At 32.6% G+C, this 102,612-nt stretch overlaps 6 protein-coding genes across 8 annotated transcripts; 1 reads left to right on the forward strand and 5 right to left on the reverse strand.

The window, feature by feature from the left end:
* The first annotated feature begins 7,142 nt into the window (after window positions 1-7,142).
* On the forward strand, window positions 7,143-41,275 carry LOC132745282 (calpain-5-like). The gene is made up of 18 exons (XM_060734157.1): window positions 7,143-7,311; window positions 12,283-12,817; window positions 13,606-13,737; window positions 14,506-14,564; window positions 17,046-17,177; window positions 19,043-19,250; window positions 21,387-21,538; window positions 22,069-22,232; window positions 25,512-25,613; window positions 27,610-27,710; window positions 28,083-28,186; window positions 28,907-29,011; window positions 33,326-33,396; window positions 33,777-33,896; window positions 38,247-38,320; window positions 39,138-39,249; window positions 39,866-39,992; window positions 40,433-41,275. Exons 2-18 carry the CDS (start codon window positions 12,284-12,286, stop codon window positions 40,449-40,451), a joined length of 2,316 nt encoding a protein of 771 aa, XP_060590140.1. The 5' UTR covers window positions 7,143-7,311; window position 12,283; the 3' UTR covers window positions 40,452-41,275.
* A 1,814-nt stretch (window positions 41,276-43,089) lies between these two features.
* Window positions 43,090-49,154, reverse strand: LOC132745283 (uncharacterized). 3 transcript variants are annotated; one of them, XM_060734159.1, is made up of 4 exons: window positions 49,063-49,154; window positions 45,889-46,064; window positions 44,818-44,913; window positions 43,090-43,600 (listed from the first exon to the last, which is right to left on the reverse strand). In XM_060734159.1, coding segments are annotated over exons 1-4 (723 nt in total). In that variant the 5' UTR covers window positions 49,065-49,154; the 3' UTR covers window positions 43,090-43,151. The 3 variants fall into 3 exon arrangements, with proteins under 3 accessions (XP_060590142.1, XP_060590144.1, XP_060590143.1); XM_060734161.1 differs by having other exon boundaries at window positions 49,012-49,154; XM_060734160.1 differs by lacking the exon at window positions 49,063-49,154 and adding an exon at window positions 48,914-49,056.
* Window positions 49,155-56,821: 7,667 nt separating this feature from the next.
* Window positions 56,822-64,403, reverse strand: LOC132745278 (uncharacterized). Its single transcript, XM_060734153.1, has 3 exons — window positions 64,062-64,403; window positions 62,655-63,320; window positions 56,822-57,282 (listed from the first exon to the last, which is right to left on the reverse strand). Exons 1-2 carry the CDS (start codon window positions 64,285-64,287, stop codon window positions 62,692-62,694), a joined length of 855 nt encoding a protein of 284 aa, XP_060590136.1. The 5' UTR covers window positions 64,288-64,403; the 3' UTR covers window positions 56,822-57,282; window positions 62,655-62,691.
* Window positions 64,404-70,507: 6,104 nt separating this feature from the next.
* LOC132745279 (uncharacterized) lies at window positions 70,508-73,045 on the reverse strand. The gene is made up of 2 exons (XM_060734154.1): window positions 72,777-73,045; window positions 70,508-72,123 (listed from the first exon to the last, which is right to left on the reverse strand). Exons 1-2 carry the CDS (start codon window positions 72,982-72,984, stop codon window positions 71,492-71,494), a joined length of 840 nt encoding a protein of 279 aa, XP_060590137.1. The 5' UTR covers window positions 72,985-73,045; the 3' UTR covers window positions 70,508-71,491.
* A 9,320-nt stretch (window positions 73,046-82,365) lies between these two features.
* Window positions 82,366-85,440, reverse strand: LOC132745280 (uncharacterized). The gene is made up of 2 exons (XM_060734155.1): window positions 85,186-85,440; window positions 82,366-84,570 (listed from the first exon to the last, which is right to left on the reverse strand). The coding sequence occupies exons 1-2, from the start codon at window positions 85,391-85,393 to the stop codon at window positions 83,936-83,938; spliced, it is 843 nt and encodes a 280-aa protein (XP_060590138.1). The 5' UTR covers window positions 85,394-85,440; the 3' UTR covers window positions 82,366-83,935.
* Window positions 85,441-90,100: 4,660 nt separating this feature from the next.
* On the reverse strand, window positions 90,101-92,155 carry LOC132745281 (uncharacterized). Its single transcript, XM_060734156.1, has 2 exons — window positions 91,896-92,155; window positions 90,101-91,276 (listed from the first exon to the last, which is right to left on the reverse strand). The coding sequence occupies exons 1-2, from the start codon at window positions 92,101-92,103 to the stop codon at window positions 90,645-90,647; spliced, it is 840 nt and encodes a 279-aa protein (XP_060590139.1). The 5' UTR covers window positions 92,104-92,155; the 3' UTR covers window positions 90,101-90,644.
* Window positions 92,156-102,612: the final 10,457 nt, after the last annotated feature.

Here is a 102,612-nt window from a genome sequence, read left to right on the forward strand (position 1 = left end):
ATATGTCCCACACGTGTGATATACGCTCCGTGACATATACGGTCCGGCTTAGCATCCTTATCAATCTGCCAGTTGTTTAATTAGTAATTGCCCTTTAATTAAGAAATTCCGCACGGACTCTCATCTTGTACATGTTTGTTTATTAATGCAAATTGTATAAATTCAATGTATACCTCAAAAGTTAAAGTAATGTTGAAAAGCTTCCTCAAAATATTTCAAAGTTTATATTCTTTGAATACACTATACGCCACGCGCAATTGCCATTATAAAATGGACATCGTGCAAGGTATATATCCAATTTTCCATTTTTTTTCTGTTATTTTCATTTTGTATTTCAAGCCTATAAATTATCATACTCACATACTTTTATGAGTATACAGTAATAATAAATCCAGGGTGATATAAAGTTCATAAACATTGAAAACATATTATCGTGAGAAAGGTTTATGTTAAAGGCACAGAAGGGCCCAGAATTGCATAGATATAACGGCCAACATTAATGATATAAGTTGGATTTAAATTTCTGGGGCATAAGGTGCTTCTTTGACCATTATTAAGTAATTGCTTAAAGGCAGAGTATGTCGCAAAATTCCGTGTATATTTGTAATTCGTTATAAATGGCAAACAAGTGTTTAATAAAGTTTTAACAATAAATTTAGAACATGATACATGTTTAACAGGCGAAGAAAATAGCAATGAAATTGAGTTATGTGCCGTGCTAACTGTACACAGAGTTTTATTTTAACTTCCATACAAAATAATAATTCTCTGTATTTAAAGCAATTGCCAACAAAGCTAAAGAACCAAATTTAGTAATAATATAACAAAATAAAAAGTTTTTGAGAAATACAAATGATAGCATTTCTGAGGCATAATGAGGCAAAATGAATCTTTAAGATTTTGTACAGGCTTATTATACGAAGCAAAAATGCTGCATGTGGAGTTTGAATTTGCCATGACAGTAGCATATGTAAACAAAGTAGTATTCTGACTCAAATAATGAATCACTGTTACTGTGCAAATTGCCATTAGGAAACATAAGTAAAAGATAATTCAGGTAATTGGTCAAAAAGTTAACATTCTGGAAACTATAACAGGACTAAATAACGATTCTCAGAAATAAGAATAACAGCATTTCTGATATAAAGGGCCTTTAATAAGTAATGTGTAATTTAATATCATTTTCCTGAGATTCAACGCTCTCAACCGTTGTAGGCATCTGGCAGCAACTAGATATTGTTGTGAAAACAACATACATGTTATGTTTTCCACTCATATCTACTGCGTAAAGATAGGTTTCAGTATAGAGTAGGCAAGATACCGGGTTCTTTCTATGAGGGCATCATAGTATCTAAGATCATATAAGACAAGTCAATGCATTACGGACCGGCTGTAATTTGAAAAGAGAAAGGTTATAGTCAATACTGAGTCCATTAATCAAAAGTCACGTGAATAATGATAGAAATTCGTTACACAAATTTATTTACTTTATTATAACACCACAGGAGAGGAACTGTTACACGGGGGATTAACTTGTCAGAAGTTTTTCTGATAACTGTCATGGAAAACGTTACGGATTTCGTCGGGAAACTTTTGTTTATACCGAAGAAACATTCGTCTAAAACGGTAATTTTCACATTAAAAAAAGGGTTTGGTGTACTAAATTAAACTTAGATATACGAAAACCTAGCTTATGGTAACTGTGAACGGTCGCGACCATACTCTGCATGAGGTATACATTTTTTTTTTGCTCGACGTTTTCTTTCTAGCACTGGTGAAAATGTAGAGTAAAAACATCTGTCTAATATGCATGAATTGTTTCCTCTTTATTATGTTTAATGTTAGATCTACTTAAATTGTTTAACCTGAAATATGTTAACATGCGCAATTAATTCAAATGAAGACGTAAAGAAGATACATAATGTATACGACTTACTTTGATACATGGTTAATCGAAGATTAATGTCCTTACTCTCAATTAATCATGAACTTGATCATTGCCATAATTTTATAAAGAGAATAGTCCACAATACCGACAACTTATTAACTATTTCGTTTTTCAAAGTACAACCTCTCAGTGAGACTGGTTTGTGTTTGGGCTCGTCCTGTGAATATTGTTTATATTTGTTATAGACATATTTTGGTTACATTTTATCAGTTCGCTGAAACACCATCGTCGTATAGTCATCATCTCTTCATTTTACATTGTTTTTTATATATTAAATGCAAATTTAAATAATTATGTTGACTAAGTCATATATTATGTTATCAGCATAATGCACACGTTTCTATAGACCTAATTTACAATATTGTACAAGATTAAAAATGTTTATTACCACTAGCTAGGGTTTCCTTAATTTTTTAAAAATATGTATTATCTGTTTTTAGATTAGAAAATATTTATTTGGTAATTGGTAGAAAAGTTCGTCTGTTGTACAAAATGTGACGTCATCAATCACCCACCGCAACACCCGTCTCCCCTACCTGACCTTTAAGTGTCAAGAAAATAATCACGTTTTAAAACTGCTACCTTGACACTCTTCACCGTGGGTAAGCAACTTTGGTCATGTGACCACAAAAGTCAACGTACACGGCCAAAATAGCTCGGCTGAGGAAAGTTTTTTAGTGATTATTTTTTTGTCCAGCCGATTTAAATTATGCTACATAGCCTACCGACCGCGGCAGTTCCGATGCTTTCCAAAATGTTTTTAGTTTTGTCTAACGTTTTGTATTTTATGAGAACATTCAAACAATATTTGCAAATTGTCGATGACAACGTACACACTAATGTGTAAAAGTGTTGATGAAAACTAAATGAACGATACGCATGTCAGTTCTAAGTAAAATTTCAGGTCTTAAAATATATTAGAGAATGTTTTAATGTAAAAAGAACTGGTTCATTTTTTTGTATTTATTTAAAAATTGACCAACTTACAGAAATGTCAACGTACACATACTGTCTAGAAAATGTCAACGTACACACTCCCAATTAAGTTTGATAGTGGTCTGAACATATGAGGCTGCAACTTCGAAGTAGGTGGCTCTTTCCAACAAAAAATTTGGCTTTCTATTTAGATTGCCCTCTCAAAACACTGACTGTTATTATGGTGATTGAACAGTAATTGATAAATATGTAGCATTAAATATAAAAAATGCATAAAAAATAAAACACTGCTCCACTCTTTTTTATAAATTGAACATTACCGATAAATACTAAAGGATATTAATAATACATGTAGATATTAAGGGTCGAGGGGTTGCTGATTATTCAAGCAACGTTAACCGTGAAACTGAGGTCGAATATGGCAATTTGAATTTATCTGTGTTCAATAGTTTTAACAATTTATAAAGTGAATCTGTTCTAGTTAAGACCGTGTGAAAATTACGCAAAACCACTCGTGTGATTATAATGTGGCGGCGTAATAAAGACACGGTTATAGTTAGTGCCGTGATAATCACTCGCACGACTTTATATCAGTTTTATCCGAATGATAAATCTTTTTCTTTTAAAAAAATAGCTTTACATTTAATGGTATTTTTGTTTTAGAATACTACTATTTGTACAATTTGCTTTATTACCACGCCGCGTTATAATAACACGGTTGGAAGTAGAGCCGTGATAATCACACGTACAGTCCTGTTCATGCATACACTCCAAATAACACGAATTATACCGAAAAGAATTCCACATCTATTGGTATAACTTTTGTGTGCCCCAAAACGCGGGAATGTATTAAAAAACACATTTTACTGGAATTTTCTTACGCGGCTTCATTTTCATGTGAATACAACATATATTTGTGTTTTTATTAATTGATAGATATTTTATAGATAGAAAACCCGCCGGACGTTAAAAGATATTTGATTTAGTGCAGTTTGATAAAGTGCTCTAGATTATATTCTAAATCAAAGTACTGCAAGCACTGAGGTATACATTGCTTGATAATACGGTCTCTTTTTGTGTCATCAAGTCCATGTTGATTTTAATCTACTGACCTCAAAATCAATAGAAGACATCTTCTGGCTAAGGTCAATGTCCTTTACACGTTACAAAAACTTAGGCTTATTTCATTTCTGGTTATTAATAGGACAATGAAAAGGTTTCGTTCCTACAGACTATGGCTGTATTTTGCCAGGAAGTTAAGATGCTAGACAATATGGTTTGCAAAACTAAAGAGCAATATAGAAATCAGTTTGCGAAACACCTGTCAATTATCTACAGTATACAATACTGAAATAGTAAAATGGAGTCTTCACTGTAATTTTCTATTACTATATATACAAGTCTATAAAAATGCGGAATTGAATAAGACTTTAGAAAAGTTACATGCCAAACACACACACTGGAAAAAATGCGAGCCATTGTTTTTACTACATACATATAAGGAAAACATAAGACCATCTGGCGGAGCCAATTTTGACTACCACACAAGTGAAGTTTTCATGCCAAATATTTAATGTCTAGCCTTTGTATATTCAGAGGAGAGATTTTTTAAGGTTTTACTATATATACATATAAGGAAAACCTGACACCCTGGGGCCAATTCACTAGTGATAATATTTGAACAACTTTGATAGAGGACCTGCTAATGATATTATATACCAAGTATATACATGTTTTCCCCGATCTTTTGTTTATCAACACGTTAAATCCATGTTAAAAATTAATGCGACTGTAAAGTATCGATACCCAAAGCTGAATGACTTTCAATTACAAATTATAATGCACAATAACTCGTGCATACGTAATTAAACAAAACAACTTCTGATTGGTACATTCTAAAGATCTATCCAATCCAAAGGAAATTATTTACCGCCTAATTCGCTTCACTTAACCGGCTGAAAATATATATGTAATAATCATGTAACTTTCATATTATTTTCATGTCACTTTTATAGATTTTATATATGTAATGCAGTTATCATTTTAAAGTCATATTACAATGCTATTCTTGCCAAACACATTACTTACATGACAGTTTCTTAATACTCTTAATTTGATATTTTCATATATCATTTCATACTGGTGTAACGATCATATCACATTCATTTATCTATCATGCCACATTCAATTAACTATCATGTCACATTAATGTAACTATCATGTCACATTCATGAAACTATCATTCCACATTCATTTAACTATCATGTCACATTCAATTAACTACCATGTCACATTCAATTAACCATCATGTCACATTTAATTAACTATTATGTCACATTCATGTTGTCATTTTCATATTCGGTCAGTTTTAAAATTTTTATGATATATGCATATTTTTTGTGTGACATTTCAAATTCGCTGATGATATTTTTAAACAACTTTATTACATGCTTTTCGATGGATTATAGAAATATATCAGTGATTTATAAACTGGTAATTTCACTGTTTGAAATAGTGAAATTATCAATTTGATAATTTCACTGTTTTGAATTTAAGCCCGTTACGTTGTCTCAGAGAAATACCAGCGTGCACAGTACTGGAAACCAACTTAATGACGTGACGTCGTAAATGACGTCACGTTGTATTAGAATTTGGCGCGCTTTTCATTTATTACTAGGATAAAATGTCTTTTTAAACGTTTCTTAGCATGTAATAAAAAGAAAATTTGTTTAGTTTAGTGTAAGATCGAAATATATTTCACCTCGTGAGCACCAAAAGTTCATATTTCACTCATGGCTGCGCCACTCGTGAAATATACCTTTTGGTGCTCACTCGGTGAAATATATTCCGATCTTACACTGAACTAAACAAATATCCTCTATATCATTTCACTTTCATCATGCCAGTCTCTTATTATTGTCATACAACTTTCATATTAACATTCATGTTACGTTGATATTACCATCATGTCATTTTTATGCAACTATCATATGATTTCAGGCAACTATCATGTCATGTCATTCAAGCAACTATATGACTTTCATATAACTATCATTCCACTTTCATATAACTATCATTCCACTTTCATATAACTATCATTCCACTTTCATATAACTATAATGCAAATCTCTCTCATATTATTGTCATGTTTTTGTTCATATTTCTGTCATAATACTTTCATATAACTATTATGTCATTTTCATATCACTTTTGTGCAAATTTCATACAACTATCATGTTACTGCCATATCACTGCCGTGCCACTTTCATATAACTATGATACTTTCATGTAACTTTCATACAACTATCGTGTTACTTTCATATAATTTTGACGCCACTTTCATATAACTGCCATGCCACTTTCATATAACTGCCATGTCACTTTCATATAACTTTAATTCTACTTTCATATAACTGCCATGTCACTTTCATATAACTTTGGTTCTACTTTCATATAACTGTCATGTCACGTTCATATAACTATCATATCTGTTCCGTTTTACCAATCAGATATTCATACCATTTCCATGACATTATCACGTAATAATAATATTATTATATTATCTTTATAGCTTTATAGTTCAAGTATAGAAAGATATTAAATCTTACAAATAATTGAACTGGTTAGCAGTTTTAAGAGGCAGTATTTAAGAACCGTTAAGTTCAATGTATTTAAAGGAGAACAAAGATTACAAACTAATTGAATTCATGAAAAAGAAGTTTAAAAAATGGCTCAAATAAGACTGTGATAATAAATCTCCAGTCTATGCGTACCTCATTAAACCTCTTTATAATATTTAAATATCAAGGTATGTAAATATACTATCTTGTATATCTAAGCTTTTTAGTTTGTAGAAATAGAAATCGTTTTTATTACAATATAGAAAAGTGCTTGGTGTTGACAAGATTTCGAGTAGTGAGTGTACTAAGGGATATGAGAGTCTTATACCCTGAATGAATTGGTAAAAGAGCGCGATCTTCATTTGAAAAATGGAATCCAACTATATATCTATTAAAATGCAATGTGTAATTGTAGGTATATATATATATATATGTTAACCGTGTAACAAAGTAACAGGTAATTCTGCCCTATAAGCTAGTAAAAGTGACATAAACATTATCTCCCTTGAGCCGGGTGAAAATCCGATATTTGTCGGCTACTTGAAAGTTTAGACTATTTGTCATGTTGCTTAGAGCTTTTACTGACATTTGAATAATAACCTTGTTATTTATTGGGAAATGGATTAACTATATAAACGTTTAAATATGTCGTCATATTTAAAAAAAATGTAAATGCGGGTCGTGAAAATCACGATTTGTTTATGTTTTGTTGAAAAGATATATACGTGCAATATAAAACAGGATACGAACAACTGCTGATTCTTAATTAACTGTAAGGATTTAAACATATACAGAACAAGCCGGAAGGTAATGTTGTTATATTAAAACAGTACATATGTTTTCATGTTTTCATTAATATATAAGTTTTAAATTAAAGATTAAATATGTTGAGTTACTCTTTTTTTGTATCTTGTACACTTTTAGTGAATGATATATATATATATTCTCTCCCGTGTTCTACATTGATACAGGTTAAAATAATAATTACGGTTGAACATAATCTGCACACATGTATATCAGCAGTATGCATTTCCATACTTTAAGATATAATTTATATTGCCTCCTGTGTTCAAGGGTCTCCCTCGGAGTAACAAAGCTCGAAACGGCTACCTTGAGTTCGATTTTAATTGCTGAACGGCATGAGTAGCCCCAATATGGCTCGAATTGATAAGCCATTCCTAAATAGTGAGTGAGTCAACAATACTTTACTTAACACAGGATTCGAATTGTATTGTTTAACCATTACTAGATATAGGAGATGTATAAATTTTTAAAATGACTCTATTAATTTATAAAATATACACGAAATTTACATTTGAAACGCGTGGCGTGTTTGGTCGGTGAATATTATGTTTATCTCTGACAATAAAAGCAAGTTGAAAAATGTGTTTTCTTTTTAAAAATTAATGGTTGAATATCATATATTGTAATTCACTCTTTAAGCTGAACAGTAACGTTAATGAAATCTTTAATAAGTCGTTGATCCGTTACACATTGAATGTATATCGTGCCCATTAGTAAAATACATAAATAAGTTTCTAAACTATGAATAAGTTCCTTTGTTCTTATTTGTAAAGTTATATTGGCAATATGATTCGCAAGCGATAAAAGAAATAAAATAAATCGAGCTTTTAATTTTTAATCATTCAATACTGAAGCAACATGTAGAAATGAATCATAAAATATTGTACATAAAATCCATTTGTATGATATGTTTAAAGTACAATATGTGTTGACATTACTTCGGGATTGATTATATGAACTATATTTGAATCGGTTATAGTTGCCAGGCATAATTTCAATTTAATTTCACCAAAATATTCTTTATTTTTCTTTAAATGTCAACACTATACAATATCAATGATTACACACTTAATATTTGTTTACTTAAAAACACGTGGTTAAGTCCGAGATCATTTTTGCATAATAGTCGAGGTGGTCCAATTACGAAGTATCATTATCTGGAAATTATATTTGATACGAGTGGATTTTACTTAGATAGTATTGTAGTGCCCCGGTATTTAGTGATAACTGATGCTTAACTGTTGATTTGCATCTATTCAGTGTTCTTTTGTTATTTTTTCTTTTTGTATCAATAAATAGTTTTGCAGCTTTCACTGGCTTCCCGTATAAATCAAGACAGTTGGACTGTTTAAATATTCAGCTCAACTTGCCTTATATATGCGTTTTGCCAGGATTTCTTAGTTTTTGCATCGCACTGTCCGTTCAAAATGTAAACAAACAGTTTGTATTTTCACTTTTGCTGCTCCGTTTATCCTAGTCCGTGAAGTTTTTGTGATAAATACAGTTTAAATCGTTAATAACACATGTTTTCTTTTATTGTGTGAAGTAACTTGTTTAAAATCCATGTTAAACCTTCCAAATTTATTCCCTGCTGTCTGAAGACCGCAGGGTATTGGTACGGGTTTAACTTTTGAGGCATGGAGGAGCACGTGACCTGTTTTCGGTACATGGAGGAGCATGTGATCTGTAAACCTTACATGATTGGTTAATTGACCTTTTCGAAAACCTAGCTAAATACCGTTTGCCGGTACGTTACGGATTTACCTCTAGGGAATTACATGTAGTCCGAATTACACCTAATTAAGAACAAAAAACTATTACGTGATATTTCTAATTTTCTATAATTATTTTTCCGTTTGAGGTGGAAAAAACTTGAATGATGTGTTGGAAAATTATCAATGTTTCTTTAAAATCAATCTCAAATTTTACAATCAATAAATTGTTTATACTGAACATCTACAAAGTTAAAATATTCGAAGTGGCATCTGCCATAATAAATAGAGATATTTTCTGCGTAAACTTGTGTGTTAACTTTATTCTTTGTTTGCTCGGAATTATTCATAAAATGGTAGGCCTATTCAATCATTTTCTTAAAAAGAAATAATTGTTAATGTTCGACCTTCTCTGGTCTTTAACGGTCACCAGTTTCCAAAGACCTTCTTCTATACTGATCGACTATTGTCAACTATATTCCTGAAACAAACTTTTATTTATCCCCCCCCCCCACACACACACACAAACAATGTTAAAAAAGTTCAATGAAATATCTTAATATCAATAAACATGTCCCCCGCAGGAAACCATTTTACTTGTTGATTTAATTTGTAAGCACTTGCACATTGTTATTGTACAGGAGGCGGCCATTTTGTTATGACAACTTCCGGTTGTATTGCTACGGACGCCGGTGCGCTAAGGATATTTTTCCTTATTGTTTACGCTGTCTTGATTTGAGTATATGTATAGCTATGGCAAGTTTGTTAAACTGTAGAAAACGTCATTATCACGTAATTAGTTTTGTCTTACATTTCTGTATTTAGTTATAGTGTCTACTCGGTATGATTATTCATAATTTTAAGTTCGCATCACTGCTGTAGTAGATGCGCGCTTTTGCTACGTCATTAATGCTGCATTGATGTGTTCTTGTTTTATGCTACAAGAGTGATGCATTTGTGCTTCATTTTGTTTCTACATCGGTAGCACTCACTTTTGTATAAATACCAGACATCTTGCTGCGTTCTGGGTCTTCAGATATTTTTTCGGCCTGGGCACCCGTTACTCTAGTAGCTATATTTTTAGAACAATTTAAAGCATTTATTTTTCTAAAAGGTTAGTGTGACTTAACAGAATAGCGAATAGACACTAGACAAAAATCATTAATAGTACATTTTTCTTGGTTTAATAAACGATTTTATATCTTCAAAGAAATTTTTTTTAAGAGAAATCTTATAATATTTTGTAGATTTCTCATTGATAAGTAAAAATAGTTTTTCTAAATATCTTTAAATAAACTTGTGCGTTTTAAATCATTTATTACATTGCCATTGTAAGTCCTATATACGGTGAAGAGTAAATTATAAGATATACATATGCTTGCACAAGGGTTTAGCATTCAGTAAACATAGGTTGGTAGATAATTACATGAGTGGTAATTAAGTTGTTAAAACATGAAACTTTGTTATTAATTTATGAGCATGTTCTGATTGCTTTAGATTTAACAGAAAATTAAATTGATTATACTTTATCACTTGTCTTTTGTCATTGTGTACAAAAATAGATTTTAATTCTTATTTACCCATGCTGGTTGAGACCCCCCTTTATTGAATACTAAAGTCCATAGCCCATTTGTTTGCCCTTCACCCTGAAGCCTAAGTCCTGTATCCTGACAATATTGCGAGGGATTCAGAGCGTTGGGATAACCAGCCTGGTGAACTGAGCAGTATAAGTGGAGCTGGTATCAAGGTCGAGCACTCACACACTCAGTCATCCGGACACTACATTGTCTATAGCATATTGTATTTTACAATACCAAGGCCATCCGGACGCCAGGATCGCTAGCGCGTAACATATTCATAATAAGTGGAGCTGGTATCAAGGTCGAGCACTCACACACTCAGTCATTCGGACACTACATTGTCTATAGCATATTGTATTATACAATACCAAGGTCATCCGGACGCCAGGACCGCTAGCGTGTAACAGTATCTCAGGAAGCGAGGTACTGCCAACAATCCGATCTTCTCGACTATTATGCTTCGATGAAGAAGTTTACGGAAAGAGCCGAAGTATACGGACAGAGCCGATGTTATACGATTTGTAGAACCGAGTGTGATCCTTTAGAGGCGGATACAAGTCTGAACCGTGTAAGATTAAAAATACACATTTAACCATTACGTAATTGAAATAACGACACCTATACGTCATTCCAAATCTCACTCGAGTGTGATAAAAGAATTCTCTGGTGTCCTGTTTCTGCATGTGTTATATCATTTAAATTAACATTAAAACATGGACATGTAAACATGTTTTTAATTGTTCTGCAATCATTACTGTGGACTTAAAAACTACGAGTATTGTTCAATGAAACAAAATCAAAACAGGTGATTAGTAAATGTGATAGTACGTACCTATCCAATATATGTCTTAACAGACGGCTGAATTATACATGTACTTTAAAATAAATTCTTCATTCAAACCTATACCGAGTATGAATCAAAATTAGAACAAAAATAAAAGAACTTTTTGGCTTTCTTTTTAAAATAAAATGACAGTGATGTCAGCCAAGTGTAATCACAACCTTATCTTAACTTCAAACTAATGTATGTAATGGATCTTCAAATGTGTTTTCTTGAAGACGTAAGAAGACATATTTCTAGAATAGATAACATATTGTACGAGGCGAAGTCGAGTCCTACAGACACTTGAAGTGTGGAACTCAGCTTCAAACGCCTTAAAACTTTAATAATATAGTGCTCGCTAATTTTTTTAAGCCAATCACCGACGAGGATTTTTCAAATTTTCAGGTTACAAATCTTAATAGAACAGATTTTATATAAACTGGACGTTTTATATTATAAAACTCAAGTGGGCGGAGCACTAGAGCCGGTTAGAGTGCATATTGGATGTTCTTCGTAAATAAGAAAGCTACAGTCGCTTCGCAAGCTCCGCTCCTTTTTAGCTTTCTTGTTTACGAAGAACACCCAATATGCACTCTAACCTATACTTATTATGTGAAAATATGTCAAATATGATCAATGATTATAAAAAGCATCAATGAAGCTTACGACAGCATTAGCTGGTATTGGTTCATTTTATCTGGGGTTAGCGTTTGAAACAAAAGTGAAAAGGCATAAGCAATAGAAGTATATGAAACGATAACTTACAGTTTGAAAATCCAATGCATGAGATAAGTAAATAAAAAATAAATAAAAAAAGAATAAAATAAGAATAGACTAAAAAGACTTCTTTAATTTTCAGAATGGGTTGTGGAAGTAGTACGGACACTGCCCCGCCTAGACACGAAGAGCAGAAGAGAAGTCCTACACCCCGTCAGCCGACTCCAACTCCTCGGGAGCCGACCCCACCTCCTCGGGAACCAACCCCACCTCCTCGAGAACCAACTCCGCCTCCACGTGAACCGACTCCACCTCCTCGAGAACCAACTCCGCCTCCTCGGGAACCAACTCCGCCTCCACGGGAACCGACTCCCCCTCCTCGAGAGCCAACTCCGCCGCCTCGGGAACCGACTCCACCTCCTCGAGAGCCAACACCGCCTCCTCGAGAACCTACACCACCACCTCCGCCATCCCAAGAAAAACACAAAGAGGGTAAGAGCGGTTATAGACAAAATGACAGCGGTATTTTTGAATGTGATCCTATTGATTTTCGACCGAACCCGGAAGAGATGGACAAAGACTTTTCAGACCCCCCGACTGAAACACCATTTGTTGATAGAGATTTTGGTCCAGAAGTTGCGATTGAAGGGGAAACAGTTGAATGGAAGAGACCACACGTATGCGTATTTTCACACTAAACATTCCAATCATTTAAAATTTGTATTTCGCCGCTTTGCGTGCTTTGAGAAAAGGGTAGTCAGTGTAACAGTCCAGAAAATATAAGATTCTGATCTGTCCTAAATTTTTAATGCAACACTGTCTTTTCAAGTACGTAGCTTATCACTTTGTCAATCGGCGAAAATTCACCAATTTCTAATACTGAAATACTATATACGACGAAGACAGGCTGCAGCGGACCAGTGGCATTACTGCCTGATTTTTTTAAAGATTCACTTCCAATGTTACTTTTAAACACTAGAGATTATGTATTTTTTAATTAGAAATAGTTCGGTACAAAAGCTATACTAATCATTTGAAAACTCAAATAAGAATAAAATAATGGAATACGTTTCTTGTTGTTGTTGTAGAATGAGAGCCATGTGGACCACCCTTCGCTCAATAGTTAATAAACATACAATGTACATTTCTGTTCTTTTGTGACCAGTTAAGAGACCCCGTGTAATTGATTAAAACAAAATTAGTCTCTTTTAGTTTTAACAATGATGCTGTGGAATATTAAACGTTTATATATTTTTTTACTAGATAAAATCGTTGTAGATTAGCATGAACTTTGAAAAATGTTGTATTTGAACAAATATATTATATTGATTTTTCCGAGTATACTGGTAAACTCTTGTTTATTTATGGTACATTTTTTGTCAGGAAAAATTCATATACATTCAATTATATAGTTGTACAAAATATAATGTATCAGCGACAGTGAAATTTTATAACTTTTTTACAGGAGTTCCGAGACGCACCTGTCCTATTTTCGGAGGGAACCACACGCTATGATATAGGCCAAGGAAGTGCTGGTACTTGTTGGTTCCTATCTATAGTCGCCATGTTAGCTGATAGACCCAAATTATTTCACAGGGTAAGCCAGAAAATTGTATTTTAGTTTGATATATAATGTCATATTGACATTACTTAGACCATCTTGGCAGGCACTATTATGTTTTTGTCGGACCGCTAAAATTTAGCTGCATATAACCGATTTCCTTCCACGGTTTATTCTGGAAAAGTGCGATATAATATAAAAATAGCGCACAATATTTTGTACCCCTTTTCATTATAGTGACTTCTCAGTAAGCCCGCAAAAGTTGAACGGACCTTAGCCTTCAGCTTCGGTCTGTAAAGTGTTTCCGGGCTAACTAATGTATGAGGTCCTCACAGCTGTGCGCTATTTCAGAAATATTATTAAATTTTCTTAGTGTTCTAAGCGAACTTATATCAATCGACAACAACTAAAAAGTTGTCATAAAATGCATTAAAAACAGACAGTTGTTTAAAAATAATATATTAAACACTTGTAATGGTAAGGACTTAGATACTGTTACAAGTTGCCTCAAAGTATCAAATTTGTTCTCATATAATCATCAAGGGCAGGTTCATTTTTCTGTTTAATTTCTTTTTTTTTATTTAAGCTACTACAACAAGAATTGTCAAATTTATATATAAACTAGTTGTGACTCTTAAAGTCCGATAATTCCAATATAAAATAGAAAACGGTATTACCAGAGATTGGAAATGGTGAATTAAAACGAAATGTTATAGTGCGGAAAATTTTAAGAGTTTACAGTAAATATTTGTAATAAGATTGAGCGTGGTAATCTGATAATCATGGAAGTTGAAATAATTGCAGGTTGTGCCTATGGATGCATGGAACCCCAAAGGCGGCTATTTTTATTGTAATTTCTGGAGGTGAGCTTAAATTTTCAAAACTCATTTTAAACTTTTGTGTTATTAATGTTAACAAGACTAGAGGGCAAACACTATCCATCTATTAATAAGTCAGAAATCAGCAAATGTGTAATGAAAAGTCATCTTCATCAGATAGGTACATATTCTGAAAATCTCAATATACTACAATGGTCATTATTATTAGATCCTACATATGTAGCCAAACCACTGTCTGACTAGGAGTAACGCGTGATTGTATGATACAAATGTACACTGTAAAGTACCTTGAAATACACCCGTCTTCTCAGATATTGTCCATGACCTTTAATTGTTAGGTAACTCAGAACCATTCCTAAATGTTATCAAATTTATGCTTTAATGTTTTAAGCTAAAATGAAGACAATGTTTTGTATATTCTATAAAAACTACTAGTATTACTAGTATTAACAATTTAAATAATCATATTTGTTGTTTATTTCTTTTATTTTTTTTTAAATTTTTACCTAACTTTAAACATTATTGTTCAAGTTTAGTACTAGTGAATCTAACGAAAACAGACCAGACTTGCGAAAGTCGGTTAAAGTATATAACGGGACTATTAACGGCGTCAGTCAGTGTAAGCATGTCGTTTTAAAGAGTGTATTTCACCGGAGTGGAACAATATTGTTAAAGAATTAACTATTAAAAATCTTAATTTAAAAGAAAAGAAAAAAAAACGATTTTAAATAATTATATGTTCGATGAAACAAAAGCATGAGGAGAAATTTAAAGAGTATAAATTTAATAGTTTTCAAGTAGTAAATGTCAGAATAGCAACGCAATTTTGGAAAAGACAGGACGAAAAAAACATAAAGCTAAAGAAAGTAGTGAAAGGCTTATGACAGGCATTTAGAACTGAAAAAATACATTTCAATACAGTTAATTTTATGTAGAAAGTACCATCTAATTTTTTATGTCAATGAATTTATTTTGCAATACACAATTATGTTTCCCTTATTTAATCATCTTATGACGTTTTAAAGCCCCATTATGCCTCAGAAATTCTATCAATTTTATTTCTCAAAATTTCAACTTTTGCAAAGGGTATAATCATTTAGCATTATCACTTTATATTGAAGTCAAAATACTGCATTGTTTACATTTTTCTACCATCATAACACATTACTGCACGTTCAGTGTAACTTTAAATAGTTTTTAATTATTTTTTTTAAAGAATTAAAATAGAAAGAGGCATGAAGTGCTTTTAACAAGACTGTTGTTGGTATTTGCAAATATATAATCCTAATCTTTTTAATTTCTTGAATCAAATTCAATGATTTTGTATATAATTTCCCCAAAAAACAACAAAAACAAACAAACAAAACAACCCTGTTTGATTGTGATGCTGGAATACCTAACGGCTAAAGCGGTAAATCATTATTCAGCTGTTATTACAGTTACAGTTACAAACTGGATCTTAGTAATGAAACACCATACTCGTTTAGTAAAGTGTATTTTACATAAATCATGCTAAACAAATGTTCAAGACATTGTTTTGCTTCGTGGATTTTGATTGTTGTTTTTTAATTAAAATGCTCAGACGTTAACGCTAACTTTATGCCATGGTTATTCATGACGCCATGACGATATTTTCCTGTCATTTTCCTTTGAAATATCTTCAAAAATATATAGATTGGGAATTCTATGTCAATCCCAAAATTCAAACAGGGTGATATAACTTGTATCTAACTGTTATACATATGCCTATATTTAGAAGCATACGACAAATCATCCGAGGACTTGAGTCCAGAATCATCGATGGTCACATTGACAAACACTGGAACAGTAATTTTCATGGATAAAAGGAAATATTTGAAATCATATAAATTAATTTCTTTTTGGCATAAGTACTGGTATCCCGCGAGCTGAATACCCTCTTAATAGTTCATACTAGTTGTATCACACTGGGTACATCCCTTTGAAAATAAATTAATTTTTGATAAAATTCAACTTCTGACATAAATTTAATGGGGTTATCTCTATTCCTTAGTATCTGTTTTTCAATATTTATTTTCTAAAATACTGTAAGTTCGCGTATTTGATGCTCTTAAATGTATATGGGACGAAATTTATTCAAAATCAACACTCTAATCTAAGTGGTATTCAGTATTATTTTATTGAGGACACCTTAAGGTAGCCCCCTCCTAATCTCACAGATTCTCAACTTTCCTGAGTTTACTCGACACTTACTTTATAATCTGAATACCACTTTACTGAAAGGTGAGGATTGTCTTAACCGTTAGGCAATTTTATGGGATTAACTCATTGAGTGTGAGTGTTAGTATCGATTCTGAATACGAGCCTTAGAAGATACAAAAGATTTTTAAGTCTTCCTAGGATATTGTAAATCAATCCTGACGGAAAGTTTACACTAAACTTGATGTGATGTAAAACGTTTGGTGGATGAGGGTTTTATCTGTGTTTCTAGACTTTGATGATTGGTAATTTATTTTTATCAAACAGATTTGGTGAATGGGAAACCGTATTCATTGATGATTTCCTGCCAGTAGTTCACGGTGATATGTTATGGGGCGCCAAGTCTGCAGAGGATAAACAGGAAATGTGGCCTGCCTTGCTGGAAAAGGCTTTCGCAAGGTGACTGGTTCTTATGTCACTATATTCCTTATTTTACATGCAATTTTTGATCGGCCACAGGATTTGTATGTAATGTTATTCAGAACGTCGGTAGATTAATTTCAAATGCATTTGATAGGATTGGACGAAAATAGAATAAACAAGAACCGGTTGAACCGGGTGATGCTCCCCGAGAAGGTTTTGGACACAGGAAAGTATAAAGAAATGAACAAAGGGCAAAAACTCCAAAATTAGGCAAGGCGGAGTTATGTTTTTTTTAACTGCACTTCTATTCAATGAGATCTATCTATCTATCTATAAAGCTTCCTGATGATATCTCTTATAGTTTCAGAGTTATGTCCCGGGTAAAATTCAAAGTGTTAAAATGAACAAAGGGCAATAACTCCGAAATTAGACAAGGCTTTGTTTAGGTTCTTTAAGCATTGCAGTTCTATCCAATGATATCTAGCTACCTACAAAGTTTCATGTTGATATCTCTAATAGTTTTAAAGTTATGTCCCGGACAAAAGTCAAAAAGTAAAATTAACAAAGGGCAATAACTTCAAAATAAGGCAAGGCAGAGTAATGATTCCTTAGCACTGCACTTTTGCCCAATGAGACCTATCTATCTACAAAGTTTCACGTTGATATCTCTTATAATGTTAGAGTAATGTCCTGGACAAAGTTAAAAGTGTCAAAATGAACAATGGGCAATAACTTCAAAATTAGGCAAGACAGAGTTACAGTTCTTGTGCACTACAAACCTACTAAATGGATATATCTACCTACAAAGTTTCATGTTGATACCTCTTATATTTTTAGAGATATGTCCTGGACAAAGTTGAAAGTGTCAAAGTGAACAAAGGGCAATAATTAAAAAATAGGCAAGACTGAGTTACGGTTCTTGTGCACTGCAAACCTACTCAATGAAATCTATCTACCTACAAAGTTTCATGTTCAAACCTCTTATAGTTTGAGAGTTATGTCCCGGACAAAGTTCACAGTGTAAAATAAACAAAGGGGGTAATTCAAAATTAGGCAAGGCAGAGTTACGGTTCTTGTACTCTGCACACCTACTCAATGAGATCTATCTACCTACAAATTTTCATGTTGATACCTCTTATACTTTTAGAGTTATGTCCCGGACAAAGTTCAAAGTGTAAAAATAAACAAAGGGGAATAATTCAAAAATTAGGCAAGGCAGAGTTACGGTTCTTGTGCACTGCACACCTACTCAATGAGATCTATCTACCTACAAAGTTTCATGTTGATACCTCTTGTTGTTTCAAAGTTATGTCCCGGACAAGAAAAGCTGACGGACGGACGGACAAGGCGGCGACTATATGCTCCCCCGAAATTTTTCGGGGAGCATGAAAACAATGGAAGCCTTATTGAACGCCAAAAAACGACAAAGTTGAGAGTGTTTCAGGCTCAGTAAATTTGAGCCTGTTCACGGGCTTCCATTCACGTACCCTAACGCTAGCTTAAGGAGGTTTCAAGTTTTAACTTTTTTGATAAAAAATTTAGAAAAAACCGGTGAAATTATTTGCAATTATTAATAAATACAAGAAGACTTGAGTAGTATTTAATCACGTGTCAACACTTAAACTTTAAATGTTAGTAAAAATATACTAAACAACATACTTAAAAGGCTAATAGATAAACGCTTCAAAATGGTGCATTGAATCCCCTTTAGAAATTGTTACGAGAATTTTCATGTAACTCTTTGTAATATCCCGCTTTAATGGCTAAGATAGTTAATATTATCCCGTATGAATTATTTCATACGAGAACGCGATAAAATAGCAGTGCTTTTACCAACGATTTATTTCGTACTTTACACTAGGTCTGTCTTAATGACCCCTTAAAGTCATGTTTATTTATAGATTTCATGGTTATTATAACGCGGTATATGGAGGTCATTCAAATGACGCGTTCCTTGCTCTTACTGGAGGTTGTTCGGAGTACATTGACTTTAATGATGAACTTGAAGCAGATGCTGAGGGATCCACGAGAAAGAAATCTCTAGCACTTCACAATCGCTTGAAAAATGCAATCAGACAGGGTGAAAGCATGATTACAACTGAAGTACCGGTATGTTTAATAATTTTCCATTAAAAAAAAGGAAAAAAGATTTAAACCGTCTAATTATTGTGATAGACAGATAAAGAAGGTCGTTACAGTGTGGATTTCGAATTTGACTGATTTTATTTTGACGAAAATACTGGTTATTTAATCGGTTGGCCTGCGTGCGGGTGAAAACATTTCTTTTGTACGCTACTACTGGGGCGTCCGGGGCCGAGTGGTTTTGGATTCTTTCATGTGAGGAAGCTATCCAGCTAGCTTACGGAACGTCGGGTGTTCTACTCAGATGCCCGTTCGTGCCTGAAATTATGTACGGAAGGACACCTGAGGTCTTCCTCCATCACTAAAGCTGGAACGTCGCCAAATGACCTGTATTGTGTCGTTGTGACGTAAAACCCAAACAAACAAACGCTACTACTAAATTTCTTTAAGAATTAACATTTATGTTTCTCCTTTTAATTGTGTAGGAAGCTTAAAGCTCGAATCTTTCCTGAACAAACTATTTCTGAGCAATGAGTGTAAAGTTTCTTGCTCAAGAAAACAACGGCTCTGTCTGGGTTTTGAATCCACGAGGATAAGCGATCCATAGATTACTTGTCAAATGTGTAAACCACTAGGCAAGGCCGACACTTTAAAGGATTTCAGCCCAAACTTATACAGAAGTTTTTACCAAATTAGGTATGTAATATGTATACAAAATTTTGATATTATTCTGTTTACAACTCTCCACAAATTATTCAAGGAACTTTATTCCAACATTTACAAAACAATTGTCACAAAGTGTCTTGTTACATATCGTTCGATGTTTGTGATTTAATCATTTGTGACTTTAACAGATTTTTCGTGTCGTGAGGAGACATAATGTACATAAGATATATAGCCCTTGGGTTTCCATCCGTGCGTCTGTCTGTAGGTAAAAACATGCTACAATTAATCATTAAAATTCTTATTTTAGTATATGTAAAAGGGAGAACACTCTGTCATTATTGTAGAATATATGTAATACACAGTTAGATGACAAAATTAACATAAGTTGTTCGTGTCTTTATTTCTTTATGGTTTTTTTTTTGTCTTAAAATTCTTTATAATCATATCTGTGTAACTTTGTGTAATCTTCCTACATGTTCTTTAGGAATTCAACACAATTTTATACATTTCTTTTTTACCAAGTTTTGTTATTTAACTACATTTGTATTTTTTTTAATTTATTGATTTATTTTTTGGGGTGGTGGTGGTTGGGGGATAGGGGAGGTGGAGTTTAGTCCTTTATTAGTTTTTATATGTAAACTATGAATACTCTTCTGTGCAAAAGCTTTTATACATTTCTAACGTAGATTAACATATTGTTGATGGTGGAAAACCTATTTTTCCTGGCAATGATTGTCGCTTGTCATCATGAGTTTATTGAAGACATACAGCCTCTGCATCATTGATTGATATAAGTTATTTATGTTCAGAATCGTTGATTGATATAAGTTATTTTTGTGCAGAATCGATGATTGATTTTAAAACAAGATGTTCAAGTTTTTTTGTTGTTTTTTTTGGTCAAATTTCCAAAAACTTAATAACATTCAGGACAAATTTCATGCTTTCCAGTGTTTTATTGTAATATATCAGATGATTATATTCTGATAAACCACTAGTGAAATTTATAAAATATAACTTCACTGGAGCCGGACTTTATTTGAATGCGGATGGAAAGAAAATAATAAATAAATGGAATAACAGGCAGAAATAAATGCTGTCATGCGTAAATTTTGCTTCTTTAGGAAAAGAAAGTCGATGTCATCATACATCATGTTAAAAATGTAACAAAATTAGAGAATTTAACAGACCTATGTTTCAAAATTGATGATGTGACGTCATGATGTGAAGGCGTCAAAAAGGAGAATGCGCGACGTTACGCGGTGAAAATCAGTAAAAAATACTTGAAATCACTTAAAAAAGCATGAAATAAAAAGAAAATTTATTTGTTTTACATATAAGATTGAAATATATTTCATTCGTGATAACCAGCTTTTTATATTTTCACTCGTGGCTTCGCCACTCGTGAAAATATTGCATCTGGTGTTCATTCGGTGAAATTATATTTCAATCTTACATGCAAAACAAACAAATATCCTCTATATCTTTGTTTAATAACAGGAAAAATACAACGACAAATTCGGTCTTGTCGGTGATCATGCATACTCACTTACTGATGCCGTCACTGTAAATTCAAACGGACAGACTGTACATCTTGTTAGAGTTCGGAATCCTTGGGGAAATACGGAATGGACAGGACCTTGGTCAGATAAGTATGTGGGGTTTTAATTGGTTCCTAATTGAGGTACAAGACGAATTAGAAATAGCTTTTGAATCTCAAAATATTCAATAAGATTGCGGACTCCGTCAAAGAATTGTCGGTAAAAAGGTGTTAAAGAGGTTAAGAATATATGAATTTTGCTGGCATGAGCGAACTCCCGGAGGATTTTCAATGAATTATTGTAAAGTAACGACTGGATAGATTCAGAGAGCAATGTTTCAGTTGTTCAACAGTAGTGCGAACCACAGAGCCTAACCGCTGCAAGTTCGAGTCCAGCAAGTAACAAGATTATTTCATTTTTATAAACTATATGGTATTAAAAAAAAGAAATGGACATATTCTCTAGGGAAATAAAACGTTTTTGTACATGATAAGAACAATATCTTATTCAGAAAATCGAGTTATGTACAGAACAGAAAATATTTAAGATTGGCCTTAGACAAAAAAGAAAACGTATCACGAAAAGGAGGTTGACATAAACACTTGTTTTTTTAATTATTTGCGACGTTGCTGTCATTCCAGGAGCTCTGAGTGGAACACAGTTGATCCGGATACTATACCATATGCAAAAAAAGACGATGGTGAATTCTGGATTGCCTTAAAAGATTTTATCAAGTATTTTTCCGGTGTTACATTGTGTTCTTTGGTTCCTGATTTCGACAAGGATGGGTGTACAGACTCGCTAAGTAAGTGAAACAACTCGCGTTATCCTATGATATAATATTTTATTATGTAATTGTAATAGTCATATAAATGCCCAGTAATTACCTAAATAAACATGCGATTTTGATTTAATAAGAGAACCATGTTCTTCACCTTATATTTGTTTGTGATTATACTGTTAAAAAGTTTAAATATGGGTAAATAACGCAACAGCTATTATTGTAAATAGATAAATGATGAAAGATATTTTTATGATACATATCAAAATTGTTATAAGTTTTAATTCAGTGATATATAATTTTGAAAATCCACTAGGTTTAGGTAAGTGTATAATATAAAATAGATTTTCTATGTTGTAGTTGTATTTTTTAACAGCTATTATACGCATTGCATGTAAGTAATGCACCAATCATCTGTAACTCCAGCTGCCTTCGTCCCCCTCCCACAACCTTCCCAGAGAATGGTTTGGAACTTTTGCACGACAACTTAAATCCCATTAAAGGCTTCAATAACGCAGATGAAGTTATTTTACCTGAAAGCTTAAGGCGTATAAAGCACAGCAATCATCGGGAAGTGCGGGATGAAACTGAGAGTTAACAAAAGAAATATATTCACTGCTATTCCCAATACTGCCTTGTCATTTATGCAGGTATCCCTGTACTGCCATGGGTATATATCCCGGTATCCCCGTACTGCCTTTGGTATATATCCCGGTATACCTGTACTGCCTTGGGCATGTATCCAGGTATCCCAGTACTACCTTGGATATTTATCCCGACATTCCCGTACTGCCTTGGGCATATATTCCGCTATATCCGTATTACCTCGAGCATCCCGGTATTCCCGTACTGCCTTGAGTAAATATCTCGGTATCCCCGTACTTCTTGGGTGCATACATGTATTCAGCATCCCCGTACTGTCTTGGGTATATTTCCCGGTATCCCTGTACTACCTTGCGTATATATCACGGTATCCTAGTGCTACCTTGGGCATATATCCCTGTATCCTCATACTAACTTGGGTATATATCCAGGTATCCCCGAACTATCTTGGGCATATATCCCTGTACTACGTTGGGTCTATATCCAGGTATCCCCGTACTGCCTCGTGGAGTGGTCAGTTGGAATCATAGAATTACTGATGCATTCTTTCAACCAACAAATTACGTCATTTTTATATAATCACTTAGATTGTTGATAGCTCGTTGTTATTCCTCTTCTAAATGTTCAAATCGATAGTTTAGGAATAAAATAATATAATTATCTTTTCTAACATATTTCTTTTTTCGATCTCATTAATATAATCTAATACATAAAATCGCACATGAACTGAAAAAAAAAATCTCTATTTATAATTTTTGCCTGCTGGTTGAAAATTGATTATTGCCACGTCACCATGTGAAACAAATATAATAAGTCTACAGTCATTCACATATAGATTGTGACATTAATATCTACCTAATCAAGTGATAAACGTCTTTTTTGTCATATCCGTAAAGTATATACCGGATATTTCAAGTCCTGTTTACACACGGAAATACTGATTTTGTATTTAAATTTTTTTGTTTGCTTTTGTTTGTTTGTTTTTGTCGTTCGTGTTCATTTTAAATGGTGAAAAGCATACTAGGTAAACAATGCTCTTAAAATAATGTACATTTCCGATTTGTCATGATCCTTATCAATCGTAACACCTCGGCTCTTCCCGTAAACCCTCGCATATATAAACATGTTATAACAGAGTATCAAATGACATTGTTTCACAGTGTTTAGATTATTTTTTTTGCGATACCTTCTCCTAATATTATTTTGCAATTGATCATTTTAAAATGGACAACAGTTTGTATTTACTTAATTTTGAAACTTTTACAACTGACACGAACAAAATATGACTTAAGTTGTTCCAATATGTCGCAAGGTCTATTGCGAAGCATAATAGCCGAGGTGATCTGATTGAATCCTTATCCGATATTTGACGTAAAGTTCCAAAAAATTGTGATTGATATTTTGCAATATTGAACAGAGGCGTATTTGTCATTTACAACTGTAATAATTCTAATAACTTTAAAGATGCATGCCTCCAGATAAGCCAAAACATTTCAAGAAAATCAATCTTGAGGTATGGTGGCTGATTTGTGCCATTCGTGTTTTTGCACCGCGGCCCCGCCATGCGAAAAGTTAAAGAAAATAATAAAAATTGCGGGTGCGCGGAGCGAAAAAGTGCTTATAAGCTAGGGCGCAGAGCGAGATTTAATAAATAAAACGGCGCTTATTAGCAGGGTGCGCAGCGAAGTTTTCTCTTTTAATTTTCGCCCCGCGCCCCCGCTTATTATTGTGCTTTTGTCCCCCGCCTAGCCAAGCGAAAAGACGAGAATTTACAAGTTAAAATGTCAGGAGCGCGGAGCGAAATACCGCTAATTAGCGAGGACGCGGGGCGAAGTTTGATACATAAAACTTCGCCCCGCGGGGACGCGGAGCGAGATTTCAGAAATAAAACGGCAGGGTCGCTTGACGAAAACACGCTAATTAGCATGTAAATGTTGGCTTGACCACCGTTTTGAGCGAGATTTTGGCTTTTTGTCGGCTCTTATAAGTACAACAATGCATATTATACCGTATAATTTCAGGCATAAAATATACAGACACTTCTTCTCTGGATTGTTTTCTATTATTTTCATATTCAATTTATTTGCAAAGGAAGTTTGTTGTTCGTATTTTCTAAAAAGATCAGACGTGTGAAACATGTTTGCAAATAATAATTTATGGATAAAGAGTAATTTCTTCGCAGCCGTATGCGGCTATTCCTTTTTTTTTCAGTTCGGTTATTGTATAGAAGAAGTTTGTATTATCTCCGCAGATAAAATTGGGCGGGGCTATTGAAACGACTAAGCCCGTCCGAGTGGTATTATGAGATGAATATCCGTGTTGATTCCGTGCAGACTTGTACTTGTGGGGAAAAAGGTTGCTAATGGAGTTAAAATACGTTGCTTGGGAGTTTTTGAGATACAAAGTTTGAGATACAAAGGGCTGTTTGGATTGTTATGAAACGCAGCGCGAACATATGTTATAAGAATAAAATGATGTTTATTTCTGATACTTCATTTTACAGTAATGGTTCATTGTAAATTCCAAATAGGGTTTTTAAAGACAAAAATGTCCTGGTTGAATTGTAATGTTACCCAGCATGAATGCTTATTGTAATAAAGAAATGATGATTATCATATGAACACTTTCAACACTGGAAATGACAAAATAAACCGGAAGTTTATGACTTTATAATACATTTATAATTCTTTAACCCCACAGATCATTGCACCACAATATATGGAGAATGGTTCGGAGAAACAGCCGCTGGGTTCGAGAACAAGATAAACAATCCACGATACATGTTTGAACTCCCTGATGAAGGTGAGTACAATATGATATCCTTATAAAATCATTGGTGTTTACATATACTTGTATATAATCTTATTTGCTAAAGTTAGTTTTCATATTTTGAATATTGCCATTATATATAAATCAAACAGGGACAAATCAAATTCTATAAGAGATAAGTTCTGTTCAGTTGAATTTTTATTAGATGCAAGAAACAATAGAAATGTGAAATTTTATAAATAAGTATGAAACTTCAATGTCAATATTTTGCAACTGTGGTTATGATTCATTTTACATGTACATATTGACTCCAAACTTTCAGTTATTTCAGTGATGGGTCAAAGACTGATTCTCCTAACCTGCTCACTTTGTGAAATATGTTTTACTAGCAGACTATTCAATGTCAGTGTCTATGGCCTTCGTGGTCAATTCCTACGCATGAAAACTCCAAACAGGTGTTAAATACCGCTAAGACCGAAATAATTTCGTAATTAAAATGCATTGTGCTTGAACATGAGTTAATGCGAAAGAACGAATATAATTGTTTCGGCCTTAATTTATAATAAAGGTAAAAAAATCAAAGCCAAGGGTTTTCATACTATGGCTTTTTCCAACTTATTGAATCGCCAAAATACGCCACATGACTTTTCATTTATTATCTCAAAACTAGCCAACCTGTACAAAAACATAAAAAGAACAGTGAGCGCGGGGTTCGTTTTTTATTTGTTTGGGTCGTCAGACCCAACAAATAATGGTAGGGAAATTTCAGAGCCTGATGTTCTTATTTGTGTTACCTTCTATATTGGTCGAAGGGTTTTATAAAGTTCTCTCTTGTGATTGAGACTGTAAAAACACACAGAGGCAGCAAAATAAATAAATAATCAACACAAAGACAGAAGTTAGGTTTTCACTCTACAACTGTAATTCAAATCTTCAGTGCATTTCATAAATATACAAAACCGTCAAAATCATGAAACAAACGATGAATGAGAAAATGAAGAATGAATATATATCAATACACATATATAAGTAAATTACCTGTAAAAACACACAGAGGCAGCAAAATAAATAAATAATCAACACAAAGACAGAAGTTAGGTTTTCACTCTACAACTGTAATTCAAATCTGCCGTGCGCATGCGTGGCGGTAAATCATGAGCGAAAAAATGAGGCCCGTCACCAGTTACTATAGTTAGTGTACGATATATGATGAATGATATAATGAGGCTATGGGAGTAAATATGAGATGAAGAGTGGATGGACAAGGAAGAATATATTTATAAGAAATGCACTATATATCATATAGGATATAATAATGTTAAAGTATATACATGTATATATAATGACAAATGACCCTGTGACATTTGCAAATGCTGAAAATAGTCCAAACTCCTTGAAGCGGTTACTTCCCTTCATATGTACATTAAAGCCGAAAAATTAAGGGGAGATCACTGCGTAAAGATTGTTAAATGACAGGCGCATTAATTTTCGTAAAGAAAAAAATAGTTCCCGATTGGTCAAAGATTTCTAATATTGTGTTATTCTTATAGATATACATGCTTATATTCAGCTCCATGATTATTTACTTCAGTGTTAAACAACAGGTTTACCGTGAACACAATATATCGAAATCAATAAGGGTTACAAACTCTAATTTAGAATAATATGGTATTTTCTTCAGGCTGTTATCTTATAGCTCCCCGTGGTCGATGCGTTTACACGCTCGCTTTGTAAGCGAGAGGACTTGAGTTCAAATCCCAGTTCCCAAATAAACATTGAATTGAATATCAGTGCAGTGTTGCAATTAGTCTTACTATAGTAATTACACTGGAAACAGCATTGGTGACACTATACAAATTGGTTTATAATCTCACAACCTTCACCTTTCTGACATTCTGAGACCCAAACAAATTCAGCGCCTTCTGTGCTTTGATCTTACTTCCGATTTGTTTCTTTGCAATTTCGATACTTGCAGTTTGGTCTTAATGACATTTTTATATTTCATTGCATTTATTTTTTAATATTTCAGGAATGGACGACGACGGTCTGGTTCCAGTAGTTCTTCAGATATGTCAAAAATTGAAACACAGAAATAGTAATAAGTTTTCAATACGAGTGGACCTATACAAGGTATATATATTTATATACCATTTTATTCTTATCGTTATATATTGTTAAACTCTTGAGACCTAGCAATGAAACTTTTAGCCGTCAGTTTTGAGACAACCCGTTCTCTATACTGCGGCGACTGAATGTTAGAAATTAAATCATATCAAAATCTATTAAAAAAACATGTTACACTTATTTAGTGGAGTGAAAGTATTACATATATGGTGCAACGATAAGTTATCATGGTCAAATATTTTGATTAAAACTTAATGAAATATACAAAAAAACTATTGACCATATGTCGAAATGAGTGTTTATGGATTTTCAGTTTAAATGACTGAAGACTGTTTGTTCAAGTTAAAATGATGTAAGAAGATGTTATGTTTTGTTCAGGTATTAGGAGAGAGGTCTGGTTCGGAACCGCAAGCAGTAATGGTATTATTAGGAGAGGTCACTAACGTTTATAAGAGTGAACGTCAAATGAGCACGAGATTTAAGTAAGCTTCTTGTATTATCATCTTTAACCATTTTGAATGGTTTAAAGCTCGTGTGAAAGCACCTTTTTGTACGTACTTCAATAAAGAAATTTTACTCTAATTTAAACCATTCGTTTTATGTTAGTTGCTAAAGGAAGAAATTTAACGGTTTTATTAAACATCAAACTAGCATCCTGTACTTTCATTGGACAAGATTAGTCATGTGGTGATTTTCTACTTGTCGTTAGTGATTCAGTCGCTAACACGCTATTGTCACGCAAAACAAAATAGCCGCCTTTCAACAAAAATATGTTTTTAATGATTATTTTCCTGCATAAGATTATACTTTTTAAAGGAATATTCACCTTTATCTTAAGGAGAAGCATTTCCGCTTTTAACTAACTTTTAATGACAACAGAGTTATTTTTTGTACACCTTATTGCTCATTCAATTGCATACACATTTGAATGACGTTAGTAAGGCAACATGCCTCCATGGTTATAAGATGTGTAAAAGTGCATTTCTTCTTATGTCAATATACAAGCTTTATTTGATGTTTACAAGATATTCATACAAAAAAGTCCTGAACATCGGTGAGAAGAAAATCAAACACCCCTACCGACCAATATATTTTTGAAGTGTGTCATGGACAAACCAAATTACTTATAATATTCGTATCAAGATATACTTCTGTTCGTGTTACGTGTTTATAAACTTAATTTCTACGTTATTTAATTTCAGAGTTGAGCCTGGACAATATGCCATTGTCCCGTCCTGTTTTGACGCCGGGAAGGAAAAGGAGTTCCTGGTCAAGGTCTATACGCCGGCTCCTATATATAACGTCAGGTACAAATACTTTCTTATAAAATGGAAAGTATGTACGTCTATATGAGTAACAAATAAAAATAACATTTTGTTATAAACAATTGTGTCACAGTCATCAAGTGTTGGATATTTGATAACCATAACCTCAACAAACATATGTTTTGGTACGATATGGCATGTTTATGTCTAATTGAAACACATTTGCAATACATATACATGTTAATTTCTAAACTGTTAGTGTGTATATCAAATGCTACATTGCAATATGTGTTATTTGATAGACTTGAGTCATATACATGCATCATAAATTTTGCTTATAAGTGTTTTAACACTTAAGTGCTTATCTTATATCTGTGTTATCTTATAAATGAATTATCTTATAAGTGATCTTGTAAGCGTATTACCTTTTAAGTGTATAAGCTCATAAAAGTAATATATTATAAACGTATTATAACTGTATTATCTTATAAGTGTATAATCCTTAAAGTGGTTTATCTAATTAGTGTACTATTTTATAAGCGTATTATCGTATAAGTGTACTATCTTATAAGTGAATTATCTTATTAGTGTACTTATTATAAGTGTATTATCTTTAAAGTGTACTATCTTTGAAGTGTATGTATTTTGTCTATTAATTGTATTATCTAATACATATTTTATTTTACAAGTGAATTATCTTTTAAGTGTATTACCGCACTAACATAGCAATGACATTACGTATAGTAATTATGTAAATGTACTCTATATATGTAACAGTTTCGAAACAAAACTCCTCTCTGATTGACGTTTTCCTTGTTTCCTCTTCGTGTAGTGTCCATGCTTCGGGTGTAGGTGATCCCTTTCTTGAACAACAACTAAGATATCATTGTCCAGTATATTTCTTACTTAACTGCCAAAAGTCACATGCTTAATCATTTAAACGTCTTATCTGGAAATATGATCAATGCGACTTTACCATACGCCGCTTTTCAAGGAATGGCACGGAAGTGTCACATTGAAGGTTCCATGATAACCGCCGTATGAACACATCTGCGGATGTTTCTAAATTCAAAATTTTCCTATTTCATGTTTAAATGTTGAATTCTGCTTAAGCCGGTGCCAGGGGGCGTGGACGGTAACTTGCACTTTCCAGTACCGTCCATGAACAGGCTCAATCAAACCGAGCCTGCAACATTTTCAATTTTGCCGTGTTGGGCTTTCTTTAGGGATTCTGTATTTATCTATTTAATAATATGCGACGTGAAGCCGCTTCATATAACTGGGAATCCCTTGAAAGTGACGATAACGATACATATGCTAGAAATATTACTGAAACCTTGATTACATTATCAAAAAAACACATTCCAAACAAAATAGTTACTATAAGACAAACAGACCCTCCTTGGATGCATAATGAAATAAGAAAATATATACGGAAAAGAAAAAGGGCATATGACAGAGCTAAAAAATCAAATAATATAGAACACTGGAACAAATACAAAACATTAAGAGACAAAACAACTCACCTACTTAGAAATGCAAAAACAGATTATACTCAACAATTATCAGAAAAAATAAAAGTAGAAAATTTAAATACAACGTATTACTGGAAAATTCTCAAACAATTCATTAAACCAACAGTAAATAGTAAAATTAAGATTTTGAATGATAATGGCACCATATTGACTTCTGACACTGAAAAGGCAAATATACTTAACCAATTTTTCCAATCACAATCCTCACTTAATGATAAAAATAAGTTTTTACCAAACTTTCATGTACATCAAAATATTAATAAACTTGACACAATAAATATAACTTATGATGAGGTACGTGATACTCTTAAAACTCTCTATGTTGGTAAAGCATCAGGACCTGATAAATTCAACAACAGGATACTGAAGGAATTGTCAGAAGAACTCTCTGTACCTCTCTGTCATCTTTTCAGAAAATCATTAACAACTTGTAAAGTCCCTTCACAATAGAAGCTTGCCAATGTATGTGCAATTTACAAGAAAGGTGACCCCTCAATTGTTTTCTAATTACAGACCTATATCACTTCTTAGCACGATCAGCAAATCTTTAGAAAAAATTATACATAAGCATATATTCAATTTCTTTGTTGCTAATAACACAATGACTTCATTACAATATGGGTTTGTTCCCAATGACTCAACAACAAATCAACTTGTTTCTATATATAATACATTTTGCAAAGCCCTTGATGATGGAAAAGAAGTGAGAGCTGTCTTTTGCGATATTTCAAAAGCCTTTGATCGTGTCTGGCATAAAGGTCTCATTTTCAAGCTTCAGTGTGCTGGAATAAATGGTGGGTTTTTAAATTGGTTTAGTGACTATCTCAGTGATAGAAAACAAAAGGTGGTTCTGTCAGGCGGTTCCTCTCAAACCGTTTTTATTTCAGCCGGAGTTCCTCAAGGGTCCATTCTAGGCCCTTTTCTCTTTTTAATCTATATAAATGACATTGTTCTTGAGATTAACTCATATATCAGACTCTTTGCAGACGATACAAGTTTATATATTATTGTTGATAATCCACTTCATGCTGCGGAGACTCTTAATTCTGATCTGAAAAAAAATTACAGAATGGGCAAATGGTTGGCTTGTAGACTTCAATCCAAGTAAAACGGAATCAGTAATAATCTCTCGTAAAGTAAACAAACCAATTCACCCCCCATTGACAATGAACGGAGTGCAAATAAATGAAGTGACCTCACACAAACATCTTGGAGTAACATTTTCTAATGATGGAAATTGGCATTCCCACATACAAAATATTACCAAAACAGCCTGGCAAAGAATTTATATTATGAGATCTTAGAAATTCATTCATAATCGTAAGTCACTTGAAACTATATATCTCTTTCATTCAGCCCCTTCTGGAATGCTCGGATGTTATTTGGGACAACATAACTCAACAAGATGAATTTGAACTTGAAAAAACACAACTTGAAACCTGCAGAATAATAACCGGTACAACATAACTAGTTTCTATCTCTAATCTTTATGAAGATACTTGCATCCAACCCCTTAAAGTAAGACGCTACAAACACAAACAAATTCTTTTTTATAAAATGTTCAATAATCTTTCTCCTCATTACCTCTCTTCATTAGTTCCCGATACAGTAGGAGAATCTTCAGATTATAATTTACGAAATGCAGACAACACTAGAAATATATTTTGTCACACACAACTTTATTCTCATTCATTTTTGCCATCATCAATTAAAGACTGGAACAATCTTCCTGTTAATTACAGAAATTCACCATCCATTTCAATTTTCAAAAGAAGACTTAATGAAGATGTCCAAAGTGTGCCTTCTCATTATTATGTAGGTAAGAGAAAATACCAGATTATACACACAAGATTTAAGAACATTTGTTTTCAAAAAACATAATAGAAAGTCCCCTATGTGAATGTGGCGACATAGAAAACACATCTCATTATTTCTTCTCATGTCCAAGGTACCAAGATGAACGAAATTTCCTCCTTGACAATTTAAGTGAAATAACAACTGTCACACTTAACGTTTTACTCTATTGTGATAATTCAGTTGCTGACGATTTAAATGAAGCAATATTCCTTCATATACACTCATATTTACATAGAACAAAACGTTTTGAAATGTAATAGAAAGTTATTATTTCGACTAATATGAAATAGAGATTTAGATGCATAATATCTTCTCAAAAGTATATTATAAAGTCGTTCCATCTACTCCATAGTATTAGAGTGACCATTTCCTGTTGTCTTTCTTTTTCTTTCTCTCAAATATGTCTCTTATTTCCTACCTTCTATTACCCAACAATTTCAACAATTAACTTACGTTTCCATATCTTTATTTTCTTTATTATTTTTTTTAAACATGTTTAAAAGTTCTATTATTTTTCTTAATAAGTTTAAACGTGCTAATTTGTGCATTTACCACTTACGTGTATTTATGATATAGAGCTATAGGGTTTTCCTTTACTTTTTATGTCTATACAGTCATGTACTTTATTGTTAAGGTCGTTTCGGTTACGAAAACCAGAGTGCAAATTGCTAACTTTCTTGTACATGTAAAGAAGCAAGTTTATAGTGAAAATGTGATGTATATTTAACACAAAAATGCATATAATTGTTACCATTTTACATACTCTTTGAGATAGTGATTACGGAAAGAGTTTCTAAAAAAAGCTTTTCAAGCTTCCTACTCAACCCGTACGATTTATTATTTGTCAATTATCATGTAAATGTAATACTTATAAATAAAAATATTGTTTAAACTAAAACAAAACTTATCTAATAAACATGACATACTACAATGTGTAATTATGCCTGCATAATTCTTCTTTCAGAGAAATTGGTCGTGAATACGCTATAATGGAAAGTGAAGAATTCAAATGCCCAGATGAAGCAGTAGTTGTCAGTAAGTATAAAAGTTGACAAATAGTGTTATATTATTCTATATTTACTAAATAGCTTTAAATTGTACGAAAGGATCAAGCTATTTTTCTATTTGTTTAAGTGCCTGACTTTCCAATTATTTGTAAATTAAATGGAAAAGTCCATCATGTAACCGAAAACAATGTTTCTAGCAAGATTCATACCTATATTATTATTATTATTATTATTATTATTATTTTTCTAAAATATGTAAGAGTAATAAATTCAAATTTATTGCAGCAAAATATATACCACATCGGTGTACGTAAGAAAGTCTTAACAATAATTTTCATGTGCGTATATTATATGTGCACGGCTATTTATTTTTTACAAACTTTCAACGATTTGAATCATATGTTTTAGGACATACGGAAACTGTATTTGGGAGATGGACTTGCGGCCATAATGCAGGTGGCCAAATTTCATTTCAGACGTATTATCAAAATCCTCAAATAGAATTTGAAATACCTGACAGGAACAATGGTATGTTTGTTGTCTGTATATCAAAGACACATTATGCCTTAGAAATGATTACATTTTTGTATTTACTGATCAATGCTGACATTCAATCTCTTGCACAGAATTTCACGACAAACCTAACAACAAGTAGTTCTTAAAACAGCTTAAAACTAGCGATGTAAAAGAAAGAAATATTTTAACTTTGTTGCAAGTATCCAACAAATTACAACGCATTCAAAGTTTAAAAGTAGCGTTGGCAATAAATGCACAATTTAATAAATGAAAATGCTATTTTAGCGATGTCGATTTCCGAATACTTCAGAGCGTAGTTCACAAATAAATCTGACTGTCGAGTAATGGAATATATACATGTCGGACTGTTTTGGCGTGATTATTTACATCAGTGTTAAACAACAGGTTTATCGTGAACAAAATACCTAAATTAATAAGGATTACAAACCCGAAATGGAACTTCTAAATTTATAATTATTTGATTTTATTCGGCAGTCCTTTTTATAACTCTCCCGTGGTGCAAGGGTAACGCACTCGTTTAGGGTGTGAGAGGTCTGGGGTTCAAATCCCAGTCGAGGCAACTATTTTTTTAAGTGTCTTTTTTAAGGAAGTAGCCACGATATGCAAGAATAAAGTGTGGCTGTCAAAAAAATGAACATAAATGATTTTTGATGCAACTCTAGTCATGCTAAATTCCGTATGTATCAAAAGTAAAAAATCTAAACGCAGTCGCTGCATCTCGGTGCATTGTAAGATGAATTAAAGTATATAAAAATAAACTTATACAGGAAAATACATACAGATATACAGTACGATTTAGATTGCAAAGATCAGAAAATACCACAGAGCTTGCAGCTCTTTGATTTAATATGTACCATATGGACTGAGTGGTAAAATCTTATGGATGAATTACCCCGATCAATCTACCGAACCTCCCGAATTTAGTCGTTTATAACTGTCTAGTGAATTTTACAAGACAAATATTTCACAAGTAATGTAAACTAATCATGCAGTGTAACACCGCAAAACGTCCGTACCGCAAATCGTACGTATATGGACGTTTTGCGGCGCATATCGTCCACATTTTTCTGACGTACACTTTGCGGCTAAAAAGCATGGTCCTGCCGCATAACGTCCATTTTTTAAAGTTTATATAATTTTCGTTAATTTTGACCAGTTATTATCAGGTGTTATTGTGTGTTAATTTTAGCTCACCTGAGTATGCGCTTGTCTGTCTGTCTGTCCAAATTTAGCTTGTTACCACTCTAGCAACCACATACTAGAGCTATATGTCCAGAGTTATCTGCCCTTGAATTACACTATCTGTTATATTTCACATTGTTACCACTCCAACGCTTTCATTTCTTCTTCAATCTTGAGAACTTTTAACAGAATATCTATGACCATAAAATCTCAACAAAGTTAGATAATAGGCTAAATCTAACAAAATAAAAACAACTAGACCTGTCACTGAAGGTGATTAATACCCCCACCAGCAACTTTGACTTTGAAAATTAAGTGGTCTGAAGAAAAATTTGAACTCAACCTACAGTAAATAAAGTATCATCAGCACTGTGTACAAAGAATTATTTCAATTTACTGAAATCACAACCAGGATCTTAATTTAAGCTTGCTATACACCAAGTTTGATTACATTATCTCATTCCTAACCCTAGTAATTGTCCGGAAACCATTTTTCTATTTTTAGTAACTGTGACCTTAAACCCAGGGGGTCCAAATGCAATACCAAGCGCGGTTTTCATGTAAGCTTGCTAAACACCAAGTTTGATTACATTATCTCATTCCTAACTCTAGTAATTGTCCGGAAACCATTTTTCTATTTTTAGTAACAGTGACCTTGACCCGAGAGGGTCCAAATGCAATACAAACCGGGGTCTCCACATAAGCTTGCTATACACCAAGTTTGATTACAATATCTCATTCCTAACTCTAGTAATTGAAACCATTTTTCTATTTTTAGTAACAGTGACCTTGACCTTGACCTCAGGGGATCCAAATGCAATACCAACCGCTATCTTCATGTAAGCTTGCTATACAACAAGTTTGATTACAATATCTCATTCCTAGCTTTAGTTATTGTCTGGAAACCATTTTTCTATTTTTAGTAACGGTGACCTAGACATTGGCCCCAGGGGGTGCAGATGCAATACCAACCGCTATCTTCATGTAAGCTTGCTATACACCAAGTTTGATTACAATATCTCATTCTTAACTTTAGTTATTGTCCGGAAACAATTTTTCTATTTTTAGTAACGGTGACCTTGACCCCAGGGAGTCCAGATGCAATACCAACCGGGGTTTCCACATAAGGTTGCTATATACCAAGTTTGATTACAATATCACACTCCAAACTCTAGTTATCGTCCTGAAACCATGATGTGGACCGACCGACGGACCGGCCGACCAACCGACCGACAAGCTGACTCCTAATAACCCCCCAATTTCGTTTGTGGGGGGTATAACAACAAAAACGCACTATATTTCACCTTGTTAGTGCTTTCGCTTCTTCTCCATTCTTAAAATATTTTATACAGAATATGTATAACAATAAGGTCTACATAAAGTTCATTCAGGGCCTAAAACGACTGAATATGTCAAGAGTTATTTGCCTTAGAATAATAAAAATAAAGACATATTTTAAAGTCAAATTATTGAATTGTGATAAAACTGCCATTTCTTTGTTTTCATAATCTATGATCAGATGTCATACAGGACGGACATCTTAAATAGTTCAACTATAATATTGACCTTGAAATGACCTTGACCTAAAGGTCACTATTGAATTTTGCTTAAATTACCATATCTTTGTCATTTACAGATATTTTGATATTGATGACCATTTCAGACGTAGAAATGAGGACTGGTATCAGTTACCCAGATTCTGACCAAGTACATGAAATGTACTTGCTTTTTATTTGCAATATTCAATGCTATCTACCCTTGTCATGTGGAGCCTTCATAAGCAGATGGGCGATATAAGGCCACAATGACCTTCTTGCTTTGTTCAATGATAAAATTAAATTGTTCAATTATAAAATTACATTATGACATTCAAACAAAACGCTTACATTACGATATTTTAAAATATGCTTTAGTTTTTTATCAATAGAACACATTAAACTTCTTTTCCATCATTTCCTATGCGGAAGAATGTTTGTTATAATATACACTATTACACATTATCTATGTAACTTATAGGCGAAATGTTTTGTTCTTTATGCGATAAAATAATACGGTTTTAGTAAAGGGACGGACAGACTTTTCCCCCCTTAAAATGAACGGTAGAACCAAACCTCCATAGTCAACAAGAACACAAAAATCATTCCCACTTCTTGATGCATTATATGAAAAGCTATTGTCAAAAGCAAAGCTTAATTTTTAATATTTTTTGACATTCACTCAGTTCAATCCCCGGTTCGTCCGTCCGTATAGCCGTCCTTTTCTTTATGTCTACAAGATTACATTTATTTCAATATCATCGTTTTTTTATCTCTGTTGCTGCTGCTGCTGCTTGGTTCAATACCATAAAAAATTATTTGAAAAACATCCTCGGCTTAAGCATATTTCTTTTTTTAAATAAAATAAGTCAGAATTATATAGGATCACAAAAATATTGCACTTAAATGTTTATTTCGTCATATCTTTACCTGAAACAATATGAAAGTGACAGAACCAATAAAAGTAACGTTTATAATGAATATATTTTAATACAGAAAATACAGAAAATGTGGACGATATGCGACGCAAAGGCACACTCTCGCCGCAAAACGTACCAAGTACGATATGCACCGCAAAACGTCCACATGTGTACGATATGCGACGCAAAACGTCCACACGCGTACGTTTTGCGGTATGGACGTTTTGCGATGTTACAATGCAGACTGTGTATAGTGTGATACTCTTAGGTCTTGATTTGATGCTTTTTCAACTTACTACATGTATTAATAGATCTGCTTGAACCAGTAGAGAATGATCTAAAATCATTAAAATCAATTAGAGTTGTAAAACTGATGAACGTGCTAGCAACGGTGCTTTAATAAAACAATTATAACTGTGTCATGTCCGGTTGTATAATTCATACCCTTGTTTTATTACACACAAAGACACTAGACAAAAATGGTATAAAATGATGTACAACATGCAATATTTCTTTGAGAACATTTCAAGTATTCGATGTGATTCCGTTCATTAGCTTCTGAGTAAGTCAGTTTAATACTTATACTGTTACCAGAAATACCTCAGATTTCCACTCCAGGGGTTGGCAGGCAAAACATTATTATGCCAACAAGATGGTGGATAAAAGATATGATAAGAATTTATTGTTATGTTAATATTTTACAGATGAATTTGTTGACATTACAATAATGCAAGAGAAGGGTCAAGAAACGTACCCAGTTGGTCTTTGTATTTATCCGGTAAGTTACGTAATTGTTCATGTATTTAAGCAACTGTTAGGTAGCTTGATTTTATACCTTTATTTAAGCTAAAGCATTTTTCTGTAAGATATGTTTTCTGTGAACTTAAAAAAAACATGCGTAAGGGATTTCAGTTACCTGAACCTCTCGAGCAATCTTGAGACCCTGAAGGTTGCAGTAGATAATTACGTTGGAATAGGGAAACTTTTTTAACAAAACCAAATCTTAGTAGATAAAAATGACCAGAATAAATGGACAGTTTAATATTCAAATACTGTAGTATTCAACCTTTACTAATTTTATAAAAAAAAATTTCTTAGAAATAAAATACTTATTTTTATGATGTTTTCAGTGCAGTCACCGTTCTTTCTACACACTACTGCGGCATATGTTGGCTTAAAACACATTTATGAGCTTCGCCATGACAAAACAAACATAATGCGTTTGCGACCAGCATGGATCCAGACCAGCCTGCGCATCCGCGAAGTCTGATCAGGATCCATGCTGTTCGCTATCAGTTTCGCTACTTGTTATAGGGTTTTTAAGCGAACAGCATGGATCCTGATCAGACTGCGCGGATGCGCAGGCTGGTCAGGACCCATGCTGGTCGCAAACGCATTATGTTGGTTTTGTCGTGACTTGGCTCAAATTTTGACTTCACATCAGTATTCATATTGAATTTTACTGCGCATTTTATTAGTAGACTTTTAAAGGCTAATGCAAAGTATGTTGACAAGTAAACAGTTTAGAATTTGTATTTGTAAATTAGAAAATATATAGAGATAAAGTAAATTTTTAAATGGTATATTACACACAGATGGACCCAGGTTATGACATAGAATGTGGCGATCAGCATCAACAGTATCTGTATTCACAACATGACAATTGTCCCAGGACGTTGGAAGGGGATGTGGGTGCTTTTGTAATGGGTAAGTTAATCTCTAAATGATATCTAGCAAAAGATGATTTTACCTCTTTTCTTGCAAAAATCAGTATATGTTACTTTGTTTTTGGAATTGTACGTTATTTTTCATGGAATTTAAATAAAAAGACAAGTTTTGTTCCGAGACAAGGTAAGTATATGGCCGGGTGGATCCTCGGTTGTCTAGGTTTTCAGTAAGCGGGTTCCTTTTCCATGAAATTGTGTCAAGTCTCTTGTCTTATTATGATACTTACAGGAATGTTATCAATGTACAAATATAGGTTACCATTTTACATGTACCATAGACCGTCAAGGGAATATGTATGTATATAGAAACTACAAATAGACAAAATACTTCTTCCAAAGGAGGTTAACTACATTATCTTAGCGACATGATTTTAGTATATGTTTTGCGATAACTAGTTCAATGATATTTCCAAACTCGTTATTTATTATTGACTTCCGCAAACTGTAAGCATACTGTTTAGGAATTTGTCCCCACCCCATTTGGGAACATTGGCTATGCTTCTTATCTATTGCGGTTAGGGATTAAGTTTGAACAAAATTGAGAATTTTAAAACAGTTTTTATTTGTATTTTACTTTTATGTTTTGATTTTATTAGGCTCGTCGGTAGAAATACAGCACAAACTTCCGCCTGGACAATATTTTGCTCTGTTTCATTTGGACGGTGATCAGCAAGAGAAAAGATTTGCTGTTATAATCAGATCATCATGTCACTTACAAACAAAGTGAGTTCATTTTGAATACACGTATATATTGTCTTACACTTAAGACGTTAGTATCTCGAAATTGCCATGTTATATATTGGAGAATAACAAAACTGAGTCTTTAAACTACTATATTGAATTCGAGTTTAAGCATGTAGATGAGCTGTTACCGCTTAATTAAAGCGAGTGATCCTTAGCTTTGTTTGATTGAAAATTCTATATAACACTTGTCTTGAGTGAAATCGTGAAATTGGAGAACTTTTAAAAATAATACATTCATGACCGTTTTAAAATAAAACCCATACATTTTTACCGCTTTAAGTGTAAAAATGAAATGTATGTGCCCACTAAATCTACATAACGGAATCAATTTGTATAAAGTTTCGCTCGATTTGATAATAACTGCATCTTAGAAATTCGGTTGTCTTTAACGAAGTAAGATTTTTTCTTGTTTGTTTCAGGAAACACCATGTAGAATAGACGCAGGAACGTTCGGGAGTGGAGTACCAAGTTTACACTGCTGCCTGTCCTACCAAAGTTGCGCATGCGCAAACTATTAGCCTTAGCCAACTTATTATCGTAATCTGTTCGTAGCGTTCTATAAAAAATTATTTATTGAAAACTATACAAAAGTTATTTATTGAAAAGCAGTTTCACTAGTATAGAATTCTTCATACAATGTATATTGAAATACAGACTGTTTGCAATATTGAAATAGATAAACATACTCATTTATTGAAATAAATTTATTAGGCTTCATTTACGCGTTCTGTATTTCATGTCTAAAATACATTAACATTGCTGTTAAAAGCTATTTATAGTGATAGAATTTTATCATTTATGTGAAATTAGTTGAAAAGTAAAAGCATTCTGTGATGTAAAATTTGTGATACTAGTAATAATTATTTTTTATTGATAAGTTATGATTTTGCATTTTTTTTTTTATTTTATCAAACATACAACATGGACGACGCAAGGTACGTGAAAAGGAACTACCAAACTTGTCAGTAACTTTGAAACATTGATTTCCTTTGTTTGTTGATTTATACCTGTTACAGCATTAAAATTTTCGTCTTCTAACAAAAGGCAAAATCAATTTTTTAATCTCGGTGTTCAGATAAATACAAACGTATTTGTCAACCATTATTTCTAAAAGGGTACAATAAACAAAATCAATTATAGTTATCATTGTGGCTTCTTCATTCACTTCTCGTTATTAAATCAACTGACTTGTGTAACATATCGGTTAATATCAGTATTTACTAATGGGATAGTAACATATATTTATTGATCAGTCTTCTAGGCAATGTTTCATGCCAAATATATAAGCTCTGGACATATTATAGTTTTCTAGTAAAAGTGTTTAGATGTTTTTTATACATTATTCTCCTTAAAGCATATGGCCCCATGGTAGGGCCAATTTCAAGCTAATGATCAAAGTTGAAGACGCATTATGCTGTAGAAATGCTTTTTTCAAAAGCCTTTTTATTTTATATTTTGTGTACATTTATAGTTTCCAAAAAGCTACCCTTTGCCCGATTATCTGAAAGTATGGAAGTCAAAATACTATTTTGTTCACACTTTACTACTTTAATGAAAAATAATTTTAAAATACTTCCTTCATGTAACAAGCATCTAACATGCTCTGAAATCATTATTAAAAAGTTATAATACACGTTTGCCCTTCCTGAAGATGTAATGATTCGTTTCAGAGGCATAATTTACCTTTAATATAACTTTCGCAAAATACTAAAAATTGATGCTACATGCGGATTGTCAAATATCTAAGCTCTGAGTTTTGTATTTTAAGAGTAAAGTATTTCAAAATATAGTAATTATTGAAGTCAACCCGCGGGTTGAGGCCAATATTGACCTCAAGGTTACTGTTTATATCAGTTTTATGGAGGTCTGAAGTGCATTACTTTAAATCTATGTTAATCAAGTTACTTTATGGACAGGGTCAATATTGGCGCAATATGCAATATACTTATTTTAATTTTATGGAGTTCCACATTGCAGTGGTACATACAAAATAACTGAGCTCTTATAATTTTAGATTAATACAATAAGACTTAAAATTTAATGTGATTTCCTATATAAGTTTATATTTACAAAGTGGCCTATTGGACGAGCCCCATTATGACACAAGGGACATAATGAATATCAATTTCTAGAAGGGTACAGTGCTATACTATCAAACCTGCGGTCTGCATATTGTTATTAGTTACATTTCTGTCAACTACTTTCAATTTTCTTTCTTTCGTTCAAAAGAAACAGAGCGGGCAAGACATTGCTAACAGGCTGACGGACGACCAGATGCATAAGACATTTTTCGGGCGTGTAATAAACATTTTTATTTGTTTCCATTTCTTATTTTGTGGTCAAGCATTTCGAACTCTTAACCCGTTGAATTGGAAAGTGACTAGCCTCTGCCACCAGTATAGAGCTAGACCAGCCCGCACATCCGGTCAGTCTTGCTAGGCTGACAAACTTTACATTTCCATCATCATATTCCCAAACTTGACAATTGGCAGGTCGAGAATTAAGATATGTCGTCAATTGAAGGAGCATTGAGAGGGTTATCGTTTAAACAGAGACCACGTTATCTAATAACAACCCGTCTCTGAGGACCACTTTAAATCCTTATTTCATTTTATAAATTTAGTATTATTAAATAGGTCTAGCTTTAAAAGTGTGGTTGTGTCAACAGTAGAGAATTTACAATTAACACACATTGCAACATAAGCCAACGAACAGTAAAAATAACGAAAAAGAACGATTTATTTAGGATTATTAGAATTCTCGTTAAAATGAAGTACAATTTTGGTATAATAACTGTGTCTTTATACGAAATTAAACTTTTCCCCCAAAAGAAATATAGAAAAACATGTTTGATACTATCCTAAGATAAATTACGTTACTTTCAGGCCTTTCTGTAAATACAACTTATCCCGAACACGTTGTCATACAAAAAGCAAAAGCTAACACAATAATTTGCGAGAATTAGTGCAAAATAAATAGCAAAATAAATTAAATGGCATATTTCAACACTTTTCAAGTCTGTAATGACGTCATATTCGTTCATAGTGAAATAATAAGTTGCACGATTCTTCTTAAATTTACATCAAGTCTTTATCGTGTTTATGATTTACATGTGTTTCTTTAATGCAACCGATTCGTTTAGGAATGTCTTAGTAAATATCCAGAAAACGTAGAGAGACCATTTCCGGAAATGGTACTTGAATCTCCAAATGGCCACAACTTTTTTACAGATACTTTTTCACCTTTCTTTAAAGATACAATGGCTGTACCACCATTTTGTGTGCGCCCGCAGTATAAACTTCTTCCGCCGCTTAACGTTCGCTTCCGGTGATCACATACAGAGTTGAGAATGTCTCTTTCGGGCCCCTTTTCGTTGCGTATTTCAACGTTAGTTACCAGGTAACTATCTCTCTCACAGGCTATATTTAATGACAGAAGGTATGTTCCAGATGTGGGGCAGGTGAACTCCGAGTTTACTTTATTATAAGCTCCACCCATATTTTCTACAATCCTGTCGAATTTTATCTTATTGCCATAACCTACTGTGACGTCATTATCCAATGTAACATGAAATCCCTTCTCATCCCCTGCAAGATTGATTATTAAATAATTAAGGTAACAACAAACAAGGCGGCCTACAGGCAATGAAAAGTATACATAAGATATGACTCATTTTCATTTCCTACTATGACCAACAAAGTATGCTTGCGATATTTTATTTATCTTATTTATTTGCCAAAGGATACATGTAGGCGGACACTGGCGAGGTCAAGCTGTTTTAATGAGATATGTTTTACATTTGATGTGCAGACGCATTTATCACGGATGGTACAATATCCAAGGTAATTTATCGCTAAAGTATAAAAATGTCTTAAATATAAATCTTCCCGTTTCAATTTATCAGTAATAGCGACGATGAAAAATCAGTATTCATTTTAAAATTGATTTCAAGTTTGCCTTCAAGATATCCGTATATACTCTATATATTTGAAGCTTCCTAATCAGTTAAATTTTATAACCGCCAATGTATCACACTTGCTCAATAAACCAAACATTGTTTATAATAAATATATCGTTAATATATTGTAAGTTATACCAGCAGAAAAGACTACATTTTATTGCAAACGTTTGATTCGTAGCAGGGTCTGATTTAGTGTACTTGTACCTCTTATATTGTTTTGTTTTTACTTATGTTTTAATATTGTTGTTTTTTTTATAATGGTGATTCACTTTATTGTTGTTGTTATTTTATAATATAAATAACGTTTAATAAACCTTTGTATATTAAAAACAAAAACGTTGCTTATGTTACTTCACTGACGACTAGGACGGGAAAGTTTGTTTTAAATTTTTTATGTTGTTAATCTGCACATGTATATTTCATTGTACTGTTAAATATGTAATATGTAATACATCTATTTCAGCGAAGATAACAATTTCATCGTCGGTTAACATGTTACATAATATGTATAAATCAATGATAATATTAATGGTTCGGCTGTGGGTATCCGACGATGAGGAATTTAAACTTAATAAAACACCTTCATCTATTGAACATGTTTATAGTACATCTCACATAAGCTGCAGTCTTTGTTAATATAAATAATCGGACGAGTTTCATACATTTTATATTCATATTACCAGACGTAAAACATAATGACATAATTATAACGATAGTGATGATGATAATGATGACGACAACGACAACGACGATGATGATAACGACACCGACGACAATTATTATGTTTTTTGCTGTCTAAGTAGTTGTTATCGCATTTGTTAATATTATTATACATTTACTTACCAGAGTTTCCGAGTGTGAAACCTTCCAACATATTTAATGGCAAAGGAACATCCGGCAAGGCAGTTGTCGGGGTTATTGTATTCGTATAAGAATTACCTGCAAATAAAAACAATAAAGATGAAAAGATTGAAGAGATACGACAGAGATTGACTTAGATACCTCTATACTATAATTATAAAAAATAATGACAGGTTATAAGGCCCTATATAAACGGTTCTTTGCATATATAACCCGAGCAGCTAGAATAAATATCTACAGCGTTTTCAATGGATGACAAATAAAGCTAGACACTAAGTTTATATAATGATTTTTATAGAATTGCATAGTTTTTTCACGCTCCTCTCGGCTCAGTCTAGTCGTTCGGTTTGTTGACGTCATATAAATGTGTATGACGTCATATGACGTTAAGCATTTGTATTTTTGATGTGCATGTATCGTGTAATAATGCACTTGATTGCCATATCTGTGTGATAGGGTTTAACGTCACACCGACACAGTATACTAAGGTCATATGGCGACGTTCAAACTTTACTGCTGGAGGGAGACCTCATATGCCCTTCCGTGCATTATTTCAGGCATAAACGGGCACCACAGTAGAACCACTGACGTTCCACAAGCTAGCTAGATAGCTTCTGATACGAAAAATCCAAGGTCCTTGCCAAGATTCGAACCCACAGCGGTGAAGGGAAAGTGGTGTTAAAATTGTGAATTTACGGAGATGAAATCAGGAATTCATAAAGTTGAAATGTCTCCACCGGACTGTCGCAATAGGCCTATTTCTACATCATCAACGGTGCACATTTTCTTATTTAAATAACATAATAATTTCAGACTAAGTTTGATTGAGTCTGTACACAAGATATAATGAATAAATGTAACATTCCTAACGACCCAATCACCGGAACCAATAATCTCGGAGGACCAAAAAATATTTTAATATTGAAGTGAAGTACGGGGAGTAACTTTTTACAGCTGTCAGTCACACGGCACTTGACATCAGCTGTTGAGAAAAATCTGAAAGAAGGGTTATCCCTTGGAAAGCTTGTAACATAGGTATAAATATTTACATACCAGCTTGTGAATTCTGAATTTCAACTAGTTGTTTAACGGCTATCTCCAGGTCTCGGACACGGGTAAGAAGGTTATGTATAGTAAGCTCGGTCATCTGTTGCACTTGACATCCTGCCATATATACAGACCCTAGTAGCAAAGCAAGCTTGAAATAGCCTTCCATTGTTATCAGTAGCCTGAAAATAAAATCATTTCAAACACTTTAATTTCGCTTACAATTTTTAAGTATATGTTAGTGTTCATCCGTGCTGTTCTACAGAAATTAGAAACTTCGACGGAAGCAATAGCGACCGGAGAATGTTTCTAATTTTTGTAGAACATCTACGGATGAATACTAACATATTTAGTGTCAAACTTTATTTGACCTAATTAATATTCACTTTATTATGCCACCAACAGTCTGCTTTATTAAACAAATTACCTAAGTATATGTTATTGTTCATCCGTGCTGTTCTACAGAAATTAGAAACTTCGACGGGAGCAATAGCGACCGGAGAATGTTTCAAATTTCTGTAGAACAGCTACGGATGAATACTAACATATTTAGTGTCAAACTTAATTTGGCCTCATTATCATTCACTTTATTACGTCACTACGCGGTTTTATGAAGTACTATAAAAATAGAAGTCGGCTATGAACGGAATTGGATATAGTATCGACTTTTGTACTTCTATGAAAATTAAAGTACAGAATTTTTAAGAAATACAGCGTTTTCATTGGATGACAAATAAAGTTGGACACTAAATGGTGGGTTTGACCTTGACCTTATAAATATGCATGATTTACGTCACTTTGCGCGATTGTGATATGGTGGATGCTCGATATTGAAACATTTATTTTCGGAAAATATTTTTGATGAGTTGGACAATTGATACTCAGTAGATATGATTGATACATGTATACACAAAATGGCATGTGTTAACACGAGGTCACGTAATGTTTTTTTGTTGTTTTTTAAAAAAAAAAACAACAAAAAACAAAAAAAACAATGTCTACTTTCACTTTCTGTCTACCGAAAAAAAAGTGAATAGACGCACTCCTCTAAGTAACGAATTAATTAAAACATTTTCCTACATTCGTAATGAAAAATACTAATTGACATTCTGTTTAAGTTTTTAATTTTTACACGTGCAGTATCTTTTTCGCCAAGACATGGATTTAAACCTGAACTACATGTACATGTATATTCTTTATCCATAAATACAAAATTCATGTAGGTTGACATTTTGACGGCATTTTACTTAATGAATATTCAAAAGCGGCCCATGAAAGCGCATTTGCAGATTTATGGAAATGACTATTTTTACAAACGCCGTTCTATGAAGCACTATGAAAAATAGAAGGCGACTATGAACTGAATTTGATATAGTATTGATTTGATAGTATTGATATAGATATAGTATAATTGAGCCGCGTCACGACAAAACCAACATAATGGGTTTGCGACCAGCATGGATCCAGACCAGCCTGCGCATCCGCGCAGTCTGATCAGGATCCATGCTGTTCTCTTACAAACCCTATTACAAGTAGAGAAACTGATAGCGAACAGCATGGATCCTGATCAGACTGCGCGGAGGCGCAGGCTGGTCTGGATTCATGCTGGTCGCAAGCCCACTATGTTGGTTTTGTCGTGATGCGGCTCATTGATACTAACTGTTATCCGATAATCCGTTTCCAAAATTGACCAATATTGTTACACAAACAGCAACATATAATGGAGGAAATAAGATACTGTTATTCTACCCAGAATCCTACTCATATATATAACATGATGTTTAAATAATATAAATATTGATAGTACCTCTTCAGCAAAGGAGATTGACATTATATCAATAATTGAAAAATGGAGTGCCAGACAAAATTATTTGTTGACATTTGACTGATTTGAGTAAATATTGCCAATTTATTATTATGCAATGCTTTGATTTAAAATACCAGCGGTTGTAAAAGGTATAATTTTGTATTGTGTATCGAAATTGCTTAACTAGTTTGTTGAAATTGATCAGGTCTAGTATATCGCTAGATTAATCTGAGACATTAGATATCTTATGTCCCAGGATTAATGGATGATGCACCAGCACTAAATGGTTCATTTCATGATGCACCAATTGGTGTACCAGACTATCATACAAATCTTTGAAGACCCATTATTTTGATAATATAACAGTGTGAATTGTGGCACCTGCACTTACTATAGATAATATTCATAGAAATATACTGAACTAAAGATATTGATGTAAACACTGGCAATTCTTGCACTTTTTGAAAATCTACATGATACACTAATTGGTGCATCCCAAAATTGGAAGTGGTTCTAGTCAAGAGACAATTTTAAAACTTAGTATACCTGATCAGAATAATAACTAGATATGAAATATGGAAATGAATTTATGTCTGAAATTTTTCTGTGGATTCTCCTGAAGTTCATTTAGATCAGAAGTTGTCAATAAAACAGACTATTACCAATGTTATGTGCAGGTGTCAAAACAACAAATTATTTACAGAAACGCATTTATCAAAATTGTATTCCTTAATCGGTGTATGTTTTGTGTATTATGTACCAATTTTGTGCATCATGCACTAATCTGGCGAATATACTAGACCTGTTGATATCACACGCGTGTAATTAGATAAAATGTATATCGAGTGTGCAAAGGGCGTTGCATTCCTTGTGTTTATTCATAGTATAGAGGGGTATAGTTGCCGTTATTATTTAATTATTTGCTTATATTTTTCAATTATTGATAGAATGTCAATCTCCTGCTCATTTTCCACATCACTTAAATATATATTAATATACCTTGTATACTTTTGTGTTACTACGTGTAAAGTTCCAGGGTTAATGTTCTTCTTCTCATTGTTTCACGACAATGAGCTTCAAATAAAATACGTGAATATGTTCTGTTCTGTTTTGTTTTGTTAATAAAGTATTGCTCTGTTCTGCTCTGTGATTGTATTAGATATGAAAACTATACACATCAAACATTTATTTAAATGATATCAAGTCTTATTTAAATATATTTACCTTTTAAACGTGAATAAACCTGGACGAGTTATCCCAAATAAGTGATTTAAACAAACAGGTTTTCAAAGATAAGTACAAATCTCCATTTAAATATTTACCGTGCAAGTTAAGTTTGCTTGAGGCTCATGACATAAGAATTTCATTCATACATGCAAAGGTGTGTAAATCCAACCACGCATAACTTTTCCCACCAATATTTTACATAAGTACTGCACGACGTCTAGATACAATTAGCGAATGACCGACGGCCGTATTGATAATTCACTGTGTAATCAAATCTGATTTGAGATTCATGCAACCATTCAGGGGGTCGAACGTATAGCGGTGCGACACTCCTTTAAGCGATCATGCGATACGGACTAATAGCCGACGAAAGTGGGTATGAGCATGTTTGTTTTCAAATATTTGTTGTATCTTGTATGTTGTAGTTTCTTGAAAAATAGCATTGTGCATGCTGATCAGAACTTATAATTGTGCATGATCGTCAAAATAAAATTCTAAATTTTATAGTATTGAGGAAGTTATTGAGGTATGTGTTGCTGCAAATTTAACGCACATGCAAACGAATAATGTATCAGTAGTTTTAAAACGAGATATTCGATTAGTTTAAGTCCCAACATGTTTATTTTTGATAACAAAACGATATACAAGAGTAGTTTTCCATATCTATCCGAAAATATATACAATATTTCCAGTTTTCTTATTGTACGTCTAATATTTGGTTCGATAAACCAACTGTACGCATAAATCTTGGTGTGTTTTTCTGTAGCGACGGGGACTTCCTCATTACAGTACATTCTTATTCAATATTGATGAAATATTAAGTTTTGTGTTTGTATGTTAATCATATGTAAATCACAGTGTCAATTAAAACAACAGTGTCAATTGATGTATTATACTATGATTTAGTTAAGTTAAATATTCTTTTCTCACAAAGGTTAAATATTAGAATTAGATAAGTTGTTGCAAAGAAACTTCAAATTCTATCAAACAACCAATAGTAACGATAATATTCGTTTTGTTTATTCCATTTATTCAGTAAAGGTTTTATCATTTAATAATACGTTTTTCTATTATTAATTACATATTTATGTTGTCAGAAAAATAACTTTAATTAAAACAGCAACATATGAGAAGTGGATCTACCTATTGTATTACATGCACTGGTCGAAAAAAACGTCTTCCATCCGTTCTTATGTTCATTCAATACCTTGAGAAGTACATGACTGTAATAAATTGTGTTATTGTGGTTTTTTTGAACAATACTGGTTTGATTTCCTCTATGGATTTGATCACCGTAGGGAACGTGTTACAGTATCGCGTTTTTCGGTTACAGTATAGAATTTTCAAGATGGGGGATTATTTATGGGAAGAGAGGTATGTGATTTTTATTCAGGTCCATACTACTAGTAGTTTAGTTTCTAAAAGATGTGTTTGTGCTTTGCTTGTAAGGAACAGAATCCGGTATCTAGTCATATATTTCTTCAGACCCTGCACCGCAGATTTATCTCTATATTGTCTCATAAATGTGCAGATTTGATGGTTTAAAAATTTGAATCGAGAGACCAACGCATTTTTCTCCAATTTCGACATTATTTAAGCATGCCTAGATAAAGTAAATCTTCAAAACGTTAGTCCTTTGTGTTTAGAAACGTTTATAAAAGTAAATGACCAGCTGAACCTATTTTCCTGTTGATAAAATGCGTTTGAAAAAATAAACAATGTTGCAGTATAGAGCGAGGTTAATTTTGAAGGGTTACAGCATAGATCTAGCGACTTTGATCCAATTTTGTTACAGTTTATACCCAGATTTCGGTTACAGTTTAGATACTTGCCGAATTTCAAACAAAGTTTGTGTATCCATTATCTTTATTAAATAACTCATACCTTTCTATTTAATACATTCTTAAAAGGTTGTATTACTTTTTTATCTTCAGCAGAAAAGTTATAGTTTGCTATTTTTCTTACTTTAAGTTTCAGATTGAGACTTTTTGCAGAATAAGTAATGTCCTAAGTTAGGACTGTTTTCACGACAACAACAGTAACTTTTATCGAATTGTATTGAGAGAAAAAAAATTATTGCTTGATTTCATTACATATTATAATAATGCCTTTTAGTATAAAATAGAGAAAAAAGAATCCTTAACAGAAGTCCAACACGGAAAACATGAAAATCTTGCAGGCTCAGTTTGATTAAACCTGTTCATGGCCGGTAGTGGTAACTGCAAGCTACCGTCCACGCCTCCTAGCACCGGCTTCAGCAGAATTAACATTAAATATGAACTGGTACACTTTAGATTTTTAACATCTGTGGATGTGTTCATATGGCGGTTATCATGGAACCTTCAATGTGACACGTTATTGCCATTCTATGGAAAGCGGCATATTACCCCTAGGTTAAAAATTGCGCGTGTCCTAAACGAGAATACAATGAGTGAAACTAAATAAAATGAAATTTTGAGAGGGGATCGGAGGTTATGAAGCCTGCATACCATAGATAAGCTGTCAAAAGACACAATTAACAAGTAGGCAATACCCTAAGAATGAGTAAACAGTATTTAAGTGAGCAATACTACAACCTTAAATTTTATTTTAAGTTGGAATTGCCATCTACCATAATGTATTATGTACGTATTTAAAAGGGTTTGTTACGTTTGGCTGTTTCAACGACACTGAGGTCATGTGAAAACATTCCTACTTAAGTGTAAAGAAAGACCCGAGATATCCTTTGTGAAACATTTCAGACACGAGCGGGCACCTGACTAGAACCACCGACCTTCCGTAAATTAGCTTGATAGATTCCTCACATACAAAGAATCCAAAGTCATGATTGGATTTCAACTACAGCAGTAAATGAAAGATGATTTGAAGTCGACGGCCTTATCCCGACTCTGCCACTATTATGTACCTCCATCAGGCTCACTAGAGAAGATATTGTAATTGTCTGACCTTAATTTATACTCTATAATTTTCAATATTATTTTCTTTTTCAGAAACATGAAAACTGCTATACAGGATGTCTGAAATAAAGAAAAACGACTTTTAATTTAAAAATGACAAAATAATCGTAACTTCAACAAAGAAGCATTCAAAATGACGCCATGATCATGACTTGAGTTGAATGCTTTTGGTTCGAGATGAGAAGGGTCTTTAAACATTGCCTTTTTCAAAATCTATGTCTTGGGGTTTTTTTGTATCCCCGATTTCAACCGAAACCATTTGAGCAACTTAATTGGTAGAAAGTCATGTAAATTTCATCACATTTAGTCAAGTAGTTACTGAGCGGATGAGATTGCACACACATGTGTACGACATACGGACAAATAGTCATCGGGCCAATAAGCTCACAGAGATTTATGTAACATTCATACATTTTACCTAGTATTGTTACGCTACGGTCCAGCTATATGGTACCAGGCCCCTTTAATCTTCCTAAAAATGTGGTAACGTGCTCAAGACTTGGTGGCCAATAATTGTACTGGACTGTAGAGAACGATATTGTATTTACGAACAATGAAACGATCACAAATATAACAATATTCTATATAAAATAGAAATTGTTAGGGTTAGGGGGACTGTTGATACTTGATTCGGATGAAGTCCTGTCAAAGTCTATATAGATCTATTTGGCTGAAATATGCTATGATGACATCTGTCAATAGTGGGCTACTCTGTATGACTCTGTATGGCTAGGACACTGTACTCCACAGTACTTGATAACACTTCCTTACTTCTGGAGGTACGCCAGTTTAAGATTAAAATTGAGTCACAAAGAAGAAAGACTGTTCACAGTTTACTAATTTTAATTAGTGTTAAACTGTTAATAAATTAAATTGTCAAATATTCAAATAACAGTATTGTAAATAACATCAACACATGTATATAATTCAGTCTTAAATATCCGATAGCTATGTCTTACATAGACTTCACATAAAATTATTACCGCGACTGCCGTTTAATTTCTGTTCAAAAATATGACAACGTAAATATAAAGTTTGGTCGAGTCAGTGACCGTAATAATGTGGAACAAAAATTATAAAGTTCTTATCAATTATTCTTAGACAATAATTGATTAAATGTAAAATAATAATCTAAAGACTACGTTTTATTTTGCCTTAAAAATAAGTAAAATTTGCCGTTCAGAAGAACACGACAATAATGTAGACTAACCGAAAGTTAAATGAAAACTGACTGAAGTTGATCGTTTTCTGGCCTATTTATACCAAATCTGAGAAAACGAACATAAGAAGGTTCGAAAAATGTTCAACTGTACGTTTTGGTCGGTTGACAATGTTCGACGTTCGAAAACTGAACATTTGACGTTCGGAAACGATCAATTCCATACACAAAGAACGCTGTCAACCAACCGAACGTCCGAACATCAACAATTCTTAGCTAAAGTTCTATGAAACTTTACATGAAAATACGATAAATTGATACATATAATATTTATAAAAATGACTAGTACCATGGATTGACTATAAGTTTGTTGCTTTTGATGAAACATAACTTTGAAACGGTTTGTTTACTGAGTTTAGGCAGCAATTGCTGTTGACAACGGAAGTCGCACAACCCATAATGCATCAGCGAACAACAACAACACCTGTCAAAGTTTATCGAGTAAAATTACGATAAATGCTACTTTCTAGCTAAATGTACGCTGATTATAAGAAAATATGTTAACAATTAATGAAATAAATCATTACTCTTTATAATTCTGACATAATTTATAGTTGTCAGTCCCCAAAATTAACACAAGAAGCGTTTATCGGTACATGTAAAATGTAAACAATGCCGATAATGACATACGACCTGAGTATATAAGTGAGATTATATCAGTATATATAGAAAATATCGAAGTCTAAACTGTAACCGAAATCTGGGTATAAACTGTAACAAAATCGGATCAAAGTCGCTAGGTCTATGCTGTAACCCTGCACAAATCACCTCGCTCTATACTGTACAGTGTTTATTTCTTCAAATGCATTTAACGAACAGGAAAATAGGTTCAACTGGTCATTTACTTTTATAAACGTTTCCTAACATTAAGGACTAACGTTTTGCAGATTTACTTTTTCTAGGCATGCATAAATAATGTCGAAATTGGAGAAAAATGCGTTGGTCTCTCGATTCAAATTTTCAAACTGTCAAATCTGCATATCTATGAGACAATATAGCGATAAATCTGCGGTGCAGAGTCTGAAGAAATATATGACTAGATACCGGAGTCTGTTCCTTACAAGCAAAGCACAAAAACATCTTTTAGAAATTAAACTACTTGTAGTATGGACCTGAATAAAAATCTCCTACCTGTACTCCCAACAAATAATCCTCCATCTTTGTAACCGAAAAACGCGATACTGTAACACCTTCCCTACGGTGTTGATATTATGTATATTTTTTAGAGAATTAAAAAAAAACATTGACAAAGCCTATTAGATGACCCTTATTTATTTAATGGCATTTTAGGTCAAAGATTAAAGCCATTGTGACACTTTTATTATATAGGCTTGAAATTAGTCCTACTTTTGCCTACATTCCTACTTTTTGGCCATACTCCTACTGTTTTTACAAATGTTCCTATTATTCCTACATTTTGAATAAAAATACACTAAAAAATGTATGTATCAACAAATAAAAGTTGCAGAATGAAATGTACAACATGATATAAGTAATGATAGCATATACTGTTTAACTAATGTTTCGGTTCCTAAAACATGCTTCTGTTGATCCCTTATGCAAGCTAGTGCCTTTCTAAAATGTGTGTGAACTGCTGTATTTTCTTGCCTAGGTAAAAAACATTCTGAACTAGTGTGTTGCCTTTCTTTTATGTAAATGATGTGCGCTGTAGAAATTCTAAGCTACAAACGTTCGCGGATTTGTTACATGCATTTTTGCGGATACAAACATTCGCGGAAATGTATTCAATGCGAAAAGCGCTAATCTAATAAGCGCGAAATAATTTCTAGGAATACAGTATTGCCTTATCAATATCAAGAGCAAAATCAAATGTCAGACATATCATAGATGAACAAAACTGGAAAAAAACTACAACATTAAATTGCATAGATTCTTCAGTAATAAATTAGACTACAGAAAAAAAACTTAACACAAATTCCATGATCAAAAGGAAAAATAAATCACAAACAAGATACAGTACAAAAGCAAGAAAAGGCCGACATATTTTTGGAATTAAAAAAAAGAAGAGTAATTATGAACATTGTTAAAAATTGTGAGATGACAAGAAATATAGTTATCTAAGATCTTAGAGTATAGTTACTTTTTTTCCTACTCCTAATTTTCACAGGTAGATATCTTATTATTAAAATTTAGTTCAAATAGTAACACTTATATAGATGGTGATACGAAACTTTTATTTGAAGTAAATCCTTAAGGAAAGAAGAAGATATAAAAACTTTTTTCAGAAATCCGGAAACGGACACATATATGGTAGATCTCTTAGTACAATCATAGGAAAACATGTACAACAGATGTGATAATGCAAAAATATCGAACCTTTAACAGCGTTTAGGTATTGTATCGCACCAAAACCCAGCGTACACTTAAATATTTTAACCAGTAAGCGTCTATGTATATTGGAGCACAAAGGTACTTGTATGCAACTCAATTATGATTAACCTTATAGAATTAAGAAGAAAAAGAAATTAACTGCTTTAGGTGATTTCATTCACCGACACAAAATCAGTTGCCGTCAACTTTTATAATTATGAATTAAAGCCTCTGTAATTTTGATGAAATGTGTGTCGGTCCTATCTTCACATCGTCAATACAAAATATACAATTATAATTGAAGATTTATGAAATAATTAATAAAATAAACCCACTCTGACGTATGTTTACACGAATAAATCCGCCATAAGTCCGTATCGCATGATTTCACCTCGCTTAAAGGAGCATCGCACCGCTTTACGTTCGAGACCCCCTGCTTGTCATAAAGGCCTTTATAGGTGATTTTTCATTTTTTTCTTCTTTATCTTCATTATTATAGGATAGATCTTAAAAGTATGGATTAGCAATGTTAATCTAATTTTTAAACAAGTAAATGTTAATAAAATGTTACTGTCTCACACATTATTCATTACAACATCATATTTTATCAATGTTTATATGTCAGGATGGAATATATCATTAGAGTTTGGAAGATATGAATAAGAAAGTAATATACTCAGTAACAATAAAAAAAATTTAATCATTTTTATGTTTGATTTTACCTAGTAGTATTTTTTAAGTTTTATAACGATAGTCTCTTATAAATCTGTGATAGATTGGCCATGCTTTTTATATCTGTATTTTATAAATGTTTTGAACTATGTAAATATGTATGAATGAGACGTAAATAAACAAATAAAGTAATAAACTAAACTATAAGACGGTTAATGATGGTAGTATCACATTAAAATCTTATTTCATAGAATGTTAAGATAATAAATTACTTTATTTGTCTTTACAGAAGCCTTCTGTAAATTATATAAACATGCATGTCTATTTATTATCACTGAACTCGTTATTTTGTATGGCTATTAGTTTGTGATTTGTTTTATGCCAATAAAGTTATTTGAGTGAAGTAAAGTTAATATCTGGAATGTGGCGTTGTCTAGTAGATTTCTATAAAATTGAAATCTTTTTGAAATACATGAATGCAAGCTTTGTTATATTCTCTGATCACATCTCAAAATTTCATTTATTATTTAGCTAAAAGCGTAGCGTCATTTATAGCTGATTTTAATCAGATTGGTTCCTTTAACTGTATTTTATATAAGAAAATCATCTAGCAATAAATGAAACATGAATTGAGTATAGTTCAACACAGCTTATACGGTTTCATTGCGGTTACATGTATGCCATCAGACCGACGATACAGTGCAGCAAATATTCATACTACATGTATATATTTTATTTTTACTTCATATATAATCCCTTGTTGCAGACCCAGTTTTACTTAATTTATTCTTGATAAAGTATAAAGATATAACATTTCTCACACACCCTAGGACAGACTTTAGAAGTTTTCAGTTCCAATATCTAAAATATTATATTCAACTATACTTAATGTCCATTAAGAACACTGGCATAAAATGCACTGCGAACCAACAAAGCTTATTGATATGATTGACATCTTAGGTTATTAAAATTTGCTCCTGTATATAGATTTACAACTTAAGTTTTGCCATAATAATATAGAAGAATAATAGGTAACACTTATCTTTAAAAAAAAAAACAACAAAAAAGAACAACGAGGAGTTCAACGGGTAATTCACATGAATGAAAGATATATTATCACAAATAAAAAATCCCATCTTTATACGTAAGAAGTACATTGTATGTGCATTTTGTCATTATATATTTCACTGCGGTATACCGTACCCCGGATATTGCTCGATATTATGAGGACTTTCATCCCATTTCGCGACTTTGAACGAGGAAAAGAAGGTAAGTTCAGTGACGATATTTTAGTCATTTTGAATTGGTTTGATATAAATTTTATTGAAAAACAAATACTTCGATAATTTCTCTAGTTACTGAAAACCCAAAAATGTTGAGAAATAGCTTTGAAATGAAATTAGGAGGTAAAATTCGCCTCTTTGCTCACGTGATAAATGAGCTCGGATCAGTCAAATTTGATGTTTTTGAGCATATACTTGTTTAAAAGAAAAACTTGAATCGAGTGAAATGTGATAATGATGATAATATTTATGTTGTAAATGTTCAATCAACAATAGAACCTCAGATGACAGTGTATTTTCAGAATAAATACACATGTCAGTGTACCGAGTATTGCGTTGGAGTTGCCCGCCGGTGTCACGAGTATTGCTTTTTAGTGTAACGAGTATTGGTTATCAATATAGAGTAAATGCATGTAGTAAATACAGAGTATTTACCACATTTAATCTTAAATATTTCTTATCGTGTATACTTATTTACACTATATGTGCAGAATATGCATAGTGCAGAGGTACTTTACTGGAAACATCTGCGAATAATCCAAATTTTCATTCCTGCTCATGAAAAATCTCAGTCGAACGAACTCAGCAATTTTCTGTGTTTACAGTTCTCGTTGATATCGCAGGATCAACCTTTCCAGAATTTGTTAATAATTATTGCATATCTTACTTTAAAAGTAAAAAAATGCATCCAAAGTGCATTAATGCTGCCTTAGGATTGTCAATATTAGACGGTATTGAGCAAGTGTGCCTACTATGCAAAAGTAATTTTCGGTCATTTTGCACCTGCACTCTAGCAACGGCAAATCGTCTGCACGTGAAATTTGTTACTTCATTAGCAATGAGGTACAGTATGACTGCCGAGCGGGTACAGCTAAAAAAAACGAATAATAGATTTTGATAAGATTATGATAAAGGGCAGCAGATGCAATAAAAAGGTTATGTTCCAGGACTTAGTTCCTTATAACCTTTTACCTTATAAAGGCGTGTTTTGAAGGCTTTACACCCCACCCCTTTTGAGGCCTCAAATAGTGTAAAACATGCGCTATTTAGGCCCCAAACACTGTTTTTTGTTTGAGAAATGTTGTTCAAAAGAGGGATCACTTTTTCGGCGCCCCACCCCAATTAAAAAGGTACACCAAGGGGGTGCCACGGGGGGATGTGCCCCCTTCTGTTTTGGGGTTTGAAGTGGGGCAGTAGCCCCTCTAATCGTGGAGAAGATTAGGGGCTTGGGGGGGAGGGGCTTAAATGGCCTCAGGTCGATTTAAAGGTACCGTGCAATCAACGCCGAAAAGCCTTAGACTTTATCTCAATCAATTGAGAAGTTGCTGCACCTTGAAATCAGTTTTGATGGAAAAAAACAACGCAAAAAGAGATTTTTGGCAATTTTGAGTCGTCCACCCGTTGCCATGGTAACTGGAAATTTAAAATTAAGCATGCTATTCTACAGGCTATGGTCCAGCCAAAATTTGTGCCCAGTTTGACCAGTATTGAAGCATTTTTTATAGTTTCATAGCAGTTTAAACTTGTAACAGGAGGCTTAATTCAATGAAAACAGTCATTTTTCGCAATATGAGCCGCGTCATGACAAAACCAACATAATGGGTTTGCGACCAGCATGGATCCAGACCAGCCTGCGCATCCGCGCAGTCTGATCAGGATCCATGCTGTTCACTATCAGTTTCTCTACTTGTTATAGGGTCTGTAAGCGAACAGCATGGATCCTGATCAGACTGCGCGGATGCGCAGGCTGGTCTGGATCCATGCTGGTCGCAAACCCACTATGTTGGTTTTGTCGTGACACGGCTCATATATTCATGCAGTAAAAGGTTAAGACAATACCGGCATGCTTGGAAGGCATAAGTATGGAAAGCCATGGCTGTCTGATATTGTTCTTTTTCAATTTATGTAACCATTTGGATAATATATGAGTTCACTTCGACAATGTATGGAACAAGGTGTTCTTATATGAAACCAAATTATCAATATATTTATTCATTTTTACAATATATGAAACCATTTTATCAATGTATGGAACCAAAGTATCAATGTATGAGTTGGTTATTACAATATATGATACAAATTATTCAATATATGGAACCAAAGTAACAATATATGGAACGAGGTGTCCTTATATGAAACCGAATTATCAATATATTAATTCATTTTTACAATATATGAAACCATTTTATCAATGTATGGAGCCGAAGTATCAATATATAAGTTGATTGTCACAATATATGATACCAATAATTCAATATATGGAACCAAAGTAACAATGTATGGAACCAGGTGTCCTTATATGAAACCAAATTATCAATATATTAATTCATTTTTACAATATATGAAACCATTTTATCAATGTATGGAACCAAAGTATCAATATATGAGTTGGTTATTACAATATATGATACCAATTATTCAATATATGGAACCAAAGTAACAATGTATGGAACCAGGTGTCCTTATATGAAACCAAATTATCAATATATTAATTCATTTTTACAATATATGAAACCATTTTATCAATGTATGGAGCCGAAGTATCAATATATAAGTTGATTATCACATTATATGATACCAGATCTTCAATATATGGATCCAAGTAAGTCATGTATGGAACCAGATGTCCTTATATGAAACCAAATTATTAATATATTAAATCAATTTTACAATATATGAAACCAGTTTATCAATATATGTAACCGAAGTAGCAATATATAAGTTGATTTTCACATTATATGATACCAGTTCTTCAATATATGATACCAAAGTAGCAATATATTGAACCAAAATGTCATTATATTGACGGGACTTTTTTTAAAGGCTGTATTCTATCCTTGCACCGGTATTACAGTTTCGCGCCAATATTCCTTGTTTAAAGAACAGCGTGCTTCACTGACTGCATACTGCACATTTTTTTAATAAGGAAATATTTGAATTTATTGTCACATTCACTTAAAATGGGCTGGGCAGGCAAAACTTATCGTTATATGTGTAGGAGTTGTATGTCATAATTTAAGCTATTGAGTCGTACTGACCATTAACAAAAACTTATTTAAAAAATAAGTTCATCTCGACCTTTACCTTTGATCAAAAATAGGCATGGCCAGAAGGACACATCAAGGTTAATCTTCTCACAAAGTTAAAAAAAATAATCAGTCAAATAATAATTGATTTCATGAAAAAGTGTATGCATTGTAATAACAGAACCCAGTGACCTCGGCCTTTAAATTGTTGACTTTAAAATAGGCTATTTTGGTTCCATATAATGAAAATTGCTATCATAGAATGTAACATCAACTTATATACTAGCTGCTACTTTGGTTCCATACATTAATAAAATGGTTTCATATATTGTAAAAATGACTGAATATATTGATAATTCGGTTTCATATTAGGGCATCTGGTTCCATATATGGCTTCTTTGGTACCATATATTGAAGAACTGGTGTCATATAAAGTGATAATCAAGTCATATATTGCTACTTTGGTTCCATACATTGATAAAATGGTTTCATATATTGTACAAATGAATAAATATATTGATAATTTGGTTTCATATAAGGACACCTGGTTCCATACATTGTTACTTTGGTTCCATATATTGAATAATTGGTATCATATATTGTAATAACCAACTCATATATTGATACTTTGGTTCCATACATTGATAAAATGGTTTCATATATTGTAAAAATGAATTAATATATTGATAATTCGGTTTCATATAAGGACATCTGGTTCCATATATGGCTATTTTGGTACCATATATTGAAGAATTGGTATCATATAATGTAATAACCAACTCATATATTGCTACTTTGGTTCCATACATTGATAAATTGGTTTCATATATTGTAAAAATGAATGAATATATTGATTATTCGGTTTCATATCAGGACATCTGGTTCCATATATGGCTACTTTGGTACCATATATTGAAGAATTGGTTATCATATAATGTAATAACCAACTTATATATTTCTACTTTGGTTTCATAAATTGATACATTGGTTTCATATATTGAAAAATGAATTAATATATTGATAATTCGGTTTCATATAAGGACATCTGGTTCCATACATGGCTACTTTGGTACCATATATTGAAGAATTGGAATCATATATTGAGAAAATCAACTTATATATTGCTAACTCGGTTTCATACACTGACGGTATGGTTTCATATATTGTAACTGTGGATTAATACAATGGATTCCGGTTAAATAAGAAGGTCTTTTCAATTCATATATAGTCGAAGTGAACTCATATATTATCCAAATGGTTACATAAATTGAAAAAGAACAATATCAGACAGCCATGGCTTTCCATACATAAGCCCTCGGGCCAATATTTTACTAAGTGTGTCGATATGTTTCTTAAGGCAAACTTGCCCTGTAAAACCCTATTATTAATGTCAGTCATCTAAATATGTTTTTTTTATTCTTCTTCTTTTCAGAGATAAGTCTCATTGATCACAGTTTCTTGAGACATGTATTTAAAGATTTTTATCGTCAATTTTAATGGTTCTTCCCTGCGCCCGACTCTGCACACATTTTAACTTTATTTCATCCATAGTGTGATTTTCACTCAAACGGGAAATTAAATCGTATTTGCCCGTAGAAAAAGAACAGTAATGACACAAAACATGCATTGTTGCATCTGAAATATTTGAATAAATATCATATAAACAGTTTATTATCAGCAAAATAAAATGGAATCGATAAACAGACGTAAAAATTAGACAAAAATATCGATTTTCCATACTAATGTGCTCATTCTGTTTTGCAATACACTGTACACTAAAGTTGGGCTATCTTGCAATACTCTGTACACTTAAAATCAATACTCGGTACACTTTCTTGTATCTTTTTTGGTCTGTATCTTTTTGTACTTTCACACTTTTTGCCTGAAATTTGGACAAAGCATTCTTGGATTGTGAATAAAAAAATTGCTCGATTCAATTTTTTTATATATTGGTAATATAATTATTTCTAACGATTCTACAGTATCACGGTCAGTATTTTCTAGTGAGCAGCGGATCGTTTAGGGGTAGTTTAATCATTTTTTCAAATACCTGTAATACTTTTATGTCTTTTAGAGCTACAAAAATACCTCTACATATATAAAACCCGTTGAGATAAATGAAATAGCCATTAGTTTGGAAAATATCGTCGCTGAACTTACCTTTGTTCCCCGTTTAAAGTCGCGAAATGGGATGAAAGTCCTCATAATATCGAGCAATATCCGGGGTACGGTATACCGCAGTGTATTTACAAGCTTAACTGACATAGTATTCCTTCTGCTTGATAAGCTATTTAGAGCAGACGACGCATGTTAGTTCACGTCCATGTACATATGGTGGACATCGCAAGGATCCACAACGTGCTTCTACGAAGTAAAAAAGCTTTCCATTTACATCGGCATGTCCACCGTCAATTATCTCTGGTTTGGCATCAAGACACACAAATTCAGATGGATGGTGACTGTCATGTCCGCTCGATAGATACCCTTCATATTCTAATGTCCATCCATCATAGCATTTGTTACGGCCAGGTATAAACAAAACACTTGCTCGCTTTGTCCGGCATACACAGCACGGTACATCTTGTTGGTGCAATGTTACCTCAAAGAAATTGTTCATATTTCTACCATACAATTCATATTCTGCTCCCCAGACAGTGCCGGAAACCTGCTCTCCATCTTCATAAGCATTCCACAATGGTTCTTCTGGTAAACATAAAAAGTTAGCTGTTGCTCCTATATTATGTTGTGAACCACCAGCGTACCCTTTGTAAACCAGCTCTGTTCCATTTTGTGGGCATTGTGTTCGTCCCCAACGAATGTATGTATTTCCAGTTCCAGAAAGTGAATGAACTTTTCCTATCTTAATAACGTTCTCTTCAATCGTTTCCAATTTTGGTCTGACTTGATTGCTTTCTTCTGTAAAATATTCAGTTATCTATTATATTTTAGTGTTTATATGCGAGAAGCAAGCATTATTTTGCTGTAGGAAAAATGTTCATATCTGGAATTTTAACACAACAGCGACATATTTATAAGCGGAATTCGTGGATATAATATAAATGAGCCGCGTCACGACAAAACCAACATAGTGCGTTTGCGACCAGCATGGATCCAGACCAGCCTGCGCATCCGCGCAGTCTGACTAGGATCCATGCTGGTCGCTTACCAACCCTATTGCAAGTAGAGAAGCTGATAGCGAACAGCATGGATCCTGATCAGACTGCGCGGATGCGCAGGCTGGTGTGGATCCAGCTGGTCGCAAACGCACTATGTTGGTTTTGTCATGACGCGGTTCAAATGTTGAATTGACTTATGTCCTTACAAATATACTATGTGTAACGGAAAAAACGCTCAACATTTTGTTTTTGCATTTTACATTTACATTTTATTTTACACTATAACACTAGTAAAAGCTGTTTTTAAAGACGAACGTCTGTGCTTGCAGTGTATTTTTGAATTATTGCATACCACAAACTATAATGCCACTATTTGTATGCTTTAAACATGTTAGACTTATTTGGAAAAAAAACATATGTAAAAAGCTAAAATAATTAATTTCAAAACCCGAAAATTTGAGAATAAAGTACGTGTATACGATGAGACGCTTAATGCACTTGTATGAACATTTTTGATTGCATAGATCATTTAATTACATACCTTTTAGTTTTGCAATCACTGTTTTCATATCCTCCATAATGATTTTAGCATTTTTCTGTTCAATTTCCAACATAATCATTTTCTGTAACATTTTATGGTCATAATCAAATCTTGAAGTACAAACTGGTTCTTCCTGGCTTGCCAAAATGATTCTCAAAAACAACGTAAGTCCAAATGCCACACATACCACGATTTGTGCTCTTGTCATATGTTTAGCCCCTGACATTGTTAGTCCAACAACAGCAAAGGAAAATATATCCTCTTTTTCCTTCTTCTTCTCTCATACGTAAATGAATCTGTTGCTTTGCGGCGTCTGTTTGTCTCTATGATAAGCACTAAGCAAAATGAATAGCAAAATAATGAGCTAATGATTGTTGTTCAAATGTCGTAACAGATTGTTGGAAGGGAGGATAGGATACATATATCAAAACCAACACAACAGATTGTTATAATTCTGGGACAGTGTTTCGGTTTAAAGGTAAACAAGCAGTGATCAGGATTATCAAAATCTTCAAAGCATTACATAAAAGTTATGCTAATTATTAAGTAGGATATTAATTATTTACAATTATTATGTCCAAAAACGAAAAGATGAATAAAGCAATCGACAGCTCAAAGTGTATACATGCGTTACGGTAGATGTGTTTCCAAACGGTTTTTAGAAAATTAACTCATTCATCTCAAGTATGTCAAGTTTTTTTCTGTTCTGACTCTAGCAAATACCAGAAATTGTGGATTCTTTTCAGTACATTAAATAATGACATATTCAATATAAAAATTATTCGTAATTTAAACTAATGTTCCTATTCTGTTTTTATTTTTCAGAGGAGTCATATTCACTGGTTTCATATACACAATATGCATTTATTACGCATAAGGCATGCTTACGAGAAAACTAATTCCTTTTGTTTTCTTTTCATATTTTCTTTTCATATAATATTTATAAATATAAAAGGAAAATATTAATATACACATAGGAATAAAACAAACTTAATGCAATCAGCAAGAGAACTGCTAAGCAATGAGAATCTCAGTCTGATGTAATGTTTTATTATATGCAATTCAATTGTATTTCTGTATCAAAATGTGTTCTGTAAAGGCTCATTTACACAGTTCAACATTCCCATATGAACGTATTCGAAATAGAGGCAGATAAACAAGACTGCGATTACATGTATTTATCCATTGTATTTTCATACCTGTAGAAAGATGCTTGTTTTTATTTTTCAAAAATTGACTTGCCGCTTACTTTTTCATTAAAATTACAATTAATAAGAAAAGCATAGAAAAAGCTTTGAGGAACATACAGTAAAAAGTCTTATGATTTTCTGGTAACATCCAGATAAACAATCATCTTTGAAAAGGTAAACAAATAAAATAAGATGGTGTTGAGAGTAACTTTACAGATGTTCACTTGATACGGCTTTGGCTATCAGTTAAAATGTTTTCAAACAATATTCACTTGCAGACTTTTATTTCCATCTTAGGTTTACATCAAGTAAACAACATAAGCATCTTTTTTTAATAATAACAGTGAATAATGGCGGCATATTACGATATCAAGTGCTAGGTAAATAGAAAAAGACGAACATATCCAAATAAAACATGTAAAATCACAAATAAATATGTATAGCAAATAAACATTTTACAAGTAAACAAGCAATCAGTGTTACATGTTTTAGATACAATTTCGATAAAGAAACTCAGTGTAGTCAGTAAAATTTTATTTTCACTGATTAACAATTTATTAAATTTGAAAAAGAAAATGGAATTAACACCGTCTTAAATACTTTTTTCTTTCACCAGAAAACTTTTTACATGTGAATAAATGATGAAATATATTTGTCACCTATTTCATCATTTTCTTAAACGTGTCTTGACCTGTTAGTGTTTTCAGCCAGAAAAATTGTGTACATAATTACCATTTAAATTGGATGATCCGGACAAGAACAAACAATTATTTATAAAAATGTCCGTCATTAACATTATTAATCATGCGGAAAGTATTGTCATAGTTTGAAACCATCTATACCTTCTTAAATTACCTTCATATTATGCCCAAGGAAATTTAACCTACTCTTCCTTGGATAAACCAATTGAAAGAAGTCGCACAGAAACAATGACGTTGGAGTACGTTAGAGATCTGACTGATGTAGATACTTACTACATGTATGTCTTTTATAAAGAAAGAAGGAGGCCAACAAATGATCAAAGTGCTGAAAGCACTGCAAGCGACGACATATCTAGCGGTTACATGCTATATGCACACTAACAAAATTTTGTAATGGTGCCATAGAAATGCCGCAAGAAAGTATTTCAGAATTTTATTGCAATTATACTTTTATATCAATCATTTGCTAATTTATCATACACCCAGGGTAAAAAGAAATATCACTAGGGTTTTCAAAAAACAAGGTCAATGCAGCTGGACCGTGTAAGATTTATTCATTTTCAACATTCGTAAATAGGGTAGGGTTAACTACTCAATTGTCATTGCATATGCGTGAACGACATTTTAACAGACTTGAAATATAATTATAAGTATAATAAATATCAAATAGAGAAGAATAGAATCACTAAGGACCGTGAAAAAACGGCAAAATTGACAATTTTGCAAGCTCGATTTGATATGGCTACAAACACAACACTGATAATAGACCAGTCTGCCGTTTTATCTTAGACGCCTTAAACTGCCTTTGGGCTAACATTTAGACATACGAATGCAGAAGCACGGTGTGTATTTTGTCCGTCCGATAGGTACCTTTCATATTCCAATATCCATCCATCATGGCATTTGTTTCGATCAGACATTAATAGAACGCTTGCTTGCTTGATCCGGTGTACACAGCAGTAGACTTCATATTCCATTTTTTTTAAAACAGTATCCACATTTCTATCATACAATTTAAGTTCGGCTTCTTAGACGGTGCTTAATGCATTCTCAGCGTCTGTTTATATATTCGACGGGTGTTCTGTTAGTAAAATTAGCGGGATCAGCGAATTCTTTATAATCTAATTATATTCCATTATCTGGATAATATGTCCCAACGCACATACGTATATCCCGTCACAGCAAGTAAATTGTTCTTTCAATTTTCTTATCATTTCTTCAATGACTATCTGTCTTGGTCGCTTTTGTCTGAAAAACTATTATTATCCTAATTCTAGAATACTATAAATCTAGCTCCCATACTGCTTTGTAGTATTGCTAAATTTATGTATTAAATGTGTAATGAAGGTATGCATTTTATAAAAAAATGAAAATTGCTAATTGTCTTAATTATCAACTTATACAATACTTTGTCCGATGAAAGACAAAAGACCCAGAAATATGATATTCGAAGAAGTAGAAAAAAAGAGAATAAAATTACTTTTTAAGTAACCAATCCATTATATAATTAATAGATCCCTGCTTTGACCTTTTATTTAAATAACAATAGATTTAACCACAAACATTGACTTGTGCTCGTTTGGAAATAAATATGTTGTGGTGAAATTCTTATTGCATCAACTAATCTGATACTTAGAATTAGACAGGTCAGGGATCTATGCAGTATAAGAAATATGATCCCTCATAATTCTGTTATTTTGTAATGATTTAAAATATACTCGTTCACTATCAACCAAAATCTAGAGAGATTTAATGTATATGCATCATCAAATGATGTCATAATTCAAATTAAAAAAATCATTACACATTATAAACTACATGTATATTGATTATGCATGAACATTACCTTTCTAATAAGAAGGTACCGCTTTCGTTTCCTCCAACACGGCTTTTTAGTTTTTCTCTGTTCAATTTCTAACATAGTTGTTTTCTGTTACATTTTCAAGTCATAGTAAACTCTGGAAGTACAGTCGGACTATTTTTGGGTTGCCACTTGCAAAGCTCCAAAACAACGAAAGTCCAATAAATGAATAAAAAATTTCCCAAAATTTCATAGGGGCAATAAAAGAAAGGGCCTTTTAAAAAATTTTTAAAAATTACTTTTTTTGGGCAAAAATACGGAAATTAAATTTTAAGGGGGATTCAAAAATTTGGGTATATATTTCATTTTATCAAAAATGTTTAGTTTACTGCAATATCTCTTAACTCAAACCGACTTTTATTTGAATTTTTAATTACCTTTTCTTCATTTTGTTGTTGTTGGTTTGAATGGACAGGCTACTGTAAATGGACGACAAGGGTTGCTTATCCCCCGAGTATGAGCTATGCCGTAACAATTGGCTTAGTGACGTAAAACCAAATGTCATAAGCCTTGGATTAAATATATCAACGATAACGCCGCCGAAGGCATGCGATTTAAAAAGTAATGGCATCTACTCAGAGAAATGTTCCAATGAATTCCAAACTGATTCAAAATTAAGAATTTGTGGACTATTTAAATCAAGCAATGTATAATAAAACCACATAAATCTGAGAGCGAATATATTTTGGAACATACTTCTCCCACACGACTTTATCAAGACGATTACAAATTAAAACATTTCATATATAAATTTCCTAGAAAATGTGCAAACACTTGTTGTAAGTGCTTATCTCCACATACTTCCTGTCATAAATATCAGAATACGTAAATTTCTACTGAAATAATGCACTCCCTTTTAATTTAAATCGTGAAGATGAAATCGTGATTTCCGGAAGTTGAAATCGTGAATTCCGTATATTGAAAACTTGAAATCAAGAAGTTAAAATTGTGATTCACAAACTTCAAGATGAAATTGGGAATTTATGAAGTTGAAATGTTCATAGCAGTCTATCGTGAAAGTGGCATGCCAGTACCATGCCCGTCATTTACTGGTCCAAATAAAAAAAGGATTGTAAATGGATATTTTATGTGATAAAAGCTGGTTTCAGGGTTACAGTCTCAAACATGTGTGGGTAGAATTTTAGTTTTTCTATTATGTTTTTAAAGAAAACAGCCATATCGCATTATAACTGCAATAACAAAAAAAATCTTTTAATGTAACTAAAAACATTACGGTGGACAGGGCTTCTATATGTATGGTCGGTATGTCCAAACCACAGGATATTTCAGGCCCTAAAGATTAATATAATTAAGTTGTGTTCATAATTATTAAAAGTCTTACTAATTTTAATCGAGGAATGAGAAGTTATCTTTTGTTAACCACAAATGCCGATGGTCATATTTTTAAATGGCGTATCTGAAAATTATAGACAAAGAAGTTTGTATTTTTACATAACGTCATTGAAGCCTCTACTAACGAGGGGTCGTTTAAGGCAGGTTAAAGTGACATAATGCTCATATTTTCATGGTCAATTTGAGCTGAATTGACTTTATGTTTGAAAAGAATGACTGTCAAAATGGTGTTTGACCAACAGTTGATATTGGAAAATGTTTAGGATAAAATTATAAATCTGTCTAAAATTTAAACAGACTGCCCAACTCTTTTTATAAACTATTCGTTTTAGGTAGATCCTAAAGGATAACTACAGAAATTTCGTTTGGATCTGTGAGTTATTTATTGTTTATGCGAATTTAATTATTTAATTAAAAGGAATTATGGCAAAATGAAACTTATTTTGACTTTCACCCGTTCAATCACTATATACCCTTGGATGGGCATAATGTCAAATTATTATTATTATTATTATCATTATTATTATTATTATTATTATTATTATTATTATTATTATTATTATTATTTCTACAAGCATTGCATACATTTGTTTCAGTACCGTATAGTCATGGACTATTTATTTCAATACTTATTCCTTCTAGTTATTAAAAATAATTATATATAACTTTTTTACTATCACCACATTTCATTAATTACATAAGAAATTTATGTGGAAAAAAACAACAACAACAAAAAAAACATCATCAACAAAAGAAAAACACCTTGAATTGAACTGATACAGTACTGCGTTTAAAGAGCATACCGAAAACTAATTTTGTTTCTTTTAAAGGGCGACAACTGATGTATTCTTTGTTGTAATTGTATAGGCAGATTTGCTGTTCTTTTTATTCAACTTGGTTCACACAAAAAAATTTCAATTTACATTGTTACTTTTGTTACACGCAGATATCGTTCACATTTGATTTTGTTCGGGGAAATGTAGAAAATATTCAACAAAATCGATGTTTAAGTATATAAGTAAATTTTGCTACCCATATGTATCTTTTTACTTCGCTATTTGATGTCATAATTGTACATAAATACCAACTTCGAGATAGTTTTCTTGCAATAATGAATACTTTATTGATAGTATGTTTGTTGTAAAACGTGGTATTGCTTTCCATATTGCATGATGATGATGATTAAAATGATGATTATGATGATGATTTTATTTATAAAGAAACATATCCAATTAAGGCATTCACAGAAAATCATGAGTCGCGGGCATCATCAACAGAGTGAAGATTACAAATAATGGGGCATAAAAAATCAGTGACTTTGTACTTGCAGACATTTTCATGATATGATTTATTTTTCTCTATAGCTATTTATATTTGTATACAATTTATAGTAGCATAATAAACATATCTTATTTGACATAAAGGTGTCACTAAAAGTTTAAACGCAATATGCTATGATTTGATAAATGTTTATTTTGCAATAGAATTGTTTATAGTCAAACACAGTCAGCAGTCAAGCTGAAAATGTTCAAGATTAGATATGAAAAGTCAAATTTGCTAAAACACGACCTATTTCTAATATAAACTGAGATTATACTAACGTATATTTTGCCGAACGAAGGAAAAGATTGGTTTGATTGGCTCCTTGTATTACATTGACGCACAATTAGCCAAAGGTCAAGCAGTATGTAACAGTATAAGTTCTCACATATATGTTATATGATTCTGTAAGTTTTATAAGTCTTGAGATTGAGACTGACGGCGGACATTAACTTGAAAATATAATCATATAATAAACCAATTTATATTTTGTAATTCATTGAATGTATATTAAGTTTCTATGGCAACGCGTTTGAATACATTGATAATATGTCAGGATCATTAAAAGTTAAGCATCTTCAACCATGTACTATTTTCTTAGAAGTATTACAAATAAAGTAATTTAAACTGTTCTTATTCACCTTTATGAAATAAAAATATCGCATAATGCAAATTATGTGTGTAACTTTATCAAAAATGTCAAGCATATGAGCAAGCCATTTGATGTTTTGCCGTTACTCCAGATTGTAACATGTAATGAGTGTTCTATTGCGGTTTGCAGTATACAACAACTCAATTGTTAAAATGCGCAATTATATAAAAAAAAACTTGACAATGGGCTCTTTTCTAAAAGGCAGTAAATGAGGACACCGTACCTTTTTCTTAAAAGCATGTTCTTGTTTGAATTTTAAAAAGAACGATTAGATTTTCAGAACCGGTAAGTGATAAGTTTTCTCTAAATAAAACATGCATCTACCTATTAAATGATTGCTACGTTATTATATTTTATTTAGAGCAGACAGCACATGTCAGCTCACGTCCATTAACATATGGTGGACATCGTAATGATCCACAACGTGCTTCAGCAAAATAGAACAGTTTTCCATTTTTATCCGCGTGTCCGCCTTCCACTACCTCCGGTTCCGTGTCAAGACAAACGAATTCAGCAGCATGATGTGTATCATGTCCGCCCGACAGGTAGCCTTCATATTCCAATGTCCATCCATCATAGCATTTATTCCGGCCTGGAATCATTAGAATGCTTGCCCTGTTCGTGCGACATACACAACACGGAACGTCATGTTCTGCCACTCCTTTTTCAAAGAAATTATTCATATTTCTACCATACAATTCATATTCTGCTCCCCAGACAGTGCCTCCAGTCTGCTCAGCGTCTTCATATACATTCCACAACGGTTCTTCCGGTAGACATAAATAGTTGGCGGAAGCTCCTTTATTACTATAGTGGGAACCACCAGCGTAACCTTTGTAAACCAACTCTGTTCCATTTTCTGGGCACTGTGTTCTTCCCCATCTCACATACGCATTTCCCGTTCCAGCTAGTGAATTCATACTTTCAATTGTTCTAACTTTTTCCTCAATTGTTTTCAACATGGACTTGTCCTGATTGCTCTCGTCTGTAATATAGTATGCAGTTCTTAATTTAGTGTTCTATAATAATGCTTTAAATATGTGGTTCTGGAGATTGTTAAGAAAGGATACACTGAATCTGTAATGAATGCTAGCCGTTTAAAAAGAGAAAAAGGATGACTTATTCCCATAATTATACTAATACACAATCTTATGAAAGAAAGCATTGCACTAGTTATATGATGATTTAGGAAATAAGGATAAATGATTTATAACTAGTCCATTTTGTTTAGACAATAAATATCAAATAAGAATAGTAAAAGTGATGTAAATGTTCTTTAAGCTTAAGCGTGTGTGCTGGAAAACAAAACCCGCCAGCGTAAATTGCTCAGGAGTAATGAAAACATAACCTAATGACTCAGTGTGATTCAGTATGCGCTTTAAAAATGACGTAAAATACATGTTCGATATCATCGACTTTAGCGGAATCCTCAATCTTTAAAATATTACATTCAATGATCCCAAAAGATTTTAAAGATATAAAAATACAATGTCATAACACTGCTCACAAAATATAATTTGTAAACAAAGTAGATAAAAAATTAGAGTCAAAATAATTCAATAACAATAAGAGTAAATATCAAATGTCAGTTTATGTCAGATCATATATACCTATCTTATATAATTGTTAACACATTACCTTTCTGTTTAGAAAGCGCCGCTTTAATTTCCTCCAACATGGTTTTAGTATTTCTTTGTTCAATTTCTAACATTATCATTTTCTGTAACATTTTGTGGTCATAGTCAAATCGTGAAGTACATACTGGTTCTTCTTGGTTTGCAAAAATTATTCCCACAAACAACACAAGAATAAATACAATACGTAAAAACAAATTTACAAAAATCATTTTGCATGTAATTTTGCTTCCAGTTTCCAACGTTTACTCTCTACACGTAAAAGAAAAAAGGACCACTGGAACAGATTTACTGTAAAAGTAAACTCCTTGATATTTGCGAATCCATTTTTTCATTTCATGCGTCACATTAATTAGATGCATATGCTTCAATGTGATGAATCTTTTACTTTGTACTTTCTTGTACTTTGTTAAAAAGCACTTATATTATTGATGTCCATACACGTTCGATTTACGTTGGCACCAATGCCTACACTCAATGAGAAATATTTGACATTGAATAGCATTGTCGGACCAAAATTGTCACGGAACGTATGTGTCACACGTGTGACATATTCGGTCGAATATAATAAGCGTTTTACGAAATCTCGTATTTCATTAATGCAATTTATAAGAAGGGAGACAACCCTGGTATGTCATTAAGTTTTCATATTTTATACTATTCATCTCCCTTTACAAGTCAGGTGTCTTCTATAAAATTTTGCTTTGTGTTCATTTCCGTTTAAAAAAAATGAATGCATGTTTTACATTGTTTGTGAATATCTTATTTATGTTCACGTCATACTGAAAGTTTTGTAATGCTTATATTTAAGCAGTTATTTGTGAATTTCTCTTCCGCCATCCGATGCACATGGTTTTCTAGGAACTAAATGGCTGCAATATTGCAATATTCTGACGATATAGTTATACAATTTTCTTTTGTTTCGAATGACTTATTTTGTATGTATAATTGCTTCTTCATCAAATCAATCTAAAGGTATAGTTACTCTAAATGTAAACAATATCATAATTTAACAGCTGCCTGCATTAACAGTCATGTTACAGTCATGTGACCAAAATGTCATAGGCGATCTTACCTCAAGTACTGTTTTGGCTACATGCGACACAAGTATAAATTGCAAATTTGTTTTAAGTGAAGGACACTAACTCTGGCATTGCTGCGGGAATCAACAGGTGAACAACTCGCACGGACAAGTAAGAAGGTTTAAATTCCCTCTCCCTATCAGAGTTTGGGGCATAAAAATTGGATATTTTATCTTCGAGTCAATAAATATTTAATTGTCCAAATTAAATTTAACTAAGCTAATCACTGTGTATCGACACAGTGTCATCTTACTCGGAAAGGGCTTAATCTAATATTGTTAAGAACTTGTTGCCCAACCTATTTTGCATTTTTGATATATATACTCATTATTTGTAAATAATTGTTTGTTAACATGAGTATTTAATGCAACAACATATGTTTAATAAATTAAAAAAAAAATCTTACTGGTAAAATGAATAAGCAGGGCGGCGTCGAACAAATTTATAAAAAATATATTGCTGTTTTGGCGATGACGATGGCGATGTTTTTGATGATATTGATGATGATGATGATGATGATGTTGTTGTTGTTGTTGTTGTTGATGATGATGATGATGATGATCATATGATGATGATGTTGTTGTTGTTTTTGTTGTTGTTGTTGTTGTTGTTGATATTGATGATGATGATGATAATGATGATGATGATGATGATGATGATGATGATGATGAAGTATTCTTGACGTTGATGTAGGCAGGTTAAAACGACGATAATAATATTAGTTTACTGTGTAAAATGTGTGACATATACGGACAGGCATTTACTTCCAAATTGCAGAAACGTGTATGGCTTATATAGATAGCTGTGATTAATTCGGCCGAATATGTCCCACAAGTGTGATATACGCTCCGTGACATATACGGTCCGACATAGCATCCTTATCAATCTGCCAGTTGTTTAATTAGTAATTGCCCTTTGATTAAGAAATTCCGCACGGAATCACATCTTGTACATGTTTGTTTATTATGCAAATTGTATAAATTTAATGTATACCTCAAAAGTTAAAGTAATGTGAAAGGCTTTCTCAAAATATTCAAAGTTTATATTCTTTGAATACAATATACGCGACGCGCCATTGCCATTATACAATGGACATCGTGCGAGGTATATATATCCATTTTTCCATACTTTTTCTGTTATTTTCCTTTTGTATTCAAGCCTATAAATTATCATACTCACATACTTTTATGAGTATACAGTAATAATAAATCCAGGGTGATATAAAGTTCATAAACATTGAAATGGTTCAAGACAAACATATCGTGAGAAACGATTTATGTTAAAGGCACAGAAGGGCCTAGAATTGCATAGATATTTCCTTATTTTGAAACGGCCAACATTAATGATATAACGTTGGATACTAATTTCTGAGGCATTCTTTGACCATTATTAAGTAATTAAGTAATTGCTTAAAGGCACAGTATATGTCGCAAAATTTCGTGTATATTTATAATTCGTTATAAGTGGCAAACAAGTGTTTAATAAAGTTTCGACAATGAATTTAGAACATGTTACGTGTTTAACAGGCGAAGAAAGTAGCGATTAAATTGAGTTATGTGCCGTGCTAACTGTACACATAGTTTTATTTTAACTTCCATACAAAATAATAATTCACTTTATTTAAAGCAATTGCCAACAAAGCTAAAGAACCAAATTTAGTAATAAGATAACAAAATGTTTTTGAGAAATGCAAATCATAGCATTTCTGAGGCACAATGAGGCATAATGGACCTTTAAGATTGTGTACAGGCTTATTATATATGATGAAAGTAATGCTGCATGTGGAGTTTGAATTTGCCATGAAAGTAGCATATGTAAACAATGTAGTATTCTGACTCAAAAAATGAATCACTGTAACTATGCAAATTGCCGTTAGGCAACATAAGTAAAATATAATTCAGGTAATTGGTCAAAAAGTAACATTCTAGAAACTATAACAGGACGAAATAACGATTCTCAGAAATAAGAATAACAGCATTTCTTGTATAAAGGGCCTTTAATAACTAATGTGTAATTTAATATCATGTTCCTGAGATTCAACGCTCTCAACAGGCATCTGGCAGCAACTAGATATTGTTGTGAAAACAACATACATGTTAAGTTTTCTACTCATATCTACTGCGTAAAGATATGTTTCAGTATAGAGTATGCAAGATACCGGATTCTTTCTATGAGGGCATCAAAATATCTAAGATCAAATAAGACAAATCAATGCATTACGGACCGGCTGTAATTTGAAAAAGAGGAAGGTTATAGTCAATACTGAGTCCATTTATCAAAAGTCACGTGAATAATGATAGAAATTCGTTACACAAATTTATTTACTTTATTATAACACTACAGGAGAGGAACTGTCACACGGGGGATTAACTTGTCTGAAGTTATTCTGATAACTGTCATGGAGTTCCTGGAAAACGTTACGGGTTTCGTCGGGAAACTTCTGTTTATACCGAAGAAGTATTTGTAAAAAAACGGTAATTTTCGAGTTTGACGTGCTAAATTACAAAAACCTAGCTTATGGTAACTGTGAACGGCCGCGACCATCCTCTGCATGAGGTATACTTTTTTTTTGCTTGACGTTTTCTTTCCTTGCACTGGTGAAAATGTAGAGTAAAAACATCTGTCTGATATGCATGAATTGTTTCTTCTTTGTTATGTTTAATGTTAGATCTACTTAAATTATTTAACCTGAAATATGTTAACATCCACAATTAATTCAAATGAAGACGTAAAGAATATACATAATGTTACCGTTGTCACTGTTGAAATGATTTTGTCAGGATCACTTTTAAGGCTACTGAAGTTAAATGGTACGGTAATTTACCATAAAACTTAATCAATGAAAAAGAATATAAACACTTGAAAATACCAAAACGCTCAAGTACAGTTAATCTTATTTATTAAGATCTTCTGTTAAATAAATGCATAAAACAGGATAATTAAATACTGTAAAAACATGTAAATTATTGCCCTTGGTATAGTTATTGTAGATCTAATGAGTTCGTCAATGTAAAGTTGTAAAAGAAGGGGTTATATGAACGTATTTCGCGTAAATTACAGTTAAAGTCTTCTAGCGGAATATTTATTTAGCGGAATGTTCAAGTTTTGACGGATTTCCGTTGTTTGGCGGATTTTTAGTTAGGGTTGAGCTACTGTTCAAATAATAACCTTGTTAGTCCGTGTTTCACGGTTGGAAAGCTGCTCAACTGAATTGAGCGTCTGTATTTATAGACTTTGGCGTGTTAATTCCGAAATGAAATTGCCCGCCGCTAAAACATTCAAAAGTACTCTTATCCAATAAGATTCGACAACGGAATTAGTTAACCAATCACAGCGTTCCGCTAAACATAGCACAGTCATGGCTCATACGCCGTCAGACAAAAATAGATCCGTCAAGGATCCGCTAAAATGTTATTATTCTTTTATAGAATAATAAAGACATAAAATATCGGCAGATTTTTATATAATAGTCACTCTTTTTCCAAAATATGATTATGGTAGTTTCGTTGCATTACAGTACTTTCTCGGAATTTGGCCGGATATGGAACTTATTTCCGCTGAATCCGTCAGCTAGAAAATGTAAATAATACACACCTTTGTGTTCTAGTGACACTTCTAGTGTACACTTTCTGCATCTATTGTAATGGAATAATAGTTCAGGTATATTTCTACATATCTGATCGTTATTATTGTTATTCTTTGGTCAGTTGAGTATCTACGCTCAATTGTCAGGTTATTTCGCGACCCGGATCATGTTCACAAAGTTCTGAACGATATTTCAATGTTTCTTTAACTCGAATCATTGAATACTTATACTGTTTACTGTTAGATATATAGTTGATAAACAACCACACAAATCACGGAAATGACAGAGCAGAATTCAAGTAAAGGAAAGGTAAAATCTCGTCACACTGTCAAATTGTTTACATGTCTATCCATAACACTTCCCCCTCCTTATTTAAAAGAATATCCTCCTGGATAATGTTACTAATGAAAATGTTTTTACACATGTCATACCAAGGGCTACGAAATTTAAATTAAATTATTTATAAACAATATCAACAAACAATATTTTAGAACACCAATGCATTATTTTTCATAAATCTGTCAATAAAAATATCTCTTATAGTTTATGCTCTAGGTTATTTTAAGAGTTTTCTATTAAAGTCACACAACTGTCACATGTATTTTCTTTCTTTAAAAGATATTTTGTGCACTATGAAATAAATAAAACATTAAGGTTAACAACGAAAACATTTAAAATGACACAATGTACATGTAGTAGTACACATCACGCAACACATGACAGTGTAATTTATGTTTTTCACTTTTCACACATTATAACTGGATAAATCATTAAATAACACTTTATTTTGTCTATGGCCACTCATTTAAGTTGTTTTCTAAAGTCATTCACATTAACATTCATCATATTTTGTCGCTTCACTTATTCACATATAACTCAATATAACCATCTGATTTCACTTACACTTTTATCTAAATATAACTATCTGAATTTACGTAATCACATATAACTCGATATAACCATCAGATTTCACTTAATCACTTTTATCACAATATAACCATCTGATTTTACTTAATCACTTTTATCTCAATATAACCATCTGACTTTACTTAATCACTTTTATCTCAATATAACCATCTGACTTCACTTAATCACTTTTATCTCAATATAACCATCTGACTTCACTTAATCACTTTTATCACAATATAACCATCTGATTTCACTTAATCACTTTTATCTCAATATAACCATCTGACTTTACTTAATCACTTTTATCTCAATATAACCATCTGACTTTACTTAATCACTTTTATCACAATATAACCATCTGATTTCACTTAATCACTTTTATCTCAATATAACCATCTGACTTCATTTAACCAAATATAGCTCAATATAACAGTCTGACTTCACTTTATCACATATAACACTTGTCACACACTTCACAATGTTCATGTATTAAATAGCTTTAGAATGAATTTTATAAATCTCATAACATTACTCATCACAAAAACAAAACATGTAGAATTTTCACTTCAACAATGATTTTTTTTGTATACATTTAATTAATTTCACTCTGTTAATCACTGTTTTGGGAACTGACTACTTCCTTCTTTATCCACATGGGGATATTCTTACCCGAATATGGCCACAATCTGTCAATGTGATAGGCTTTTGCTTTTTGTTTGCTGGAACGTTTAACACAACATATCAAATCATCAAGAACACTTGTAATTATGTAGGGACCTTTCCATTTATTGATCAATTTTGAACATATTCCCTTCTTTCTTGTTGGGTCATGTAGCCATACTAATTGACCTTTATGATATCGTCTTTGTTTGGCATTTGTATCATAATGTCTCTTTTGATAATTTGCGACACGACCAATATTTTGTCGTGCAAATTGATGAATTTGACTAATTTTATGTTTCAGCATATCTGTATAACTGTCACTATCATATTGATCTGTGTTTTGTTCAGGGATTCCCACTACTGCATTTAAAGGTAGTGTTACTTCACGACCAAATAACATTTTATTTGGTGATACTTTAGTTGAGCTGTGCTCAGAACTTCGGTAGGCCATCATCACCAATGGTAGGTAATCATCCCAACTTGACTGATCTTTCGAACAGTATGCGGCTAACATGGATAGTATCGTACGGTTACTTCTTTCTATAAGGCCATTGGCTTGTGGTCTTAGACTTGTTGTACGCGTCTTTTCTATACCAAGGAAATCGCAAAGCTCCATTATCAATTGCGACTCAAAGTTTCTGCCTTGATCTGTGTACAATTGTAGTGGTACACCAAACCTTACAACAAAATTATTTACAAATGCTTCAGCAACAGTTCTAGCATCCTGGTTTGGTATTGGGACACTTTCGGTCCATTTTGTGAACCAGTCTGCAATTACTAATATATATTTGTTTCCATTTTTAGAAACCGGAAGTGGACCTAAAATATCCATGGCAACACTTTCCATAGGCATGCCTACAATATACTGTCCTAATGGTGCTTTATTATTTTCTTTTGACAATTTTCGTGCTGTGCATGTATCACAGGCCTTACAATACAGCTTAATACTATCTGCAACACCAGGCCAGTAGAAACCTTGTCTGACCTTATATAATGTCTTTTCAAACCCAAGATGTCCAGATGACGGAATATCATGGGCTAAAGTCACACATATTGCCTGTCAAATCTTATAATGCGCTGCCCTTCATAAAAACCTAAAAAAACAGGCACTCTTTAAAATAAAAATAAAAACAATCGTTCGGAGTTTAACTTTGATATTTTCAAATTAATGAAAATATGAAACCGTATAGTATTTATTTAGTTATTTTTCTCTTATTCATCTTCATATTTGCGTATCTATTTACCTTTTCTTTATTTTTTGTTTTTTTTTAAATTGGATTTGGTACTTTTAAATGGATACAAGGGGGTTTTTACCCCAAAGTATGGCTTTTTCCGTAAAAATTGGGTCTAGGGGAGAAAAACCAAAAATTTCAAAAAGCCTTGGTTTAAAAATTAAAATCAACAAAAACCCGCCCCGAAGGTAGGTTTTAAAAAAATTTACGGGCATCTACCCCAGAGAGATGTTCCCCAATGAATAAAAACTTTTAAAAACAAGCAAGTATAAAAAAACCCCCTTTAAACTGAGAGCGAATTTTTTGGGAAAACTTTCCCACAAGACTTTATCAAGACGATTACAAATTAAAACATTTCATATATAAATTTCCTAGTAAATGTGCAAACACTTGTTGTAAGTGCTTATCTCCACATACTTCCTGTCATAAATATCAGAAAACGTAAATTTCTACTGAAATAATGCACTCCCTTTTAATTTAAATCGTGAAGATGAAATCGTGATTTCCGGAAGTTGAAATCGTGAATTCCGTATATTGAAAACTTGAAATCAAGAAGTTAAAATTGTGATTCACAAACTTCAAGATGAAATTGGGAATTTATGAAGTTGAAATGTTCATAGCGGTCTATCGTGAAAGTGGCATGCCAGTACCATGCCCGTCATTTACTAGTCCAAATAAAAAAGGATTGTAAATGGATATTTTAGGGACTGATAAAAGCTGGTTTCAGGGTTACAGTCTCAAACATGTGTGGGTAGAATTTTAATTTTTCTATTATGTTTTTAAAGAAAACAGCCATATCGCATTATAACTGCAATAACAAAGAAATTTTTTTAATGTAACTAAAAACATTACGGTGGACAGGGCTTCTATATGTATGGTCGGTATGTCCAAACCACAGGATATTTCAGGCCCTAAAGATTAATATAATTAAGTTGTGTTCATAATTATTAAAAGTCTTACTAATTTTAATCGAGGAATGAGAAGTTATCTTTTGTTTGTATCATAGTTTGGGGACCTTTCTGTTGAAAATGTGTCAGTGTTAAATCGTATACATATACATGCACAGTGCGTTAACTGGAGTGCGTGTATTAGTTACCCGCACTCCAGAGCATGCCCATTGATTGGCTCATTTTTGCTGGGGTTTACATATTGTGACGGCAGAGAAAGGGAAAGCGACAGAAATGTCATATTCAGATGTTCGTTCATTGGTTCATTTTTGACGGGGTTTCATATTGTGACAACAGGGAACGTGCTTTTATGTTTGACTATGATACAAAAGAGAAAGAACACCAAAACACTCGGCAATCTGATTAATACTCGGGGGCTACGCCCCCTCGTACAAATCAGATAGCCTCGTATTTCGATGCTCTTTCTATTACTAAGCACAAATGCCGATGGTCATATTTTTAAATGGCGTATATGAAAATTATAGACAAAGAAGTTTGTATTTTTACATAACGTCATTCAAGCCTCTACTAACGAGGAGTCGTTTAAGGCAGGTTAAAGTGACATAATGCTCATATTTTCATGGTCAATTTGAGCTGAATTGACTTTATGTTTGAAAAGAATGACTGTTAAAATGGTGTTTGACCAACAGTTGATATTGGAAAATGTTTAGGATGAAATTATAAATCTGTCTAAAATTTAAACAGACTGCCCAACTCTTTTTATAAACTATTCGTTTTAGGTAGATCCTAAAGGATAACTACAGAAATTTCGTTTGGATCTGTGATTGTTTATGCGAATTTAATTATTAAATTAAAAGGAATTATGGCAAAATGAAACTTATTTTGACTTTCACCCGTTCAATCACTATATACCCTTGGATGGGCATAATGTCAAATTATTATTATTATTATTATCATTATTATTATTATTATTATTATTATTATTATTATTATTATTTCTACAAGCATTGCATACATTTGTTTCAGTACCGTATAGTCATGGACTATTTATTTCAATACTTATTCCTTCTAGTTATTAAAAATAATTATATATAACTTTTTTACTATCACCACATTTGATTAATTACATAAGAAATTTATGTGAAAAAAACAACAACAACAAAAAAAAACATCATCAACAAAAGAAAAACACCTTGAATTGAACTGATACAGTACTGTGTTTAAAGAGCATACCGAAAACTAATTTGTTTTTTTAAAGGGCGACAACTGATGTATTCTTTGTTGTAATTGTATAGGCAGATTTGCTGTTCTTTTTATTCAACTTGGTTCACACAAAAAATTTTCAATTTACATTGTTACTTTTGTTACACGCAGATATCGTTCACATTTGATTTTGTTCGGGGAAATGTAGAAAATATTCAACAAAATCGATGTTTAAGTATATAAGTAAATTTTGCTACCCATATGTATCTTTTTACTTCGCTATTTGATGTCATAATTGTACATAAATACCAACTTCGAGATAGTTTTCTTGCAATAATGAATAATTTATTGATAGTATGTTTGTTGTAAAACGTGGTATTGCTTTCCATATTGCATGATGATGATGATTAAAATGATGATTATGATGATGATTTTATTTATAAAGAAACATATCCAATTAAGGCATTCACAGAAAATCATGAGTCGCGGGCATCATCAACAGAGTGAAGATTACAAATAATGGGGCATAAAAAATCAGTGACTTTGTACTTGCAGACATTTCATGATATGATTTATTTTCTCTATAGCTATTTATATTTGTATACAATTTATAGTAGCATACTAAACATATCTTATTTGACATAAAGGTGTCACTAAAAGTTTAAACGCAATATGCTATGACTGGATAAATGTTTATTTTGCAATAGAATTGTTTATAGTCAAACACAGTCAGCAGGCAAGCTAAAAGTGTTCAAGATTAAATATGAAAAGTCAAATTTGCTTATACACGTTCTATTTCTAATATAAACTGAGATAATACTTACGTTATTTTGCCGAACGAAGGAAAAGATTGGTTTGATTGGCTCCTTGTATTACATTGACGCAATATTAGCCAAACGTCAAGCAGTACGTAACAGTATATTAAGTTCTCACATATATGTTATATGATTTTTTTTTGTAGCTTTTATAAGTCTTGACATTGAGACTGACGGCGGACATTAACTTGAAAATATAATCATATAATAAAGCAATATATATTTTGTAATTCGTTGTATGTATTTTCAAATCGAATGTACAATTCAATGATTACAGTTTCTATAGCAACGTGTTTGAATACATTAATAACATGTCAGGATCATTAGAAGTAAAGCGTCATCATCCATGTACTATTTTCTTAGTAGTATTACAAAGGAAGTAATTTAAACTGCTTTTATTCACCTTTTTGAAATTCGAATAGCGCATAATGATAGATATGTGAGTAACTTTATCAAAAATGTAAGGCAAATGAGCAAGCCATTAAAATTTAATGTTTTGCCGTTACTCTAGATTGTAACATGTAATGACTGTTCTATTGCGGTTTGCCGTATACAACAACGTATTTGTTAAAATGCGCATAAAGAACTTAACAAAGGGACTTATTTCTAAAAGGTAGTAAATGAGAACACCGTACCTTTTTCTTAAAAGCATGTTCTAATTTGAATTTTAAAAAGAACGATTAGATTTTCAAAACCGGTAAGTGATAAGTTTTCTCTAAATAAAACATGCATCTACCTATTAAATGATTGCTACGTTATTATATTTTATTTAGAGCAGACAGCACATGTCAGCTCACGTCCATTAACGTATGGTGGGCATCGTAATGATCCACAGCGTGCTTCAGCAAAATAGAACAGTTTTCCATCTTTACTCGCGTGTCCGCCTTCCACTACCTCCGGTTGCGCATCAAGACAAACGAATTCAGCAGCATGATGTGTATCATGTCCGCCCGACAGGTAGCCTTCATATTCCAATGTCCATCCATCATAGCATTTATTCCGGCCTGGGACCAATAGAACGCTTGCCTTGTTCGTACGACATACACAACATGGAACGTCATGATTAACCAGTTCTTTTCCAAAGAAATTATTCATATTTCTACCATACAATTCATCATATTCTGCTCCCCAGACTGTGCCTGCGTCCTGCTCAGCGTCTTCGTATACATTCCACAACGGTTCTTCCGGTAGACATAAATAGTTGGCGGAAGCTCCTTTATTACTATAATGGGAACCACCAGCGTAACCTTTGTAAACCAACTCTGTTCCATTTTCTGGACATTGTGTTCTTCCCCATCTCACATACGTATTTCCCGTTCCGGCTAGTGAATTCAAACTTTCAATTGTTCTCACTTTATCCTCAATGGTTTTCAACACGGACTTGTCCTGATTGCTCTCATCTGTAATATAGTATATGCAGTTCTTAATTTAGTGTTCTATAAATTATACTTCCAATAATACTTTAAATATGTGGTTCGGGAGATTATTAAGAAAAGATACCCTGAATCTGTAATCATGCTAGCCGTTTAAAAAGTGATAAAGAATGACTCATTCCCATAATTATACTAATACACAATCTTATGAAAGAAAGCATTGCACTAGTTATATGATGGTTTAGGAAATAAGAGTAAATGATTTATAACTAGTCCTTTTTGTTTAGACAATAAATATCAAAGAAGAATAGTAAAAATGCTGTAAATGTTCTTTAAGCTTAGGCGTGTGTGCTAAAAAAAAACGCCAACGTAAATTGCTCAGTGTGATTCAGTATGCGCTTTAAAAATGACGAAAAATACATGTTCGATATCATCGACTTTAGCGGAATCCTCAATCTTAAAAATATTAGATTTAATGACTTTAAAGATATAAAATACAATGTCATAACACTGTTCACAAATTATAATTTGGAAACAAAGTAGATATAAAATTAGAGTCGAAATAATTCATTAAGAATATATATCAAATGTCAGTTATGTCAGATCATATATACCTATCTTATATAATTGTTAACACATTACCTTTCTGTTTAGAAAGCGCCGCTTTAATTTCCTCCAACATGGTTTTAGTATTTCTTTGTTCAATTTCTAACATTATCATTTTCTGTAACATTTTGTGGTCATAGTCAAATCGTGAAGTACATACTGGTTCTTCTTGGTTTGCAAAAGCTATTCCTACAAACAACACAAGAATAAGTACAATACGTAAATACAAATTTACACAATTCATTTTGCTTGCAATTTTGCTTCCAGTTAGCAACGTTTACTCTTTACAAGTAAAAGAAAAAAGGCCACAGGAACAGCTTTACTGTAAAAGTAAACTCCTTGATATTTGCGAATCTATTTTTTTTTATTTCATGCGTCACATTAATTAGATGCATATGCTTCAATGTAATGAATCCTTTACTTTGTTAAAAAGCACTTATATATTGATGTCCATACAAAGTTCGATTAACGTTGGCATCAATGCTTACACTCATTGAGAAATATTTGACATTGAATAGCATTGTCGTACCAAAAATGTCACGGAACGTATGTGTCACACGTGTGACATATTCGGTCGAATATAATAAGCATTTTACGAAATCTCGTATATCATTAATGCAATTTATTAGAAGGGAGACAACCCTGGTATGTCATTAAGTTTTCATATTTTATACTATTCATCTCCCTTTACAAGTCAGGTGTCTTCTTTAAAATTTTGCTTTGAGTTTATTTCCATCATAAAGTTTAGTTTAAAAACTTATAAATTATGAATGCATGTTTTACATTGTTTGTGAATATCTTGTTTATGTTAACGTCATATTGAAAGTTTTGTAATGATTATATTATAGCAGTTGTTTGTGAATTTCTCTTCTTCAACCCGAAGCACATGGTTTTCTAGGAACAAAATGGCTGCCATATTGCAATATTCTGACGATAAAGTTATTCAATTTTCTTTTGTTTCGAATGACTTATTTTGTTTGTATAGTTGCTACTTCATCAAATCAATCTAAATGTATAGTTAGTCTAAATGTAAACAATATCATAAACAGCTGCTTGCATTAACAGTCATGTTACAGTCATGTGACCAAAAATGTCATAGGCGACCTTAGCTTTAGTACTGTTTTGGCTACATGCGACACAAGTATAAATTGCAAATTTATTGAAGGACACTAACTCTGGCATTGCTGCGGGAATCAACAGGTGAACAACTCGCACGGATAAGTAAGAAGTTTAAATTCTCTCTCCCCCTCAGAGTTGGGGGCAAAAAAATGGATATTTTATCTTCGAGTCAATAAATATTTATGTCCAAAATATTTAACTAAGCCAATTACTGTGTATCGACACAGTGTCATCTTACTGGGAAGGCCTTAATCTTATATTGTAAGAACTTGTTGCCCAACCCATGTGCATTTTTATATACTCATTTTTTGTATAATATGTTTGTAAACATGTATTTAATGCAATCACAGATGTTTAAATGAATAAAAATCTTACTGGTAAAATGATAAGCAGGGCGGCGTCGACAAATTTATAAAAACAGATATATTGCTGATTAACGATGACGATGATGATGTATCATTGATGATATTGATAATGATGTTGTTGTTGTTGTTGTTGTTGTCGTTTTGTTGTTGTTGTTGTTGTTGATGATGATGATGTTGTTGTTGTTGTTGTTGATGATGATGATGATGATGATGATGATGAGATGATGATGATGATGTTGTTGTTGTTGTTGATGATGATGATGATGATGATAATGTATTATTGACGATGATGTAGGCAGGTTAAAACGTCGATGATAATGTTAGTTTACTGTGTAAAATGTTTGACATATACAACCAGGCATTTACTTCCAAATTGTAGAAACGTTTATGGCACATAAAGATAGCTGTGATTTATTCGGCCGAATATGTCCCACACGTGTGATATACGCTCCGTGACATATACGGTCCGGCTTAGCATCCTTATCAATCTGCCAGTTGTTTAATTAGTAATTGCCCTTTAATTAAGAAATTCCGCACGGACTCACATCTTGTACATGTTTGTTTATTATGCAAATTGTATAAATTCAATGTATACCTCAAAAGTTAAAGTAATGTGAAAGGCTTCCTCAAAATATTTCAAAGTTTATATTCTTTGAATACACTATACGCCACGCGCTATTGCCATTATAAAATGGACATCGTGCAAGGTATATATATCCAATTTTCCAATTTTTTTTCTGTTATTTTCTTTTTGTATTTCAAGCCTATAAATTATCATACTCACATACTTTTATGAGTATACAGTAATAATAAATCCAGGGTGATATAAAGTTCATAAACATTGAAAACATATTATCGTGAGAAAGATTTATGTTAAAGACACAGAAGGGCCCAGAATTGCATAGATATAACGGCCAACATTAATGATATAAGTTGGATTTAAATTTCTGGGGCATAAGGTGCTTCTTTGACCATTATTAAGTAATTGCTTAAAGGCAGAGTATGTCGAAAAATTCCGTGTATATTTGTAATTCGTTATATAAATGGCAAACAAGTGTTTTATAAAGTTTTAACAATAAATTTAGAACATGATACATGTTTAACAGACGAAGAAAATAGCAATGAAATTGAGTTATGTGTCGTGGTGGCAGCTGACTGTACACACAGTTTTATTTTAACTTCCATACAAAATAATAATTCTCTGTATTTAAAGCAATTGCCAACAAATTTAGTAATAATATAACAAAATAAAAAGTTTTTGAGAAATACAAATGATAGCATTTCTGAGGCATAATGAGGCAAAATGAATCTTTAAGATTTTGTACAGGCTTATTATACGAAGCAAAAATGCTGCATGTGGAGTTTGAATTTGCCATGACAGTAGCATATGTAAACAAAGTAGTATTCTGACTCAAATAATGAATCACTGTTACTGTGCAAATTGCCATTAGGAAACATAAGTAAAAGATTATTCAGGTAATTGGTCAAAAAGTAACATTCTGGAAACTATTACAGGACGAAATAACGATTCTCAGAAATAAGAATAACAGCATTTCTTGTATAAAGGGCCTTTAATAACTAATGTGTAATTTAATATCATTTTCCTGAGATTCAACGCTCTCAACAGGCATCTGGCAGCAACTAGATATTGTTGTGAAAACAACATACATGCTATGTTTTCCACTCATATCTACTGCGTAAAGATAGGTTTCAGTATAGAGTATGCAAGATACCGGGTTCTTTCTATGAGGGCATCAAAATATCTAAGATCAAATAAGACAAATCAAGGCATTACGGACTGGCTGTAATTTGAAAAAGAGAAAAGTTAAATATTCAATATTGAGTTCATTTATCAAAAGTCACGTGATTAATGATAGAGATTCGTTACACATATTCATTGATTTTATTATAACCCCACGAGAGAGGAACTGTTGCACGGGGGACTAACTTGTCAGAAGTTTTTCTGATAACTGTCATGGAAACCGTTACGGATTTCGTCGGGAAACTTTTGTTTATACCGAAGAAACATTCGTCTAAAACGGTAATTTTCACCTTAAAAAAAGGGGTTTGGTGTGCTTTATTAAACTAAGATATACGAAAACCTAGCTTATGGTAACTGTGAACGGCCGCGACCATCCTCTTCATGAGGTATAAGACGTTTTCTTTCTAGCACTTGTGAAATTGTAGAGTAAAAACATCTGTCTAATATGCATGAATTGTTCCTCTTTCTTATGTTTAATGTTAGATCCACTTAAATTGTTTAACCTGAAATATGTTAACATGCGCAATTAATTCAAATAAAGACGTAAAGAAGATACATAATGTATACGACTTACTTTGATGCATGGTTAATCGAAGATTAATGTTCTTACTCTCAATTAATCATGAACTTGATTATTGCCATAATCGAAGATTAATGTCCTTACTCTCAATTAATCATGAACTTGGTCATTGCCATAATTTTATAAAGAGAATAGTCCACAATATCGACAACTTATTAACTATTTCGTTTTTCAAAGTACAACCTCTCAGTGAGACTGGTTTGTGTTGGGGCTCGTCCAGTGAATATTGTTTATATTAGTTATAGACATATTATCAGTTCTCTTGAAAACCATCGCCGTATAGTCATCATCTTTTCACTTTACATTGTTTTATATATATATTAAATGCAAATTTAAATAACTATGTAGACTAAGTCATATATTATGTTATCAGCATAATGCACACGTTTCTATAGACCTAATTTACAATATTGTACAAGATTAAAAATTTTCTTGCAATAATGAATAATTTATTGATAGTATGTTTGTTGTAAAACGTGGTATTGCTTTCCATATTGCATGATGATGATGATTAAAATGATGATTATGATGATGATTTTATTTATAAAGAAACATATCCAATTAAGGCATTCACAGAAAATCACGAGTCGCGCGCATTATCAACAGAGTGAAGATTACAAATAATGGGGCATAAAAAATCAGTGACTTTGTACTTGCAGACATTTCATGATATGATTTATTTTCTCTATAGCTATTTATATTTGTATACAATTTATAGTAGCATAATAACTATATCTTATTTGACATAAAGGTGTCACTAAAAGTTTAAACGCAATATGCTATGATTGGATAAATGTTTATTTATTGTTTATAGTCAAACACAGTCAGCAGTCAAGCTGAAAATGTTCAAGATTAAATATGAAAAGTCAAATTTGCTAAAACACGACCTATTTCTAATATAAACTGAGATTATACTAACGTATATTTTGCCGAACGAAGAAAAAGATTGGTTTGATTGGCTCCCAGAATTACATTGACGCAATATTAGCCAAAGGTCAAGCAGTATGTAACAGTATAAGTTCTCACATATATGTTATATGATTCTGTAGCTTTTATAAGTCTTGAGACTGAGACTGACGGCGGACATTAACTTGAAAATATAATCATATAATAAAACAATATATATTTTGTAATTCGTTGTATGTATTTTCAAATCGAATGTACAATTCAATGATTACAGTTTCTATAGCAACGTGTTTGAATACATTGATAACATGTCAGGATCATTAGAAGTAAAGCGTCATCAACCATGTACTATTTTCTTAGTAGTATTACAAAGGAAGTAATTTAAACTGCTTTTATTCACCTTTTTGAAATCAGAATAGCGCATAATGATAGATATGTGTGTAACTTTATCAAAAATGTAAGGCAAATGAGCAAGCCATTAAAATTTAATGTTTTGCCGTTACTCTAGACTGTAACATGTAATGACTGTTCTATTGCGGTTTGCCGTATACAACAACGTAATTGTTAAAATGCGCAAAAAGAACTTGACAAAGGGAGTCTTTTCTAAAAATCAGAAAATGAGAACACCGTACCTTTTTGTATAAAAGCATGATCTTATTGGAATTTTAAAAAGAAAGATTAGATTTTCAAAACCGGTAAGCGATAAGCTTTCTCTAAATTAAACATGTATCTACCTATTAAACGATTGCTACGTTATTATATTTTATTTAGAGCAGACAGCACATGTCAGCTCACGTCCATTAACATATGGTGGGCATCGTAATGATCCACAACGTGCTTCAGCAAAATAGAACAGTTTTCCATCTTTACTCGCGTGTCCGCCTTCCACTACCTCCGGTTCCGCATCAAGACAAACGAATTCAGCAGCATGATGTGTATCATGTCCGCCCGACAGGTAGCCTTCATATTCCAATGTCCATCCATCATAGCATTTATTCCTGCCTGGGATCAATAGAATGCTTGCCCTGTTCGTACGACATACACAACACGGAACGTCATGATTTACCAGTTCTTTTCCAAAGAAATTATTCATATTTCTACCATACAATTCATATTCTGCTCCCCAGACTGTGCCTGCGTCCTGCTCAGCGTCTTCGTATACATTCCACAACGGTTCTTCCGGTAGACATAAATAGTTGGCGGAAGCTCCTTTATTACTATAATGGGAACCACCAGCGTAACCTTTGTAAACCAACTCTGTTCCATTTTCTGGACATTGTGTTCTTCCCCATCGCACATACGTATTTCCCGTTCCAGCTAGTGAATTCAAACTTTCAATTGTTCTCACTTTTTCCTCAATGGTTTTCAACATGGACTTGTCCTGATTGCTCTCATCTGTAATATAGTATGCAGTTCTTAATTTAGTGTTCTATAAATTACACTCCCAATAATGCATTAAATATGTGGTTCCGGAGATTGTTAAGAAAAGATACCCTTAATCTGTAATGAATGCTAGCCGTTTAAATAGTGATAAAGAATGATGACTTATTCCCATAATTATGCTAATACACAATCTTATGAAAGAAAGCATTGCACTAGTTATATGATGATTTAGGAAATAAGAGTAAATGATTTATAACTAGTCCTTTTTGTTTAGACAATAAATATCAAAGAAGAATAGTAAAAATGCTGTAAATGTTCTTTAAGCTTAGGCGTGTGTGCTAAAAAAAAACGCCAACGTAAATTGCTCAGTGTGATTCAGTATGCGCTTTAAAAATGACGAAAAATACATGTTCGATATCATCGACTTTAGCGGAATCCTCAATCTTAAAAATATTAGATTTAATGATCCCAAAGATATAAAATACAATGTCATAACACTGTTCACAAAATATAATTTGGAAAAAAAGTAGATTAAAAAATCATAGTCAAAATAATTCAATAAGAATATATATCAAATGCCAGTTTATGTCAGATCATATATACCTATCTTATTTAATTGTAAACACATTACCTTTCTGTTTAGAAAGCACCGCTTTAATTTCCTCCAACATGGTTTTAGTATTTCTTTGTTCAATTTCTAACATTATCATTTTCTGTAACATTTTGTGGTCATAGTCAAATCGTGAAGTACATACTGGTTCTTCTTGGTCTGCAAAAATTATTCCCACAAACAACACAAGAATAAATACAATACGTAAATACAAATTTACACAATTCATTTTGCATGTAATTTTGCTTCCAGTTTGTAAGTTTACTCTTTACAAGTAAAAGAAAAAAGGCCACAGGAACAGATTTACTGTAAATGTAAACTCCTTGATATTTGTGAATCTTTTTTTTCATTTCATGCGTCACATTAATTAGATGCATATGCTTCAATGTGATGAATTCTTTACTTTGTTAAAAAGCACTTAATATATAATTGATGTCCATACAAAGTTCGATTTACGTTGGCCTCAATGCACTCATTGAGAAATATTTGACATTGAATAGCATTGTCGTACCAAAAATGTCACGGAACGTATGTGTCACACGTGTGACATATTCGGTCAAATATTAAAAGCCTTTTACGAAATCTCGTATTTCATTAATGCAATTTATTAGAAGGGAGACAACCCTGGTATGTCATTAAGTTTTCATATTTTATACTATTCATCTCCCTTTACAAGTCAGGTGTCTTCTTTAAAATTTTGCTTTGAGTTTATTTCCATCACAAAGTTTAGTTTAAAAACTTATAAACTATGAATGCATGTTTTACATTGTTTGTGAATATCTTGTTTATGTTTACGTCATATTGAAAGTTTTGTAATGCTTATATTATAACAGTTGTTTGTGAATTTCTCTTCCTCCATCCGAAGCACATGGTTTTCTAGGAACAAAATGGCTGCCATATTGCAATATTCTGACGATATAGTTATTCAATTTTCTTTTGTTTCGAATGACTTATTTTGTATGTATAGTTGCTACTTCATCAAATCAATCAAAATGTATAGTAACTCTAAATGTAAACAATATCATAAACAGCTGCCTGCATTAACAGTCTTGTTACAGTCATGTGACCAAAATGTCATAGGCGACCTTAGCTCAAGTACTGTTTTGGCTACATGCGACACAAGTATAAATTGCAAATTTGTTCTAAGTGAAGGACACTAACTCTAGCATTGCTGCGGGAAGCAACAGGTGAACAACTCGCACGGATAAGTAAGAAGTTTAAATTCTCTCTCCCCCTCAGAGTTGGGGGCAAAAAAATTGGATATTTTATCTTCGAGTCAATAAATATTTATGTCCAAAAATATTTAACTAAGCCAATCACTGTGTATCGACACAGTGTCATCTTACTGGGAAGGACTTAATCTTATATTGTAAGAACTTGTTGCCCAACCCATTTGCATTTTGATATATACTCATTATTTGTATAATATGTTTGTAAACATGTATTTAATGCAATCACAGATGTTTAAATGAATAAAAAAATCTTACTGGTAAAATGATAAGCAGGGCGGCGTCGACAAATTTATAAAAAATATATTGCTGATTTACGATGACGATGATGATGTATCATTGATGATATTGATAATGATGTTGTTGTTGTTGTTGTTGTTGTTGTTGTTGTTGTTGTTGTTGATGATGATGATGATGTTGTTGTTATTGTTGTTGTTGTTGTTGTTGTTGTTGTTGATGATGATGATGTTGTTGTATCATTGATGATATTGATGATGATGTTGTTGTTGTTGTTGTTGTCGTTTTGTTGTTGTTATTGTTGTTGTTGTTGTTGTTGATGATGATGAAGATGATGATGATGATGTTAGTTTACTGTGTAAAATGTTTGACATATACAACCAGGCATTTACTTCCAAATTGTAGAAACGTATCGTATATGGCACATATAGATAGCTGTGATTAATTTGGCCGAATATGTCCCACACGTGTGATATACGCTCCGTGACATATACGGTCCGGCTTAGCATCCTTATCAATCTGCCAGTTGTTTAATTAGTAATTGCCCTTTAATTAAGAAATTCCGCACGGACTCTCATCTTGTACATGTTTGTTTATTATGCAAATTGTATAAATTCAATGTATACCTCAAAAGTTAAAGTAATGTGAAAGGCTTCCTCAAAATATTTCAAAGTTTATATTCTTTGAATACACTATACGCCACGCGCAATTGCCATTATAAAATGGACATCGTGCAAGGTATATATCCAATTTTCCATATTTTTTCTGTTATTTTCATTTTGTATTTCAAGCCTTTAAATTATCATATTCACATACTTTTATGAGTATACAGTAATAATAAATCCAGGGTGATATAAAGTTCATAAACATTGAAAACATATTATCGTGAGAAAGGTTTATGTTAAAGGCACAGAAGGGCCCAGAATTGCATAGATATTTCCTTCTTTTGAAAACGGCCAACATTAATGATATAACGTTGGATATAAATTTCTAAGGCATAAGGTGCTTCTTTGACCATTATTAAGTAATTGCTTAAAAGCACAGTATGTCGCAAAATTCTGTGTATATTTATAATTCGTTATAAATGGCAAACAAGTGTTTAATAAAGTTTCAACAATGAATTTAGAAAATTTAACAGGCGAAGAGAGTAGCACTGAAATTGAGTTATGTGTCGTGATATAGTTACACAAAGTTTTTATTTTAACTTCCGTACAAAATAATAATTCACTTTATTTAAAGCAATTGCCAACAAAGCTAAAGATCCAAATTTAATAATAAGATAACAAAATATTTCTTTTTTAGAAATACAAATGATAGCATTTCTGGGGCATAATGAGGCATAATTGATCTTTAAGATTTTGTAAAGGCTTATTATATGAGGAAAGTAATGCGGAGTTTGAATTTTCCTTGAAAGTAGCACATGTAAACAAAAGTAGTATTCTGACTCAAATACTGATACACTGTAACTGTTCAAATTGCCATTACGCAACATAAGTAAAAGATTATTCAGGTAATTGGTCAAAAAGTTCTCAGAAATAAGAATAACAGCATTTCTGGTATAAAGGGCCTTTAATAAGTAATGTGTAATTTAATATCATGTTCCTGAGATTCAACGCTCTCAATCGTTATAGGCATCTGGCAGAAACTAGATATTGTTGTGAAAACAACATACATGTTTTCCACTCATATCTACTGCGTGAAGATATGTTTCAGTATAGAGTATGCAAGATACCGGGTTCTTTCTATGAGGGCATCAAAATATCTAAGATCAAATAAGACAAGTCAATGCATTACGGACCGGCTGTAATTAGGAAAAGAGAAAGGTTATATTAATTACGTATTGAGTCCATTATTCAAAATGTCAGGTGAATTATTCCCTGCGGTCTGGAGACCGCAGGGTATTGGTACGCGTTTAACTTTTGAGGCATGGAGGAGCACGTGACCTGTTTTCGGTACATGGAGGAGCATGTGATCTGTAAACCGTACATGATTGGTTAATTGACCTTTTCGAAAACCTGGCTAAATACCGTTTGCCGGTACGTTACGGATTTACCTCTAGGGAATTAGTCAGAATTACACCTAATTAAGAACAAAAAACTATTACGTGATATTCCTAATTTTTTGTAATTATTTTACCGTTTAAGGTGGAAAAACTTTAATGATGTGTTTGAAAATTATCAATGTTTCTTTAATATCTCAAATTTTACAAACAATAGATTGTTTATACTGAAAATCTACAAAATTACAATATTCGTAGTGGCATCTGCCATAATAAATAGAGATATTTTCTGCGTAAACTTGTGTGTTTACTTTATTTTATTTTTTTGCTAGGAATTATTCATAAAATGGTAGGCCTATTTAATCATTTTCTTAAAAAGAAATAATTGATTTATGTTCGACCTTCTCCGGTCATCAACGGTCACCAGTTTCCAAAGATCTTCTTCTATATTGATCGATTATTGTCAACTATATTCCTGATACAAACGTTTATTTATCCCCCCACAATGTTGAAAATAGTTAAATAAAATATCTTTATATCATTAAAAATGTTCCCCGCAGGAAACCAGTTTACTTGTACACAAATTTATTGATTTTATTATAACACTACAGGAGAGTCGGACGTTATTCTGATAACTGTTATGGAGTTCATGGAAAACTTTACGGATTTCGTCTGGAAACTTTTGTTTATACCGAAGAAACATTCGTAAAAACTTTAAAAAAAGTTTGATGTGCTAAATTAAACTTAGATAACCGAAAACCTAGCTGATGGAAACTGTGAACGGCCGCATAGGGTATAACACTTTCCCAGCACTGGTGAAAACATCTGTCTGATATGCATGAATTGTTTCTTCTTTATTATGTTTAATGTTAGATCTTCTTAAATAGTTTAACCTGAAATATGTTAACAACTTAACATGCTCAATTAATTCAAATGAAGACGTAAAGAAGATACATTATGTATACGGCTTACACTGAGCCGTAACGTAGTTACATGGTTAATCGAAGATTAATGTCCTTACTCTCAATAAATCATGTACTTGAGCATTGCCATTATTTTATATAGAGAATAGTCCACATTACCGACAACTTATTAACTATTTTGTTTTTCGAAGTACAACCTCTTTGTGCTGGGGCTCGTTCTGTGAGTATTGTTTATATTTGTTCTCATATAAAGTAAAGACATGTTTTTGGTTACATTTTATCAGTTTATCTGTTTCTTGAAACTTGCCATTCTTTGTCGTTTGCATATTTTATGTATTATAAGAATCACTAAACAAGAAACACCATCGTCATATAGTCATCATCTCTTCATTATATATTGTTTTTTTTATATATTAAATACAAATTTAAATATTTATGTAGACTAAGTCATATATTATGCTAGCAGCATAATGCACACGTTTCTATAGACATAGTTTACAATATTGTACAAGATTAAAAATGTTTATTACCGCTAGGGTTTCCTTAAAGGGACTCCACTGAGGTTTAAAAGCCTAAAAACTTAACATTTGAATTTCTTACATAAATTAGCTGGGGCACTTTATGCAGAAATATATGCAAAGATAGTTAAGAAATATACTTTGAAATAAATTAAAAATCGTATTTGTATGCTTTTCTCAGCCTGATTTGAGTGAAAAGTGTATAAACGCTTTTAATTTTGGGTCATTTTTTTTTTACAATTTGAATAATTATTCTGGAGAAACAAAGTGCGCGAATGATCTGAAATTTTGCACAAAGATTAGTGGTCTAAACCTTCATCAAATGGTACATTTATCTGGAAAAAATATTTTCAGTCCCTTCATGTCTAAAAACCTCAGTGGGGTCTCTTTAAAGATTTAAAAATGTGCTTTATCTGTTGTTTTTTTAAATAAGAAAATATTTATTTGATAATTGGAAGAAAAGGTCGTCTGGTGTACAAAATGTGACGTCATCAATCACCAACTGCAACACCCGTCTCCCCTACCTGACAATGAAGTGTCAAGAAAATAATCACTTCTTAACTTTTTAATAATAATATTGACGCTCTTGGGAATCGGTCATTCAATTACTTGGTTTGATGTTTCATGATATATGTCCCCGTTTCAAAACAACATTATTTGGTTATTTTTAACATTTTAAAATGCTTAAACATCAAGCAACTGATAAAACATTTAACATTCAAAAGTGTGGGTAGAAAGTTGATACCATGACGGCATTGATGACGTCAATTCCGTTGGGTCGTTTTGCATGATAGCGCGGTCCAAGGAACAATATTCTGTAACAGTTTCATTTTATCATCAAAGTATATCACCGAAAGCTATGTTTTGAACTATGGAAAAGAAGTATCTTTTTTTTGTGTTAAATGTACAAGAATCAAAGATTTGTACATTAATTTGGCCAGAAGTTTACTTTTCGAGACTGATTTTGAAAGGCCGCAACATTCACCCGATTTTGAACGTTTTGGATTTTGGGGTGAGGGGGGATATCTAAGAGAGGATAAACAAACTTACAAAAAATAAAACAATCGATGCGCTTGAGAATGCAATAAAGAGTGACAGAGACACTTGCACAGCAGTCATACGCAATTTCAAACATAGACTTGACGAGAATTGACGTCATTTGGGCTGTAAACTGGTCTATTTTGAAAATGATTAATGTAAACAATTCTTATGAAAAATAAAAAGCATATTTCATACATGTATACCGAACAATCTTTAATCTTTCAACAATATAACTATAAAACACAAATATAATGATGGTTTTGTAAAATAAGAACAGATAGTATGAAACAGCCTGTAAATCCCATTATGCTGCCGGTGAATATAAAAAATCTAGACTTACTTATTTGGCTCGTCCAATCAGATCGCGTATTTCAACCCAGGTATCAGACTGCAAAATGGCTACGACAATTTAAAAAATACCGTGAAACAGAAAAAATCGGAATGATAGTGATATTCGTTAGACTTGAATTAAGTAAGCTGTGGAATTCAAGTTCTTTTTATTGATGTAAATGAATGATGCAGCAAAATGCCCTCGGAATGCGCCTCAGTCGCCGAAACGACGATTTCCCGTGTTCCACATTGTTTGGCAAATGAACATATAGTAGGCTTTTGGTTTAAACATATTTTATTTAGAATATTTGTACATGTGTAAATAACAACATAACAATAATTATAGATTTTGGCCGAAAGCAGAAGCTTATAGAAGCCATTATCTAACAATAACAATCTTCAATGTCTGTGGTGGTTGTAATTAACAAGTTACCAAAAAAAACACATTTGATAATGCAAGATTGAAAAAGAAAAATGAAATGTTAATGGTAAGGACAAGATTTTAGTAAGTTTTGACAAAAATTAAGTAAAAAACTACAGAAAACAACTAAAGAAAAAAACACAAAAAGGACATTAAACAAATAAAGATAAGGACAAGAAAAGAATATAAGCAGCATAGTAGTAGCAGTCAGACATTATATAAATCGTTTCGTAGAATCAATATAAAGGTATACAGACTTGAAAAGCTCTACGTTTTGGTTGTTTGAAAGGGAATTTGAACCATGCAATAGCAGAGTGTGAGTTATGATCAGGGATCTATCCAGTTGTATGATGTTCCTATAGAGAATATCTCGCATATGTTGATACAAAGGACAGTTTAGAAGAAAATGACACACTGATTCTGTTTGACCACAGGCGCATGTGTTTGATTCGGAAATATTTTTTCGGAAAAGATCATCATTTAAGGAACTACAGCCAAGTCTTAAGCGAGTATGCAGGATTTGAAGTTTGCGAGGCCCTGTGTTAAAATAATTAGGAGGTTTGTGTGGGTTTGAAAGAAGTCGCTTGAATTGTTGTAAAGATTCTGATGATTTTGTATTCTGAGGGAGCGTGTTCCAGGAACGGATGCTAGACGGGATGAGAGAGTTTTGATAAAAGGATGTTCGACAATAGATAGGAGGAATATCAGAGGAGTTTCTGAAGGTGTATCTTTCGTTTTGACGTGTTGGGATTAGAGTGTTTAAGTAAGTGGGACATAAACTATTTCGAATTTTGTAAATAAAGACCAGTTTGTGATTACTACGTCGAGTTGATAATGATTCCCATCCTAGGTCGTCATAAAGTTTTTCAAGAGAACAAAGTTTAGTAGCACCTGTGACTATTCTTGCAACCTCGTTTTGAATCATATCTATTTCATGCTTTTCGCTAGCTGAACAATTATCAAAAAGTATATCTCCATACTCTAATAATGGACGGATAAATGTCAAATATAATGTTTCTAATGTATTTCTGTCGAGTGTAAATTTTAGACTACGGAGAATATTGATCCTTGTCCAAGCTTTGTTTTTAATATATTCTAGATGATTTGACCATGAACAATCGTTTGATAGAACAACTCCTAAATGTTTGTGAGAAGAAGCTTCAGAAATGACTTGGTTTTGCAGAAGTAGGGGAGGATGTTGTGTTTTGATAGCTTTCCGAGATATAGTCATACATATGGTCTTTGCTGGATTAAACGAAACCAGCCATTCTTTAGACCATTGGTTAATCTTTTGTAAATCAGAGTTTAGTACATTTGCTGTTATTTCGGGTGTATTAACGATAAGGGATAAACTTGTGTCATCTGCAAAAAGTCTGATGTTGGCGTCGATATCTATTACAATGTCGTTAATAAATATAAGGAAAAGCAGTGGACCGAGAATGGATCCTTGAGGAACACCAGCCTTGACGTAAAGAAGAGAAGATGATGATCCTTGGACAGTGACTCTTTGCTGCCTATTGAATAAGTAGCTTTGAAACCAAAGAAGTAAATCTCCACGAATTCCAGCAGATGACAATTTAGTTATGAGTCCTTTGTGCCATACCCGATCAAAAGCTTTGCTTATATCACAAAATACAATTCTAATTTCCTTTCCATTGTCTATTGCTTCACAGAAAGAATTATAAATTACTGATAGTTGGTTTATAGTTGAGTCGCCTTGGCGGAAACCAGACTGATATTCTGTTAAAATGTTGTTGCTAATTAGATGATTATATACGTGTTTGTAAACAGCTTTTTCTAAAACTTTGCCTAGGGAACAGAGAAGTGAAATTGGTCTATAATTACTAATTACATTGGTCTCATTCTTTTTATGAACTGGACATACGTTTGCAACCTTCCATTGAGTATGAAAAGTACCGATAGACAGAGAATAATTGAAAATATCTGATAAAGGAACAGCTAATTGAGACGATATTTCTTTTTTAAAACGCGATTGTTTATTAAATCAGGACCAACTGCTTTCCCAAGTGGTAGTGTTCGTAATAATGGTTCGATATCAGATGGTTCAAAGTGAAGTGATGATAGAGTTGAGGAGAAAGAATAAATTGGTGGAATGGGTTGCCAATCAGGTTCGTCAAGAAATGTTTGTTGAGCGAAGAAACGATTGAAGGCGTCCGCCTTTTCCTCGTTGTCATATAGAATATTTGAGTCATTGAGCAGTGGAGGAATAGATCTTATTTGACTATTAGGGGAGATAAACATTTTAACTGTGGCCCACCATGATTTATTAGATGTTTTATAAGTGAGAGTCTGGGTTAATTTGGCTGTATATTCTGATTTAACATCTCTAATAAGGGAAACTATTTTATTTCTAAGTTGGCGGAATTTCGACCAGTCCGAAGTTCGATTATGGAGCTTAGCTTGTTTGAAAAGACGCTTGCGTTTGCGTATAAGTCGTTTAATTTCACCTGATATCCACTGTGGTTCTGTGGGTCTGATAGTGATTAACCTATTAGGAATATATTGGTTACAAAATTTAAATATGGTAAATGTAAATGCAGAGACCCATTGGTCAATATCAGTGTTACGAATGGTCTGCCAATCAAATTGTTCTAAAGAGTATCTCAATGCATTATAATCTCCTCGGTCGTACAGCCATATTTGACGGGAGTGAGTCTGACATTTTGGTTTAGTAAATTTAAAAAGTGCAAAAGTGGGACAATGATAACGAATTTGCTGATCGAAAACTGGTTCACCAACGCCACTAAGTACCAAACTACGTATGTTTTTTTAAAAAAATAAGATCTATGACGGATGAAGACGTTTCAGTGAAGTGAGTTGGATCATTGATACATTGAGCAAGCCCAAATTGGTTACAAAGGTGTAAAAGTTTTCGCTTGGATGCGGGAATGGCAGGATTGAGGTTAAAGTCGCCACTAATTGTAATGTTTTGAATACCAGAATTAAGTGCAAGGTCGAAAGATTGTTCAATTTTAAGGTCATATTGGGCATCAGAGTTTGGTGGGCGGTAGAAGAGTCCAATAAGCATTTTAAGGTTCCGCTTTAGAATAAGTTCAATCCAAATACATTCAACATCAAAGAATTCTAAGTCATGCCTTCGGACAAACGCTACATTTTCTTTGACGTATAATATAACATCACCATATTTGTCATGTCTCTGCGCTCGGGAATATGAAAGTTATTCTTGTGCTTACAGATGAATGTAACCATGTTTCGCTTAAAGATAATAAGTTAAAAGAATCGAACTCTGTATTGATAATATCAATTTTGGGTAAAAGACTCTGAACATTGTAATGAAGAATGGACAAGTTATGTGAAATATCAAGTGATGCATGTGAAAATGAGTTATCAGGCCCTGGATGCGGATGAACGTCTCCACACTGTAAAAGGAAAATTGTTGACCACGATATTATTAAACAAACAGTGAAAACAATAGCTACGTTTTTGGAAAATGAAAGATTTCTATAGAATGCCCTAGACTTTACAGAATATGTTTTAGTCAGTCCTTTCAATGAACGGAGACGACTAGCGTTGACTTCGAAATATTGACTAAAAGACAAGCAATATACAGGATTATTAAGAAGCAACCAAATTGTTAAGAGTAAAAAGTGAAAACGGCAAAATCTTGATTCTACTAACAGGTTTCTGTTCCAGAAAACAAAAGTACACTCCATTATGTAATTGTTGAAAGGAGAAATGATAATAATTGGTAAGTTGTAATCAACAAATATTTACAAATATGCAAGATTTCTATGAATGTCATGACTGCTACACTGATCTTCAAGGATAGTGAAGAAAAAAAGAAAAATATATATTAACTTTTACAATGTTATACATGTATGTGAAATATATAATTAAGCAAATTATCGAATTAAACAGTGTTCATTATGACTGTAAACTTTATTATAATGATGTGTGTGCAGTAAGATTTTATCTTCCTATATAAAGAATATAAAAAAGAGAAGGGGAAATATAATGATTAAATCCATTTGCATAATAAGGCAAAAACACAAGTATTG

This window comes from Ruditapes philippinarum, unplaced genomic scaffold, assembly GCF_026571515.1.
Source record: "Ruditapes philippinarum isolate M1 unplaced genomic scaffold, ASM2657151v2 ctg4552_1_1_1_1, whole genome shotgun sequence".
In the NCBI taxonomy this organism is placed as follows: Eukaryota; Metazoa; Mollusca; class Bivalvia; order Venerida; family Veneridae; genus Ruditapes; species Ruditapes philippinarum.

Excerpts from the sequence above, each read along its gene's own strand:
- LOC132745282 (XM_060734157.1), top strand. The coding sequence starts at position 12,284 with ATGGGTTGTGGAAGTAGTACGGACACTGCCCCGCCTAGACACGAAGAG. Across the intron at positions 12,818-13,605 it reads TTGAATGGAAGAGACCACAC|GAGTTCCGAGACGCACCTGT; the intron begins GTATGCGTATTT and ends ACTTTTTTACAG. Across the intron at positions 21,539-22,068 it reads ACAGGACCTTGGTCAGATAA|GAGCTCTGAGTGGAACACAG; the intron begins GTATGTGGGGTT and ends CTGTCATTCCAG.
- LOC132745283 (XM_060734159.1), bottom strand. Across the intron at positions 44,914-45,888 it reads AATTCAGAATTCACAAGCTG|GTAATTCTTATACGAATACA; the intron begins GTATGTAAATAT and ends TTTTATTTGCAG. Across the intron at positions 43,601-44,817 it reads TTTCACACTCGGAAACTCTG|GGGATGAGAAGGGATTTCAT; the intron begins GTAAGTAAATGT and ends TCAATCTTGCAG.
- LOC132745278 (XM_060734153.1), bottom strand. The coding sequence starts at position 64,287 with ATGTCAGGGGCTAAACATATGACAAGAGCACAAATCGTGGTATGTGTG. Across the intron at positions 63,321-64,061 it reads AGTGATTGCAAAACTAAAAG|AAGAAAGCAATCAAGTCAGA; the intron begins GTATGTAATTAA and ends AATATTTTACAG.
- LOC132745279 (XM_060734154.1), bottom strand. The coding sequence starts at position 72,984 with ATGATTTTTGTAAATTTGTTTTTACGTATTGTATTTATTCTTGTGTTG. Across the intron at positions 72,124-72,776 it reads GGCGCTTTCTAAACAGAAAG|ACGAGAGCAATCAGGACAAG; the intron begins GTAATGTGTTAA and ends ACTATATTACAG.
- LOC132745280 (XM_060734155.1), bottom strand. The coding sequence starts at position 85,393 with ATGAATTGTGTAAATTTGTATTTACGTATTGTACTTATTCTTGTGTTG. Across the intron at positions 84,571-85,185 it reads GGCGCTTTCTAAACAGAAAG|ATGAGAGCAATCAGGACAAG; the intron begins GTAATGTGTTAA and ends ACTATATTACAG.
- LOC132745281 (XM_060734156.1), bottom strand. The coding sequence starts at position 92,103 with ATGAATTGTGTAAATTTGTATTTACGTATTGTATTTATTCTTGTGTTG. Across the intron at positions 91,277-91,895 it reads GGTGCTTTCTAAACAGAAAG|ATGAGAGCAATCAGGACAAG; the intron begins GTAATGTGTTTA and ends ACTATATTACAG.